This window comes from Vigna unguiculata, chromosome 3 (genome assembly GCF_037176805.1).
Source record: "Vigna unguiculata cultivar grain cowpea cultivar isolate G323 ecotype 2 chromosome 3, ASM3717680v1, whole genome shotgun sequence".
In the NCBI taxonomy this organism is placed as follows: Eukaryota; Viridiplantae; Streptophyta; class Magnoliopsida; order Fabales; family Fabaceae; genus Vigna; species Vigna unguiculata.
This window is the reverse complement of record NC_140794.1, coordinates 19,626,464-19,770,642: the sequence shown is the minus strand read 5'-3', so window position 1 is coordinate 19,770,642 and position 144,179 is coordinate 19,626,464. Positions and strand designations below refer to the sequence as shown.

The following is a 144,179-nucleotide window of genomic DNA, read 5'->3' as shown; positions in this document are numbered from 1 at the left end:
GCCTTACATTGATTTGTAAAATGACCCCTTTTCTGACAATTCCAACAAGTGATATCATTCCAAAATTTTGGTTTTGATTTCTCTCTAGACTTTGATCTGCCTCGGCCTTGATTACGACCTTTGTGGCTACTTCTTCCTCTAGTTTCAGTACTCAATGCTGAACCAGAACTAGAGCTGGAAGATTCCCCTAAACTTTTCCTGCGAACATCTTCGCTTAAGATCAAGTCACGGATGTTATCAAGCTTCAACTTACTATTACTTGCAAAATTACTAACTGCAGTAACAACTGCACTCCAACTTTTCGGAAGAGATGATAATAAAATTAATGTTTTCACCTCATCATCAAATGTTATCTGCACTGATGTCAACTGCGCAATAATTGTATTGAATTAACTAATATGATTAGTAATCGAGTTACCTTCACCCATTTTTAGGTTGACTAGCCTGCGAATCAAATACACTTTATTGGCTGCAGATGGCTTCTCATACATATTTGACAATGCCTTCATCAAATCTACGGTTGTGTTCTCGTTCATGATGTTGAACGCAACATTCTTGGCTAATGTCAACCGGATCACATCGAGTGTCTGCCAATCTAACAAATCTCATTCCACCTGCTCCATGTCAGTTGGCTTCTGCCCTTTTAAGGGTAGATACAACTTCTTCTGATACAGGTAGTCCTCTATCTGCATCTTCCAGAACCCGAAGTCACTGCCATCAAACTTCTCAATCCTCACCTTCCCTTCTTCCAATGCCATTGCTCTTGCTGCTTTGACGAAAGCTCCTGCTGCGGCTTTTGACCAAAGCTCCTGCTGTGGCTTTTGACCAAAGCTCCTGCTGCCTTTGACCAAAGCTCCTGCTGCGGCTTTTGACCGAAGCTCTTGCTGTGGCTTTTGACCAAAGCTCCCACTACTTCTCTAAACTGAGATCCCCAAGAAGAAAAAATAGAAACCAAATCTTTTCTGATGTGGAAGATCAGACAATGCTGCAACCACAGAGCATACTAAGAAAAATGGCTCTTGATACCAATTGTTAGGAACAAGGCAATAAAGGAAGAATAAAGGAGAGAAAAATAGACATAGAGAATTTAACGTGGTTCGGCGTACAATGTGTATGCCTACGTCCACGACTACATTAGGAAGTATTTGTATTTCTGGTGTATCTTAAAGCTTTACATAGAGTCTCTTATATAGTAAAATAGAGAACCACATCTCACTATTCTAAGCGATGTGGGACTAAATCAAGCACCATAATACTAACAGCGGGTACCCGTGGATATCCGTGGATATTAAAAAATTATGCGGGTACCCGCATAACGGATATCCGACAGATATGGGTACGGGTACGAGACGAATATGTATCCCATGGGTAGGATACGGGGGAACTATTACCTATACCCTACCCACTCTGTTGACATTCTTACTCATGTTACGGTTAATTTTTTTTTTAATTTAAAAGCCGTAATTATTTTTTACAATGTGGTCTTTTAAATTTAATTAAGTTTTTCAATTTAAAAAAAATACAACAAAATTATTTATCTAATAAAATTAATGGGTCATTATATTTCATGAATGAACAATAAATAAAATTTGTTAATCTTTATATATAAGTGAATAATTTTAGTAAAGGTGTGGATGGAGTGCAATGTAAGATGTTTGGAAAAAACCATGGTTGTTACATCAGTAATGTAGCTCAACGATCTTCCAACAGGAGAGATAAACTTAACAATATCTTTGATGTGAAACAAAATAGTATAGAGTCATTAATAGGGATGGCAATAGGGCGGGGCAGGCACGACAGGTACGGGTTTCACTGTCCCATATTCATCCCCTTCTCGTAGAAAAAAGTTATCCTCATCCCCATTTTCAAACCCAACACGTATCAACCTTTTGTCTCATCACCGGATAAGGGTATAATCTCGTACTCATACCCGTACCCGCTTTCTTACTACTCCAATATTAATTTTAATTAATTTTTATAAAATAATAAAAAATTACGGTAAAGGAAACATAATATTATCAAATATTCAATATTAGAGGATGATTGTTTCTTCGATATCAAATACTTTGAAATAAGTTATAATTGTTTACATTTTATATTAGAATACCAAATAAAATTTGATGAGAACCAAAATATTTATTAAATTTGCAAACTGCAAACATTAATGAAACCTGGTTGATAAAATTTAAAAATATAAAAGGAAAACAAATATTCAAATTAAAATATATTTTAAATGTTTGTTTACTTTAATTTTTAAAATTCTAATGAATCTCTTTTTTATACACTAATAAAAGTTATAATACATCACTTGATCAAAACGATGCAAAGAACAAATAATAATCATAATAATAAAATTTTGACATAGATTTTGTATCTTTTGAATTTCAATGTATATTGGATGGTGATAAAAAAATATTCATGGCAATTATATTAAATTTTTATATTGTAGTAAATAAAAATTATTTATACAATTGTAGTTAAATAATTACAATATGATTGATAATCAGTTAGAAAATAAAAAATAATTAGATAAAATATATTGAAATAATATTGTACATGATGGAAATAAACAAAAAATAAAAATATTAAAAAATTAACAAATGTGTGTCTTAGAAACAATTTGGGAGACTATTGAAAGAAATTGTACAAAGAAAAATAAATGTATAATTAAGGGCATGATAAGATGAAAAATACATTAGAGATCTAATAAAACTTTTCAAATATCAACATACATACTTAATAGTTGAGAAATAATGAAAACTGTTTTAGCGAAACAAAAATTAATAATAATAAGTAAAGAATTTGTTTATATTACATAGTAAATGAAAGGTTTATACTATTAAACACTTAAATTGAGAGTATTAAACATTCTCATGTGAAAGGAAATTATACAATAAATAAAAATATTAAAAAATAATAAAAATATTTAAATGTGAGACATAATTTTTTTTTAATTAACATACATCATTTTAACATAATTACATAAAGGTTATGATAAGATGAAAAATATATCTGAGATGCGAATGAGTTTCATGACAAATCAAATAATTAGAAGAAATAAAAAATAGAAAGTATATATATATGGTTATTTAATTAATTATGAATATTTCAATAATTTAAACATATACGGAGATATGGCGGGGATATGTACATCCTCAAACCCATCCCCATACCCATTTGAAAAAGTCGGGGATTTTCCATACCTAGTCAATGCGGGGATTCCCCAACAAAACGAGGACGAGTTTATTTGCCATTTCTAGTCATTAAAGGAGTACTTGAGAAAATTATGAGATGTTATTGTACAAATTATACAACCAATGAGCCCATGTTTGTAGATTTTCTTCGAAAGGACTTTGAGTGAGATTAGATATTGGGAAACATCTCGTATTAAGGTCGAGGAACTCATGGTAAGGAAAACGAAGAAGAGAAGAAAGATAACAATGACTTATACAAACCCTCGTGTCAAACTCAATTAATGGTGGAAGGCATTCAGATTCCCAAACCTCATCTAATAACTACACTACCATACCCATTATGAGAAGGGAGATAAGGCAGAGCTCCATTCAACTACTTTAAATGTTTCAAACAATCAATTATTGAAAGAAGTACAAGTAACGAGGTTATCAACTTTATCAGAGAGACCAGACAAATAGCTAGGTACTCATCACAATGTATGGTGTGATTTCCACCAAGTCAACAACATGATACTAAAATATTGGTTAAATCATTCCATAGGTCCCCATTTTTGTAGCGAAATTTCAAGTAGGTTCCTCCATTTTTATTTGACTCAATTGAGTCCCTATTTTTCAAAATTCGTTGCAATTGGTTCCTTTCCGTTAGTTGACCAGTAACGGTGCTAATTATGTGCCACGTGTCAGCACGTGGTTTTTTTGACTTTTTTTTTAATTTTTTTTAATTTTTTTTTAATTTTTAATTTTTTTTAATAATTTTTTTAAAAAAAATTAAAATTGCCACATGTCAATCTAACATTGTGCCACATGGCAGAGACAGTCTGAAGTGGCAGTGGCAGTGCCACGTGTCAAGATTGGATGCGAAAAGTCTCAATGTAGTCCCTGTATTTATTATTTTGTCTCAATTTGGTCCCAGTTTTTTTAAAACTGAATCAATTTTATCCCTATATCAGATTTAATTTTTATATAAATTTACAATGGTATTTTTATTATAATTGATATTTTTAACAAAATTAAATTTATTTAAATGTATATTGTGCACTAATATTTATTTAAATTTTATTTTAAATATTATATATCCATAATTTATAGATAAATGTTAGAGTTGCTTTAAAAATAAAAACTTTATAAATTCAAATATAAAATTAAAAAAAAAATTATAACAATTACATTTGTCTATAAATTATGGATATATAAATATTTGAAACAATATTTAAATAAAGTTCAATGCAAAATATACATTTAAATAAACTTAATTTTGTTAAAAATATCAATTATAATAAAAATACCATTGTAAATTTATATTAAAATTAAATCTGATATAGGGATAAAATTGATTCAGTTTTAAAAAAATTGGGACCAAATTGAGACAAAATAATAAATACAGGGACTACATCGAGACTTTTCACATCAATATTGACACGTGCCACTGCCACTGCCACATCACACTGTCTCTGCCACGTGGCACAATGTCAGATTGACACGTGGCAATTTTAATTTTTTTTAAAAAAATTTTAAAAAAAATTAAAAATTTAAAAAAAATTAAAAAAAACCACGTGCTGACACGTGGCACATAATTAACACCGTTACTGGTCAACTAACGGAAAGGAACCAATTACAAAGAATTTTCAAAAATAGGGACTCAATTGAGTCAAATAAAAATGGGGACCTACTTGAGATTTCGCTACAAAAATGGGGACCTATGGAATGATTTAACCTAAAATATTTCACACCTTAATTTGAAAATTTGAGTTGATTAAAGAAGGGAGTTTTACAATGTATTGGAAGAGGTAGTGATGAGTTCACCAATCCTTATGAGAGTTTAGAAGACCTTCCGGATTACTAGAAGCATGACTAGAAAGGAAATCACTAGCTCATCATCTTTGCCTTTGTTTAGTATTTTTTTTATGTTGACTTTTCTTTTTATGTTTAGAAGACCTTTTGTCTTTGTCTTTGTTTTGTACGATAAGTTGGGACCATCTTGGAGGAGGATAGGGCTACTCTAAGGAGAGACTTGGACTTGTGTCCACACATGCATGGAGAGTCTTTTAAGATAGCTTCGAGAGCAAGGTTGACTTTTCCTTCTAGAAAGTCAATATCGCACATGAGGAGGCTTGGTGACCAAGTAGGGTCACTCTCCACACCAAGATGTCATCTTTGAGACAACTTAGCTTCTACAACCATTTTCCTTCTATTTGCATTATTGTCCCTTAGTTTGTGTTCTTGCAAAGAGACCAATTCCATCACTTATAAAAGGGCCTCTTCTAGACTTGTAAGAGGGTTGAATATTTTTAGTTTTATCTTACATATTTGACCACCTTTTTGTGAGTGCTCTCTTGAGATTGTCACATTTTTCTTAGTCTTATCTTGAGCCTTGAGCTCAAGTGGCAGCAACCCCACTTATCTTGAGTTTTGTGAACCTTGTGCCTCCTCTAGTGGTATGCCATCACCAACATCCCCTCCCCCTTCTAGTCTTTCATCATTTTATTTCATTTTTCCTTCTATTTTTTTTTTGTTCTTATGATGCTTTATGGTTTAGCTATTAAGGTTTCATCATTCTATCTTTTCATTCTTGTTTTTGGTTTCCTTTAATTGAATTCTCTTCTCCTATAAAATTCTTGAAAGTGTACCTTCACATTTAGATAACCTCGTGGTTATCTTAATGTCTAATGAGAATCTTCCTTAAATTTTCTTTACAATTAACACCATATTTGCTAAAGCTAATATGGGTTTTCATCATTTGGTATCTAGAGCCTAGCTTATACTTGATATATGGTGTTTTTCATTGTGTTAACCTTGACTTGTGACTTTTGTTGTCTTGGTGGAGCTTCAATCCTAACTTGGAGCATGTGGTATTGCCAAAATTTTTACTTTGTCGTAAGGTTAGAATATCTCATTTTAATCTTCTATATTGTCACTCAAATGCCAAATTATGATCATGTGGATTTTTTTCTAGCTTTGCCATGATCGTATGCTTCTTATGTTGTTCACATGATTAGCTTTAATTCTTATGTCTTGTGAGTGTTTTAAATATTCCTAGCCTTTTGGTTTGAGTCATATGTCACATGTTAATTTAAAGTTTTCTTGCCTTGTCTAAGTACTTGAAAATGTGTGATCAAATGATTGGCTTAATGTGTGTGTCTTTAAACTGGCTAGTTAACCTAAACATTAGGAGTTAAGTATTCAAATACATTTAGACACCATTCTTGAGCTATTGCTAAGCTAGAATTTAGAAACAAAATTCATTTTCCACCACTTTTTTTACAAGGCCGAGAGCTCCTCGTCATTTTTAGGACTCAAAATTGATAAAATTGGTGTAGTGTGATTTTGGCTTGCATAAATTTAAGTGCATAAATGTGTATGGCCAATTAGCCCCATCATTAGTAGGACCAAGTCTTCTTTGGTGTTTGCTAAGCTAGAATTTAGAAACAAAATTCATTTTCCACCACTTTTTTTACAAGGCCGAGAGCTCCTCGTCATTTTTAGGACTCAAAATTGATAAAATTGGTGTAGTGTGATTTTGGCTTGCATAAATTTAAGTGCATAAATGTGTATGGCCAATTAGCCCCATCATTAGTAGGACCAAGTCTTCTTTGGTGTTTGCATGTTGATTGGTTTTTTTGAATGCATGATTAAGTACTTTCTATAGAGTCTTATTTTCAAGCTTTTATTGTGTTAGTCTTCATGCAAGTTTTGTGTCATGCTTTCCTTCTTTAGAGTTTAACTTTCATTGTTTTATGTTAGCCAATAATGGTTACAATTCGAAAGAATGCTCAAAGTTTAGTCAAAAGTGAGTTGGTATCACAAAATACTTGGTGAGATTAAGAGTCTAAAAGAATTTTTTTTTTACCTCGCAACAATAGTTTAGTTAGTGGAACTTAACTAGTTAATCAAAAACTGAATATAGTCTATATTTTTAAATGAGCCAATATAAAAATACTTAATAATCTTTTCATCTTAATTTATTACATCACATTTTATTTTTACTATGTTAATTAAAGAATGAGAACATTTATGAAAAAAATTTCAAAAAAAAAAAATAGATAAATTATTTGTTAGATAAACCATTGTCTATTATGTTTTTCTTCTTTTTTTACAAATTATTTACCTAGAATGGACAAGACCCACAAATAAATTCATATTTTTCTACTTTAAGAATTTAGAATGAAAGATGATTTTAATTCTTTCTTAAATCTTTAAATCTTATAAAAAAAGATTTAATTACTCATTTGGTCTGTATTTTCGTCCAAAAATGTAATTTTCGTCCACCAATTTTTTTAGTCTCAATTTGATCATGGTTTGTGAAAATCGATGCAATTTGTTCATGATTTGTGAAAAAATAATGCAATTTGTTCATTTCCGTTAAATTTCTCAAAATGGATCAATGATTTTTTTGTCCAAATTAAAGTTGTTAATAAGAGTAGTTTGTTTTGTTGGTGTAATTAACATAATCTTAGGGTCAAATTTGATGAAAAATTCTTGATTCATTTCAATTAACGAAAAGCACTAAATTGCATTATTTATATAAAAAAAAATCATGACCAAATTGCATTAGTTTTTATAAATCGGAACCAAGTTGACACTAAACAAAAACTTGAAAATGAACTTAATATTTTTGGACATACAAACAACCTAAGAAAAATTCACCACTTATATTGCGATCATTAATAGACTTATTTCTATGTTTCGTGTTCTTTTCAAATCCTAACTGATTCCAATTTATATTCCATAAATTTCAATTCTCTTGAATTTTACCTTGCACTAAATGGGGGTTTAGACATTTTGGATTTTTTCCTACAAGGTGATTGTTGGCATCCACTATATACCAGGTGACCTGAGACTAAACCACTAGAAATTATTTTAGCTGAAAAATTCGAGCAATTCAATTTTAAATCTATTGCTTATCACCCTCCGAATTGGAATCTTTTAAGCAATTTTTTATTCTAATGATGTAGTTTAGATAGTTGAGAGTGCATGAGCGATAACTAACATACGATGGGATCTTATCTCTACTACACTTATTTGGGAGAAGGTCTTTGATCTTACTTGATAAGCTCTATTGGCAAAAGAAAGTTGACATAAACTATTTTTGCCCCTACACATAACCTCAAATTATCTTTTGAATCGATAGGAGAAAAATAAATATGTTATGAATTATAGTCGTCCATTGATTTGATACAATTACTCATATGATTAATACTCATATGATTCAATTATTCTTTATGTAAATATTTTTTATTAATTATTTGATTTGTATTCTTTATAGGTTACAATGTTGTATCTATAAATAGAACCCTTCCTATCAGTAATAAGACACATAGAGAAGTTGCTCCTCATTAGGGATGGGTAAAAAAATCTAATTTTCTTGATCTAATCCACTTTTGCTCCGATCTAATCCATTTAAAATCCATTTTTATTAAAAATCCAATCCATTTAAAATCTATTTTAATGGATCTGGATTTCAATCTAATCCACATTTCATATATTTTATGGATTGGATATCCATTCTATAAATTAAGATTTTCAAATATGAATAATCCAAAAAATCCAATCCAAATTTTTAATTTAAATTTTTAATTGGGTTAGGCTAAAGGGTGAGATGAAATAGGCTAAATTTAGACTCGGACGGGCCTTGCTCGACGACCTGGACAGACCGGACAAGCCCGACGACCAAAACGGGCTGGGTGGGACTAAAGACACGAACGAGCTAGGTAGGCCCGACAAACTGAATGAGTCGGTCAGGCCCAACGACCTAAAAAATTCAAGTGAGCCTGATGACCCGAATGGACCAGGTGGGCCCGATGACCCGAACGGGCCAGACAGGCTCGATGACCCAAATGGGCCAAGAAGGCCCGAAGACTCAGATGGGCTGGGATGGGTCGGCCCGACAACTCGGACGGGTCATGCCTGATGACTTATACGGACTAGGCAAGCTCGACGACCCTAATTGATCGAGTGGGCCCGACAACCCTAATGGATCGAGCAGGCTCGATGACTCTGACAGACAATGTCAAACGACCCATACAAACCAGGCAGGCCGATGCCCGAACGGGCCAAACGGGCCCAAAGACTTGGATGGGTTGGGTCTGGCTGGCCCGACAATTCGGACAGGTCGTGCCCGATGACCTGTACAGACTGAGCAGGCTCGAGACCTTATGGGTTGAGCGAGCTTCACGACCCGTACATGCTGAGTTGTGTTTAGCCTTAAGCACACAACTTTTAGAAAATTCAATTTAAAATTCTTTTATAAAAAATGGATTTTAGATTTTAAACTTGATCCAAATATTTAGACTAGATTTAAATCTTGACCAAATATTTGGATCTGAATTTTAAAAAAATCCAAACTAGTTTTGCTGAAAAAATGGATTTGGGTTGAAAATCTAATCCAATTATTTGGATCTAAAATGGATGTGGATTGGATCATTAAAAATCCAATCCATGCCCACCCATACTCCTCATTCTCTCATTCTCCATTATTCTCTTTACTTCTTTTCTCTGTTATTAACTTTATTTTATAACACATTATCAGCACGATGCTTCAACCAACTGAGGACTAGTGGAAGCTTTTTCTCTCTAACGACAGTACTATACTTGTCTCAATCCAAACTCTTTCTAATTCTTTCTTCATTTTCAATTTTACCTTATATTCTTATTTTTGTAATAAGAATTGTTTGACTTTATCAATTTTCATCTTCGTCTTATTATTTTTATTTTTATTATGACAATGATTATTATTATTATAGTTATTATTTTTATGATTATTATTATTATTATTATTATTATTTTATGTGCCAGTTTTAAACATGCCAAACATTGTAAAATTTGAATTTGTGACCTTTAATATTACAAGGAAGAATTACTTATATTCGATATTAAATGTTGAAATACATTTAGATGCAATGAGTCTTAGTGATACAATTAAAGAAATAAATAAAACATTTGAGCAACTAATTTGCTCTTGCAACAACAATATTGTGAAAAAAAGATTTCACAAATATTATGAATTTATTTCATGTCTTTGTATGGTTGAACAAAGCAGTGAAGCTTTTGATGAAAATCATGAGATTTGCCCAACTGGTTCTGCTCCATTCCCAGAAGTGAATGCATCAATAAACATTATGAATTTATTTCATGTCTTTGTATGGCTGAGCAAATCATGAGCTTTTGATAGAAAATCATGAAACTTGTCCAATTGGTTATGCTCCTTTCCAAAAGTGAATGCAACAATATTTGATTTATATTTTCATGATCATGATATCGATTATGGACATGGTTATAAAGGAAATTTCAAAGACACATTTTGTCACTAGAAATGACACAATGATGTGAAAAAAGGAAAAAGAAAAATGTGAAAATATTGACAAATAAGATGAAAGTATATATTATCATTACAGTAGTAAAGGCCATTTCAGTTGTACTTGTCGACACCAAAGCATCTTACAAATATTGAGCAGAACATAGAAACACACTTTGCTTATGAAGATGGTGATTCTGATTATGGCCATATGGATGCTACTTATCTTGATATTATTATTTTCTTTGCTAAACCAAATAAATGCATTGAGCACCGCATTGGTTATGAGAGTGTTAAAAAAATATCATATTGATATTTATGTTTAGATGAAAAATGAATGTTGGCACTAGCACTAATGATGATGATATATGTCTTATTGATAGTGCAAAAACTTATACAATTCTCAAGAGTAATTAAATTTTATCTTTTTCGATAATGCGAGACATCAATGTTAGTATTATTTATATTACTACAAATATATTTGAAGGCTCTAGAAGAACTATTATATTATACTTCTACAAAGAAGTTGAATATAAACTTATTAAGTTTCAAGGATACTTGTCTAAATGGATATCATATTGAGACAAACATTGAAAAAGATATGAAATATCTTTATATCTCTACGATTGAGTTGAAAAAGGTATGTGTAGTGCAGAAATTATCAACATTCTCTTGTGGTTTGTACTATACATATATTAGTACAATTGAAATGCATGTCATGGTAAACCAGAAGTTTACAAATCAAAATGAATGCCTTGTTTGGCATGATCAGTTGGATGATTTGTACTACACATATATTAAAATAATTAAAATGCATGTCATGGTAAACCAGAAGTTTACGAATCAAAATGAATTCCTTGTTTGGTATGATCAGTTGGGTCATCCTGGATCTATTATGATGCAAAAAAGAAGGTTGAAAAACTCATGTGGACACCCACTTAAGAGTTAAGAAACTTCTTCAGACTAATGAATTCTCATGTACTATATGTTCACCAAAGTTGATAATAAGATCATCACTAGAAAAATTAGAAATGAGTCAATCTCATTTTTAGAACGAATACATGGTGATATTTGTGGTCCAATACACCCACCATGTGGATTATTTATATATTTCATGATTTTAATTGATGCATCTATTAGATGGTCATATATTTGTTTATCATCAACTCGCAATCAAGTATTTGCAAAGTTATTAGTACAGTTAAGAGTTCACCTCCTAAATTATTTGATTAAGAAAATTTGTTTTGATAATACTAGTGAAATTACATCTCATGCTTTTCATAAGTATTGTATATCAATTGTAATTGAAGTTGAGCATCTAGTAGCACATGTTCATGCTCAAAATAGACCTGCGAAATCGCTACTAAAATGTCTAGAATTGGTTGCAATATCATTACTTATGATAGCTAATATTCCAATGGCTACTTGGGGATATGCAATTTTGCATGTTGCATTATTGATTCGCATCAAACCAACAAGTTATCACAAATACTCTATTATGCAGTTGGTTTTTGGTCAATGACCTAATATTCTCATGTAAGAATTTTTAGGTGTGGTGTATATGTTTTACCCACCAAAAGGGACTATGATGGGTCCTCAGAGACAATTGAGAATATATGTTGGATATGGTTCTCCCTCAATAATGAAATATCTTGAACTACCAATAGGAAACTTATTTACAGTTTGACTTTTCGACTATCACTTTGATGAATAAGTTTTTCCAACATTAGGGGGAGAAAGAAAACAATTGGAAAAAGATATTGGTTGGAATGAATTATTGTTATCTCGTCTTAATCCTCGTACAAAAGAATGTGAACTAGAAGTTCAAAGGATAATTCATTTACAAAATTAGTCAATCAATTACCTTGTGTTTTACTAGCAGAAAAAGGGTAATTAATAACAGCTGCTAATGCTCCGAAGATAATTGATATTAATTCATTAGACGCCTGAAGTGTGGTAGGTCCGTTAGTTCCAAAGACACGCTTGAAGAGGCCCATTAGTTCCAAAGATAAAAATTGTTGAATGAGAAAGGGAGCTAAAATGCAAGATAACCTAATTGAAAAGGTAAAAATCCCAAAAGATTCATTTGACATAATTAATTATTCGGTTAAAGAAAAACCTTGGTACCTGAAATTGTTCAAAATAATGAGATCTCAATAAATTATGTCATGAATCATATAATATGGAACCAAAATGAAGTCAACATTGACGAAACTTTTACATATTATATAGCGATGAATGCTATGAATGATAATGAGGATCAATAACCAATGATCATTGAAGATTGTCGACAAAGAAATGATTAGCCAAAATGAAAATATGTAAAGAAGCATAATTAGATTTGTTTGCTAAACGAAAAGTTTTTGGACTTGTAGTTTGCACACCTGAATGTGAAACTCGTCTGGATACATATGGATTTTTGCGCAAAAATCAAATTAAGAATGATGAAATTGTTAGATACAAAGCGCAATTGGTTGCTCAAGGTTTTTCACAAAACCTGATATTGATTTATGAAAAGACATATTCACTGATATTGGATGCAATAACATTGAAATATTTGATTATTATAGTTGCACAACAATGTTTTCATTTACATCTAATGAATGATGTTACAACTTATTTGTACAGTTCTCTTGAAAATCATATTTATATGAAAATCCTTCAAGGATTTTATTTGCCCACCAAGGCAAATTCTAAAGAGATTTATTCAATAAAATTGAACAAGTCCTTTTATTGATTAAAGCACTCAGAACGTGTGTGGTATAACCGTCTTATTGAGTACTTATTAAAATAAGGATATAGAAATTATCTTATTTGTTCTTGTATCTATATGAAAAGATCCAAAAACGGATATGCCATAATTATTGTTTATGTAGATGACATAAACATCGTTGGAACTCCTAATGAGCTCGCAAAGGCGATTTATTGCTTAAAGAAAGAATTTGAGATGAAGGATCTTGAAAAGACAAATTTTTTGTTTGAGATTACAAATTGAGTATTAAAACAAATGTGTGTTTTATACATCAATAGGGTTATATAATTAAGGTGCATAAAATGTTCTAAATGGACAAGTCACATCCATTATGCACTCTAGTAGTTGTGAGGTCATTAAATGTTGATAAATGTTCTTCTTATACCTCAAGAAAATGATGTTCTTATACCTCAAGAAAATGATGAAGATATTTTTGGTCCAAAAGTACCATATCTTAGTGTTATAATAGCACCAATGTATGTTGCTAATTATATTTGACGTGATATTGCATTTGTTATAAATTTGTTAAGCAATATATAGTTCTTCACCTACAAGAAGACAATGGATTGGAGTAAAAATTATACTTTGTTACCTTAAGGGTACTACGAATATGGAATTGTTTTATCCAAATGATTCAAAATTGGATTTAATGGATTATGCAAATGCATGTCATTTATTATATTCTCACAATGTCAATGGTTGATCACAAACAAGATATTTATTCACATGTGCTAGCACAATGATTTCATGACGATATGTGAAAGAGACCATAACATCAACTTTGTCAAAATCATGCACATTTTTTAGCATTACATGAGGTAAGTCGTGAATATGTTTAGGTAAGGTCTATAATTCAATATGTGTGACAAACTTGTGGTCTATCCTTGAGAAGAATAGAATCAACAACCATATATGAAGACAATAATGCATTGTTCAATTGAAAGGATGATGTAGAGATTCAAAAGATTCGTTCATGCGAAAATTTAATAGATTTATTTACAAAGTCTTTACCAATGAGAACTTTTGAGCTATTGGTTCACAAGATTGGACTTTGTCATCTCAATGATGTAAGTTTTACATGAGGGAGGGAAATAGAAGAGGTAAAGAACAATATTATATAGAATGATTAGGGATGTCAAAAATATTCGTACCCGCGGGTATCCGTGGATAAAACCCGCAATGGGTAGGAAACAGATATTAAAAAAGGATACCCGCTACCCGCGGGTACGGGTATTTTTGATACCCGCATGTTAACGGGGCGGGTATAGGTATCATAGTATCGTACCCGTGGATACCCGTACCCGCTAAATTTTAATTCACAAAAATACCCTTTTATATATATATATATATATATATATATATATATATATATATATATATATATATATATATATATATATATATATATATATATATATATATATATATATATATTAGTAAACAACTTTTATGGCCTAATTTTTTCTAAGCTGCACATCTTGTCTTGTCTTTTGTCTTCATTTTTCTAACTTTAAGTATTGGTACGTTGTATTCTTCCAAGTACACCCCCTTGACATTCTTCTCTTTCCCTTATTTGAAATTGAGCATATACATCAAACTCTATATAGACACTGACGTTTATGGTATGTTTGTAGTCAAACGATAATCAAAATAAGAATACTTGGCACGTAGCAGTTGAAGTTTATTATTTGATTATTTTTCAGGAATTTGAATCAATCGTAGAAAGTGGGTTTGTTGATCAAAACACTAATTAAAGAATTTTCATTGTGTTGAACGTCATTTTATATTTATTTTTATAATTATTTGGACTTGTATAGACTTGAATTTGTTTAAACTTTATTTAAAATTTATGACAGTGATGTATTTTATTTTATTTTATTTGAATTTATGATTAAATATTTCCTTTTTAAATAATTTTGTAAATACCCGCGGGTACCCGTGGATACCCGCGGATATGAAAAAAATAGACGGATACCCGCATAACGGATACCCGACGGATATGGGTACAGGTACGGGGTAGATATTTATCCAGCGGATAGGGTACGGGGGAGCTACTACCCTTATCCTACCCGCCCCGTTGACATCCCTAAGAATGATATACTATTTTTCCTTCACTAGGTTTTTATTCCAAAGAGTTTTTTCCTAGGAAGGTTTTGACGAGACACATTCTCTTATTAATGGACATCCAAGAGAGTGTTATGAATTAATGGTCGTTCATTACTTTAATACAATTACTCATGTGATTAATATGATTGATACTGATATCATTCATTACTTCATTACTCTCTATTTAAATATTTTGTATTAATTATTTTATTTATATATTTTATAGTTTTATGGGTTGTCATGTTGTATATCTATAAATAGGAATCTTCTTATAAATAATAAGACATACAAATAAGTTTGTTCATTATTCTCTCCTTCTCTATTATTCCGTTTATTTCTTTTATCCGTTATTAACTTTATTTTATAAAAAAAATATAATCTTTAGTGTTTCTAATTCAGGAGCGCTCAAATTTTATCTCGAACAAAAATCAAGCCCTTAATTTTTTTATCGAGCATCCGCAATATAATATTTTGTTTATTCAAATGGTTTTGAAATGGTAAAATTTCAAATGAGTCTTATTATTCGCAATTTCGGTCGAGATCAATTGTGATTTCTGAATATATTTGAACATTCAATTATATACTATTTCCATATTAAAATATTATCTTACACTTCTTCGATTTATAATTAAAGTCGTAACATTAATAATTCGTATACAAACTTTTTAAAATATTACTAAACAATAACAATTCCGAGTCAAAATTATGTTGCTTGATCATTGATAGGTATATATATATATATATATATATATATATATATATATATATATATATATATATATATATATATATATATATATATATATATATATATATATAATCATGCACCGGCAAAAGTTCGAAAAAGTCTCGTTAACTTACCAACCAAATCATCATATAGGTTATCTTTAATGTAAAATTAGTTTTAATTTTTAATTTTGTAATTTCGTCATGTTAATGTTATATTCTGAATATACTTTTTTAAATGTTTACTCTAATGAATATTGTTAAACTAATATATTTTATTCAATGGTTGATATTTTTAAAAGAAAATTATATTATTTTCTTTTAATAATCCAGAAAAATTTTAATTTTAAAGCTATTATTATATCAACATATTTTAACTAACAAAAAATATATAAGACCTTGATTACCTTAAATATAACCTAAAGTAGCGATTTTCTTCGTGATTATCTTACAGAATATCGTTTCTAATATTTTCCTTTTGAAGGAACAACCATTAAGGTCGAGATTCTTTGAATTCCATCTACATCAATGTTAATCAATGAGAGTGATGTTATGATGATGAACAATTGGTGGATATGCACTGTGCCCTATCTTTTTTCTGTGACTTTTTTCCTCTAATTGTTGACATTTGTGGCTTCTAAGACCCTCATTTTTTTTTACTTTAAAACTAATAAGAATAATGCCAGTGGTAGGAAAATGACCAGTTCGGGATTTTACAGAACCATTTTTGTCAAAAAATTAATGAGAATAGTTTTTAACAATAAATATCTACTATTTTTATGGACAAAATTTACCCACTTTTCCTATCTATAAGAGTTTCGGATACATTTAATAATAAAACGTATTTTATTGAAGTAATAGTCGCATTTAATTAGCTGTACTGTATTGGTTAAGTTTTATGCTATTTTGATTTCGTACCTTATTAATCTCTCCTTCCTAATTAGTCTATTTTAAGATAAAGTATATTTTCAATTGTTATTCGTGTAAATTGAATTCCAAATCTTGATTTAGAGATCCAATACTGATAATGTTATTTGGGGTGAGAAATAAATTAGGTATATATTTACAATTTGTGCAGTATAGATTTCCGACAAACTTGGTCATTATTTTGGATGATAATTCTTACCAATATCATAGTGAAAAAAAATATACTGAAGTATATTTGAAAATAATTATAGAAAAATAGTAATTGTGTTTTACATAGAATATTTATTTGCTGAACTTGTTTTCGTCTAACTTTACCTCATCTATATTTCTATCATAACGTGATATTTCAGTTTAGAACAAATTACAATAGTTTCTTCTTCGTTGAGATAATATTACATTTGTACTCCTTCCTATTTTTGACCCTAAAAAATCTCTCTTGAAATTAATAATATAGTGATACTCGCATCCTTGATGTATTAGGGATTTTTATGTTAACATAAAGTTATCATGTGATGTACCCAGATATCTTTAGTCTTATCTTTTTTTTGAACTAAGCTAAAAGTCAATAACATGTTTCTCAATCCTCTCATAACTTGGTTCGGATGAACTACATATAAATAATTTGGGGTATAAAAAACGTTAAACATACATTTTATGCGTAAAGAAAGCATTAAACGAAAATGTGGAACTATATAAAAATGCACTACCTGACTTGAATTATTTAATTTACTTTTACTTTCTATTTTCTTTAGGAAGAAATAATAAAGCAACAAAAGCTTAAATATTTTAAAAGAAAATAAATAGATTATTTTTTGTAAAACAAAAGGAAAGAAGTTTTTTACTAGTAAAAAAGTTAGGTGAAGAAACTTTTCTAAGAAAAATATTGGTCTTTTTCTTCCCCACTTTTTCTTATGTCTTTTCCCGAATTTTTCTTTTTTTTCTTGTTCCTGTATGGACCATACGAGATTATTATGAGACTCAAATAATATCTTACTATAGTCTTTAAATTTCTCAAATGATGAATTTTCAACAGTCATGTTCGTCCACTAAGTATCTGTCATTTGCTTTCTTACGGGGCCATGAAACGGGGTTGTACTACAAAAAGGGATTTCGACGATCAAGTCAGCAAAGCTCTCAAAAGTCTTATTAGAAAACTAATTAATTGTGTACCTTTAATCACCTGAGTCCACTTGTATTTATAGAAGTCTAATTGACTTTTGATCACTATACTTACCTTTGTGGGCCTAGGCTTTTGGGCCTTTAATCAGACCTAATTTGGACTTACATTGTAGGCCTAATTACTTTTGGACACTTTGCAATTAATTCTATTTTGTCTGAGTTAGGCTCTTAGGAGAGATTCGCAAACATGTTGACATACTGTTGTGTCTATCTTATTCACTTACTTGTCATCTGCCAATATGCTGGAGCATGTTCTTAGTGCGACATCTATGTCGTCCACTAATATTTTGGTTGGTAGTTTCAAGGGATTGGCCAATGGCATGGGCGACCCTTAATTTATGCAAGATATGCAACGAGTATCTTGTTCTTCTGTTAATTTGGGAAGTTCCCGACTTTCTCAGTTTCCTTAGTACAGAGATCCCAAGTTTCCTGTATTCACATTTTTGTTGTATTCATTTTCGTTATACCGCTACGAGTCCAACATATTTCATAATTATAGAAGTTATTTGTAGTACATTTCTCATTCTCTCAATTATATATTTTAAGTTAAAAAACTATTCAAAAAATTTCTATTTTATTATAAAATTTTATATTTTATTTTAAAAGTCCCATAAAAATTCAGAGCTAGCATAAACCAAATAACTTTAAACAAATATGGATCGGTTTAGATGCATTTATGTTATCATTTGAAATAAAATATGAGATTGGAGTTTATTTTGTTGATACACAGAGGAGAGGTGAAAGTGTAAACTAATTGATTTTAGTTTAGTTCGTCCTGTATTTGATTTGTCCTTAAAATTTTTGTTGAGGTAGACCGAGCCATATAACATGTGTTAAAATGTCATATCCATCCACCATGAATATGGGTTTACGGATCATCTCACACAAATTTTTAGAAAGTTGAAAAATAATAAATTTGAAAGTCGATAAACAAATATATATTAAAAAAGAAATATGAAATACAATTTGTAAGTATATTGTAACTAATTGAAACTATTTTAGTATGAACCAAGCGATCTCAAGAACCCTATGTTTAGAGGTGTCAATTTGATTCCTAGTCCATGGGCCAGCCCTGACCCACTCTTCATAAAGCCTCCTTTTAGGGGGGGCCCCAAATGAGGGGGCCAAAAAAAAAGCCTTAGCCCCCAAAGCCCCCTCTCTAGTGTGTTAGGACTATGGCTAAGGTGGGTTAGGCTCCCCAAATAATACTACATTAAGCCAGAGTCAAACATCAAGTCGAGCGACCCAGACGGGTCTGAAGACCCAAATAGGCCCGACGAGCCAAACATGTCCAATCACCTAGAAAAGTCCGAAGCCCTAGACGGGCTCGACGACCCAGAGGGGCCCTAAGGCCTGAAGACCCAAATCGACCCAACAAACTGGACGGGTCTGAAGACCTACACGTGCCTGATAACACTGAGAGGCCTGACGATCCGGACGGATCTAACGACCCGGACAAGCACGATGACCTAGATGAGCCTGACGATCCAAAAGACATCAACGATCCGGACAGGCCCAACGAAACGAATAAGCCTGAAAACCAGAATGAGCCCGATGATCCGGACGGGCACAATGACACGGACGGGCCTGACGATCCGAACGAGCCTGAACACCCAGACGGGCCCGACGACACGAAGGAACACGACGACCCGGATAGACCCAACGACCCGAATGGGTCCGACGATATAAACGGGCCCAAAGATCTGAATGTGTCCGACGATCAAGACGAGCCCGACGACCTGGACGGGCCCGAAGACACAGACAGGCCTAATGACCTAGATAGGCCCGATGACCAGAACGAACCCGATGACCGAGAAGAGCTTGATGATCCAAACGGGGCCGACGATCCAGAAGGGCCCGACGACCTAGACGGACGCGACGACCCGAATGGGCTCGATGACCTGGACGAGACCGACTACCTGGATGGGCCCGACATTTTCGGATAGTCTTGCCCGTCTGAGTTGTCGGGCCAATCCGGGTTGTCAAGATTGTTCGGGTAGTCAGGCTTGTCTTGGCCGTCGAGTTCGTCCGTGTCGTAGGTCCCGTCCGTGTTGTCAGGCTCGTCTGGGTCATCGGGCCCATTCGGGTAATCGAGTCCGTCCTGGTCATCGGGCCTCTGGATGGTCGAGCACGTCTAGGTCATCGGGCTGTTCCAGGTCGTCAAGCTTGTCAGGGTCGTCAGGCAGATCCGTGTCGTTGGGCTTATTCGGGTCATCGTGTTGGTTCGATCGTTGGACATGTCCCACAAATAATAATATATTTTAAAAAATAATATATTTTTCATTTTTAAGATGAAAGCCCATAGGTTGACCTTGACCCACAGGGATTTTGTAGGGTTTTTGGCCTTGTGGGCTTCTTTGATGGGGGCTTTTTTTCAATGTGGGCTTTTTTGGTCCTAGCCCACATAGGCCAGGGCCAAGCCTTGTGGGCTGGGCCAAATTGACACCTCTATCTGTGTTGATCCTCTTTCCACTCCTCTCCAGACTCTCCCTGGATCTATTTGCTGCGTGAACTCCGAGGGTGGGGTACTTGTAGGCACTCTGACGCTCAAGTCAAATAGTGATTTGATATGAGGCGTATGTAGGAAAGTGAGAAAAGCATACTTCTTTGCACTCACTAGACCCTAATTTATATTACTCACTTAACAAACTGTTATTATTATTTGCAGATCGTTCGTATCCGAGGATCAGTCCTTTCCTTTCTAATTGAGATTATGTGCGTCTTGTCAGGGATCAACTCTTTCCTTATTGATTGAGATTTTGCGTGTCTTGCCAAGGATCAATTATTTCCTTATTGACTGAGATTATGCGTGCCTTGTCTACATATCTGCAAACTAGTCCCTTTTTTTTCACTCATCATATTACTAGGTCGGGATATACACGACCAAATGGGTTGAGATATACCTAGCCTTCTTGCATTGCCAACCTCCTATTATGCTTTGTTGGGTTGTTGTACTTTATTGGCTGTAAAGGTTTCCTCCCACTACCACCGGGCTAGGATGTGGTCGGCTCCTCCTCACTACTTGGGCCAGGATAATGCCGCCCCACACGTACACCTTGGCCGGGCTAAGATGATGCTGACATACACCTCCATATATAAATTAAATAAATAATTGTTCCTACAACATGTTCTTATTACACCTAATAGTCCCATATCGTTTAAAATCGAGACTTAAGGTGATTTAAATATTGTGATAGAAATATTTCATGCATAATGATTGACACTAACAATATTTTGAGATTGAAATAATAATAAATAAATATGTTTAATTCTATTTAACACTCAAATATTATGCACAATAAGAAAAGATTATAAATAATTAATACTTATGCGAAATGCGAGGTAAATATATAGTGCAAATTATATAGTGCAAACTTTTGACACGAGTGGTGGTGGACTTGAATATTCATTCTATCTCACATTCTTTTATTGTGGGTTATTACATATTTAATATTCAGAATGATATGGTATTATGAAGATAAATAATTAAAAGGCACATAAAAGGCGTTAATTATATTAAATAAAGATATTAGTTAGAATATCTATTTTAATTAAAATGATTATATATATGTGTATATATATATATATATATATATATATATATATATATATATATATATAATATAAAACTAATGACATTGATATTTGGATAGAAAAATATAATCAGTTTATTTTAGTAGAAACTGAACACAGAAATCAAACCGACACAGCTGAAGAGGTTTGATTGATTATTAAATTCAAGAATTTATTCAAACCATTAAGGGTAATTTGTTTAATATAATAATGACAGTTATCATTGATAAATCCTAATACCCAACAACACGCAACAACCAATTCTTCTGCCGGCAATTTGGCCTAAAAGGAATATGTTATATTATATATTACTAAGCAAAAATAAACATCATTGTATAATGTACAAGTGTGAGGATGTGTCCAAAAGCCAGCTAGAAGATAAAACAGGTAAAAGTTCGTTTTAGATCTTAAAAAAAAAATATATAAAAAAATTCATTATTAATATTTTTCTATTCAATTAATTATGTTGAAAATAATTAAAAAAATTGATAATACTGATATACCTTAATTAAATTAATTAAAATTTATCTGTAAGAAAACAAATATAAAAATAATAAGTACTAATATATCTCTATTAAATTAATTATAATATTATAGTAAAGAAAAAAAGTTCTAAAAAAACTTTTAGTATTAAAATATCTCTATTAAATAAATTATAAAATTATGTTTTAAAGAAAAGGCCTCAATTTTTCTTTTAATATTAATATATCTTTATTAAATTAATTATAAATTTATGTTTAAGAATAAAATTTAATTAAATTATTATTAATGTCTATTAATTTTTATTGATATTAAAAATTATATTTAATGAGTTAAAATATTTTTTAGTAAATTATAATTTTGTTTTAAAAAAGAGAATGATTAGTTATTTTTATTTTCTTGTAATCTATTTTGATTCTATTTTTTTCTTTTATCTCTTTGTGACTTTTATTGCCTCACTTTCTTCTATTCTAGAGTTAGAGTTCTTTTTTGAAGGTTTTGGTAGATTTTATTTCTTGAATCTCATATTGTTTATGTGGACCAATATTGTTATCCTCATTTTTTGTTAGTATATTTTTTTTTTCAGTTTGTGGTCATGTTGTTTTTATTCTATTTCTTGGATTTGTATTAGGATTATAAAAGCGTTTATTTTTCCGATTTTTCTTTTCAGTATTTTTCTATTTATGGGTTTCAAAAAATTTTCTCTATATCTTGATATGAGGAACCATGATTTTTTTAGATAACTATTTAGGTTAGGGTTTAGCTTTTTGATAGATAATAGGATAGACTATAACATAAGAATTAATAAACCACAAACGTGACACGAAATAATTTATTGGATATTGATGGATTTGATTTATTTTCAGAAAGGTTTATAAAATGATAAATCACTTGACATTCTTAATTATATAAAAGGAATATATTATTTTCCAAAAGCGTATATAGAATAATGTTAATAATTTCATTATCAGTTGTTCCATTTTAGTCGAAATGAGTTTTTCAAGGTTAAAGATAATAAAAACTTATTTAAGATCAGCAATGTCTCAAGAAAGATTAAAAGGATTGACCTTATTATTTATTGAAAAATAAGTGTTAAATGAAATTAATTATTTTAATAAATAATTTTGCATAAAAGAGCTAGAAAAGTAAATTTCAAATAAAATGTCTCATTTTCTAATTTACTTTAGGCTTCAGAAACCTTAAGTCGTCCCTGTCTCTTAACTAAGTGATAAGGAATTGTTAGAAAAAGAAAAGGTAGATTTTAGTAAATTAAGATGGGTGAATTGGTTCTAAAATCTTTTTTATCAAAAAATTGTTTATTTATATGTTTTTTAACTTATAAAAGAGAGAATGCATTTTTCTTGAATTCTAATTGATACAATAATTAAAAGAGCAATAAAAGATGATAAAGAAAAAGGAAAAACATACAAAAATTTATACCTATTAAGATTATCATTCATCCTATAGTCAATCTCAACTTCTTTTTTTTCTAAAAATACTAGTTTCATTATCAACAAATGAATTTGTACAAAGTGACAAAGTAATGATCCAAATTAAATTTCAGCTAAACCTAATTTTTGCGTTGCAGATCCAAACTTGAAGCTATGATTATGCTATAATGGAGGTTGAACGACTTGGACACGAGGGAGGTTCGTAATGGTTTAAGCGTGAGAGGTTTCACGATCGGTTCGTCCTATAGATGTGCTTCAAGTTTCGTGTTTTTAGATTTGTGGTGAACTGTTTTCTTTTTAGGTTGTGCATCACCGGTGGTGCGATGGAGGTTGTGTGGTTAGGGTTTCTAGTTTGTTGGGGAGAGGATGAAAGGTTAAAGATGATGATGTGGCAGCATTTGGTTGGCAGAATTTCGAGTGCTTGGATGCTGACATGTGTCATGTCCTAGTTGGTAACTGTAATTAGTGGAGGATTGCCACATGGCATGATCTGGTTGAGTTGAGTTTAAGTGATACGAGAGGTGAAAATAGACAAAAGTAGGGGTGTAGAAGTAGATTTTGAGTGACCCTCTAAAAGTGATGGTGTATAAGTAAAAACCAGGGATGCATTTTGCTCCTAAATGATTTCTTTTCAGAATTTACTAATTTTGAACTTAACTTGTAACTCGAAACATTTTAATTCCATAATTTTACTCAAATTAAATTTCAGCTATGTCAACAAATATTAGAATATCCAATAATATTTTATGCAATGAAAATCACTTTTTAAGCTATTTTTATCTCACGAACTCAATAAACCCAATTTTTTACAAATCCTTAAATATAAAACTTCAATTAAATACCTAAAATTAAACATTGAAAAAAAAAATCACTCATCACAAATCAAGACTCTAAGATATCAACCTAATAATTAAACTAGATATCAAAGAGGATTTATCCTGAATCCATTATTGGTCCACTTGGTTTTATCCACTTTTTGATTATTAAGAATACGTTTAGCCTTATCAACTCTGTATCTACCAGACAAATACTACCGAAACATCCACCATATAAAAACACATAAACAAACGTGAAAACAATTTCATAAATCAAAATGAAAAATAACTACCACAACACAAACACACACTTATAACTTTCACATAACACAACCTTTGAAGATTTATAGAGAAATCTTTGAAAGCACTTGATGATTGTATTTTTCTCTCGAAAAAAGTGTGTATATTTCTCTCTTAATGACCGTAAAAGTTCTTACAAAGATTGAAATTGATAGTCTTTTTCAGAGTTTTTCAAAAACAATTATTTACATATATAATGGATGCATTAGCTGATAATATTTTGAAAATATTTTGCCACATCTCTCTGAAATAAATCTATTATACCATTTAATTGATTAAATAGCTCTAATTAATTACAAAAACATATTTAACTAATTATAAAAAGATCCTAATAGATTATATTATTGGGAACATTTAAACTTGAAAAGCGCTATATTTCCCTACATAATTGATTTTTTTTCTTCTTAGAACCTCTCAAACAAACTAATGGATTAAAAAGGCTAATTTTTGTTTTACACTTTATTTTAGTTTTCAAAAATCATGTAACTCATTTTATATGTTGAATACAAATTCAACGTATATACTTAACATTGAATATTCATCGAGTGTCAAAACATCACTCATCTTCAAACATCATTAAAATATCATCTTTTTAAACACTAGAGATTTTCTTCGATATCAACCATAACTAGTTAGTTTGTATGACTAAGAATCTTCAATAACAATTAACTATATTGCTTTACAATCTGTCCAAGATAGAAGGTCTTGATTATAGAACTAACATTGAGTTTTTTAAAAAGAGATGCAACTTATCCAAGTGATCGGTTAACAGAAGAAATCGATAAAACTATTAAAAATATTTCATAAAAATCACATAAATGTGTAGTTATAATAATTACAATTGGTTAAAAAAATGAAAATTCTAAAATATAAAGTAATATCAATTAAGAATTAAATAATATTAGTTAAGATTCAAATACAATATAATAAATCACTAAAACTTATAAAATACGTCTAAACACAAACTCACTCAATCATGTACGCTCCAGCTAAAATTCCTAGAAATCATACTACACCACTAGAAATTCTCATATTACATGAGATTTTTCTTACAAATTTGTTAAAAAAAATTTATAAGAAAAGACTTTTTTCTGCCATTTTTTTCTAAGAATTTTAATTGATAGGTAATTTCTTTGTAGTTAATAATTTTTTACAAAATTATAAAATTTGCAAGTATTTCCTACAAAATTTGTTGCAAAAAGTGTTTTACACAAAATATTTTACAAGAAAATTGGTAGCAATTTCTTACAATTTTTTTTTCTAAACAAAATTTGTAAATATTTCCTACGAAAAAAAATTTAAAACAAAATTGACAAAAAAAAATGAGTTTTTTTAGTAGTGCTACTTTTAACTAGAATTAATTAAATAATAGGATAACAATTAGTTAAATGCTAAATAAAAACCTGAAATAACTCTTGTTTTAAAATTAGTTTTCTAATTATTTATTCCATGGATGCCAAACAAGTAAGCCACATGAGGTTTTGGATTGGTATTCCAGCTCAGCCAAACGTGTTTACCAAATTCCACCCTTTGGAATGAAATCTTAACTCCAAATTAAGATGTTAATAACACTGTGTGATGATGACACGGATACATCTAACTCCATCCCTGCATTTTTTTTAATAATAAAGATATCTATCTAGTAAAACCTAACAATGAATAATTTTATGGTGAAAAATTATTTGGAACAAATTTTATATTCTCCAATAAAAGTCTTCTACATATAAATAAGATAAAAAAGATTATCAATCGACGTTGAAGTAAGTGATCAAATATGGTCGGTATATATTTAATAATCTTAAATCAATTAATATATACACTCTTTATTTGTTGACCTGTATTTATGATTGTTTACCAGTATATATAATACCCTTAAAATAAATATTTAAAAAAGTTCGTGCTATTTGCATAGTATTCTCAAATCTAGTACATTCAAAGTGAAATGAAAGTTCTTCAAAATATTTTAAAATATATATTTAGATAATTTCTCTATATGTTTTACTATGATTTTTTTACTAACATTATTTGCACACGTGTCAAAACACATAACACAAATCGCATAAGGATAAGTTAAATAAAATTAATTTTGTATACAATAACAAATAAATCATTCAAAACATTTCATTAACAAGGTTTATCTCATTAATTCAATATTATCCTTATTAAAGTAGACACTTTTAGTAAAACTGACATCACATTATCTTGTCTGATTTATATTGCTTCTATGTCTTTATTTATCTATTAAGAAATATGAGATTTTTATTTAAGTAACAAAATTATTTATTGTTTTAGGTATTGCTTCTATGTCTTTATCTATTGAGAAATATGAGATTTTTGTTTAAGTAATAAAAGTTATTTATCCTTTAAGGTAAGTGTATTATAGTTTTATTAATTTCAAAATCTCACATTTTTTAATATAACAATACAAAAGTAAGAATTAAAACTTAATTAATCGAGTATTTTTTTTATGTTTAAATTTGAAGATAGACTTAGAGGATGAAATTGAATGAATTTGAGAAAAAAAAAATTAAAGGTGGAGTTATTTGGATTAAGAAAAAAATTGTGGGAAATAATGAAATTTGAGATAAAAGTTTATAAAAGATAGTGAATGATGTGATAGATTAAAAAAATGTTTTAATTGATAAAAATAAAATATTACCATTTTGCCCTTAGTTATAAAAGTAAATAAAAAATATATAATTAGTGTTAATTATATTAAAATGAAATGTTTATTATTATTATTATTATTAAATATTATTATATAGAATGAGAATCATTCTTTTATATTATAACATATAGAGAATCAATTCTTTCATGATAGAAATTTCTTTTTTTTTTTTCAGATTTTACTGATTTTTCCAAAATCGATACTCAATGATTAATGAGAGAGGAGAATCCATTCTACTTCAATTATGGCATAGGGGAATCAATTCTCCTATTCTATTTTTTTATTATTATTAAATGTGAGAGAATTGATTCTCTTGTTTCCAGAATCGATTCCCAATTTTCATGTTCATTCATCTTCTCCTTCGAAACCTCTCCCAAGCCAAAAGCAACATCACTCCCCTCATCACATAGAGGGCCATATTTGTAATTTCGTTTGGGCTTACGTGACTTTCCTTCCTTATCTTATCAATTTTGCAAGGGACCTTGTGAAGGGTTACCCACAAATCGAAGCTCTCATTTCGCTTCAAATTACTGGAAGCAAACACAATTGGCAATCATTCTTCTGTTCTCACAAATAGTAAATTGATGAAAACAAACACATCACAAGTATTAAAATGGAATCTCTAGTTATCAAATGACATTTCAATCTTATCTTAGTGGCAACCTAGCTTCCATAAGTTTTTTAAAACTGTAAGGATATTTGAGGTTTTTTCCAATCTGAAGCATCCATAAATTTCTCACCTAATAACTTCATATACGAATAGCATAATTTGGAATCTCATTTTAATGTTTATATTATATTGACCAACATAACTTCACTATTGTTTCAATATCCAACTTGGATAGATAATCTTACATGTTATATAACACTCATATATGATCTTAATTTAGAATAACTTTTTTTATAAAACATTAAATCAACCATTTATGATTTCTTTTTATTTTTATTCTTATTATAAGTCATTCCACGTCAAGTTCATCAAACATCATATAAAACTTTCATAAACATTATACCTCATATTAAACGTTGATAATATAATTTTTCTTATTACATATAGTTATTACATGTCAATTAGAACAAAAAAAGTAACAAGTTTTATCAACTAGGATGGTCACTTAAGCGAGTTTTTCTTGCTTAAGTGTAATTCTTTCACATGAAAGAGAATTATTTTAGTATCTTCCTTACCCAAAAGTTAGATTGATTATTTGGGGAGTGCAACTTATTGATTGAACAATATAACTTGTCACTTGATTGATGCAACTTGTTGCTTGAGCATCTAACTCAGCGCTTAAACGAACAAATTCTTATACAAGAGATAAATGTTACAACTTCTAGATTACTCAAACTATCATCCATAATCAAAGAGGTGAATCTCCTCACTTAAACAACACATTGTTGTTTAAGTGAGGTGAACAAAGTTCACAAAAACTATGTCTTTGATTTCAATTAAAATAAAACAAATATTTTTTTCCAATCTAAAATAATTATTCACCTATTCAAATTATACTTGTAATAATTGAATAAAATTCAAATCACTCAATCTCTTAAATGATATAATATCAAAATACCAACTTCAAATATCCAATATATCAAAACAATATCAAAAAACTCTATTAAGATTAATAGAGATTTACATAAACCCAATATGATCATAAATTATGTAAACTTGTATAAAAATCAACACCATCATGTGATAATTCCTACGAGAATTCTTCCCATTTTTTTTATTACATTTCACAATACTTATTTCTAAATAAAAAATCATATTAATAGGAAATCAAGTGGTTTATAAGTATTTAACTAAGGTGTTTAATCCAAACAACATTTACTCTCCAAAATAACTAATTCTTTTCATTTTGAGTATATAAAATTACTTTCTCCTACTTGAAAGTTAGCGAAGTTCTAACTTGCTCCCAAAAGACGAATTTACAAATCAAATTATTACTATAAACCTAATAAAGATTCATCAATTTAACTCAAATCTCACATTCAATCATCCATATTACACATGCACACATCAAGAAAAAACATATACTACAGATGAGACAAAACAAAAATTAACCCAACCAAAATATTAGGTTTAAGTCAAAATGTGTTATATTTTCTCACTTCTCGTATGTGTATTTTGATATAATAAAAAATAAATAAAAATCCAAAAAATTAAAAAAGAGATTTTAAAGTTAAAAAAAGTGAAATATTTTGAATAAATGAAAAAAAAATGTTTTATATTAAGCATAATGTTTTCGATCTCAAGTATGTGAAGATAATATTGTTAGAATTAATCATTGTTGCATTTAAGGTATTGTATGTTTTAAACATGAAACTCCTATAGTAACTTTATCTTTAAAAATTAATGTTTTATCTCAAGTTTTTGGAGATAATTTTGTTAGAATTAATCACTGTATTGCATTTAAGGCATTGTATGTTTTAAACCTGAAATTCCTACAATAATTTTATCTTTAAAAATTACTTCATTTTTAAACTATTCTCAATCTTAATCTTAACTTCAAAATGATATAAAACTATCGGATATATCGAACACATAACATTTAAAAGTTTTAAATAATAAATTATTTAGTTTTTATTCAACTTAAACCTTTTCCTTTAAATATGTATAACACATCCTATATAAATTACTCAAATGTGTTGTACATCTCATTTGGTTGTAGGCTTTGGGCCTGTACATATGTACAGAACTACTTACATGTGGATTTTTTTTAATCTAATTAATGTTATGTTAAGCCATTAAAATCATTTTTTTCAACTTTTTAAAGGTTAAATTGGTATAGAGAAAATTTAAAAGGAGGCACATATACCAACAGGGTGTACGTGTGGTGTACAAGTTTAATCTTCCCCTAAATGAAACCAAAGAACACGACAATATTTTTCATAGAAAAAACTTGTTCTGGCATGTTGCGTTGTCCAACCAGAATCGATCAATGATTTCGGTTCTCATTCTATAACGATGCCCCAATTAATTAAAACCATTGGTTCCGAAGAATCAGAATACTAATATTCACACTTTCCGTTTTCGAGGGTGCGAAATTTTGGTGAAACTTAGACCAATAGCTGACTCTATTTATGGTCGAGTATGCATAGATCACCACCACAAAATTGAGATTCCAAATTCATGTGTTGGATTAATTGCTGCATCATTATTTGCTATAATTCAAATTGTGGCTCAACTTTGAAGTAATTATGATATTGTTGTTGAATATACATACATGTATATGTGTGGTGAACCAATGTTCCCAGTTTATTGGACGTTGAACACTCGTATCCAATTAACATCAGTTGCTCTCCCGAATAAGACTGTTTTATAAGTATGTGTTTGATGTAGAATTCTAGAAGTACTAGTGTTGTCTCAATCGCTAAAATTCTTGGTGCATATCTGCTTCAGATATGTTTGGAACAGAGAATTTAGGCCATGTTTTAAAATAAAGGTTCTGTTTGGATTTAAAAGAATGTGATAAAATTATTAAAATGAACTAAAATAAAATGAAATATAATATTAGTGCTAGATAATGAAATCACATCGTTCATATAATATTGATATACGAAAAATTAATATAAAATTAAATGCAGTGATATTCTTGTATATCTCTAACTATTTTTTGAGTTTTCCTTGTAGCAGAAATAGAGTGTAAGTGTATATTAGTTGATTTGATTTGATGTATCATCTGTTATCCATATTACTTACCATAAGAACTAAAAAGTGGATACCTATTACTTCCCTTCTTTTTGTAAATGATGTGAAGAGTGAATTATATTGTTGAAGTAAGTTAGGTATCGTCCCCTTTCTATACTAGTTATAATGAGAACTAATGGAGTAAGTGAGACATCAACCACAAGTTCTCCTTGTAACCAATGTAGAATGTGAATATTACATTAACGATTTCAACAATGGGTGTATACTATCCATTTCTCAAGTCAACTGTATATAAAAAATCCTTAGGTACCAAACATGTCTTCTTTCTTATTTTACAACATTAACCACCTTTGTATTATTATATTTGTGAACCTTCTCTCTTTCGTACTAGGCACCATCATTGGTGCCCCATTTAGCCATAAGCGGTAACAAACAATACTTTGGTTGTTTAACCGGTGGTTGCATCAGTGCAGGAAGGAGATTTGACAGCGGTTCTTTTCTTCATTTTGCCTCGGGTTTGAAATCGAGGCATATTGGGACGAGGCCAAAAGAGGGTGTCTTTTGGCCTCGGTTGTTACCCGAGGCCATAGAGTCCCTTTTATGTCTTAGTTGTAAAAAAACCAAAGCCATAAGGTTGATTTTCTGTCTTGGGTCATAGTGAACCGAAGCCATAGGTTAAACATAATTTTTTTTAATTAAAATTTTCGCAGAGTCTTTGGTCTCGGTTATGGTAAGAACCGAGGCCATAGAGTCCCTTTTTGCTTCAGTCTTGGTCATAACCGAGGCCTATTCTACTGCTTCTTTTTTAAATATTTTTTCTATTTTATTGTAATTTCCACATTTAAACCTGCATATTTTTTTCACAAAGTAGCACAAACCAGAATAGAATATTTTCTCAAACATCCACAATCAAACAATTAAAAGATAATGGAAATATACACAATCTAAATACATATATCCTAATCAATACTATTGTACATTTGAATTATGAATTTTGCACATGCTATCCTACCAAATTTTATGGACTTCGCGGGAATTGGCAAAGGACTCTTGAATGTCTTCAAAATAAGACACTAAGTTAAGTTAGTATATAGAAAGACAACTTTAGTATACCAAACTTTAGTATATTGCAAAGTAATTGTTTTAATTCAAATATATATTACTGTTTCCCAACTAGTTGTAATACGAGCACGCACAATTGTTGTCATCCATTGCATTATATAGTAACCGCACTCATATGAGCCGATTTGTCTATTACACTACATTATATCAACAATATTAAAATTAATTAAGGATGAAAATCAAATCAAACAATTATAAATATATGGATAGAAATATCAAACCTAGAGGGAACACCGTGCAAGACATTTTGCCTTAGTCGTTGATCTCCCTAACAACATGTTATGTCCAATAATTGAACTATGATAAAGGGAATAAGTTAGGATACTTTTATATAACATGTCATATTCATAAGATTGAGATTGATGTTTCTTACCAATCTATCACTTGTCTAAGATGGTTGGGGGGAGGGCGGTGCAAAGAGCAAAACCACACAGCAAGGCTCTCCCTTAGGGAAACCACAAGTAATTGCCAATGATGTCTGAAAAGAAAATAAATTCATTGTTATGCATTAGAATGACAGATTATATTCATAAGTTAACAAAAATGACTTACCCAGCAACATAAGGGACAAAATAAATTTCTTTCCCGCGTTGAAAGCATCTGGTCACATATGATTGGATGTCATCAAACTTGTTGTCTTCATGAGTGAGTTGGGGGTCTACAAACCCATATACATCATTCAGCCCCATAGTTTCAGTGATATCAGACAAATACCTAAACATAAAATTGATTTGAAATAAGTAAATAGATAAATATATCAAATAACTATATATACTGACTGAAAGACTTACATCATCCATAACTGAATGGTAATATTCAGTTCCTCTTGTCCCCGTGCAAGCTCCAAGACATCTTGGGAATGCAAGTAAAGTGGGATATCAAGGTCTCTCCCAAAAATGTTAGCATCCCAAGGAACTTGCATCGGATTATCAGCTATGATTTCTGTAAGTTGGAGCAATGCACCAAGAGGATCGTCCAAAGAGAGAAGAATCTTCTTTGATTGAGGTTTTTCCTACATTGATGCAATTTCAGTTAAAATGGAATATAATTTAAGTTTGAATATAATAAACATGTAAACTTAAAAATGTAGTATATTGGTGGGTTTAAGAGTCTGTACCGGGGGGTCAGTAACAACCAAATCTCTAGGCCAGGCGAGGAAACATTGGAATGTTTGTGCCACAATATATACCTCATCTGTTGGCACAGGAACTAAAGTAAACAACATGAGAACCTCCTCTACCGTGACCTTAACCTCATCCTCTGATAACTCCATGCCATGAAGAACTGTGGCTACCTCAAATACTTTTCCACGAGCCACTAATGACTTCTCTGTACCATCCCAAATATATAGCTGACATGGATGAGTATCATCCATGTCATCCCCGGGGGGAGCTGAACAACTCCCCTTTCTGCTTCTACCTGCTACAGTCAACAATTTATTAATGTTATTCAACTACTTTATTAAATATCATTTATTCAATTCATAACTTATAGAAAACAAATTTACCCGTGGGAGGCACAAATGGGTCTAGTTCCGGCAGAGGATCCATTGGCGAATGAATGGCATAATGCTCAAATTGGCGCATAAGTTCTTCTCTCACCTGTGTAGTGATCATTTCCTTCATTCTTTGTTCATAATCAGCACCATGACTGCATGAAAACTAATGAGAGGAGGAACCAAAAAATTGGCCTATGTCGACTCCTGATCCAACACCACACACACGTCTAGGGTGCTCAGGCCATCCAATTGCAGCAGCAAGTATGTCATGACAACCTTCTCCTCCTTGGGAGCTCTGCTCAACCAACGAATCCTACAATGTAACAAAAAAATTTATAAGAAAAATACAATATAAAACATGAACGAGCTATTTAGATAAGAATTGTATCTTACAATTTTCTCAGAGATTTCTCGTGTAGATTCAAAAGTGTAGTTGCCCAATGTGCATAGACGGGCTAACTTCCACTTTTGATGACGTGATCGTGGTGAAGGAGGCTCAATTTCTTTACCCTCAGAAGGTGGGGGCCTAGATTTTTTCTTTTCTGACATTATCTTCTCTTCAAGTTTTCTATACCCACCACGAGATAATATGTGCAAATTTTTATTTTGAGCACTTTTGCTTTGAGCCTTTTTTTTCTCTATACCTGTAACATATAAAACCAACTTTATGAATTAGTTAAAATTTTGCATAATTATCAATTGTGTTATTGATGATTTCAAATAAACATATCTACCATCTCTCAAATGTCTGAAGCTCAAGAAACTGACGCCATGTGTCTTGATCAATCCAAGTGTATTTCAACAATGAATTTTCATCCTTTTTAGATCCAAAGACGTATCTAGACGTCAACTTGGTCTTAAAACCACGAAATTTCTCAGCCATCGATGACAAACATTTTTGTTTAAGATGACAAACATTTTTGTTTAAGCGTCACCACATTTGGAATATCAAATGTTAGCTGTAATATAGAAAATGTCATCAACAATATTTATCATATTATCAACAAAATCAAAGTATAACGTTAATAACATTAATATTAGTTACCAATAAATCCTGCCATATCATTTCCCGATCAACTTCAGTGACATGATCAAAAGATGGCATAAGGATTGATATTCTCTCTCGTGCCAACATTCCTAAATAGCTTTTGAAGATGTCCGCATAACGACCACTAGGCATTCCAGTGTCGATGTTAATATCAACATGTGTTTTCTGACCTTTAGCTCTTCTTATTAAGAGTTGCCTCAACCTAGTGGCTCCTCTGGTGGGTCTCATAGTAGGTGCTTCATCCTTTGATGAAGTATGATGTTCAACCATGTATCTGTGAAATGAAAACATAAAAAACATTAATAAGCAACATATAAAATGACATATAAAACATTATTTATCAAAACACCTAAATTTTAACAAGAACATGAAATTCATACATAAAGTTATTGATTGGTCATATGTATATTCCTTCATTGTGATCTTCTTGAATTGCATGTACATCATCAACAAGATGGATTTCATCAACATTTATCGTTCTTCTAAATGGGTGGGTGACAGCAATATTAAGATCACTCAGATTCTCTTCATTAGGATCGATTTGTTTTTTTCCATGAAGAGCGACAAACCAATGTTCAGACACAGGATCTTTAACATCAAAAACCTGAGATGCTTGTTATGCCATGATAAATGGCTCGTCTCGATAACCAACCTTTCGAAAATCAACTAGAGTCATTCCTGATTCATCTATTTTGACACCACTCTTATTATCAATCCACTTACATTTGAATAGTGGAATAGTAAATATGGTATAATCAACCTCCCATATCTCTTGTATTACACCATAGTATGTCATTGATCCTACTACGGGATTTTGATCTTTAGATGTAGAAAATTGTAGCGACTCAGCTTCAAGACTGACTTCACTATTTTGTACTGTGCTTTTATCATCTAGAGACTTCGTATAGAATGTGCAATTATTTATTTCATAATCTGTACAACAGATGACATCAAATTTCAACCCATTCGCTAACCACATCAAAGTCTCAAAACATTGCGAATCTTTCAAAACCTCAGATTTAAACCAAGGCATCAATGTTCTATTATGCTCCATCAAATATCATTTCTCTTATTGTCTTGGATTGTTCTCTTTCACAATGACTTTGTGTGCAGATAAGTAAGGCATTACCTCATTTGTGTTGTTCAATATGTATAGGTGTGCTTGCATAAACTCTTCGCGATATTTGCTAACCACACTCACACCTTGGATGTTGTTACTTATAGAACACTTGTTCAACCATGATCTCTGAGGAACTACTATCGATTTTGCTTTTCCCATGTAATCTGAACAAAACTCGACACTTTCTTCAGCAATATACCTTTCGATCATTGAAGCTTCTAGACGATATTTATTTTTCACATACCCTTTCAAAATTTCATGTAACGTTCAACGGGATACATCCATCTTAAGTATATTGGTCCACAAAACATGATTTCTCTGACCAGATGAACAAGTAAATGTACCATGATGTCAAAAAATGATAGAGGAAAAAACATCTCTAGCTGACACAAGATGATAACAATTTCGGCTTGAAGTTCATCTAACTTTAAAGGATCAATGACTTTGCTACAAATTGAAGAGAAGAATGCACACAAACGCGTTATAGTTTTTCTAACATTTTTGGGTAAAATTTCACGAATAGCTACAGGTAACAATTGTTGCATTAAGATGTGGCAATCGTGAGACTTTAGGCCAACAAGCTTCAAGTCTTGCATGGACACTAAACTCTGAATATTTGAAGAGTATCCTCGAGGTATCTTGACACTCTTTAAACATAAGCAAAAACTTATCTTCTCTTGTTTGGACATAGTGTAACATGCAGGGGGCAAATAAGTACGCCTACCAACCTCCCTTGGTGCCAAGTCTTCTTGGATCTTCATTTCAACCAAATCTAAACGAGCATTTACTCCACCTTTTGTCTTTCCCTGAATGTTAAGTAGTGTACTAATCAAGCTATCACACACATTCGTCTCTACATGCATGACATTTATGCAATGCCTAACTTTAACTTCGACCAATATGGAAGATCAAAGAATATTGATTTTTTCTTCCAAGGGCTCGATGCAGATGACTTCATGGACGTTTTACCAAATACATGATGTACTTTATTAACTTTTTCATGAATTTGAATGCCAATTAATGGAGTTGGTGCTTTGTCATTCTCTTGATGCCCATTGAATGCTTTCTTTAACCTTCGATAAGGATGATTAGCTTGTAAAAATCTTCGATGGCACAGATGCACGATCTTCCTTCCATTTTTCAACTGATGAGATGAGTGTTTTCTTCACATATAGGACATGCTTTATGACCCTTGACATTGTACCCCGAAAAATTACCAAAAGCTGGAAAGTCATTAATGGTGCAAAATAACATTGCATGCATCATGAAAGTTTCAGAAGCAACAACATCAAATACTTCAACACCATCAACCCACAACAACTTCAAGTCTTCAACTAGAGGATTGAGATATACATCTATGTCATTTCCAGGCTGTTTCAGACCAGATATCATCATAAACAACATCATGTATTTTCTCTTCATGCAGAGTCCAGGAGATAAGTTGTAAACGAAGAATATAACTGGCCAACAATTGTGGTTTGTACTTAAATACCAAATGGATTCATTCCATCGGTAGCTAAGTCAAAACGAATATTTCTACATTCTTCACCGAACTTGGGAAATTCCTGATCAATATTTTTCCATTGCATTGAATCAGCTGGATGACAAATGAGTCTGTCACATCTTCTCTCAGTTGCATGCCATCTAAGGTTTTTAGCGTCTTTTGGATTTGCAAACAAACGCTTAAGTCTGGGTACGATTGGGAGGTACCAGACTACTTTCAAAGCAGATCCTTTCTTCTCTATTTGACCACTATCTTCATTGTTTCTTTTCTGCTTGTACCGTGATGACCCATACTTTGGACATTTTTTCAAATCTTCAAATTCTTTTCTGTATAATATGCAATCATTAGGACATGCGTGTATCCTTTTATACTTCATACCCATCGAACAAAGAATTTTCTTGGCATCATAGTTTCGAGTGGGTAGAGTATTTCCTTCGGGAAACATTTCATTTAAGAGCACGAGCAATTCTGTGAAGCTTTTATCTGTCCAACCATTGGTCGTTTTCAAATTCATAAGTCTTAAAATCGCTGATAATCGCGTGAACTTAGTTGAACCGACACACAACGAAGTTTCCGCATCAGCAGATATCGTCTCATACACATGCACTTGTGCAAAAGCTTCTGCGCCAACATCCCGTATCATGTCTTCCATATTGTCTTCTTCTACTCGCTCTTCATCGCTCTTCTCGTCGCTCTTTCATGGTGGAATCGACAACATTTCAGTTCGAGAAATAGTTGGAAAGTGTATTAATTTGTTGTGCCATGTCCATATTGTATAACTTCTAAGGAAACCATCACAAATAAGATGTTCCCTAACTTGAGTTGCATTCAATTTTCTCCCATTCAAATAGTTGACACAAAATGAAAGTGATTATAAACCACAATCAAATATGCACCTGAATATCAATACAAAACACAGTTGACAAATACTCATGAATTTTAAGATATGTATTTTAATATATATATATATATATATATATATATATATATATATATGCACTAATAAACTACTAGAAAGTGATTAATCTTCTTAAATTGTCCAATCGGACAATTCAAGATTCAATACATTTAAATTATTAGTATTGTATCCCCTTATATCTAATTTTCAAAAAAAATGTAGCTTCTTCAAAATGAAAACTCGGGGACAATACATAATTTTCGTATTGAATCTCAAACGAGAAACTAAAGCTAACTCAAAAATCAAACAAATATTTAAGCAAATAATAAACCACATATATATAACATATTACTAATACATAACAGACAACAAAATCTTACAAAATATTAGAATTAGGAACATGGGAGCGTGAAAATGGAATGACAATGGAAAATGATGCACACCCATGATACTTAGGTCTTCAAGAGCTACAGGAGACAATAAAATAAATAAGAGACCGTAAAAATAGAAAAAGAACAACGCAAAAATCAACCAAAAACCTAATCAAAACGCAAAACAATTACCTAAATCATAAAAAAAATTTACAAAATGAAAAAAATAGAAATAACGCGTTTTCAATTTACCCTAGAGAGAATTGGCGGCGCGACGGTGGCTGGAAATGGTGAAGGAGGCACAACAGACTCACCGGAGCAGTGGCACAGAGCAGTGAGAATGTTTATCGTGAAGTGGTGGCTGTGGTGGACCGTGGCGAAGTGGTGCGACGAAGGGCGCGACGGAGTGCGTGACGGTGGCGCAATTTGGTTGCTTTTCGCGTGTTGTTCGGTGGCGGAGCAATATCGACGACGCTAGCTTCGTGGACGAAGGCGCAATCGGCAATGGAGGGCAACGGAGGGCGCAATCGCGATGGAGGGCGACGGTGGCAGAGAGAAGAACAGTGTTGCTTTCGCGAAAAAGAAGATGAATAGTGATGGGTTCGCGAGATTTGGAACCCTAAATAAGCTATATGGCCTCGGTTCTGTAAACACCCGAGGCATAAAGTATTATAGGCCTCGGTCTTGTTTCATCCGAGGCCAAAGCCTCTACTATTAGTGGCAATTTTGAAATTCTGGAGGACATTGACGAGTTATAGGCTTCGGTTGAGTAATAATTGAAGCATAAAATGAGTTATAGGCTTCGGTTGGATAGGGACCCGAGGCAAAAAGGTTAGACAATTTTCAAAAATGCCACCGCCTCCTTATAAGCTTCGGTCCCGCAGTAACCGAGGCTTATAAGGCGAGTTAAAAACCCGATTTTGCACTGGTGTTGAGGTCCCAAGAATACACATTTTATATTTGCAGTGGTAGCTTGCATTGTAAAAACTTGATCAAGCACTTGACTTAGTCTTAGTTAACAAATGAACTAATATAAAAATATAAAGCACAAAACTTTGTTTTCTATTAACACTTTTAGATCGCATATTATTAAATTATCATCTAGGAGAGTCTTATGAACTGGATTTTTGAAAATACTTTGATAGTGAGTTAGTACAATTAAACTTCATTTGACTTTTTTAATCCAATGTTGTCCTTACAAAAAAAAAATTATGAAAAAAAATACACTATTCAATACCTCCTTCTATATTTCACAATTATCTCTAGTTAAATAAGTTCGCTATAAAGAATAAATATCATCTTTCTAAAATAGATTATTTTAGGTTTAATTAGTCGGATGGTACCCACTTTCTTTCATATGTATCAATTTGGTACCCACTTTTAAAAAGATGTCAATCGAGTCCCAATTTTTTAAAGAGTGTCTCAATTAGGTCCATTTTAGAAAAAAAAAGTTAATGTCGTCCAAACGAAAGTGGGTACCATCTGACTAATTAAACCATTATTTTATGAACCAATTAAAAGGAGTCTTTGTATTTTATATGATGCATTTAAGGTTGACATATCATTAAATTAGAATAAAAGTATAATACATACAAAAAACTACATTAAGACAACATATGACCATTATGAGTATGATATGAATCACATCATGGCCCAAATGGAGAAGGACTAATACACCATTTTATTGCAGTTTTTTTTAAGTTATTAGTTTGTTTAAATAATGACTCAATTCTTTGTAAAATTGGCTAACCAAATTATGTTTTGGTTTAATCAATTAATGGGCTCTAGTTTATTTTTATTTCAAGTTAATGACCCAATTGAAACATAGTCATCAACCTTAGGAGACCAAGAGGATGCATAACTGAATGCTTTTGGATTTCCACAATTTCAGTTACAATTAGTCATTAAGTAGTGGGATCATTAATAGCTTAAGTGGGATGTAATTGCAATTTATGGATCTTTTGTAATTTTAGTGGTCAAAACTTCTATATAAGCTGAACCATTTTATCAATGAAGAAAAGTTGAGTTTTATTCAGAAAATATTTGAGTTTTATCTCTTCTATCTTAGTGAGAGTGATTATCCTATGTTCTTGAGTGATTCAAGAAAACCTTAGGTGTATCAAAGGACTTTCTCATCCTTTGTGTATTGCCTCCCTTAGAAAGAGTGATTATTTCCTTCCACCTTTCACGTTCACATATTTTTTCACCTGAAATCACAAACTCACTTCTGTCTAGATTTATCACATGGTCATGACCCTCGTTCTACTTGCCCAAAATTAATGTTTCTTAAGCCTAATTTATAGTTCAGAATGTGAACTTTCACCTCATTTTGGAATCACGTCAATTAGAGTTCTACAGCTCGAGATATCGACTTTTTCATTATACTGTCCAGACTGGAATTTCTAACAAGTTCTAACCCTAAAGATCCTAAGTCAACCCTTGTGCAAATGGGGAGCAGATAATTTTGTTGGAAACTTGGAAACTTAGTGAAAAGGTGGATTAGAAAGAGGTTGAAATTACAGACTGGACAGTATGTTGGAAATGTCGATATCACGAGTTGTAAAACTTCAAAATTGACGTGATTACAAAATGAGGTGAAAGTTCACGTTCTGAACTATAAATTAGGCTTAAGAAACACTAATTTTGGCCAAATAGAACAAGATTTATAACCATGTGATAAATTTCGATAGAAGTGAGTTCCTAATTTCGGGTGAAAGAAGAAGATGTGAATGTGAAAGGTGGAAGAAAAGTATCACTCTTTCTATGGGAGAGAACACACAAAGTATGGAAAAGTCCTTTGATACAACCAATGTGTTCTTGAATCACTCAAGAACATAGGAGAATCACTCTTACTAAGATAAAAGAGATAAAACTCTAATATTTTCTAAATAAAACTCATTTTTTTTCTTCATTGATAAAATGGTTCAGCTTATCTAGAAGCTTTAACCATTGGAATTACAAAAGACCCATAACTTGCAATCAGATCCCACTTAAGCTATTAATGATCTCACTACTTAATGACTGATTGTAACTAAAATTGTGGCAACCCAAAAGCATTCAGCTACGCATCTTCTTGGTCTTCCAAAGGCTAATGACTAAGTTGCAATTGGACCATTATTACAACTTGAAATAAAACTAAACTAGAGCCAATTAATTGATTAAACCAAAACATAACTTGGTCTACCCATTTTACAAAGAATTGGGCCACTATTTAAAAAAACTAATAACTTAAAAAACAATTGCTGCAATGTGGTGCATTGGTTCTTCTCCATTTGAATCATGATGTTATTCATATCAGAGTATAAAAAAAGTCTTTTTATATTACCAATGACCATGCAATATTAATGGATTCTAAGAATAAGAGTTTTTGTCCATTTTTATATAATTTTGTAGTTCTTTTAATAAATGACATTCTTATTTATTATAGGATTTATGAGGACGATATAAAGCATTTTTGAACTATTCTTCAAATTTTGAAAGACAACAACTCTAGGTTAGTGGAAATAAAATTCTTGGACATGTGATTTCCAAAGGAGTAATTGTGGACCTAACCAAAGTGCAAACGATTCTTTGATGGAAACAACCAAAGTCAATGACTAAAAGTTGTAGCTTTCTTAATTTTGTTGGATATTTTAGATACTTCATCTAGATTTTCTAAAATAGTCAAGCTTTTAACCCAATTCACAGAAAAGGAGAAGTTTTTTAGTGGACAAAAGAAATACGAAAATAGTTTTCAAGATATCAATAAAAGATTAAGCACTTTCCTATGTTGGTATTACCGAATACTCCTTTTGGACAATTTGTGATATTTTGTTATGCCTTCAAAATGAGATTAATATGTGCTCTAATACGAAATAGAAGAGTATTAACATATGCTTCTAAGGAACTAAAAACACATGTGAGAAACTACCTAACTTGTAATTTAAAATTAGTTACCACTACTTTGCACTCAAAATATGAAGACATTATGTGAATGATTGTAAGTTTGAGGTTTTTAGTCATTATAAAAGTTAAAATATTTGTTTGATTACAATAAATTAAGTATGTGAAGAGGAGGTTGATGAAATTTTGAAAGATTCTAATTTTGAATTACCTTATTATCCAAGAAAAGTAAATGCAATGGAAGACACACTAAGTAAACAATCCTTGGATATCTCTTCACTAGTGATTTATGAAATGATATTGAAAAAAAAAATTATAAGATATGAAACTGTAAGTCATGCTAGAATAAAATTGAACTAATTTGGATCACCATTGACTTGCAAAGGCAAATTTGTTAGGCTTTGATGAATTCATTCCAAAGAAAAAATTGTTAAGGAAAAAGGAAGGAGAAAAGTTTGGCATAGATTGGGGGATTTTTAGATTCAATTATAGGATATGTGTGCCTAATGATTTAGAAATTTAGAAAATGATACTAGAAGAGACACACAAGAGCAAATAGAATATATGTCTAGGCGTACCAAGATCTTAAGAGAATGTTTTGATGCCCTAAATTGAAAAGGAAGTAAACCAATATGTAGCTACATGTTTGATTTGTCACAAAACAAAAAATAAAACACCAAAGGCCAATAAGAATGCTATGATCCCTAGATATACTTGAAAGGAAATCAGACAATATAATAATGGATTTTGTTATTGGTTTACCATGTAAATAAATTTGTTGTTGGCTTCATACCGGAGTTCCCATTCCGATGCAGAATTTCATTATCTGGATTATGTAATTTGGTTCCTTTAACCACATTCAAAAAGAATTTTCAGATTGCTCTTTTCAGAAAATAAAAAAATGCACGCACTCAGCCTCACAAAAAAAATCACTGCATTGGTGAACCCACCCCTACATAACTATTGTTCACTACTTCAAAACAAAATATTACCTGATTCAATTGGTGAAATTGCATAGAGTTTGTTGAAGTAATACACAAGCAAAGCAGCCAAGATTGACAAGAACTAGATGCTGTTCTCCAATGTGAAAGCAAAATGGGAAGCAATGAAAAATTTGGAGTGCAGGAAGAAAACAATAAGGTGCATGAAGAAATGAAAAAGCCCCCACGAGAAAAATTGGTAGGTCTCAATAAGAGATGTTTCTTTCTACGCCTTCCTTTTTCTTCTTTCTGCATCTTTATAGGTTTGCTGAAATTACAGTTTTAGCCTTAATAAAAAATTAAATAAAATCTTAAAATGAGAGAAATGTTTCATCTCTTTCCTCTTAACCTTTGCACGACCCCTACCCCTACCCCTACCCCTTCACCTCTATTGAATTCCATTAGTGATTGAGAAGCTTTCAAATAAGCATTCGTATGCCATATGCTCTTGCAATTACAAATTTTACAATAACACTAACCCCATTTCTTCCTCTCTCACATGAAGATGAGTGATGGATAATAATGGAAACGGTGATAGAAAGTGTCAAAGAAGATTGTATATTTATTTAATATTCTAAATTGGATGTTCTGGATTAAAAAATACTTCCTAAAACCAACAATTAAGATTGTTTTTTGTTTTTACATTTCGGAAAAGATATTTCAAAAATATATCTTTCCAAATATATAATCCAACATATTTTTTTATATCCTAAATTGTGTATTTCAGAAGATATTTTTGGATCAGAAATCATCTTCAAGAACTCTCAAGCCAGAATACAATATTTGTATTTTCATTTCAGATCTCACACAAAAATACCATATTTTTGTAATTTCATTTCAGATTGGATGTTCTGAAAAATAATTCCAAATCTGAAAATAATTTCCAAAATATACATTTCAGAACATATTTTGAATGTATTATGAAATACCTATTACCAAATCTGAAAATGTGTTCCGCCAGAATGAAGAAAGGAGATGCACGGATAATTTTTAACTTTTTATTATAATTTTAGTGAGACAATTTGGGATTTATGAGTTTTATGGGGTGCAGGAAGAAAAACGAAGGCACCTTCAACGAGGCTGAGAGGTTTTAATTTATTTTGATGGCCCACAGTGAGCTACATGAGCGAGAAAATCAATATCTTTATAAAAAAAATAATATGTAAACCTAACTGAACAATCATTGTCAAACTAACTCACTTTGTAAACTGACGGAAAAACACAGGATAGATGATTGAAGATCACAAGGACTTGATTTCCCAAAAATAAAGAGGTGCACTCTACAGGATCAAGTATACTTACTCACAATTATTGACTAGAAAATCAACAACTGATAAAAATTCTGACCAAATTATAGGTGGCAGCAAAAACAAGAGCACATCACCAACAAAGACAAAAACAATAAAGCTTCCTAGTTTGCAACATACATATAACCTAAACTACAAAAACAATTTGGCCTGAGATAGAAAACCGATTTCTTTGACATCCATAAACAATGACAGACCCATATTGCAACTCAATCAAGCAAAGTAGCACCAAAGGAAACAAAAAAGTCAGACACAGTTAAAGAGATTAATCCTATTAGTAGATTTAGAAAACAGTAATAAAACCAAAAGACTTGATAGCCTTTTGGTCCCCAACTTTCTCAAAATTCGCCAATATACTGTCTTTAAGTATTGGATGTCCATATGGAACAAAATTGCACACTTAATGTGCAAATTCTGTTGAAATTGAAGATCATCAATGGAATCCATAAATCAACAAGGTCTATCAACTATCAAAATTCTAAAAGCAACAAATGACTCTAGACAGAAGGTTTTATCTTGAATAGCTAACAATATCATTTGGGTACAATACTCAGATTCTCTAATCTAAGCAGGGTTCACAATGATAATCAATGTTCTCCTTTGATGGAAACCTTAATTACGCAAATTGTGAACATAAAACTCTGATTCTAATTGTAAAACGGTACCAAAAGTATGTTAGATCTGCGCATCTAAGTGTTGTCCTTCATGTATACCTCATGAGAATGATTAAAATTGTACACTCAAACTAAAACCACAAACCATCAAGAATAAAAAATCAGAATCTAAATGTTTCCCAGCCCCATCATGGAAACAAAGTCTAAAATCTACCAAAAGGTAAAAGAAAAAATAGGAAAATGGCAAACCAACACAACTACACAAGTATAAGCAATGTCTAAAAGAAAGCAAATATATGGTTGTACACTGTACTATCCACTAAAGGGGAAAGGGGTGGGAAGACAACAATAACTGCAAATTAGTGTCAAAACATCAAGTACTTCAAAGATATATTATCCCGCAAAGGCTAAAAATAAAAAACCTACTTCTTAACAGATTTCTTCTTGTGAGTTACATTGGCAGAAGGTTGTGGTTTGGGGTGCTTTTCAGCCTCACTTGGATCCAACCAAATAAGGGGATGGCGATTGAAAAATGGCCAATTGGGGACAGTGAGCAACGTGGTAAAAACCACACCCCCAGCGTATATGAGAATCATCATTTGGAAAGATGCCATAACATATCCACTTCCAAATGCAATCACGGCAAATGCAAGCAGCATTATCTGCATCAGTTGCTCCGCTAGCTTTTGCCCTTGCCAATCCATCTAATCAACAACAATGATGAAAGAAAAAAGCGCAGCGTCAGCAACCCTAACCCCTAACCGTTAATCGAATCATATAATATAATCCCCCAAAATCAAGGTTTTAAATGGCCAAATTTGACTGCAATTTCCTGGAACAATTTGAATTGAGAAAATACAACAAGAACAACCATAGCTTAAAACCTGGGACAAAATCATGAATCAAAAACCTATAACGAAAATTTCAATTGTTCTAAAGAATTATCAAATAACACAAATTATTGGATCAGATCTGGGATAACCGATAACCGTTACCTGCAGTGTGCAATAAAAAAACTTAGCTAGGTCTACGATTTCAAATTTGGGGAAAGTGGGAACTACGATGAAATGTGGATAAAAAAGGATAATTGTAGCGATGTTTAGCGAAATAAAACCCCCAATGAGTGTCTTGTGCTTATTTATGTGAATGTTAAGGAAGGGGTAAAAAAAGAGAGAAGAAAAAATAAGAAAAAAAGAAGAAATAGTGATACCTTGAGGAAGAGAAGACAGAAGAGGAAGAAGATGATGTTGAACGCACAAAGTGAGACTCTGAATCCCAAGGCGTGCAGTTTTAATGTCCCAAATTACACCCAATTTTCAACCCCTTTCTTTACTCTTTATATAGTAAATACAAGGTTAAATTAAACCATAAGTTCTAAATTATTTGAGAAACTGAAAGACTTTTAAACCTAAAAAAACCACCATTATTTTCTTTTCGATTTATAAATCGTTTTAACTATAGTCAATAATTCAAATGTCATTAAAATTCTGATAATGTAAACATTCAATTAATAATTTTTACATATTTTATTTTGCTGCAAGATTTTTTACATATTATTTTAGTTTAACTGTATAATGGAACTTAAGTTATTAAAATGTATCTCCATATTTAATAAAATCGCAGCAAAATTTGAATGAGACCTTAATTTCAAACCATGTCATCAATAATTTATAAATTCATGAGCCTATTTACAAATTTGTAGATTCCTAAAACTTTTTAATAATTAGTTCTAATTTGTTTTCTTACAAATTTATTTTGGGAGTTTTATTCACTACCAATACTGTCCAAATAGGAACGCTAACTATATGCTTTAATTAAAATTAAATTATTACCAGGAAAAAACACACATTACACATTTTTTAAAACAAAATATAAAATTATAAAATGATTATTATAGTAATTGCTAAAATAAAAAATTATCATTAAATTTATATTAACATTATAGAAAATGTGTATATAAATAATTTATACTTCAATAACTTTACATATTTTATTTATACAATTAAATCAATTGAAATATGCTTATCACAAATTCCCACTTATAATGGGTAGTTTTTTTAGGTTAAATTACTCTTTTGGTCCCTTTATTTGTCATGAAATTTCATTTTGCTCCTCAAGCTTTTCGTTATCTCAATTTGGTCCTCATTTTCTTAAAAACTAGTATGAGACCCGTGCCTACGCACGGGTCTTTTTTTTTATAATTTAGATTAAGAAAAATAATATTTTTATTGTCATAGTTGAGTAAATTAATTATTTATATTGTTATATTTTATAATTATAATTACATCTATGATATTTAAATAATAAATTAAAAATTAATTTAGAGTATATAGAAACTAATGTTAAAATTTTAAATAGAAGTACATCTAGATAGACCGATACTAAAAGAGAAATAATATTTGAAAGGTATTGACTTATGAAATCAGAACAAAAAAAGTTAAACTTAAATTATTTTAAATAAAAAGTAACATACAAATATGAATAAAGTGCACATATGTTATGAAATGTAATTTTGTTAAAAGTTTAACATGAATTCAAGGTTAAAATAATAAAAAAGATACATAAAATATTGTTATTAATGTAGACATTGACTCTGAGTTAATTGTTTAATGGGTACACATATAGAGTTGATTGTTATATATTATATTAAAATAAAATGCATATGTACATATCGTTGTTAAAATAAAATGTAGGTATATTGTGAATTTTTGTCCCGTGCAAAAGTATTGTCTATATATAAATAATCAACTTAAAGAAAAATGGAAAAAATGCAAACATATTGTGAGATGATATGTCCTTATTAAAAAAAAGTTAGAATAACCTAAAATTGATGCTAAAATTTTTAAACAAAAATATATACAGATATTGTTATCAACGTAGACATTGAATTTATAATAAAAGTTAAATATAATACACTAAATATGAAAGTATTATAGTAATTAATTTGGTTTTTAATATTGAATAAATAATAATAGATAAAATATATATAAAATAAAATGGTCTCGACATTTTAAATAAATTTTAACAATTACAAAAAAATGTGTTTAGAAGGATATTCTCGACATTTTCAAAATTTTATTCATAATTAAATTTCAGTCATAATAGTTTTGTTTTAAGTAACAATGAAATATAAAAAATTTGTAAGTATATTATGTAATACAGTCTCGTATGAAATAAATACAGTATGAAATTGATGTTGAGACATAACGGCCAAATACAAAGTTTAAGTTAAAAGTTTAATTCTCATATTAATTTAGATTGACGACTTATAAAAGTATTTAAACTAATAATAATAATAATAATAATATCAATCTTAATGTAATAATAATAATAATAATAATAATAATAATAATAATAATAATAATAATAATAATGTCAATGCTAATAATAATATTAATGTTACTAATACTATTGTTAATATTAATTCAAATAATAATATGATCATATAAAAAATATGTACATAATCAAAATATGGTCCTGTAAAAAATAAAAACAACATGATATTGAAATTTGTAAATAAAAACACATATAGATATCAACAAACATATACAAAGTATTGAAATAGATTGATATATAAAATCAAATATATTATTATTTTTTTAATCATAAATATTAAAACTACAAAATAACATTTGAATCAATAGTTAAATATTAAAATAGTTAATAAATATTACTAAAGACTATTTATATATATATATATATATATATATATATATATATATATATATATCGCAGTAAAAAATATTAAAAAGTAATGGATATGGATAGCTAGAATTAGTATTTAAACATATTTGAAGGTATTATATACTAAAAAATAAACTTAAAATTTGAATTAAAATTTAAACTAATTTATCTTTTTTTTTATACTTTATCTATTTCAATTATACTACAAATACTTTATCACTTTTCTACTTTTCTAATTTAAGTAATGCATTTATATTATCTCTAACGACATTTATAAATATCCAATTAATAAATTTCAACACAATATTGAAGAAACTAAAATATCTCCAAAAGAAATATATATTTTCAAACATATTCACAAAATTATATTTATTTTTATTGATAAAAATTCACTGAAAAAAAACAGTTTCAACAATATTTTGTTAGTCTCTCCAACTCTTAATCCCCTATGAAAATAGCAAGAATTTTTCATTAATTTTACTACCATCACCTAAATATAGATGACAGTGTAATTTTCTGAAATTTACGGGGATATTTTGGACTGTTTCCTAGGAAATCATTTTCTCAGTTAGATAGTTGATCCTATTACTTACTGTGAACAATAAATAATGTGAATGCAAATAACATCAAAGACTTTTGGACATGATCAATGATTTGGCAAAATTAGAGGAGACAACACCACTATTGGATATGATTTTCTGTTAGAGCAATCTAGATGTTAAATTCTTTATGACCATAAAAGGCACATTTTTTTATTATCAATCAAGTAAAATGATTTACAATTTAAATGGAAAGAAAAACAGTTTCTATAAAACCTTGCCAATAATTACAATCTCAAGATTACCATAAGTTAGATCATGCAAACATTGGAAAAACCAAATGTTGGCACCAGAATATTCACATAGAACATGGTTAATGCCATAAATTTGATAAAAAAAAATAGAATGTAGTTAAATATTCCAAGAAGATCTTTGACATTGTTCCCAGGCTTCGGAGTAGCATCCTACATTGTCCAACTATCTGTATGAACCTTTTGCCCCATTTATATCAATGCATTAATCCTCACTTTGAACTCTTCATAGTCCCTCTGTGTCAACAAACATGAGAACAACAAATGCAGTCAATTATGGTTGATGCCAAATAGAAGAGATGAAAGATGATAGGCAACAATAAAGGACAAAACTTAGGTACAACTCTCTATGTTTTTAACATTATTATTCAATGATTTGGAATTCATTTAAGTGACTATATTAATTTGTAATGCTAACATTTAGTATGTAAATTTTCTAGTAGAACTTTAACTCTGATAAAAGAACACCAAAATAGTAGATATGGGTTTTAGGGTAATATCCCTAATAGTTAGTTTTCTTAGTTTTTAAGTAGATAATTAGAGTATAAATCATTTCATTAATCTCAGAATCTTAAAAATACAAATGCTTGAGCACCATTCATGTGATACATGCATTATGCTGGAAAGACATTAACAAACTTCAACACAAAGAAAATTTTCACTGCTTTAAAAGTTTCAACTTTAATCACTTCCTCTCCTTCACCGCTAAAAACCCACAAAAAAGAATCAAGGACACATAATCCTCTGTGGTGGCCAGCGACCAATCCTCCATGGACCCTTCTTTAAGCCTTTATGATCAACAACTGTCCCTCAGTCTTTCCCAAGTTAAACTTCACGATAACTCAGTCAAGAAAGATCCCCGAAAAATTGCAAGAAAGTAAGTATCTTTATAAAAATATTTAATGGGCAAACTAAAACATCAGCAACAAAATAGGAGAAATATGGTGGATCATTTCTACAAGCTATTTTATAGAACCTATGGTTTAAAGCATAGAGGAACATGATTCTCCAAGTAAGTTACACTACTCTTTCCCTATTTTAAGCTCATCCACGGGCATCTCATTTCAAACTGTTATTAGGAAAGGGGGCACTTTATTTCTTCACCACCATTTTCAATCAAATTAACTCTGTTAATTCCAAAACTAAACCATCCATGCTTCAATATAATACAAGAATGAGAGTTTTTGAAGAGACATACCGGGCGATACTAAATCATTCTATTCAAAATTGTCAAACAGATTGCCTCTGATAACTCTGGATCTTCCACTTTTACACCACAATCACTGTAAACAAAGCTCCATTAACACAATCAATACAAAGGGTTACATTAGTCAATTCTAAAGGCTGTTTCAATATAAATAGTGGACATGTCAACTTTTGAGGTGCCAAAATATTTGCTCTTGTCGGAACATGTCAACTTAGTGATGAAAAAGAAACCTTTTCATTTAACAAATAAATAAGTACAAAACTATATGGAAAGCACATGCTAACAAAAATTGTGTACTTGAAAAAATATGACAGTAAAGATAAAACTACTTTATTTTTTTTATTATGTTTGACCAAATACAATTTAATAACATTGTTAACATGATTTTAGCTTGAGTTTCTTTAGCCACTGGAAGAATTAACAATAATCACTTGTTGAATTATGTAAGTTCACTTTACATAATAATAACTATCCAAGTATTTTATAGAAGAATAAGCTACTTAATTGGTTTTTACCCATTTTGTCTACTCTGCTTTCAATTTACTGAGAGCAATATCCTTTTATGTCTTGGAAGAGCTATCAATATCAGCATAACCACCAGTGCCTTTTCTGCAATCAAAATATGTTCCTATAAAGTTTTGTCTAATGCCCTTTTAAAACAAAATAACTACATCGTGTTAGTTGATGCTTCCCAAATTAGGTATGATAGTACTTACAACTCATGTACTATAGCAGCTTGAGTAAACTCAATTGCATGCTTTAGACTACCAGGTTGAAGTATTTAGTGGTTATAGGAAGATTCAAATCAACTCCATTCATTAAGTTGAAACTTTAAACAAAAAAAATGGAGTAAAACAACCAATACATACACAGACAATAAATATATATATATATATATATATATATATATATATATATATATATATATATATATATATATATATATATATATATATATACACACCAAGTTCAAAGTCTAAACCTTAAATCCAACCATAAAATCTTATAGCACATGAGAACCGGGAAATTTACCATGAGTTTGTTGTTAAATGTTTTTTTATTCAATGAAATGATCATGCACCATTTCTTAGTTTTACTAACTTCAATATTTGATTGGAACAATTTATTTGTTGGAAGTAACCACTTTTACTACACATGGCTAAAATATATAATAAATATGCAATGCAGAAGTTGTACCATTAAATGCTGGAGAGACAATTCCCTCGAGAATGTGCCTATTAGAATGTCGACTACCATTTTTTGTAAATTTTTACATGTAAAGACCAGGCTTTTTTAAGTTGTTCACAACATCTCTTGGAGCAAGCTTTGCCCTCTCATCATACACGAACACAAATCTTTCCCTGCCTAAATTATAAAGGATGCCCCAATCACCTCTGACAGCTTCGGATATCAGCATTTAAAAGAGTAGTTCACTGCTGTTACAAAAAATCTCCCAAGTGAGCTCTAGAAATCCAAACAATTATCTAAATAATGTTTTTTTACTGGAGGCAATTATGTTGCTCATATAACTCTCATACTTGATAGATATAACCTATTGCACATTTTGTTTATTTTCAATTAATGGTGTAAGATATTCATTAAATAGTAATTATTTAGTTTTGAAATAATTTACTCACTCAATGAGATGATACATTACAATACTTTGAACACTGAGAACATATAATTTAAAACACAACACTTTTAGTTTCAAGTATACTTCATGATTGCCAATTGATATTTATTTATACATTAATCATCCATTCTAAAATTATAGTGTATCATCCAAGTAAATAAATGACATTATGAATGACTCAGTAACTATAATAAGGAATCCTTTACTTTCAATTCTTTCTATTTGGAGGTAATCTTGTTTTATAATCATAATTGGTTTAGCTATTAGAATAAAACTACATTATGACCACCAATTGTTATGTGATATAAACAATTAAGACCATAAAAGAAATTACCAAACAAATTAAAGTTCAAACAAAAGTTTTCACTAAAGTTGGAGCATCAAACAATTTTGCAATGTTGACCCTTACTGAAGTGAGAAAACCCATGTAGATGGTACTGCAGGACTTCATTCAACTCACTAAATTCAAAATCATAAAGATAAAGACATCAATACCATAATAGTTTATAGCATTAACAATGAATTCAAAAAACAAAAATGTAAAGATGATCAAAATCAAACATCATCAACCAACATGAAAATAAAATATTATATTTTTCAATTCAAATGACTCACCATCATAGGTTTCCTTTAATGTGACCTGTCCCTTAAATTTAACTTGGTATACTTCAAACTTTTATTTCAATTCCAATCCCTGCCACTGGCCTTGTTGCCTCATTCACCAGACACTCGGATGACAACAAATATATAATATTGAAACCTATAATACAAAACAAATCACATACAAATTGATAAGGGGAAAACATAACCTTTGAGTGATTGATGAATTATAGACACTAAAAACATAACTACGACACAATAAATCATCATTATTCCCAATCTAAATTCCACACTATTTGTAAAGCACTGACCTTTGACCAGCTATATGCATTGAGATGTAGTGTGGGAAGACCCCCTTTGTCTTTGTTGCCTCAAAATTAAAAGGGCCTGAAACACATTATCATTTGTTACATGATCCATAAAGTAAACCTAGGGACAACAAATGTCACAATCGGAACCACACACCATAAAGTAAACCCAAGGACAACAAATGTCATGACCGAAACCACACACCATAGTAAAGGAAAGAAGGTTTACCTGTATCCTCACATAAATAACCCTAAATGCCGGTACGGGGAGGAGAGAAAAACCACCACAAAGATTCCAAGAACACATAAACCTAGCATTATCAGGATGGGTTGGCTAAAAAACATTTAGGAACTCGTACACTACAAAAAAAAATTGCATTTAACGGGGGTTATTTAACGAAGGTTAATATAACCTTAGCAATTGATTAACTTAACTAAGGTTTTTAAAATTTTCGTTAAATTCCAAAGGTTTAGTGTTAAACCTCTATAAAATAGTGTAGGTTTTCAAAACTTCCGTTAAATTACAAAGGTTTAACTTTAAACCTCTAAAAAATAGTATAGGTTTTTAAAACCTCCATTAAATTACAAAGGTTTAATGTTAAACCTTTAAAATGTAGTATAGGTTTTTAAAACCTTTGCTAAATTATAAAGATTTAATTTTAAACATCTAGAAAATAGTCTAGGTTTCTTTCAAACTCCATAAAATATATACAATTATTACTTATAATATTTTTTGCCAATTTATTTTTATGAAAATATCGGTAATGTTCTTTAAAAATTATTTATTAAAAAAATACATGTAGATTATTTTCTTTCACGTAAATTTTTTTATATAAAATTATCCTAAAACTAAAAAATATTTTTTATTGACAATCGATTTGTAATGATTAAATAAACCGCTAAAATTATTTTTATTTATGATATTTTTCTTTAACCATCACAATCGGTCAATTATATTATTTTAAATTTAATTAATGAGTCACTAAAAAAATATAATTTATATTGACAGTATATTTTTAGCGATTATAATAAACCGTTAAAAATTAAAACAAATTTTGTAAATTATTCAAACTGCTATAAATTTTATACTTAAACTAGCATGAGACCCGTGCGTACGCACGGGTCGTGTTTTTGATTTTTAAAATTTTTGTTTAGAAAACAGATTTTAATATTATTATCAATAAATCAATAATTTAATTTAAAAGTTATAGGTGTTATAATTGTCAATTTAAATATATTCAAACGATAAATTTATTTAACAATGATATAATTATATATTTACATATAATTAATTATTACTATGTATTATGTGTTATATGTTATGTGTTTTTGAGTAATTTGGAATAATCAATTTGTGATGACATAGAATGTTATTTTGTTTAGATTAAGAAATATCAGTATGATATTTTTTAGAAGTTTAATTACAAAACATGTTTGTGATAATAAGTTTAGAGTTTTAGTCAAGATTAAAGAGTAAAAAATAGGTGTTAATTTTTTTAGTTTTGGATTTTCTTGTTAGATTTCAAAGTTATTTAAAATATATTTGAAATAACTAAGTCATGTTTTTTTTTATATTTTTAATATTTAAAAAATATTTTATTGTTAATATATATAAATTAGTGATTTGAATAATTATTATTGTTATTGGTTTAATTATTTAATGATTAATTTTATTGTTTAAATATATTATTAATTTATTTAATTATAATAATTTGTAATAGTAATAGGTCATTGTGAAAGTAAAATATAAGTATATTATGTAATATGGTCATGTATAAATTAAATATAATATAAAATTGATGTTAAAACTTTAAAAAAATATATTATATGTTATATCTATAACAATATATAAAGTGAATTCCCTCTTTTGTGTCCACATTTTAAAATACCAATTTTACCCTTTAAAATATAATTATTTATTAAATTTTTAAATATTGATCGTTATTTTTACAAATATTTTTATAAAATTGTCTATCTCTACTCTTTTATTTTTTTACAAATATCTATAACAATTATATTTCACTTTATATATTTCATTTTCTATCTCAAATTTTCTAATATATTTCACTTTATTTTTAATAAATATAATTTTATTTTATATATTAACTTAATAATATTACATTACCACCTACTAATATAATATAACGTATATTTAAAAACTGTGTCGCGCCTGTGTGTACGCTAGTATTAAAATAAGATGCCTACTTTGTATGATATATTATAATAAAATACGTATGCACAGATCGTTATTAAAGTAAAATTTAGGCATATGGTATTATATGGTCATGTACAAAATATATACAATGTGAAATAATGTTAAATTGGTGTTAAAATTTTTAAATAGAAATATATGTAAATATTAAACACATGTATATTATAATAGAATAAAATGTAGACATATTATGTTATATGGTCTCGTACAAAATATATATAAAATAAAATTTATGTTAAAATTTTTAAATAGAGACACATATAAACACATGTATATTATATTAAAATATAATGTGTATCCATGGGTCCTTGTTAAAGTAAAATGTAGGCATATTATGTAATAATGTCCCATATAAAATAATACAACATGAAATTGTATTAACATTTTTAAATAGAAACACATGTAGATATAAACACTTATATATTATATTAAAATGAAATGAGTATGCACGGGTCGTTGCTAAAGTAAAATGTAATATAGTCCCATAGAAAATAAATATAATATGAAATTGATATTAACATATTTAAATAGAAACAAATGTAGATACAAACACATATATATTACATTAAAAGAAAATGCATATGCATGAGTTGTTGTTAAAGTAATATTTAAGCATAATGTGTAATATGGTCCTATATAAAATAAATACATGGTGAAATTGATGATAAAATTTTAAAATAGAAACACATGTACATAAAAACCCTTGAATGTTATATTTAAATTAAATACGTATGCACATGTTGCTACTAAAATAAAATGTTGTCATATTATGTAATATGGTCAAATAAAAAAAATAACATGAATTTGATGTTAACATCTTTAAATAAAAATACGTGTAGATACAAACACATGTATATTACATTAGAATGAAATACATATGCACGTGTTGTTGTTAAAATAAAATTTAGGCATAATATGTAATATGGTCCTATATAAAATAAATACAATGTGAAATTGATAATAAATTTTTTAAATAGAATTATATTAAAAAGAAATGTGTATGCACCGGTAGATGCTAAAGTAAAATGTAGACACATTGTATAATATGATCCCAAACAAAAATAAAATATAATAAATCTTTCCAATCTTCAATAAATACAGAATCAACCTCCACTGAGTATTAAAACAATAGTTTAATAAATAACGAAATAAATTAAAATAAGTAGAACATTTCATCATAATTATAATAACAAATAATAATAATAAAAATAACATTAATAATTGAACAAAAATATTAAAATGAAATAAATTTTTTGAATGAAATTATAATATAATAATGTAATGATAAATATATTGCAAACTAAGGAAGATAATGTAAATATAATTAAATATATTGACAAAATATAATTCTACAAATAATTTTTGGACATCGTTAAAGAAATTTAAAATATTTAAATAAATCAACAAATAAATGTTTTAATCCTTTAAATATTCCCAATCCCATTTCAAAATAAATTAATTATTACTTTGAAAAGTTTAAATTGGTACAAATTTAAAATAGAAATAACTAAATATAGCTTTATCATTTTGGCAATATGAACAACAAAAAATCATAAAAGTAGAAGTGGAATGGACCAATATTTTTGCAATCAATCCAATTTGAAATAAAAGTGTAAGATAGCTTATTACCATATAACACTATCTGAATATGTTAACACTATATATCTTGATTTTACTTGTTACCATATAATACTTCCTTGAATTACAAATTTTGGCCAAATCTTGAAAAGATAACTTATTCATACAGTAAAATGCTTATTATACAAATAATGTAGTAAAGTAATATTAAAACTGACATTGTAAATAAAATGTAATAAATATATTCAATACATATTGATTCAAAATTTGTTGGATAATAATTAAAGTAATAATTTAAAATAAAATATATTTATCGATTGAAATAATAATAACAAAATAGTAATTATAATATTGTTATTTTAAATGCCTAATTTTTTATTTTGTAATATTATGATTTATATATTGTCAATGTATTCAATATATATGAAATTCAATAAAACTAAGAAATTTATGAGAATAATAATTTAACTTGTGTACTTATTGATTTCGTTATGTTATGTAGGGTGATAAATATATTATTTAAATAATTATTTTGGTTATTGACAATAATAAATTTATATTAGCTAAATTATTCAATACAATTAGTAACAATAATGTTTTTTTATAGCATTTGTTAGTTATTTGTCATATATATATATATATATATATATATATATATATATATATATATTAATCGAAAATAATCAGTTTATATTAGAAAAAATATATTTTTTATATATTTTTGTTAGTTATTTTTTATATCTAAATATATAGATTTGTGTTAATTGAAAATAATCAATTTATATTAGGAAAAATATATTTCGTATAATTAACATGACATGATATATTATTGTTAGTTATTTTGTATTGTATAATTGGTGATTAATTTTTAATGTTTCACAACACTTAACTATTAATTATTCTAATTAATTATTAATATAATTCATATTTCACACGGCTTAATAAAGCTTTATGAAGTAAACTTATTTCACAGTGATCAAATCATTACATTTTTAGAATCAATAAGAAGGGTTTAATTTTGGCGGCAAACAATACTTATTAGGTGTCTTTTTAATGCCTCTGCAGTTTGATTTGGTAGAGACCCTTTTATTTCGTGAATCAATTTTCTAATATTATACTCAGTATGTCTATTAACTTGGTTCTGATAATCTAATATTGTGTTAATTTGTTTACTGTAGGTAGGTTATTTCATTGAAGTAGTTTTTTTTTTTTTTCGTTCCATTATAAACTATTGTGAAATTAATTGAAATTAATTATAAATAGTTTTTCTCATGATAAAGTATGGTCAGATCAATTATAAATCCTTCTATTCAAATTTGACGCTATTTATCATGAAGTGTGACTATGATTAATTATAATAAACTTATTTTACTTTCAATGCTTAAATTATATTTCTGTGATATTATGATCGATTTAATAGTTATGAAAATAACAATTTACCTTATATAGGATTAACTATTATAGAAAATTCTATTAATAAGAGAAATGTATTATACAATTATTAAAATGATTATTAGGTATAATTATAAAATGTATAATATTACTTATTATAGAAATATCAATTAATTAAAGAATTTAAAAAGAACATTTTTAATTATTATTTAAATTAAATAGTCATTTACCTTTTATAATATTACTTATTATAGAAAGGTCGATTAATAAGAGAGATGTACTATACATTTAATAGCACAATTATTATAAATAATAATAGAATGAATAGTTATATACTATATTAAAATGAATTGTATATTTTTGATGTTATCGTTATAGTTAATCGTATGTATCTTGTGTAATATAATTTCGTAAACAATATATGATAAGTTGCTTTTTTTTTTAAATTTTATTGCGATTCCATTATAAACAATAATAATAAACCTTTTGTTTTACTTTGTTGTATTAAATTTATTGTATTTATTTGTTGTTATATAAGATACTGGTTTGTTTTTTTCAACTGAATTTATTTCTTTTAATTTGTAATAAGAAAATTGATATAACAATAATAACAATAATAATAATAACAATAACTTATATAATATGAAAGTTTTAAAGATATAAAAGATTTTGAACATAAATATTTATGTAACAAAAATCGAAATTCACAAACCCAATATTTTACAACGAAATGTAACAAACACTTAAGTGCAGAACAAAAACATAACTATATAACGAACTCCCCTCCAAAGTAACATTACAAATACAAAAACAAATCCAAACCATAGTGTTTAAACATAACATTCCCGTACCTACAATAATCTTAACCCAAAAACTAAGAATGACAAAAATGTATAGGTATATTTGAAGATGAAGAAACCAAAATGATAAGTTCTTTGAAAAAAAATAATAACCTTCAGGATCGACTGTGGTTAACCAAATAACCATCTGATGCACCCAAGCTCTGATATAGGAGATAGAAGGTAAAGACAAAATCAATATTTGGCAAATTATAGAATGACCAAAAACCAAAAACACAAAATACCATAAACCCAAAGTAGAAGAAGACCACGAAGAAAAAGAAAGAAAACTCTTCATCGCAAAAGAAGTAAAAAAAAAAAAAGAAAAAAAAACTTAAGGAGCACTAACCTTAAGGCCGAAGGATTTTGTTCTGTTCATGTACATTTGTCGTTTCATGGAAGGAGAAGAAGAATGAAAATAGATTTTTTGGGAGAAGAAGAAGAAAAACAATTGTCTGTCAATCAATATGTCAATCAATACGTCAATCAATATTTTAATCAAGCATTAAATATGGAATCATTTAAAGATTTGATCAGGCATTAGAGGAAGAAGCGGGAAAACTTAAATGCACACTCACGGCCAAATTTTTTCAGCTGGGAGCAGGAAACAATAAAGAAAAGCATAAAGACAATGACGTATATGGATGGATCCCTGCACCCAAAAACCAATTCTTCAAATAGTGTTCATCAAATAGTTTTTCTTTCTATCAACAAAAGTGTTCATCAAACACTACAACATATAAAAACATGTTTAGTTTAAGATTCATCAGAACAAACAAAACTAACCTCGCAATTAGTTCGAATCCAACATTCTTCAAGTTGAAAATAGTCACATCCTTCAGACCCGCAGTGGTCTTTATGTGATGAACACAACTTTGATCCCAAGAGCCAACAATTTGTTGTAGAGTTTAAGAGTCTCAAGCAGTGCAAAAGCCTGACCATAAGAAACCCAGATATTGCAAAGGACCTTAACTCCTTATCCTCGAGCCTTATCTCTCCAAATCTGAAAAAATCAAAACTGAAAAATGTTAAATCCAACAACTAACAATCAATAAAAAATTTCATAAAAAAAGAAGAAAGAAAAGCATTTGAAGCATAAAAAGAAAATAAAATAAAAACTACAAATTGAATATTTTTTAATCTGCTTTTGCAAAGGGCCTTTTTTAATCTCCTTTCATGAAGACCAATCAACACGAAGTTAAAAAAAATAACAGAGTACGAAGAAAAAGAAAAAAGAATGATCCACAAAGAAGAAGAAGAAGAAAAAAAAGAAAAAAAAGGATGAAGAAAAACAAAAACTAACCTTGATAAGCAAACGTTCTGATCTGCATGAAGAACAATAAATAGGAAGTTAAAAAAATGTAACCTCGTATGAAGAAGAAGAAGAAAGAAGGATGGACCAAGAAGACGGAAGAAGAGAAAAACCTAACCTTGACGAAGCAAATGGTTCAAAACAGATTGAAGAAGATGTTAACCTCAATCACTAATTACTTCAAGCAGCAAAACCCAACAACATAAAAAAGAACAAAATATGTTCAACAATTTCTAAAAACAAAAATATCAACCTCTTCTTCGACACCAAAAATATTGGAAAAATTATATCTTTGACCTTTACAATAAAAAAGAAGCAAACATAAATTAACAGAGTAAGAAGAAGAAGAAAGAAAAAATAGCTACGAACAAAAAAAAAAGCAGAACAATAAACTTACTACAACAACCACAACTTCTGTCAACATTCAACAACAACAATCACAAAAAAAGAAGACCAACACAAAAAATAAAAAACTTGGGCTGATATGAAGAAGAAAGAAGAAGCATTAAAAAAATATCCACGACCATAAAAAGAAAAGAAATTGAAGAATAAATTACCTACACCGACCAAAACTTCTGTCAACCTTGAAAAAAAGAAGAAGAAGAATAAGAAGCTAACGAAAGCAAAAATCTGTTCGAACAAAGGTAACGTAAGAACAAAAAAAATAAAAAAAGGAAGAAGGAGGCTTACGTTGGTATGAAGAAGTAAACAACTTCTGCAAACCTTCAACAAAAAAAACAGCAAAAGAAGAAGAAAGCAGAAGAAAGCATAAGAAGAAGAAGAAGAAATAACCATCAACAAAAAAAACAGCCAAAAAAAAAATTAAAACTTACGTTGGTATGAACAACAAAACAGGTTCTGCAAACCTTCAACAACAATAATCACAAAGCAATAAAAAATAAACAACAGAAGAAGAAGAAAGCAAAAGAAAGCAAAAGAAGAAGATGAAGAAGAAGAAACAACCATCAACCAACAAAAATAAACAACCAAAAAAAAAAATTAAACTTACGTTGCTATGAAGAAGAAGAAAGAAGATGCAATGAAGTGTCGAAGAAGAAGAAAAAAGAAACGCAATATGTTTTTGAACAAAGCTAACGGAAGAAGAAAAATTCAAATGCCTCCGTCAAATGCAATATACCTTGAAGAAAAAGCTTCCGTCTGTCAGCATCCATCAATCAATAATTAATGCTTTCAGCTGAAAAAAAAAATTACCCAGAAAACGAAAATACCCTCTATTTCAGACACGTGTCGAAAGTTAAAATATCCAATTCAGTAATTTACCTATACTAAGAATTTCTTAGATATATAGGAGATTTTCCACTTCAATAAACAATGGTCCTTTTCGTTCAGCGGTGTCTTTTTTGAAAACACAATAACGCATTCCGAAAATGGTTATTCTTCTTCCTCATCCACTCCAACCAACGCGTGTCCAGCGGTGGCAACGTTTTTCTCTTCATCGGCGACGACATTTTTCTCTTCACCGACGACGACGAGGAATTTACAATCCTAACCGATGGCGTCTTCCCTTTCTCTGCACCAACGTTGACGAACTCGTAGCCCTAGCTAGCGGGCGTCTTCCCTCTCACGACGACGAACTCCCAGAAACAATGGCTGCTCATAAGGCACAGAATGATTACTTCTGCAATTCGCCCGAAACTTTTTCTGGAGATGAAAACTTGAATCTCAAAGGTTTCATCACCATTATCCTGTGCTATTACAGTTTTTCATTTTTGCTATTGTATCTTCATGCTATTTAGTAAATTAGTTTCTAATCCAAAGCACTACCTCAGGTTTTGGGCACACATTGTAGTTGCTTATGCATTTACCTTTTGGACATGCTATATTTTATCCAAGGAGTATGAAAAAGTTGCCGCAATGATATTGCAATTTCTTGCGTTAGAAAAATGTCGTCCTGATAAATTCACGGTAAATTTGATTTTTCTCCATTTTAACAATGAACTTTTCTTTGTTTATTGTTGCGTACTTTGGTTCTGTTTTTGTCTACCACACTCACTTTTTTTGAGTTTGGGCAGCTTTGAGATTGAGATGAAGTAATGAAACTTTAATGTTTTATTTCTTGTGTTAAAGGTGGTAAGCTGCTTAGTCATTTTTTCTAGACCTTACTTTACGACTCTATAGATTACCAGTGAGGAGTTGCTGGTCATAGGCAAGCATATTAACATTCTAGCTATCTATGGAAGGTGTATAAAAAGGGTATAAAAGCATATCGATAATGTAGTGATGATTGTTATGCGACTTTTAGAAGCTGTCTTAGTATATGCTTATTGCATCCTTAGTAATGTGTCCTTCATTCAATTCACCAAATTACTGTACATTCCAGAGTTCTGAGAACCAACTAATACTTCATATTAAGTCAAGATATTTTCATGTGGATAAAACCATACGTAATGATATGTATTCAATATTTCAATTACTTAAAAGCTTATGATTAATGATTGGATTTATTTATTTATTTTTTCAATTTTTCTGTGCTATGAATACATATCACATCAACAAGGAAAGTGGTGGTGAAACTCATAACACAACACATAAGGATATGAGTTCTATGTATCATCAAGAACAAACAGTTCAACCATGTCAGCTTAGCTCATCAATCCATTATGGTGGCTAGGACATATATTTTCGTCCTAAGCGTACACAAGATTCTGAATTCAATTCTTTGGTGATTACAGTTACTATTGTTTGTGTTATATAGTCATTTTCAAAGTGTATAACCAAAAGACCAGAGTATATGTGTGTGTACGAAAGCATTCATGTTCTGCTAACCCAAATCAAATGTAAATATGTTGCAAGGGAAAGAAGAATTATTAGATTATCTTGTTAAACTGGTCCCTAGATAGAGTTTAAGACAATTTCAGATATCTAACCAAGAGTAAATAGTTATTATTTGTCTATGTTGTATTTTATTTCATTGATACTTTTATCATACTATTAGGAAAGCCTAACATGATTTTTTATTTAGATATACAAGAAAGACGGGGTTGAAGATGATTCACAAACTGCTTCAAGAGGAAACTGGTGGCAAGGTAATATATATATTAGTATTGATTCCACAATTGGCCTCTAGTGTTCTAGTTGTCTATCACAAGTTTTTTATTCATTTTTCATCAGTTACTTTGATCTAGTGATTCAGTTGCCCTAGTGTTTTTAAACTTTGCATCCATAAAGGATGCAATAGATATAGGAAACTTGATAGTTACTACAAGAAACGAATATTCATTTCCTAAGGGAAATGGAAGGGATAAGAGTGGATCTATTAGTTTTGTTGATCGGCTAGTGGCACAAGAAATGACAGAAACTGCCAAAGAAAACTGGAGGAGGAGGGATATAACAAATTTTGAGTATTTAATGATTCTAAATACACTTGCTAGAAGATCTTACAATGATTTGACCCAATATCCCGTTTTTCCTTGGGTCTTAGCTGACCACTCATCAGAGGTTCTTGATTTTAACAAGTCATCTACATTTCAAGATCTCTCAAAGCCTGTTGGAGCACATGATACAAAACGATTTGAGGTTAGCGTTTAAATATAAGTCAGTGTGATCTATTATCTTTATTATTACCATTATTATGGTATGCTTCTTATATTTAGGTATTTGAATATGGTTGAGTTGCAGGCTAGGGATCCAAATGCAAATTTAGCACATTTCTTTGATGTGATAGGAGGGAGTGGCACTAGTGCACTCATAACAGCTTTGTTAGCCACACCAAGCCCTCATGATCCTACTCGTGCTGCCTTTACTCCTGCACAAATTGTAGACTTCTACAAACAAAATGGCCCTCATGTATTCAATTCATCTAGGTATAATAACACCATTAATATTCTCAGAACATCATCAATATTAACAATTAACCACAAATCATAATAACATGCTTTCGTTTTGTGTTTGTGATATTGAAACAACCAACATGCAAACATGGAAAAGATACGCAATTTGACGAGGAGTTTTTACACAACATAACTCGTGAACTGTTGAAGGACACACGACTTAGTCAAACACTGACTAATGTTGTAATCCCAACTTTCGACACCAAGAGACAAAAGCTAGTTATATTCTCAAACTACAAGGTTAGCACCATATGCATTTATTATATTTTTCTTTACTGAAAAAAAATAATATAAAAGTTTTGGTGATGTAGGTTGAGAAGTATCCCTACTTCAATGCCTTGATGTCTGATATAAGCATATCAGCTTCAGCAGCACCCACTCTTCTTCCACCCTACTATTTTCAGAATGATGGTGTTGACTTCAATTTGATTAGTGGTGCGGACTTGAGTATGCTTAGTAATGATCTAGTAAATGGGAATCCGGTAAATTAATTTCGCTATTGATTACAATTATGATCAAATTAATTAGATGTAAATTATGATGCATGGATACTTATATATACTGTTGCTTTCCCGTGTTTTGTGCTGTTCTGTTTTCAGGATTGTTAATCTGTCTCTATTATCTTGTTTTTCTGCTATCTGGAGGAACTTTTTTTACCCTATCCAAAAAAAGATAAATAGAACCGTGCACTCACAAAGAAAAGGAATATGTAACTTTTATGCTAGTATAATTAAAGCTGTTAAAAAATATTCAAAATTGATCAAATAGATACCAAATTGACTTGTTAAATTTTTTTAACCAATTTTTAACTGAAATTATCATATTTCATGAGCTCTATATACACAGCTGATTAATCTATTTGGAAACATGTTACTAAACCAATTAAGAAGAAGTAAATAATTTTCTGCACTCACAGGGCTTTAAATATGCGAAAGCATTTATACCTTGTGAACATTATAAGTGGTTTCCTGTACTTGAATTGAAAAGTCTGTTGGGATTTGAGGAGCAATGAACCTGCACAAGACCAACTCAGAAAAAGAAACAAAAAGAAAACCAGCACATAAAGGGTTCACTCAAAACATGTTACTGCAGAATTTTTATCTGTCTAATCCATAAAAAAATGGTATTTTGCAGTTGTACCATGAATGTTCTCCTTTGAAGCTATCAGCTATTGCCGTGAGTTTGTTGGGAATGACAATGGTTTTGTCAGAAAGCTTATCACTTCCATTGGAGTCTCGTTGTAGTTGAAGGGAGTTCATGGTAATAGAGTTCATTCGAAGCCTCTAATGTTTCTCATTTTCTAACTTGATATATATATATATATATATATATATATATATATATATATATATATATATATATATATCAATGTTATATTCTAATGTGTAATAATTATAATAGCAGAATATTTATTTTGAATATTAATATTATTCTATTATAACATATTTTAACAGAATTCATTGTCCTAGATTTATTTTTTTGGTTACTGATCATGAATATGTGCTTAAATTTGTTTTCTTAGTTTGTGAATGTGAAAGGATGTTTTATTATTAATCTTCAATATACGGTTCAACTTTGAACCCTCATGATTCATTATTTGAATCCTGATTCAACTACCATTTGTATATAATATAGGTTAGTATCTGGACCATAATCCCATTCAAACCTTTATTTATTGCATGAAATTAAAGACCATTAGGAAATCCAAAGTTCCCTCCAAACTGGAACCCTTTGTCTTGGCAACAGGTCTCTTGAAGCTAAGGATATTTCTCACAAAGGAGTCAAAGATGAAAATCGCTTTGTTTTGGGCCAAGTTAAAAAGATATATTTGCCTCATGTTGAAATATTTAGTGGGCTAAATGGCCAAAGTTTATGTCACGTAGTATAGCCTTTTAAAGGATCAATGGTCAATGCTGAAGGTGTTCACCTAGTTTTTTATGTTTGTCATGCTATACAGTGAAAATATATTTTTATGTGACTCATGGTTATTTGGCAAATAGAAGAGGCCTGAACGATAACAAGTTCACATGTTTCCAGTCTCTAGTGTCTACAATTATTTGCATGAGCAATGGAAGATTTTTGTTAACTAGAAAAATTTGATTTGAAACTTTAGTTTATCTGTGAATACACCTTATTTTTAGAAGTTAATACTTTTTTTTGGTAACACTTTACATATTTTCACCATGTGAAATATTTATCCATGCTGTAGAAGTTATGATATAAAAGTGTACATTAATTAGTGATGTGAAATTAAAGCATGCATTATCAATTCATAAAAATAAAGCTTTTGGTGTGAGACAAAAAGTTGTCCACACTTGAAAGAAATCTGTAGTCTCCCAAACCTTGCATATAACCTTCTCGACTAGTATTGTTTAATATTTTTTACAGTTCCTCTCTGATTCTGATATACCTTTTATACCTTTAGAGAGCAACAAGGAATCTTCTCATCAATATATATATTTTTTTTAGGCATTTGAATGGAACTGCTCTTGGTTCTTTTGTGCAGCCTGCTGTTCTAATAACTGATGCTTACAATGCTTTGAACAATCAGCCTTACAGACGGCAAAAGGACAAAGAATTTGGAGGTAACCATCTTTTTAATCCTATAACTTCTGCAATGTGACTGAGCTAAGCAGGGTTTTTCCATTTTTTTTGTTTTTGCAATAGCCATTAAGAGTAAGCTGTAATATTTTATGTCTGGTACATTCACTTATGAGGCAAGCATGTACTTTTAATCTTGACCAAGAAGTGAAAAACAATAAGTGAAACCATTTATAATGTTTATGTGTTTTTTATGATTTTAATAATAGATTGTGTTCTAATATAGGTCACTGCATTAAAGTCACAATTGGATGAACAAAATAAACGAAATGAAGAACGTGACAAAAGACTTGATGCAATCATGTACTTCTTTTCTCAAAATTATCAAGGTCAATTGCCTCCTGAGTTGACTATGTTCAATCCTGCACCGGTAATTTTTAAGACTGCATAACTTCTTTTATTTTTCAGAGTTTATATTTGTAATTATGATTCACATTTATATTGTAGGTTTCTGATCAAGGAAGTGTGCCAACTAATACAACAAGTTCTGGACATGAGGAAAATCATATGTGATAGTTGAAGAATATAATATAATGTGGAAGTTAATTGAATCATTTAATGTTTTGAGAACCATTACAGTACTTCATGATAGTTTTTGCTGACTAATATTGTACTTGAATTTGAATTTGAATTCGTATATTTGTTGTACTTTGATATACATTTAGTCATCTATAAATAATTTGTCAATTTGATGAGTTTATATCTATTTAGGTATAATTTCATTAAATATAGATTAAAAAAATAGAATAAATGTAAATAATTGTGATTGAAAAAATATATATGAATACATAAAAGATAAATGATTAAAAAAATATAATAATAATAATTTAAAAATCTATGGTACTTTACGGAGGTTTTGAAACCTATAGTATTTTACGGAGGTTTTGAAACCCAGGGTATTTTATGGGGGTTCTGAAACTTATGTTATTTTATGGAGGTTCTAAAACCCATAGTATTTTATGGAGGTTTCAAAATCCACGATATTTTATGAAGGTTTCAAAATTCATGGTAATTAACCGGGGTTTTAAACCTACAAAACTTAACTGAGGTTTTAAAACCTATGTTAAATACAAGAGGATAAAAAACCTCCGTTATTGATTGGTGCTTCCTGGGGTTCATAAAAACCCCGGCTAACACATTCTCTAAGGATGGTTTAGCGGGGGAAATCGAAACTCCGGGTAAAGAACTTAGTAGAGGTTTTAACCCTGGGTAATGTAAAAATAAACCTTCGTTAAAAATATTTTTTTTTTAGTGGTAATCTTTTTTCAAAGCTTGATTAGCCATACTACTTGATCAGCCATAGATCTTGTTCAAAGCTTCAAATACAATTAGGTTGTGATAATAATAAAATTACCTTAAAGATTTAACATTTCTTCAACTTCCTTCAAAAGGGAATAAAATCATGGCATGAGGAACTCGTAAACATAAATTTATTAGTAAAATGAAAACCTTAATGATAAAAAAATAACCAAAGTTATGAAACTATACATACTAACAGTTTAAAGATTGCTCTGTTTAAAGATTGCTCTGATAAAATAAAACATCGAAGCAGAACAATATGAGATGTAAAGCTTTTTTGGAGACATCTAAATAACAAACAAAAGCCAACTCAGAAATCTTACTTGATCAAAGCAGAAGAAATAAGTAACTCTGAAGAATTAATAAAATCAAACTCAAAAAATGGGGAAATAATAAAAATCAAACCTTTTTACATATAAAGCCTCTTAATAATGATTTTGCATTCTTTTGCCTTGAGAACTTCGTCTTGGGTCTTTAAAAGTCTTCGATATACTCTTCAATAGAAGAAACGTTAAAGTACAGAGGGACAAAAGAATAAGAAAAGTTAGATAACTTTAGAACACACAAATGGTACTAACAAAAAAGAAAAGAAAAACATACCCTTTTACACGAAAACTTGGAGTCAGCACCTCAAGATCGCAATCCTCACAAACAGAAACGACAACACGATCCCGAGCCACCGCCATCACCGGAGCCAATGCCTGTCCTTGTAGTCATCCTCGTTATTCCAACACGGTCAACCAAAGTGAAAGCAACATACATCAACCAATTTTGTAACAACTAAATCATTTTTTTCTTGGAACCGAAAAATGGAGAGGAGCAAAAATGGTGTTTAGTAGGGAGAGGAGCAGAGAGGGTGTTTAGGAAGGAGGAGAAGAGGAAGGAATTTTGAAATTTGCAAGCCATCCTCGTATGCCACAAACCCTAAAAGATGAGCGGGAAGGGGAGCAGTAAGGTTAAAAGAGTTAAGAGAGGAGAATGACAAAAAAACCAAAAAATTGGACAGATGTCGAAAAATTAGATACGGGTATAAGGGTAACTTCCAGAGGTGTTTGTTTTCATATATTTTAGATGACTCAATTTGGTCTTCACCGTTAACTTTGACCAGACGATGTTAAGTCAACGCCACATGTCAATTTCTAGTTTTTTTGAATTTTTTTAATATTTTTTTTAATATTTTTAAAATTTTTAATTTTTAATTTTTGACACGTGTCACTTCAGCGTTGTGCCACGTGTCAAAGTGACTCAATTTGGTCCCTATATTTGTTTTTAGTTTCAATTTAGTCTCATTTTTTGTAAAAATGAAGCAATATTGTCTTTCTTAGATTGAGACTCAATTTAATCTTTGTATACAACTTATGATGATATTCTTAATAAAATTGACATTTTTATTAAATATTTGTAGAAATATTTTTAAATAAGTTTTTTTTTTAGTTTTATTATTAAACAAAGTTAAACCCCAAACTTAATTTCAAAAGTTAACAATTTTGTCATCATATATAAAGGCATCAAGTGTATCATATTATACAAATTTAGTAAAAATTAAAACTCAAATAACTTGTCACACATAAGTTTAGGAACTAAATTTCAAGTTCAAAACAAAATCAAAGTCTAATGTTTTGTGTAGAATTTAAAGTTAATTTAAAATATTTATAAAAATATTTAATAAAAACATTAATTTTAGTAAGAATATCACCATAAAATTTATAAAAAAGTAAATTTAGTGTCAATTTAAGGAAGGACAATATTGCTTAATTTTTACAAACATTGAAACTAAATTGAAACTAAAAACAAATATAGGAACCAAATTGAGTCACTTTGACACATGACACAACTGTGAAGTGACACGTGTCAAAAATAAAAAATTAAAAAAAATTAAAAAAATTAAAAAAACCAGAAATTGACACATGACATTGACTTTAACACCATTTGGTCAAAGTTAACGGTGAGGACCAAATTGAGTCATTTTTAAGAAAATGAGGACCAAATTGAGACAACGAAAAACTTGAGGACCATAATGAAATTTCATGACAAATAGAGGGACCAAAAGAGTAATTTAACTTTTTTTTATATATAAAATTAATTAAATTGATTATATTTATGAGAGTGAAAAGGATTAAAAATCTACATAAAACAGAATCTTTTAATAATTCAATAATGAGTTTCCTTTAATAGTTATTTATATTAGATTTAAAGGGTTAAGTTCAAGAGGAGGTGAATTGGTCTATAATAATTTTTTTCAAAAGTTTATAATGATAACCGATTAATTGTAAGATTTGATTACTTTCAATTACATTCACATAAACAAGATAAAAAAAAATTATCAAGAATGGAATGTTTTAGAGAGATAGAGAAATGTGGATAGTTGAATTTTATATTGAATTACTCTATCCAAAAAATATATTATTTGCTCAACCACACCGGTCAAATTCATACTAAAATTAAAGTTTTACAAGCATATAACCAAAACAATTAAAGTTTTATAAGCATACAATTAATACGTTGAGAGTAAACAACTCAAGACACATAATCTTGAACCCTACAATATTAGTATGCTGACCTAGTAACATCATGTTACTACATTAAACATGAAAATCCTATTCAAAAAAATATGAGAACTCAAAAAGAAATATAAACAAGTGAAAACAATATCTTGGAACAAGATTGGAACAACGGAAAAGAATAAATTAGGTGAAAAACTATATGTAAGTTGTTGTCTTCCATTCTTGAAGAAATAAAGGAGAAGGTAATTCTCTCTTGTATCACATGATAGTGAAATATTAGTTTAATAATTTATTTAATGAGCTTGTATATTAATTTTTTATTTTATGAACATAGAAGAAAAAATATTGTACTGTGTGTTTTTTATAACTGGATCTTAAGTGTGGTTTGATTATCATCAAATTTTCTTTTGGTATTTATGTCTCTCAATTTTTTATTAGATTATGAAAAATTATTTTTTAGTCTTTTTTTTAAATAGATATACAAATTCAACTCTTCCATATATTTGTAGTCTTATTTCTTGTTTAGTTATCGTTATACTAAATTATGTATTCATTTTTATTATATTAATGATAATAATTAAATGTATAAATTTTGGACATATTATTTTGACTTTCCCAACAATATTGGTCAAGATCCGTCACTGACAGGTAAGTTCCTCACTACAATGTGTAGAATTATTGGTATGTTTGTTACCTCTCATAGTGTATTCTTAGTTCACATGTTGTTTTAACACTTCTCATCATGTATAAAGGCACAATACTACACCCCAGTTTTCATCATTCTCAATGGCGGAGCTTCTTTAAGCTCTAGGGGGCCTTGGCCCCCCTTTATTTTAATAAAAAAAATTATATACAAATGAAATATTTTATTTAATTTTACGTATTTGAAAATTAATTTAATATTTTCTTGCATTAAAATATTTTAACCTAATAAATTTTGCTATTTGGAATTGTTGGCTAAATACAAGATTTATAATAATTTCAAAACTTTAGTTTTATTATGAAAGTCCAAACAAACACAAGTGAATTTGTTTTTCTAAGCTTTCTATTCATGTTTTGCTTATAATAATTTCGAAACTCCAGTCCTACTAGAGACCCAAACATATAGCTCAATCATTTAATTTATTCAATTCTTTATCTTTTTTAAATAGGAACAATTAAACAAACATTTTGGTGCGCTTATGATAAATTATTTTTAATTTTAAACTGTTGTTCGTTAAAAAAATAGGTATATTGATAAAGAATTAAAGAATAGATTATTTTTTTAAAATGATAAAAGGAAATTTACACCTAAAGATAGAAATAAGCTAGATTAACTCATTCGCATATTTATAAGTATAATGATAATAATAATCCAATTGTTTCGGTTGAAGAACCCTTTCTTAAAATTTTACCAAGTAAGGAGTTTGATTTTAATTATTTTTATCGTAATAAAATAATGTGTGATCAAATATGGAAAGAAATATCTAATAAATGGAAGAGTTGAAATTAGAAAAACTAGTTTAAAATAGAGTTCATATTAAATACAACTTCAAAACTATCAATTTTATAAATAGAAACAACCAAGTAGATTTAAATACTAAATTATGCACTTTTATTACATTAATAACAATGATTAAATATATAAATATTAAATATATTATTTTGACTCCTCCGAAACTTTTAGTCAAGATCGCCATTGGTCATTCTCCCTCAGTCACCAATCTCTCTCGTTAATACTACACTCACCAGCACATTAATTACTTATTACATCACGTATTTTATTAACTTTGTACCCCTCATTGTTTTTATTCCATCTTTGTCTTTCTTTTAATTTAACTCCACCTCTTCACACACCCACCTAAACAAAATGAAAATGACAATTAAAAATAATGACATTTTAATATTAAAAATATAATAAGAAATTTAAGAAAATGAAAAAATTATTTTTCCTTTAGTGTCTATTCAGCCCTCACAATTTTGGTTGCGACATTAGTCTAAAAAGAAATCTTCAAGAACAATTTCGACTCTATTTTAATAGCTAAAAAGATTTTAAAAACTTATGTTTTGATCTTATGTAAAATGATTTTGAAATGAGAGAGTTATATTGATTTCAAATTGATGACTACATTTTTATTCACTTTTAGAACACTTAATCTTAGTTATCTTGAGGTATAATTGAGTTTAACGATAATGTTTTAATTGGCATTTGTCTAAATGGGATAAAATGAGCTTTAAATCAAATTATTCACTAAAATTAGTTTGTAAGTCATGTTAGACGTAGATTTTCTAGGTAGACTAAATACGATAGATGGTAGTTAGACAAGTCTAATTTGAGAGTCTAGTCTACAAAAATTTCCTAAATGACTTGATGAGTTATCTGAAAATTAGGTTTTGATAATATGATGAAATGCACAAATGTTTCCTGAGCATTTTGACTTTGCTTTGTGTAGCTGAACTGAAAGCAAGCTCATAAAATTGTCTATAGATGATACACAGATTAATCATTTAATGACCTCATAGATGATGTAAGCATCACTAAATTGGAGATTTTCTAGTGGCTAAGAGTAGCTAAGATCGTAAACTTGAAGAAGAAATAAAGTGTTCTTAAAGATGGAAAATAGAATATGATAAAAAAAACAGGTCGTCTTGGCAACATATTGTTGAAGTTATCTTGTCAATGTATCATCTAATAAATTGTTTACTAAGACTTGTCTAGTGATATCATTTGATGTTATCGCCTGTTATTTACCATTTCGAGGACCCTGTCTACCGCATATTGTCTAACATGTAAGACTCTAGAAATTTAAATAATTAAATAAATAATTATTTAATAAATGCGGGTAGTAGTAGCTTAAGTGGTTGAGAGTACTTAGTTATGTAAGAGGTTTTGGGTTCAAGTCATGTGTATGTTATTTATATGTTATTTTATTAGTTTATTATTTTTAACGATATGCTTGATCATGACAAGTGATTATAAATTCCTAGATGTATAAGAATTATCATGAAACATGAATTGGTTGAATGATTGTGCATTGACTTGACAATGAGGTGGTTGTGTGTTTGAACCTTAATTTAAGCTAAATAAGGTTCCTTTTTGCTAAAATTTTTTTTGGCATGAATGGGAAGGGTCAGAAACCCAAGCCGTCTTGAGGAGCAGATGGAAGGGTTAGGAAACTACTTATTAATGGCCTTTGAATGTTCATCAATTAAAATTCTATTAATTTTCGTTTTCCCATCATCACTCCTAATTAAGGCCTAGTTAAGAAGAGAGTGAAGGGTGATAAGGTGAGTTTTTGATACTGTAAACTTGTGGGGATTAGAGGAGAGTATTCTGACACAAAGAGGCTGAACCAAGGACACTTGGGGCCATTTCTGCAAGGGTGAGGGAAGGAATACAAGTTTGATCAATTGTGGTGCAAATGAACTCTAGCATTTTTTATTTGAGTAAGAAGAACCAGGTTAGGGGAGCTGTTATGTTTGTTTATGTTAATTGGTATGATTTTCGTGGTATTTTGTATGATTGGGATGCCTATTCTACTTTCATGTGCCACTGTTTTCGGGTTTTTGGAAATTTTCCAGAAACCGCCTGGTGGCATTGAAGGCACGTCAGGCGATGCATGAATTCTATGTTGTTTTTTTGGGTTAGTGATGAATTGCCTGGCAATAGGGTCGAAACCACACTGCCACACGAATTGGATTTTTCTAGTTCTGTAATTGTGGTCGATTTTTGTGACATGTTTTGGTGTTTTGAGGAGTTATGTAATCTCTTTGTACGTGTGCTTTATAAATTGCATGAGTAGATCAAGTATTTGGATGCTTTGGAGGTGTGGAATAGCTATCTTTTCATCAAAACGCTATTTTTTGGATTTTTCGCGCAGTAGGGACTGTCGGGTGGTGGTTTCCTACTGCTAGGCGCCAGGTCTCTGGTCTTGTTTCACAAGGCAGCAAGATTTGGCCGTTGGACGACTACGATTTTTCTAATTTGTGTAGTTTTGTAAAATTGTGTTTCCCAATTCGTTAACTGTTCGATTTAGGTGAAATTTTGACAGGTGATCTACAACAGGTGGTTCTTTACTTTGAATGGTGAAGATTTGAATTGGAGGTCTGTAGCTAGAGATATATGTTACTCATGATTATTGGTTTGAATTTCCTAAGAATATGATTAATACTGGATGCTTAAGTGTGCTTAGGTATTGGTATGGCCTTGAATGGTGTGTGTGTGTATATATATATATATGTGTGTGTGTGTGTGTATATATATATATATATATATATATATATATATATATATATATATATGTGTGTGTGTGTGTGTGTGTGTGTGTGTGTGTGTGTGTGTGTGTGTGTGATTGATGAGTATATTTTTTGTAGTACTTGTTGAGCCATATTGAATATATAAATCTATATATGTTAACTCGAATGTGTAATGTTATAAGTGTGTGAAAAATGCCATCATTGATGATATCACTATGACCAAGTGTTGCATGATCATGATGGGTTTTGGGGCAAGTATGGAACATGATAATCATGCTTTAAATGAAATGGAATTAAGGGGGCATGCGGAATAAGCATATAGCATTGATTGTGTCTTATGTGGTGTTTGTGAATTGTAAGCATGCAAAGGGTTGGGAAAATGAGAAGGGAAAAATAATGTGAGTGTTGGATTGGACTATGATGTTTTTAAGGAGCATGAGTGTGTTTACTATTTAAAGTGGTTCCATGAATATGAGTGATGGTTGGTGAAATACATGTTTAATATGTGATATTTGTGTACAAGTATGTTAAAGCTATCTAAGTTAAGACTGTGCATTTGAGTCATGTGATTTATGGAAACATATATATATATATATATATATATATATATATATATATTCTTGATTATGGACATGCATAATTGTAAGAGTAGTATTGAATGTAACCTATTTTGGGGTGTTAAACCAGCAACGGGTCGTTACTGGTATAGTGTTTGGCAGCACAATGGTGGCCGCCAAGCGATAGGAGTACCAGGGAAGTCCCTGGAGCGTGTGGTGCTTGGCAATGAGAAGTGAACTGCCAGGCGATAGCCATTAAGATAGTGGCTCTGTTTGTATCTGACACCTAGCGGCGATAGGGCTCTGCCAAGCGGTGTATGCTGGAATGTCGCTTGGCGACACTTAGGCAGTGTTAGGCGATAGCAAAGAGAGCGGTGTGTTTTGTTGGTTTGTGTTTTGCATGTTTGTGATGTTAGGCTTGGACTAGGAGATGCTTAAATATGTCATGAGTTGGTAGGTTCATGGCTGGTGGTGAACACGTGATAATATGAGCGAAGAGGTTCATATTATGATGCTCTCGTGTGAGCATACGACCAGGGAGGTTCGTACGATTCGTACTCACACTTGATGGCTGCTGCGAGCGGGGAGGTTCGTAGCTGTTGGATCACGTGTGTTGGATTACGAGTGGAAAGGTCCGTAGAGTTGGACTACGAGCGAGGAGGTTCGTAGAGGCAGAACCACGAGTGGGCAGGTTCGTGGAAGCATGTATATCATGGGTCCATGGTCAAGTGTAGGTAATGGTTATGCTCTTAACGGGTTTTGTTAGCAGACAAGGATTGTTGCTTGTAAGTCTTAGAGAAAACAACGCTCTTACCGGGTTTTGATGAATAGGTAAGGGTTGTTCTCTTACCGGGTTTTGGTGAACAAGCAAGGGTTGTTGCTTGTCGGTCTTAGGGAAAGCAGCGCTTTTACCGGGTTTTGGTGAACATGTAAGGGTTGTGCTCTTGTTGGGTTTTGGTGAGCAGGCAAGCGTGGTAAGGGTTGTGGTTTGTTCTCCCCACGAGGCGTTGGTGCGCAAGGGGAGAAATTCTTTCTAAGAGGCGTTGGTGCGCAAGAAAGGAAACTGGTTGGTTATGAGAGTATGATATACATGTGTGTGCATATATTTGAATTGTATATATAATTTAATATTGTTAGCTCACCCTATCTTATTGTGTTTGGCGATAATCATGTAACGCGTTACACGAGAGAAGGTAATGTTGCAGGTGGTGTTGGTGAGGCATAGAGCTAGAGCGGGGATGCTTAGGGATTTGATTTTATTGTTTTCTTGATTTACTCTGTAACTCAGATTTTGATTTCCCAGTTTTGGAAATGTAAAGACTTGAAAATAAATTATATTTATTATGAATGACGATTAAGAAGGATTTTAATTTCCCGCATTTTGGAAAAGACATTTAAATAAAGGTGACTTTATTATTTCTTTTATTTTATACTATTTAATATTAGTAATATCTAACTGGGATGTTACATAACGCGTTGGGAGCCCATTATATTGTCTACTAAGTTGGGCATCCTATGAAATGAAATTTTTAATGTTATTATTTCATACAAGATATAAGGGACTTGTTTATACTAGATAACATTGTTTATCCAACTTATAATTTAGCGAACTTAAACTTATTTTGATCCCTTGAATCTCTACACAAAAATCTTTACGACACCTATCCACATGAAGGTTTATTATGTATTCTCAAGTTCTACAACTGAAATGGTTACTTCGGATTTCCAAATTATTTGAGTAGCATCATCCAAAATTGTTATAAAAGGCGAGCTCGAACAAGCATCAAATCAATAATTCATCCTTATGTCATTCCATTATCCTCCTCATCACTTTATGCTTTTAGGTGATGTTCCACATGGAAGAATAAATCTTCTTAGTAATTGAAATTCTAAACCAACAGGCAAAAAGATCAGAAATTTTGGTAAGATAAATGTGTTGTTACAAATATGCGGAGATTCTTTTTTTATCAGAAATAAAAGTTTAAATAAAATAAAATTGACCCAATCAAATATATAGGCTTTATTGGTAGCCAATCATAATAAAGCAAAGTGTCAAAGTAGTTATTATGTGTGTTAAAATTAGTTACTATGAGTTACAGGGCAATAAAAAATGAAAATTGAGAATATGTACACATTTTAATAGATTAAACTTGTTTTTGAATTGATTAAAACTGTGTGGTGTATTTTAAAAATTTGTTGTAAGTCCTTTTAATTAATTAATTTGATAGATGAATCCATAAAACCAAAGAACATAGGAACAATGATCTGAATATATAAATTAGTCAATTGTTTCAACAAATTAATATATTAATATAAAACAATGAGTATGAATGGTGTAATACAATTGAACAATTATTTGAACCACTCTAAAACATCAATTATTGAGGTATACATTTTATATATGAGGTAGAAGGATTATATAATATTGGATTATTGAAGGATACCACAAGTTAAGTTTTGAGATAGTTGAACATATCTCTTGCTAATGGTTTAGTGAATATTTCAGCTAACTAGTTAACAATATTGATTAATTTTATTTCACAATCACCTGTTAAAATGCAATCTCTTATAAAGTAAGGTCTTATTTCAATATGTTGGATTCATAAGTGTTGAAATGGTTTTTTTGGTTAAATTTATAGTCATAGTATTATCACATAGTAAAGATACCTTATCAAGTTGAAGTCCAAAGTCTAGTAATTGTTGTTTCAGCCATAGAATTTATGAATAACAACTCCCAAAAACTATGTATTCAACTTTAGCCATTGAAAGAGCAAACATACTTGTTTCTTATTGTGTCACCAAGTTGCTTCCAAGGATGTGGCAGGTATCACTTGCACATTTCCTATCAAGCTTAAAACCTACAAAGCCATAATTTGATAAACTAACTAAAGTTAGAGGAATATCACCTGTATTCCAAAATCTAACATTGATAGTTCCCTTTAGATATTTCAAGATTCTTTTCGAAACTTTGTAGTTTGGTCCTTACAGTTGGGTTAATATATTACATACATATAAACACTGAATTTGAGTTCATACTTATGCTTAGATCAGTAACAAGTTTTATACAGTTAGGCTTCTATGGTGTTTCCTTGTTGTTTTCTCAAATTAATTTGATTCTTTAGGATTATTTTCCATTACATTTTCTTTTTTTCCTTTGAAAATAAGAAACTTAAAGTTCAAACAAAATATCATGCATTAGTAATTGTGGTTTAGGAGTTGATTTACAGTAGTTGAATATGAAATCTGAAAAAAAAAGGCCACTCTCCTCTAGAAAAAATTGAAAAGCTAAAAAAAACCCAAAGAAGGAGAAAGAACTAAGAATAACTCCTACACAGTACATATTAATTGCATCTTAATCAATTAATACAACTGTTAAAATCAATTAAAATTGAACTTGTTCTTGAAAATGAACTTTCACACTTATATAACCTCCTTTGGTTAAATTTGTGTTCAGTGGGGATCTTCCTTGAATTTTTTGTTCCTTCACTTGTGAAACATAAAAAAGGCTAAAGACAAATGACATTAATTCCATTCTTAGTTTGTTTTGGTTTTCCTAATCCATTATAGAACCATTCTTGAGATTTTCCTTTGAGTGCTTACTTCTTTTGTGTGCGTTATTTTTAAATTGTCTTTTTCTTTGGAATTTTATTTGTATTGTCTTATCTATATTCACTTTGAGTTTAGCTTCATAAATTGAGCATTCTTTGTTTTATTCCTTTCACTCATATTTTTGGATTATGTATTGCCTTTGGATTTTCACTAACATCTCAAGGTAGCACCCAAAAGGTAGGAGGAGTTAGATTGAGATACTCTCCTAGTGAATTCATGCAAGCAATGGCGGATCTTCACCAAAATTTTTGGGAGAGTTAAAATAATATACTCAAAATTTATATATTTAATATTATTGTGACTAATTCAATAAAAATGAATACATAATCTACTATATCAATAACTATCAAAGAAATTACACATATCTAAAGGAATATCTATCATTTTTTTCATATTTTTGAACTCATGGTAATTGAATCATAGTTAAATTTTTCAGTTAATTTTTTTTATGTAAATAACCATATTATCTGCAAAATATTCATCTTCCATTTTATTAACTTTCATTTAATTCAAAAAGTCTTCCAAGCTTTCATTTCATTGTTGTGTGATTAACAACCATATTATCATGTTTTCATCTTCACCGACAGTTTCTCTATCAATTTTAAAAAATAAATTTATTCTTTTTTTTTCATCAATATACCTATTTAAAAAAGAATAAAAAATAATTTATCATAATCTAATCAAAAGTTGAGAGACATAATTACTAAAAAAAACTATGATAATCAAGTTATAATTAAAAATTGACTATGAAAAATCACATAATACATTGTTTCTTCTTCTATATTAATAAAAATAAATACACAAAAAGGTCATGAGATAAAAATAGTGTTAAATGTTAAACAAATATTTGGGTTAAATATGTTTTTAGTTTCTCAACTTTCAGTAAATTTTGAAATTAGTCCATTTTGAAACTTTGGACCAATTTAGTCCTTCATCTTTCAAAATATGTGGATTTAGTCTTTTTAATCAAATTTTGTTAAGTTTATTTGACATTTTAAGCGCTTTTCATAATAGTATTTGACTTAACATTAAATCAAAAATGTGTCAAACATTATAAACAACTCAAATACAATCTTGAAATGCATACGAAAACATCAAATAAACCTAACAAAATTTCATTAAAACGACTAAATCCATGTATTTCAAAAGATGAAGGATTAAATTGGTCCAAAGTTTCGAAATAGACTAATTCCAAAATTCATTGAAAGTTAATGGACCAAAAACATATTTAACCCCAAACATTTCACTCAAGTGAGACAAGAGAAAGTTACCTTTTTATTTATTTAAGAATGGAAAAGAAGATATAAAAATATGAGGACATAAATGATGAGTTTCTCCTAACCTTTTTTTTAGTAATAAAAGAAAATAAATAAGCATGAGAGATAAATACAACATAAGAGGAACTCAAAAGACAATGGGAGAGAAAATAAAAAATATCTTAATAATTTTGTTTCTTTATATATTTGATTTCATGTTTTATTATTTATTATTGTACTTTATAAAATAAATAAATAAAAATACTTAATTTAATTTTCATTAATTTTCCATTTAATATTATTTATTTTAAAAAGATACATACAATTTAAAAATTGATATAATTTAAAAAAATTTAATATGTAAATAATGTAAAAAAAAACTCAAAAAATTTGGGGGAGGTGTAAGGCCCACTTATATTCTCTACCCTAATGTCTAAGGGCTGCTCCAATCTAATGGGCCTAAGGGTTGGCTCATAGGGTATCTAAAGCCCCTAAGACAGTCAAACCCTCTCATTATGTCCTCACTTTGTAAAAATAGTACTCAATCCTTCTTCCTTTTCCCAAGCAAAAGCTCTGCTAGGGTTTGGACCTCTGCCATCTTCAAGTTACCTCAATCTCGTTCTCTAAGTCACGTAAGTTGATTCTCTAACCGTACCTCCTTTATTTCTGGCCCTATGGTCATGATTCTAGCTAGGGTTAGGGATGTCAAAAATATTCGTACCCGTGGATATCCGCAGATAAAACCCGCAATGGGTAGGAAATGGATATTAAAAATGGATACCCGCTACCCGCAGGTATGGGTATTTTTGATACCCTCATGTTAACGGGGCGGGTACGGGTATCATAGTATCCGTACCCGTGAATATCCGTACCCACTAAACTTTATATATATATATATATATATATATATATATATATATATATATATATATATTAGTAAAAAGCATTTTTGCCTAATTTTTGCTTAGGAATCAATCGGAGAAAGTGGATTTGTTGATCAAAGCACTAATTAAAGAATTTTAATTGTGTTGAATGTCATTTTATATTTATTTTTATGATTATTTGGACTTATATGGACTTGAGTTTATTTGAACTTTATTTAAAATTTATGAAAGTGATGTATTTTATTTTATTTTATTTGAATTTATGATTAAATACTTATTTTTTAAATAATTTTGTAAATATCCGCGGGTACTCGTGGATACCCGTGGATATGAAAAAAATAGACGGGTACCCGCATAACGGATACCCGACGGATATGGGTATGGGTACGGGGCGAATATTTATCCAGTGGGTAGGGTACGGGGGAACTACTACCCGTACCCTACCCGCCTCGTTGACATCCCTAGCTAGGGTTCACATTGGTAACCCGTATTGAACCTGTTCTATCATTTTTTCAGTTCGCAAGTCTGCTCTGGGAGTTGTCGTGCTCATTCGCTTAGGTGTTAAAGTGGTCTGTTAGCATTTTCCAGGTAAGGAAAGTTAGGGTTTCTCGTTTTCAAGTCATAATTGCTTTTTGTACCTTTGTTCTGTGTTTAAAATGCTTGGGTGTTGTTGTGATGGCTAGTAATGTTGCTAACTGTCGTTGGGATTCTTGGATGTTGGATGCTGCATGAGGAAACAGTGGTGAGCACTAGTTTACTCACCCAAGCGAGCGTGTCTCGCCTAGGCAAGACTAACAGAGGCTCGTCCAGATCTTTTATGTGAGTTGTCGCTTAGACAACCAATCTTTGTTTTGAGCGAGGGAATGTCTCGCTCAGGCGAGGAGGTATCGCCTAAGCGAGAAAGTGCAGAAGGCCACTATTCCTGTTTGTTGAGCTCTCGTCTAGGCGAAAGGAGCTCGCCTGAGCGAGAGTCCCTCTCACTTGAGCAAGACCTTTCTGCCTAAGTGAGGAGCTGAACGAGGAGTGTGCTTGTTCTGTTGTTTCTCCGTTCTTAAATGTTGGCCATATGTTTGGATTTATTTTATACTTTTAAAGCATGAATTGGGTGATTATGTATGAGTGAGAGGATTTATGGATTGTGATGGATGAGTTTAACATGATTTGGGCATGTTGCATGTATGGAATGATTCATGGGCTAAAAATGATGAGTTTAGTATGGTTTTGGTATGGAATATGAATAAAGGTTGGTTATAAATGTTGGCATGAAATTTGTATGTTTAACAATTACATACTTGGATGGTGAAATATGATTTGTATGTGGTTAGGGCGTAATTCCACGTTAGTTTCGTGGTGGTGCCTCATTGGTTAGGGCGTAAGTCCATGAGTCTCTATGTGAGACCTCATGGTGGTGCCTTAGTTGGTCGGGACGTAATTCCATGACTCCTGTTAGTGGGAGTTCATGGTAGTGCCCCATCTATATAATTTAGTAAGGATTCAAGGTAAGGATTGCATCTTGACACTCTAAAGAGTTAGTTAATCTCACATAGAGCATATTGACTCTAGTGGTGAGAGTAGTAGGAGGCCTGGAACCCATTAAAGGTTAACCTTGTGGGGGGGATGAGACACTGAAACATTTAGCTCGGTAGAGCAGCTCGGTAGAGCAGTAAAAGTCACCACAAGTGTAAGCATCCGCTGAATCTGACTAATTATATGTATCCGGATGATTTGGGTATGTGTCTTACTGTATTGTTTGCAAGTCATAACATGATTGGTTGGTCTATGCATCTTGAACTATAAAATTGTATATAACTGTATGATAACTCATTTTCTGCTCTAACTTACCCTTTTGTTTGTTGTATGTCAACTTGTGTGGTTCTCTCATTTTATGATGATCATCAATTTATTGATGTGAGCAGATGCGAGACATCCTCGTGGCCAACAAGGAAATGGTGACTCCGCTGCATAGCCTGCTTAGGCTGGATTCCTTTTGCTTGGGCTTTTCTTTTAGGGCTACGGCCCATGTATTATCTTGTCTCGGAGTTTCTACTTTGTACTACTGTTGATCTCTTTACTATACTTTGTATCGGTATCATAGTGTGCCTTGTCTTCTCTTTTGTACCTTGGATATTGTAAGGAGTAGTGTTTATAATCCAGGACCTTGTCTCTATATTATCTGTGTGACATGTCATTTAATTAAGGTATTTATTTAAATGGGGTGTTACAGGAGGAAGGGTCGTGCCATGCAAGGGAGGTTGCCAATAGATTACACTTTAAAGTAGAACAAAGAAAGCAAACACTTGAAGAGTGAAGGAAAAGAGAGCATCGAAAACAAGACATTTTTTGTTGAATTTTTTGTGTAGCTTGTATCGTTGAACATTTGTGCAATTTTTTTCTATATTGTATTGTAAATTTTTGTTCATTTCTTCTTTAATTTGGTGTCTTGGGAAAATGCCTTTGGTGTAATCCCATGTTCTTAGCTAAACATTGTAATAGTTACATGCATATTAAAAGTGAAAGTGTGTCAAGGAGCTCTAAATGTTACTTACACTTTCACATAGGACTCGCCTGGTTAGGAATTGTCTTTACCATTCTTTTTATATTGATTTTATTCTTCCAATTCTTGTTTTCCTTTACGTCTCCATGTTCTTTAGGAAACACTCTACACACACTATTAGGAAAATTTGTTTTGGAAGGTTTTTATTTAGAATAGTTGATGAATACAATTTATAGGAAATATTTTAATATAATTTAAAAAGTAAATAATAAAAATAAAAATTGTATTGTTACTCAAGTTTTCATGAACTTTTAATCTTATGAGTTAATGTTATTTATGGTTAACGGCTATATTTCTTATTACAATTTACTCTTGTGTCTTCCTTTTCTACCTATAAATACCACCTAGGTTCATGGGGAAATACAACAACAAACACTAGAGTTCTCTCAAAAGATTTTTTTTTCTTCTCTACATTATTTTTAAGACATTGGTGTTTGTAAGGTTCGAAAATCCTTTACTGCACTCGATCGATCTGACGGGTTGTTGTCTCTTGGGAGAGAAGCGCGTATGATTTTGTTTTGCCCTGTGCAGTTGGGGCGTTTTCTCTCTAAGGATTGCGCTATGTGTGCCTCAACCCAGGCTATTTCTACTTCTTATCTCATTTATTTTTTATCTATTATTTATTATTGTTATAAGAATTATTGGGTCTCTAATTAATATTTTTTGATTCATGTACATGTCATTATTATTATTGTTCTAATAATTATTATTATAATAATTTTATTATTAATAGTATTATTTGTTTAATCATGTTTTAACATTCTCAGAGAGAAAAATCTTATTCATTTCTAAAATTAAAGACAATATAAAGGGAAGACAGAAAACACATCTTATGAAGTAATGTGTTTGTTATAGTTATATTAAATCAGTCTCAAATAAGCCTAAAAATTTATGTGTATAATTGTTTCTATTTCTATTGGTAACAATAAGTGAAATTATAGATAAATAAAAGTCTGGCTCATTGAATAATTTTGTTGTGATGTCTTAAAGCTTATGTTTTTCCTATTATATTAATTTATGATTTAATATCTTATACTCTTTCCATTGATATAGATGTTCTAGATCATGAATATATTTTAATTGTTTTGTATGAAAATAAGTATAAAATATTTGTCATACTAAACCTATTATTGAGTTATGAAATTATGCATTTGCAAGAAAAAAAAATTATCTTGATATTTATATGAAAAAAATGACGGATAATAAACAATTTTTGTATCATATTTATGAATTTAAAAATATTATTTATGACATGAAATTAGAATGAATTATTTTATTTCATATCATGCTTATGATTATGTGTGTGCTGATAAAAAAAATTATCTTCATATTAGAAATTGAGGGGATACTCAAATAAAATTAAACTTCTCTTTTAGAAATTATCTTATTTGTTTTAAAAAAGAGTTTTTCGTGTTTCTGAATTTAGAAACTTCCTTGTTGCTCACCAATGTTATGAAGTGGTTTTTTATTACAATAAATTATTAATTCTAGACATGTGCTTTGGTTGGTAAATAATATATCTGTGAAGGTTTGTTTGAGTTACGTACATTTATCTTGGAATAAAATATTTAGCAGTTCTTCTTTGATTATCACAGATGTTGAAAGTATCGATATATGACATACTATTATTATAATTATTGAGAAGTTTGATTAGAGACCATTCAAATTATAAAATTTTTGAGGTACAAAATTAATTAAAAAGGAAGGTGATGAATATATGTCTTTAGAAATGAGAATACATGTCTTTATATGAATGAGTGTTTTTGTGTGAAACTCATTGTTCATGACGTAACATCTTCATATGGTGTTAATTTAATGGTGTAGCGAAAGAAAAAAAAATTCTTTTGTTTGATATGGTAAATGTTATTCTACAAGTTCTAGCTTGCCTAAATTTTATATTAGTGAAATTTTATATCATGCTTACCATATTTTGAACACAAAAGGTTGTGATAAACTTTTATGAGTTATGAAATAAAAAAGAACCACATTTAAAATATTTCAAAGTGTGGGGTGGTCTTGTAAAGGTTAATATACCTCTTAATGAAAAAAAAATTCTTTGGTTATTTATACTAATAAATTTCTATGGCAATATGTCCAATTTCTTGAGATGATTGAAGGATATATTAATGTAATTGGATATTGATTTTTGTGACAAAATCAACTACTGGTTATGGTTATGTTGTAACCTTGGATGGAGGTGCACTATCATGAAAATATGTTAAAAAGTTAGTGTTTTTCCACGATCTACTATGCAAGCATAAATTATTTCTATTTTCAATGCATACTAACAATCAAATTGTTATATTTAAAGTTCCTAGTAAAAATGTCAATGAAATTGACATATGAGAATCAGAAACAAATATATTAGAAATTTTATTACTCATGGTATTGTCTCTCTTGACTTTGTCAGTTTAGAAAGAAATATTGCAGATCTGCTTATAAAAGGAATGATGCATCAACAAGTATTTGAGTCGTCTAGAGGAATGAGACTATAGTCCATAAATTAGTTGCAACAATGGACACTCATCTTCACATGAATGGCGATCTCATGAAATGGAGTTCAATGGGTAACAACGAAGTTGTTGTTGACTAAAGTACACAAATAATTTGATTAAATTTTATGTCTCATTCCTATGGGGAAGTGTACTATAAATTGTGGCAATATATATATATATATATATATATATATATATATATATATATATATATATTAAAAATACCTTTTGAGGGTTTACCTAGTGAGTATGATGGTGGGGTCACCATTGTGAGACATAGGCAAGTCTTTAAGTGACACTCATGAAACAAGATACATGCGCAAGGCTATAATGAACACCGACATTGTATGTGTTATTTAAGAATTATATTAGAAATAAAAACTGATAAAACCTATTATATGAAAAAAACAATAAGTTAACATGTCACTCCTATTTTTAACGAACACAAATAAAGTTGAATCAAGTACGAAGACCAACTATTTTCCTACCAACTATTTTCCTGTTATCGTATTTAAAACTAAATTGAAAATACATTATTTGTCCTAAGTTTCTATTCGAAATAAATTAAAAACAAAGATACCTTTACTCAATTTTGTCAGTAATTAAATCAAGTTGTAGAAGTTGAAAACTTTGACCAGATAGAAAATGATTGATTGGACCAAAACTTACCTTATGAGAAAGCTATGTAACTTTATTGGAAAGCATAATGGCAGCTACACTAGTAAAGCTAATTGTAGGCACCGCACAAAATTGCACAAAATTGTAAGCACCATTCAATTAGAGTCACAAGTTGAAAGGATCTTTACTGACAATTCCTTCTTGAGTGGGTTATCTAAAAAAGTAATATTATAATGTTTTGTAAAGCCTATAAAAGGATAATCTTGTACCAAGAGTTATGTATCAATTTTAGTTTGAAATATATTAAGTAGAAACACTCTCTTCCTCTCTTGTTTCCTCTGTAGTGTATAAGTGTTATTTGATAAAATTATGTCCCACTGATATCAAATTGGTATCAGAGTTGGTTAGATCCAGCATTGGTTTTGTGAGTTTGTGAGAGAGTCAGTGACGATTTTTACAGAAAATATTGAGTGTGTGAGGAACAAGAAAGTTCTCACTTTATCAAAAATTTTAGAGTCTATTTGAGAAAGAAAGATGGCCACAAACTACAATATTGTTTGGTTCGGTCCCAAATTAGATGGGAAACTAGATTACAATTATTGGGCATTGTTGATGTCCACCCATTTGAAAGCTCACAATATTTGGAGCTTTATTGAACTAGGCATACAACAAGGAGCTGATGATACAACTCAAAGGAAGGACCAATTGGCGCTATCACAAATTCACCAAGGTGTAGATTATTCAATTTTTAGCAAAATAGCAAATGCCAAAACAGCCAAAGAAGCGTGGGACATTTTGAAGCTGTCATACAAAGGAGTAGAGAAAGCTCAGAAATCCAAATTGCAATCCATGCGTCGAGAATATGAAAGATATGAGATGTCCAGTTCAGAAACCGTGGAACAGTATTTTTCACGGGTAACAAATCTTGTCAATAAGATGAGGGTGTATGGAGAAGACATCCCTAAAAGTAAGGTGGTAGAGAAAATTCTACGCACAGTGCCGATGAAATTTGATCATGTGGTGACTACAATAATTGAGTCCCACAACACAAACATCATGACGGTTGTAGAATTGCAAGGTAGCATTAAAAGCCATGTGAGTAGAATTTTGGAGAAAATTGAAAAAGCAAAGGAAGAAGCCTTGAAAAGTCAGGTGAATTTTACCAACATAGTAGAATCTAGCTGAAGTAAAGACGGTAGAGGTCGTGAAGATGGAAATATAAATCTCAGAGGTAGAGGTCGTGGCAGCTTTAGAGGAAGAGGTCGTTGTAATTTCAATCAACAATGGAGAGACAACAATTTCAGGCCACCTAATCAAGGAAGAGGTGGACACAATGTCGGATCTACCAACCATGGAAGAGGAAGAGGCAACTTCACCTACCAGGAGAGGACAAATTTCAATTGTTATCACTGTGGAAAGTTTGGGCACAAATCTGCAGATTGTAGATTCAATCAACAAGCAAATATTGTAGAAAATCAATATCAGCATACGGGTGAGAGTTCTGATAATCCACAAACCTTACTTCTCGCAGCAAACAATTTTTTAGGCGATGGAGATATTTGGTATCTAGATATTGGCTGCAGCAACCACATGTGTGGGAAAAAGGAGTTATTTTTCTCACTAGATGAAACAGTAAAATCTACAGTGAAATTCGAAAATAACTCAAACATTCCAATTTTGGGAAAAGGCTGAGTTGCAATCAGATTGAAGGATGACTCTCAAAATTTCATCTCTGATGTTTTCTATGCTCCTGGTCTTCATTAGAACCTGTTGAGCATGGGACAATTATCAGAGAAAGGCTACAACATGCAGATTCATGATGGTTATTGTACGTTGATTGACAAAAATAGGAGATTCATTGCCAATGTAAAAATGACTCCTAATCGCCTATTCCTTTTGAAAGTTCAACATGATAAAATTCCTTGTTTGAGTTCCATTATACAAAATGATGATTGGCTGTGGCACATGCGCCTTGGACATTACCACTTTTCTGGATTAAATTTTTTATCTAAAAAGGAGTATGTATCTGGTTTGCCTATTATAAACATTCCTGAAGGTATATGTGAGACTTGTGAAATTGGAAAGAAACATAGAGAATCTTTTCCAACTGGAAATTCCTGGAGAGCAAGAAAGCCATTGGAGATTGTGCATTCAGATTTATGCATGGTTGAGATACCAACACATGGTGGTAGCAGGTATTTCATTACTTTTATTGATGACTTTAGCATAAAAGCTTGGGTGTATTTATTGAAACAGAAATCAGAAGCTTGTGATGCCTTTAAGTCATTTAAGGCATTTGTGGAAAAACAAAGTGGCTGCAAGATTAAAGCATTGAGGACAAATAGAGGCCAAGAATACCTTGCATGTGCAGATTTCTTTGACCACCATGGAATTCAGCATCAAATGACAACAAGATACACTCCTCAACAAAATGGAGTAGCATAAAGGAAGAATAGAACAATCATGGACATGGTGAGATGCATGCTAAAGGCGAAACAAATGCCTAGAGAATTCTGGGCAGAAGCAGTTTCTACTACTGTGTATATTTTGAACAGGTGTCCAACAAAGAGTGTTTGTGATAAAACACCAGAAGAAGCTTGGAGTAGAAGGAAGCCCTCAATCCGGCATCTCAGAGTTTTTGGGTGTATAGCATATGCCCATGTACCAGATCAACTCAGAAAAATACTTGATGACAAAGGAGAGAAGTGCATCTTTATTGGTTACAACACTAATTCAAAGGCGTACAAGCTTTACAGTGACAAAGAAGGTAATTATCAGTAGAGATGTGACCTTTGATGAAGAAGGAATGTGGGATTGGTCTTCCAAGGAACAAAAGGAGCATGTAGTAAATCCAAAAAATTATGAAGAAGAGAACAGACATGTTGATCCAACACCTAATGAGCCAGAAACATCAAGCAGACCACAGAGGCAACGGAGACTACCAGTCAGATTGGAGGATTATGTTGTGGGTAATGACAATGACCCATCTGATGAAGAAATTATCAATTTTGCCTTATTTGTAGATTGTGAGCCTGTAACATTTGAAGAAGTTTCATATAATCAACATTGGAGAAAAGAAATGGATGAAGAAATTCATGCCATTAAGAGGACTCAAACATGGGAGCTAACAAACTTACCAACAGACAAAAGGCCAATTGGAGTAAAATGGGTGTACAAAACTAAGTACAAGTCCAATGGAGAAATTGATCGTTTCAAAGCAAGGTTGGTAGCAAAAGGGTACAAACAAAAGCAAGGTATTGATTATTTTGAGGTATTTGCTCCTGTAGCGAGATTAGATACAATTTGTATGCTTATCTCACTATCAGCTCAAAATAATTGGAAATTCATCAAATGGAAGTTAAATATGCCTTTTTGAATGGCACTTTGGAAGAAGTATATGTTGAGCAACCTGCAGGATATGAAGTTGAAGGAAAAGAAGATAAAGTCTACAGATTGAAGAAGGCATTGTATGGCTTGAAGCAGGCACCCAGGGCATGGTATAAGAAGATTGATTCTTACTTTGTGCATAATGGTTTTCAGAGATGCCCGTTTGAACATACTTTGTATATCAAATCAGCTGACTTTGACAATATTCTTATTGTGTGCCTCTATGTTGATGATCTAATTTTTACTAGCAATAATCCAAAGATGATTGCAGAATTCAGGGAGGCCATGGTTAAATGTTTTGAGATGACAAATTTGGGCCTAGTGTCATATTTTCTTGGCATTGAGGTCATTCAGCAAGATGATGGAATTTTTATATCTCAAAAGAAGTATGTTGCTGACATTTTAAAAAAATTCAAGATGGAGAATTCAAAGCCAATCTCAACACCTGTTAAAGAGGAGTTGAAGCTGAAAAAGGATAGTGATGAAAAAATAATTGATTCAACATATTATAAGAGCTTGATTGGAAGCCTCAGATATTTAACTGCTACTAGACCAGATATAGTCTTTGGAGTAGGATTGCTAAGCAGATTCATGGAAGAGCCACATGCATGTCATTTACAAGGAGCAAAGAGAATTCTTAGATATATCAAAGGTACTCTAGCCGAGGAAATTTTTTATGCTAAAACTAAAGTTGTGAAGCTTGTTGGATATACAGATAGTGATTGGACAAGAGATGTTGAAACAAGAAAAAACACGTCAGGGTATACATTTCATCTAGGAACAGGAGCAATATCGTGGTCCTCAAAGAAACAATCTATTGTCGCTCTTTCAACAGTCGAAGCAGAATACATGGCAGCAGTTAGTTGTGCAACCCAGACAATATGGTTAAGAAGAATGCTTGAAATTTTGTGATAAGCAAGATAATCCCACAGTGATATTTTGTGATAACAAGTCAGCAATTGCATAGCAATTGCATTATGCAAAAATCCAATATTTCATGGACGATCCAAGCACATAGATATTCGGTTTCTTAAAATCCGATAACTAGTAGCTGAGAAAGAAGTAGCAATCGAATATTGTCCAACTAAAGAACAAATTGCAGATATTTTTACAAAGCCACTGAAAGCTGGGAGGCAATGTCAGTAATTAAATCAAGCTGCAGAAGTTGAAAACTTTGACCGGATAAAAAATGATTGATTGGACCAAAACTTACCTTGTGAGAAAGCTATGTAACTTTATTGGAAAGCATAATGACAGCTACACTGGTAAAGCTAATTGTAGGCATAGTACAAAATTGTAAACACCATTCAATTGGACCAAAACTTACCTTGTGAGAAAGCTATGTAACTTTATTGGAAAGCATAATGACAGCTACACTGGTAAAGCTAATTGTAGGCATAGTACAAAATTGTAAACACCATTCAATTAGTCCGTTGAAAGCATCTTTAATTGACATGCAACATAAATATAAAAAATTCTGTAATTGATCATGAACAAAATCTTTAGTGACATTCAATTAGATCGAAATTCTGTTCTTTCACATACAACATAAATATCAAAAATTTCGGATGGCGATTTTTAACTACACCGAATGAAATATAAACACTTATTCACTAAATAACTGAAAATAATAACACTTTAATTGTATCTATAATACTATTTATTTAAATTTCTAATAGACAATATTATATCATAAATAATTGTAAAGTGTATATTTATCATATCTGAATTATTTTTTAAAACAGTCTTATGACTATGAACCATTCAATTCTTAATTATTGATATAAAATAAATAAAATAAAAAAACACCCACCAAGTCAACGAAGTATCTTACTAATGTAAACAGGTCCTAATGTCAAGGATCACCATAACTAATCGTTCTTAGAAGTTTTGCAAATTCATTAATATATTTATCGAGAATAAAAGGTGGAGGCAATGTAACAAAAAATAAAACTACAGTACCGTGGTTTCAATATTTAGTACATCATTAGAAACTTTCCATTCAAGTGAAAAACCAGTCTAAAAACACTAAATGAAGTTTTACAGATAAACCACATTAAATTGAAACAAAGTTCAAAACTTCACCAAGCAATATAAGAACAAAAGCAACAAAATCTAAGAAGAGGCACCACTTCGAAGAGCTTGGGATTTCTTGCTTGTCGCCAACTTTGTCTCGGGCTACGGACCAACAAAAAACAATCACGAATTAGATAATCAACCTAATAAAGAAAAGGAAAACAAAAGAGCGAACAGATGAATCCAATACCTCCTTCCTAACAGGTTCTTCCTTTTCCGACAATATCAACTCTATGTGGCACGGGGATGACATATAAGCTGCCAAAAAGAGTCTCCATAAATAAAACCGTGCAAACATATCAACTAATTAAAACAAAATGTTAAACAATTGATCGTACGATTGATTCTTCCATGGGCTCGGTATGTTCGGCGTCTTTGCTTCTGCGCTTGATTGACTTGGATATGGGAAATGTAGAGTGCATCAACATCCAAACCTTTCACCTGAAAATAAATAATTTTCAATTAAATGATTTTAAAAAAAAAGGTAGCATAAAATGCTGATGACAAATCAAAATAGGATAAATCTACATACTTCAGCATTGCTCTCGGCATTTTTAAGCAAATCAAGGATAAATTTTGCTGATTTGACAGGCCACCTTCCTTGGCCATTAGAGTGTCTATTCTTTGCTTGGGCTGTCCTGCCAACACCACGGCAGAAACGCCTGAATGGAATGGCCTGTTTGTGGGCAAGAACATCCTCCAAATACCTTTTGGCCTTGACCAGGGGCAACTTCCTGATTGCGAAGGCAGTTTCCCTAGTGTTCTGTAAGTACAATTTTAAAGGCAAGGTTAAGAACAGGTAACAGGTTCACGAACAACAATGGTTACTAAAAGGAAAAGTCTCAAGTCTAGGAAAATAATATGATAAAAAAAGGCAATGACATAGCCATACGGTTTTTTTGTGTTTCTAAGATGCATGATTTAAATATAGCCACAATATCAGATGCTGATTGCAACATCCTCTACCTACAGGTGTACTGAAGCAACTACACTAAAATTGAGAACTACTATCTTATTTTAAAAAAAAAAATGAGAACTACTAATGAAAAATCATGTTCCATCATTTACTGAACCTTAAGTCACAAACAGATAACAGAGGTTCACCCAACAACAATGGTTTGCATATTCCTGAAGGTTACGAGAGGACTGCTTACTAAGGCAACAGACCCCTGCTTTTTTCATCAGGGTTTTACCTTAGTCCTTACTTCATATAACTAAATTCCCTCTATATATTCATTAAAAATAAGTTCACACAACACCAAAAATAAGTTTAACAACATCGTATCTCTCTCTATGGCACAGTTGATGTCCACTGGGCATTATCCTTAAAACATAGAGAAAAACATTTTTATCATGGAAACAATTTAGTAAAGGCATCTTCACATCTAGATAAATAAACATGACATCAATACAAACAATACTCAAATTCTTGGGGCAACACAAGCACTGTGTTCCATCATTTACTGAAGCTTCAGTCACAAAATGATAACAAAGGTTCACCCAATAACAATGTTATTATATCCCTGAAGGTTACGAAACGCCTGCTCACAGAGGCAACATGCCCCTGCTTTTTTCATCAGGTTGATTATTTATTAAAAATCCATTCATCAGGGTTGGTCATAGGGTTTCATCTTTTACGGAAAACTTCAGCGAGAAACTGTGAAGAGAAGTTAGCCCAATGCTTATAATAGTAAAATTTATAGTGAGAGGCCTGCTCACACAGGCAACATGCCAATGCCTTAATCTTAAGGCTGATTATTCAATAAAAAAGCTAACATCAGGTCATGCCACCAGGTACCATCATTGATGGAAACTTTAATCAAAAACAGGAAAGACAGGTTCACCCAATGATTTTTATAATAGAAAAGGTTGTAAAAAGCCTACTCACACAGGCAACAAACCTCTGCTTTTTCTATCAGCTTAATTTAATATTTATTTTGAAAAAAATAGTGTACCATCATTTACTGAACCTTCAGTCAAAAACAGAGAACAGAGGTTCACCCAATAACAATGATTATTATATTCCTGAAGGTTACGAGAGGCATGCTCACATAGGCAACACGCCCCTGCTTTTTTCATCAGGTTAATTCAACATATTAGTTATAACTGTTAACATCAAAAAATTAAGGTGACCCGCATCCAATTTCATCCGTTACAAAACAGTCCTCAAAAATTGTGTAGCCCAATAGAATCAATTTAACAAACAAATAGTGATTAAAAACAAAGGAACAAACACGATCCTAACACAAATCACAAGCATATTGTTTATTAAAAGTGTAAAATTTTCCATTATTTACTGAACCTTGAGTAACAAATAAGACAGAGGTTCACCCAACAACAATGAGGACGCTGTCCCTGAAGTTAACGAAGTACATGTTCACAAAGATCAAACAAGTCCCTGCTTTTTTCATCAGGATTTATTACCGTACTTCCAAATATTATCACATTGACTGCAAAATAGAAATTAATTCACGAATTCCACAAAAATAACAGACAATGGTAACCAAAGTAAGAGACTCCGTTACCTTGAAATGAACCCTAAGGTCGGCGCCTCTAGCCTTGCATGCTGCATGTGAAAAAACGATAAAAATGCCCAAATTGAGACCCTAAACGCCAACATTTTAGAAGCGAACGAAATAAAAATCAATTCTACACTAATGGGACTTACACTTAGTGGGATTGTTTGGCTCCCTTGAGTACTTCACCTGTGAATAAAAACAATGAAAGGAGAGTACTATAAGTTATATTGTTAATGGAAATAGATCACAGATCTGATACCAAGCGAATTCGGCTAAACAGGTGAAGTGAGTAGAAGAAGGAAACAGTTCATACCATTGCGGCTTAATTCGGCACCTTCACAGTTCGAACACGAAATGGCTCACAGCAAGACCAAAACGAGGGATCACGGAGATTTTATAGTAGGGTTTAAAACCCTAGTCTTGTTACAACCAGAGGGTATACGGTGGGAGCGATGAGGTCCAACATGTATTTCGGCCCACGGTCCATTCCTTTCGAGCCATGCCGTAAAAATATCGTTTTGGGCTTATCATAATACAATAATAAGATAATAAAATATAAATAAAAATAATTATTAACAAAAGAAAAATAAATGATATAGTATAAATAAAATACTATTATCTTTTCAAATTTTTATTATTGGGTCAAATTATAGAGATAAAGTCAATATACATTTAAGATATTATAATAAGTTTGAAATTTAATAGATATATCATAATTTTGTCCTCAAAAAATATATTAATAAACTAAATATATATATATATATATATATAAAAGTAATAGTTAGTCTCTAATTTTAAGTAATTCAAAATTTGCAAAATACTTAAATATTATTTAACCATTTATTATAAAGACAAAAAATAATTTTTTTTAAATTATGTATTTTATGGATTTTTTACTTATTTCTTCTTATTTCTCTCAACATTTTAATGTTTATTTATCATAATTTTATTCTTAAAAAATATATCAAAAAAATAATATATATATATATATATATATATATATATATATATAACAATATACAAAGAAGATTCAACTTTTGTGTCTATATTTCAAAATACCAAATTTACCTCTAACATATAATTATTTATTACATTTTTAAAAATTGACCTTACTTTTACAAGTCTTTTTAAAAAAGTCATTTATTTGATTTTTTTCTTTTTTTCTATTTATCAACAGTTATTCTCTCATCTTTTCTTATATATTTCACATAATTTTATTTTATATATTAACTTAAAAACATTACATAATTTATTTAAGTAGCTAAGGAAAGTGAACACATGCATGTTTTTAAAAACATTACATAATTTTACGGCTACAAGTCTGCCATATTCGTGTTTTTTTATGTTATTTTAATTATTTTGATAATTCACTAAAAAATAATCAACATTTTTCAAATCTTTATTCAAAGTTTATATCATAAAGAAGTATTTATGAATTATAAAACAAAATGTTACATATACTTTATAAAAAAACTGATAATTTGTATGATTTGACAATAACTAAAACTAAACATGATGGAATAAAACATCATAAAGAAAATCTAACTCGACATCCCATCTACAATTTTCACATGAATTTTTAATATTATCATCATCATCTTTATTGTTTACTATTTTCCATGAACGACATTTCTTCATATTCCAACCATTGCATTGTCTCTTGGAACCTAAAGGACTTGGATTGCGTACCAGTGTTCCATAAGGTTTTCTCCATAGATTACCCAACAAATTTACTACCTTGTTTCTGCAACTTACAACACACTTAACATTCCTCAAAAATTGCATATACTCAACTCCTTCTTTTCTCAAATCATCATCGTATGAGCATAATAAAATCAAACCGTATACATATTTTGCTTCCAGGTGACCCTTTTTTGCAGCCATATTCAAATCTTTAATGCCTTTTTCAATACTTCCCTCGTATCTAATTATTTCTTCTAATCCCTTTCTATACAAAGCTTCAATATTTCCGCATTCCTTACAACTTTGCATGAAAGTATCAAACACCCTTACTTTTTCTTTACATGACCATGAATGCAAAGGAAACTTTTCTAAGGAAATTTGTTGCCACATGTAGTTGTCTTTTGATGCATGCAAAAAAACTCTACAACATACTTTAATGTTGTAATGATCAATGCAAGATTGAGAGCTTACCCTTGCCACCACATTGACCAGCAAATCCATGGGAAGTGATTTTATTGGAATGAAAGTAGATTTGTCATGTCCAATGCGTTGCCTCCTATTGTCTCTCTAAATGAATTCTTCCATTACAACCAAATGAGCAGACTCATTTTTTCTCATCACGTTGCCTCTTGTTGCAGTGTGTCTTCTTCACTGTAGTCATGTTTGCTTGATCTTGATATTAAGATTGAAATTTGAAGGCTCAAAATCAAAAGTTGTATGTTAGTGAATGATGAAATATGACTCATGGTGTGTTTTATATAGATAAGAAGTTTAGAAAACTTATATGAGATATTTTGTATATCAATAAAATATAATAAATAAATACTAAATATATTTTTTCTTTTTAACCAATCTTATCTTTTTACAAAATTTATTTCATTCTTGATATGATTATAATTATATTTTATCTTATCTAATATAATAATTATGAGTGTGATTGTTAAAAAATAAAAAATAAGCTTATTGTTTATTCTAAAACGGATAAAGATGTGAAAATATATATAAATTTCATGTAGTATAACTCTAGCCAAAACAATAGATCTTGCTATCTATTTAATCTTATTTACCAAATTAATATTCTTATAACATTTATCTTAATAGTTCTAAAAATAATAAATAGATAGTGTAATATATTTTAATTCATTTACTACATTCACCTTTATCAATATTATGTTATTGATTATGAATATAATAAATAATTTTTTGTGTGTATTTTTCTCTTTATCAAAATAATATTTTTTTATATTTATTTTATCGATTCTAAATATGATAAATAAATTTTTTATTTTATGTTATTTTGTTTTGCTGTCTATATTATCTTAGTTACCAATTTAATTTTATAAATATTATCTTGTTGATCCAGACAAATAATATATAAATATTTTAAAGTAGTTTTACATTATGTATCAATTTAATTTTTATTATTTAATTTACTCTATGATAAATAGATAATTTATCTTTTTTACCAATTTAAAAAATTTACCAAAGTTTCCTTTATTGAATTTGTATATTAATCGATTTTGGAATTTATTTTGTGTTATTTACCCATTAAATCTTTTTCCAGATAAATAATCTTTTTGATTTTTTATTTTATTAGCATTTAGTATTTTATTAATATATATATATATATATATATATATATTATTGAATCTCAATAGAATAAATGGATATTTATCCTATTATTGAATTTCATCTTATTAATCATGAACATGATTAGTAGTTCTAACAATATATTTTATCTACTTTATCAATTCAATCTTATATCAATATTATCTTACAAATATTTGAAAATGACGTAAGACCCATTTATTTTCTGCCTAATCCTTAAGGGTTGTCCTAAAGTTAGCTGGGCCTTGGGCTGGCCCAAGAAGAGGAACCATACCCTAAGTCTGCCCTAGCCTAATCTTTTCTCTTCATTCGTAGAAAACGCAGTTGTCAAGTTCCTAACCTCTCCCCGGAAGCTCTGCTAGGGTTTGATCCTATCCCCCTTTCAAGCTAGCCAAACCTCGTTCTTCTGTCACGTAAGTGGTTCTTGAACCGTACTCTTCGCGTTTTAAGTTGGTTCTCATGGTTCTGCTGGGCTCACTGTAGCAACCTTGCTATTTTTGTGTCTTTATCCACAGCTCTTGAGCCCGTGTTCGAAGCTATTGGGTTCGTTGAGTCGGGAATCGAAGTTGTTTGCTAAACCCTTTCCAGGTAAGGGAAGCTTGAGCTTGTAGTTTCCTATGATTTTTCGTATGCTTCTGGGTCTGAATCATATGCGTGATGTATGCTCATGGTTGATTGTGTGATAGTGGTGAATACATGATTTCTGTTGATGTTGCGTGCGGTGTTGTCGCGTGCGTGCGTGGTGGGCATTGTCTTTCTCGCCCAGGCGAGACTAACAGAGGCTCGCCCAAGCTTTTGTGTACAAACTATCACCCAGGCTTTTGTGTACAAACTGTCGCCCAGGCGACTGGTTTTCATTTTGAGCGAGGCATGATCTCGCTTGGGCGAGAATGGACTCGCCTGAGCGAGAATCCGCAGTGACCGTTGTTCAAGGGCTCGAGTTTTCGCCTAGGCAAGGAGGAACTCGCTTGAGCGAGAGGGTCTCTCGCCTGAGCGAGGCCTTCTGGCCTGAGCGAGACTGGGGCAGGTTTTTGTGTTCAACGCAAATGACCCATCGGTATGATTGCTTGTTGTATGAACTGAGAAGCATGAGATGTCTGAATTTTGTTTATGCATGATGTTTGTATTAAGGAAACTTTTCAGATTGGTTGGTGAAACATGTACAAAGGGTGAGTGAGACATAATTCCATGGCTCTTGTAGGGAGAGCTTATGGTGGTGCCCCTTAATGGACGTAATTCCAAGGGCCCTCCTAGGGGGAGTTCACGGTGGTGTCTCATTCATTGGACTTAATTCCACGAACCTCGAGGTGAGGGTTCATGGTGGTGCCTACACAATAGGACGTAATTCCACGAGGATAATGTGGTGGTGCCTCACGGCCAGGACGTAATCCCACGGAGGCCACGTGGTGGTGCCTCTTGTCAAGGTGTAATTCCGCGAAGGCCTCGTGGTGACGCCTCACTACTAGGGCATAATTCCATTGTTTGTGGTGGCGCCTCATTATACGTATCCGAATTTTTCTAGTATTTGGAGTGGTAATGGTTTGGTATCTCCTATGTGATTTTCCATTAATTATGCTTGACTATGTGATGGACCTTGTGTGTTATAATAAAATCATCTGATGCTCTAGCTTACCCTTTCATGTGTTTGTATGATTATGTGTGGTTTCCTCCATTGCGATGATCATCAACTTTATTGATGTGAGCAGATGGGAGAACCCCTGGCAGTGGTAATGATGGTGGGAATGCTACAGCTTGATGGATTGGACGTAGAGATGTCAAAATGGGTTTCAACCCGTGAGCCAACCCGGCTCACCACGGGTTCGAGCCGGGTTGGGTTGAGAAAAATTCAACTTTTTCAAAAGTGGATTGAACTCAACCCGGCTCACTTAACCCACGGGTTAAACGGGTTCGAGTCAGGTTGAAGGTGGGTTGGCCCACTTAACCCACCAACATTTTTTTACAATTTTTTTTTAATTTTTTTAATTTTTTTTTAATTTTTTTAATTTTTTTAGTAATTATTTACTACTCCTATTATATTTGTTCACAATTTCATATTTTTTAAATGCTAGTTTGTTGCTTCATTATATTTGAATAGTTTGAATGTTTAATTAATTTGATTGTCAAGTTATATATATGTTGATACTTTAATCTTTAACTATAATCTTTATAGTAAATTACTCAAGTAACCGTCTTATAAACAATTTTTTCTAAATTAGCATGAAAAAAATGTATAATTTTTTTATTTATATTTTGTTGAATAGCATGACAGAAAATTTGTAATATTAGTCATGCTTTCTTAGACTAATGGATACTTTCTTGGAAATAATTCTTCATATATTGGTGGTAAGCATGATCAAAACATTGGTTCTTGATTTTACTATGATTGTTATCTCATGGGTTACTTAAAAATTTATTTAAATATTTAAATACTAAAAACAAAATTTTTTTAGGTGGGTTGGTAAGTCAACCCACTTAACCCACCAACCCGTGGTGGGTTGAGCCGGGTTACAAAATTTTTGGCTCACCAGAAAGTGAGCTGGGTTGGGTTCACTCATTTTCAACCCGGCTCGTGGTGAGCCAACCCGTGTGAGCCGGGTTGGCTCACTTTGACATGTCTAATTGGACGGGTATTGGGCCCACTATGGGACCCATCGCTGAAGAATTTATTAGCTATGCTTTTCTTGTCTGTACAAGATCTAGTACCATTAGTTCTTTAGTATTTCCTATTTTTAGGCCATGTGGGGCCTCTTTTATGTTTTATGGATATGTTGGGGTACGGAGTACTTCATATACTAAATCTTCGCACTCTCTGGATATTATGCATGTGGCGTTTTCTAGATGTAATGAACGAAATGTTAAAGAAACTATATAAAATAGGGTTAAATATGTTTTTGGTCCCTCAAGTTTCAGTAAAATTTGGAATTAGTCCCTCATCAAAACTTTTGACCAATTTAGTCCTTCATCTTTCAAAATGCGTAAATTTAGTCCTTTTAACCAAATTTTGTTAAGTTTATCTCACATTTCAAGCGCATTTCATGATAGTATTTAAGTTAACATTGAAGCAAAAATGTGTCAAACAGTATAAATAATTTAAATACTATCATGAAATGCGCTTGAAATGTCAGATAAACTTAACAAAATTTAGTTAAAAGGACTAAATTCACGCATTTTGGAAGATGAAGGACTAAATTGGTCAAAAGTTTTGATGAGGGACTAAACCCAAATTTCGCTCAAACTTGAGGGACCAAAAACATATTTAACCCTATAAAATATAATTTATATGAATGATAATATGTTAATAGGTGATAATAGTGTAATTAAGTTAATATATAAAATAAATTTATATTTATTAAAAATAAAGTGAAATGAATAGAGAAATTAATTGTTGATGAATAAAAAAAAATAACAAAAGAAAAATAGTTTTATAGAAAATAGGTAAAAATAACCATTAATTTTAAAAAATTTAATAAATAATTATATCGTAAAGGGTATAATTGATATTATCACTGTAAGCTTAGGAAATCAGGTTAGGAGAGCTATAATCGTTATTCTATATTGAGTATTGTTTAAATTGCAATGAAATGTATGAAACTGAATGCATGCCTTGTGAATTCTGCCATATTTGTGTTTTCTGAACAAAATTTCATAAATCGTCTCACGGGCTACTCGTATTATGTAAACATTACTTAATAACACATATATATTACTTTTAGTTATTTGGTCATTTTGCATCCCAATACTACTTAATTTACTAAAATTTCTTCCTACTTTTCTGAATATATAAAAATGGCATTTACAAATACCCTTCCTACCATCCACTATATATGAAAATGCCACTATTAATACCACTATGATTATATTATTATTATTATTATTATTATTATTATTATTAATACTATTATTAGATTATTATTATTATTATTATTAGATTATTCTTCTTATTATTATTAATATTATTATTAGATTATTCTTATTATTTTTTATTATTATTGTTATTACGAATATAATAATTATTGTAATAATAATAAATATTATACCTATTATAATTTTTATTTGTATTATTATTATTAATGTTATTATTTTTATTATAATTACTACATTAATAATATTATTATTATTATCATTAATATTATTGTAATTATTATTAATATTTTCATTATAATATTATCATTAATATTATTATTATTAAAATTTTTATTATTTCAATATTTTTTGTATTATTGTAATTTTTTTCTATTATTTTATTATTATTATTAATATTGTTTTATTATTATTAGAAGTGTTAATACTAATATTATTTTCATAATTTTCATTATTATTGTTATTATAATATTTTATTTTATTTGTCACATTAACTTTTATTATTACTGATATTATTATTGTGAATATTATTATATTTAATATAGTAATTATAAATATTCTTTTATTTATTATAATATTTTTTATTGTTATTTATATTATTAGGAATATAATTATAATAATTATTATGATAGTATTATTATATTAATTATTGTTATTATTATTATTATTATTATTATTATCAAATTTATTCTTGTTTTTATTGTTTTTATTATTATTATTATTAAAATTATTATATTAATTTTATATTTTAAATCATTAAAATAATAATAACAATACTAAATTTTATTATTATTATTATTATTATTATTATTATTATTATAATCTTTATTATTATTGATATTATATCAATTAAAATTTACATTATTGTTATTATTTTTGTTGTTGTTAAAATTATAGTAATAAAAATAAATTGTTATTATATCATGATTATTAATATTATTATATTATTATTGTTTCTATAAATAATTTTTGAATTCAAATAAGCAGTTACAAAATCAATAAAATAATAAAATTGAAAAGATAATATTTGTCATCATGAATAATTACTTATATTTAAAAAATAATAATTAAAAGGAACAAATTCTAAAAATAACAAAGAATATTAAATATGTGTATTTCTTTAGATAATGTAATTGTTGTATTATTATTATTATTTTTATCACTGGATAATAATAATAATAATAATAATAATAATAATAATAATAATAATAATAATAATAATAATAGTATAAATACACACATTTTATTTTTATTTATTTCGGGATCATAGCATTTTTTTATTTGTTTAGTAATTGATTTATCTTTAAATATTTCACTTCAAAAAATAGTTACAATTAATAAATCAATAAAACTGAAAATTTATTTTTTTATTATGATAATTATATTGTATTTATAATGGTTATTATTATTATATTTCTACAAATATTATTATTAATATTATTATTATATTATATAATAATAATAATAATAATTATTATTATTATTATTATTATTAGTTTTATCAATACGAAATATTATTTTTATAATGGTATTATTATGATAATTAAACACTCATTCTTATTTACTATCAATCTTATTTCAATTACTTGCAATTATTTATTTATTGATTGTTTATTTATCGATATATCTGAGCATTATTTGAATTCAATTACAAAAATAAAAAAAAATAATAACATTTAAAACAATTTTTTATAATGAGAAATTATTTAAATTTAAAAAATAATAATTAATAGGATAAAATTTTAAAAATAAAATAGAACACTAGATGTGTATCTTTATATATATATATATATATATATATATATAATTGTTGTATTATTATTATTATTATTATTATTATTTTATCACGGGATATTATTGTAGCGACATTATTATTAGTAGTAGTATAGTGAAACACACATCTTACTTTTATTTAATACGGGATCATATTACATATCAATTACTTACGTTTTTTATTTGTTTTATTATTGATTTTTTTTAAATCTTTGAACTTAAAAAGTAGTTACTAAATTTAGTAAATTAATACAACTAAAAATATTTTTGTTTATTATGATAGTCATATTGCATTTAATAATTATTAGTATTATATTACTATAGTGGTATTAGTATTACTATTATTATTGTTGTTGTTGTTGTTGTTTTTGTTGTTGTTTTTATTATTATTATCACTAAGAGATATTGTTATATTGATATTATTATTAGTGCTATTGTTATTAATATTTTTATCACTACCGAATATTATTATAGTGATATTATTATTATTATTATTATTATTATTATTATTATTATTATTATTATTATAGTTAGACACACATTTTACTTTTGTTTACTACGAGAGGATATCTCAATTACTTGCAATTTTTATTTTTGTGTTGTTTATTTATCTCTAGCTTTTACATTATACTGAGCTCGTCTATTTTCGTCTGCAGTCCATTGCGAGAATGACTTTGGTTCCTGCACATCATTTACAACATTAACAGGAACAAATGGTCCATGTAACATTGCATCCCAAATACCTCTATCAACAGATTCCAGAAAAATTTGCATCCTAACTTTCCAGAAAAGGATAATTTTCACCAGTAAAAAGAGAAGGTTTGTTGATAGACGCACCCTTAGCAAAAGTTTGATTTTGTCCAACCATTTTTGAAAAATTTGAATAACTATCAAAGCAAGCTCTGATACCAATTGTTGATATCGCGCAGCGGAATGTTTGGCGTTTAGACAAAAACCAAGAAGGGGGTGAATTGGCTTTAGGTACTAAAATTAATACTTTAAAATTTTTCTGAAATTTTACCGATTAAATTAAATCTCAATTCCTTTAAAAGCAATAGTAGATGAAATAAAGAGATAGAGAAGAGGAAATGACACAATTATTTATACTGGTTCAGATCAAAAGATCCTATGTGATCAGTAGGAGGAAGTTCTTCATCTTCAGCTTTATAATTGGGCATGTCATCTCTATGGACATAGGTATCACCAAGAGGAACAAGCTTTAGCTGTTTGAGAGAACTTTCAACAATCTCATTTGCACGTATGCTACTTTGACAAAGCTCCCCAATGGTGTCAACTCCCTTGTATTCGCAAATCCTAGAAATTAAGAGAGAATATGGGAGAGGATGTTGCAGGTACCTCTTGGCTTTGAGCATAGTGTCAAGGATTAAACTAGACCACTTTATAGGAACACGATTTAGAATCCCATACATTATGAGAAGGTCAGCCTCTGAGCATTGAGCATGATTGGTTCCTCTAGGACACAAAATCCAGACAATTAAATAATGGATGAGTCTTTCATCCATTTTGAGTCCTTCAGCCAATAATCGTATGCCAACATCATGTGCCGGGTTGCGTAAGAAAGATTGATAGGCTAAGATTTGATTGAAGCCAACAACCCCATTGAGAATTCATTCAGCAACATCATTGATGGGAAATTTTGCCACACTTTCCCAAATATCATTACCAATGATAATGTCCACTCCTTTCACCCTTGAATAAGCAACTTCATCTCTGATTCTAACATTGTAGTAGAAAACTCGTACAAGATCGAGATAGTATTTTCCTTGCATTTCCACAAATTGTCTGATGCCTTGGAAATTAAAGAGAGCAGGAAATCCAAAACCTGCAACTGTGAATTTTCGAGAATTGATGTACTTGGGAGAGATGATTGCTTTATTTTTTCCAAATTTGAATGAATTCATCCCTTCGTTCTTCATCAGAGATCCAACCTTCAATGGATGCAGATCGGGTAGAAGGTTGAGTTGGACGTGGAGCAGTTCATCTACGTGTAGGGATCTTTCTACGAGATGATTCTGCCATGGCACTGATTTTTGAGAGCAAAAGATAATGCTGAAGGGGTCTTTAGGGTTTCGAAAAAAAAGGGCAAATGATGAGAAGCTTACTTTTCTGCGTGAATAGTTGAAATTGTGGTTCACAATTTATAGAGAGTAGGCTACCAACGGCTAAAATGAGAGAATCAAAGCAAATCTAGCCATTACAACGACTAATTTTTGAAAATTTTTCACTTAACGTCGTGCAATAATCAATTATCCTGAGTGATAATCGATTATTGTTTCATGATATGAATTCCAAAAAAGTATTGTTATGAGCATATAATCGATTATTGTGAGTAATAATCGATTATTTTGATTATTGTAAGTAATAATCGATTATTCCAAAATGATTTTGAATATTTTGGTCAGGGTCATGATTATCGATTATCCCGCTTGATAATCAATTATTTCAGGAGTTTGGAACTTATTTAGGGAGAAGATAATCGATTATCCTAAGTGATAATCGATTATTGAGCGCTGATTTACGAAAATTTCAAAAATTTAAGTTTGTTGCTCTTTCAAGAGACTTCTAGTATTCCTAAATCTCTACATATTCGATCACACAATTTCCTTTATTGATGTGATCCCTTAAGAAGTGGTGTCTAATTTTTATGTGTTTTGTCCTAGAATGCATTATGAGATTCTTGGTTAAGTTTATGGCACTCATATTGTCACACTTTAAAGGTATATGATTTAGATAAATACTGTAATTCTCTAATTGTTGTTTCATCCATAGGATTTGGGCACAACAATTTCCAGCAACAATGTATTCGATCTTAGTGGTTGATAAAGCTACACAAGCTTGTTTCTTGGAGTGCCAAGAGACTAATGAACATCCTAAAAGATGACAGGTACCACTTGTACTCTTCCTATCAATTTTACAACCACCATAATCAGCATCAGAATAACCTATTAAACTAGGGGAAGCTCTTGAAGGATACCAAAGTCCAAAACAAGTAGTTCCTTTTAAGTATTTTAAAATTCTTTTTACAGCAGTAAGATGTGATTCTTTTGGATTTGCTTGAAAATGAGCACACACACATACATATTGCATTATATCAGGCCTACTTGCAATAAGATATAACAAAGAACCTATCATACCTCTAAACATAGTCTGATTTACTTCTATTCCTGATTCGTCTTTGTCTAAATAACAAGAGGTTCCCATAAGAGTACTTACTTCCTTAGTAGTATCCATTCCAAATTTCTTAAGTACTTCTTTACAATACTTAGATTGAGAAATGAAAGTTCCATTTTCCATTTGTTTAATTTGCAGACCCAAAAAGAATGTCAATTCACCCATCATTGACATTTCAAACTCTCCCTGTATTATACTTGCAAAACCCTTACATAGAGAATTATCAGTAGATCCAAATATTATATCATCTACATAAATTTGAACTAGCAAAATATGTTCACCTACTCTTTTAATAAACAAAGTTAAATCAATTTTTCCTCTTTCAAAGTCATTTTCTAACAAAAATGTGCTTAATCGCTCATACCAAGATCTAGGTGCTTGTTTTAATCCATACAATGCTTTCTTCAATTTGTAAATATGATTTGGAAATTTATAATCTTCAAAACCGGGGGGTTGTTCAACATACACATCTTCTTTAATAAATCCATTTAGAAAGGCACTTTTAACATCCATCTGATATAGTTTGAATTTCATTAAAGAAGCATAAGCAAGAAGTAATTGTATAACTTCTAACCTTGCAACTGGAGCATAGGTCTCATTATAATTTATACCTTCTTCTTGTATGTATCCCTTTGCTACAAGTCTGGCTTTATTCTTAGTGATGTTTCCATCTTCATCCAGCTTGTTTTTGAACACCCATTTTGTTCCTATGATTTGGTGTGATTCATCCCTAGGAATGAGTTCCCAAACTTCATTCCTTTCAAATTGATTTAGCTCTTCTTGCATTGCAATGCACCATTGATCATCTTGAAGAACTTCTTCTACATTTTTGGGTTTTATCTGTGAAACAAAGGCAACAGTCATACAAAAATTTGACATATTTCTAGTAACTACTCCCTTTGATATATCTCCAATGATATTGTCTAGAGACAATCCTCTAGGTGATTTCTAGCTTTTGGCAAGATCTTCAAGTTCAACCAGTGGGTTCTCATTTAGGTACATCTCATCAAGAGCTTCTTTAAGGTATTCTTCATCACCTGCATTTGTTTTATTTGACTCAAAAGGGTTCTCCTCAAGGTCCACAATTTCATCAAAAACAACATGCATATATTCTTCTACATTCAAGGTTCTTCTATTAAAAACTATATAGGCTTTACTAGTTAATGAATATCCTAAGAAAATAGCTTCATCTGCTTTAGAATCAAATTTACCCAAGTTTTCTTTTCCATTGTTTAGGACAAAACATTTGCATCCAAATATTTTTAAATGTGCTACATTTGGCTTTCTTCCTTTAAACAATTCATAGGGGGTAATTTTCAAAATTGGTCTAATGAGCATTCTATTTAATACATAACAAGCCGTGCTCACAACATCATCCCAAAAATATTTAGGCACTTCATATTCGTTCAACATTGTGCGAGCTAATTCCTCTAAGGATCTATTTTTCCTTTCTACAACTCCATTTTGTTAAGGAGTTCTAGGTGCAAAAAAATTATGCATAATCCCATTTTCTTCACAAAATTTTTCAAACAATTCATTTTGAAATTCCCCACCATGATCACTTCTCAAAACTTTAATTTTCAAATCTTTTTCATTTTGAATCACTTTTGCAAATTTGTTAAAAGCTTTAAAGGCCTCACTTTTTAGTGTTAGAAAGAAAGTCCAAGTATATTTTGAGTGATCATGAACAATAACAAGAGCATAGTAATTTCCCCCAAAGCTTTTTGTTCTTGAAGGACCAAACAAATCCATATGCAAAAGTTCTAAAGGCTTTGATGTAGAAATCACATTTTTTGAATGAAATGATGATTTTACTTATTTTCCTTTTTGACATGCAACACATAGTTTATCTTTTTCAAACTTTATTTTTGGCAATCCAATTACTAATTCTTTAGAAATTAGTTTGTTTAATTGTTGCATATGAATATGAGCAGTTCATTTATGCCATAACCAAGGATTTTCTTTTTTAGCAATCGAACAAGTTATATCACTAGATGATGCATTATCAAGATCATTCAAGTAGATGTTATTGTGTCTCATACCTTTCAAGGCGACTTCCTTAGAGTCCTTTTGATGAATAGTGCAGTAGTTAGTTTCAAAGATTACTTTGAGTCCTTTATCACATAATTCACTTATGTTGAGAAGATTGTGCTTTAGTCCTTCCACAAATAGTACTTCCTTGATCTCCAAAGTATTTCCTCCACCAACATCACTCGTTCCAAGTATTTTTCCCTTGTTGTTATCCCCATATGTAATAAATCCTTGTTCCTTTCTTTTAAAGTTCTTAAACTTCCTTCTATCTCCAGTCATGTGCCTTGAACAACCACTGTCAAGATACCACATTGATTTCCTAGATTTAGAAGTCATCTGCAAAATAAGGAAACAATTCATTTAGGTCCCCAACAACTTGTTTGGGTACTTGGGGTTAGAATAAAAACATCTACCTATGAACAAGCACCCAATGATACTTCCCATTTGGAACACCAAAATGTTTAATATTGCATTTATTTCAAGTATGACCCTTTTTCATGCAATAAAAACAAGTAGCAGTATATGCATATGCATTCATAGTGTAAGAAGTTCCTTTTTCTACCCAAACCCTATGAGTTCTTTTAGTTTTATTTTTCTTATTATAATTATGAGCATGCTCTATCTTATTTGGATTTTTCTTAAGATCAAATTTTTCATAGTTATTATTTTCCAAAGCATCTTCAAGATGTTTCTCCAAAATACATATATCAAACATGTAGCTTTTACAGGAAGCACATTCAACAGTTTCTTTTTCTTTGTTTTCTAATATTGAAATTTTATTTTTCAAAATTTCTTTTTCTTCAAGAGATATTTCAAATTTATTTTGCAAATCTTTAAAATCAGATTTTAATTTTCTATGAGCAGTATCCAATTTACTAGATTTAACAAGTAATTGTTGAAATGCATCATAAAGATCATCATAGTTATTTTCATTGCAAGTAGAATTTACCTCACTGTCAGAATCATCATGAATAACTATCAAACAGAGATTTGCTTCTTCATTATCAGAATCGCTAGAATTTGATGTGCTTGAGGCATTGTCTTCCCATGCTATGTATGCCTTCTTTTTAAAGAATTTTTTGCCCTTCTTTTCTTCACTCTTCTTTGAATTTGGGCAATCAGCCTTGACGTGTCCAGACTCTCCACATCCTTAGCACTTGAAATTTGAGGATGATCCTTGATTCTCCTTCTTGTTGTTCTTGAATTGATTTTTACCTTTGGCCTTCATGAATTTTTTAAACTTCTTAATCATGAGACTAACATTCTCATCGTCATCTGAATCTTTCTTCTTCCTATTGCTTTTTGCCTTTAACCACTTCAGTTTTGAAAGCAATGTTCTTCTTTCTTCCAATATCTTCTTCTTCATTTAGTCTGCTCACTTCAAGCTCATGCTCCCTTAGATTTCCAAATAGAGCCACCATCGTCATCGGTTCAAGATTTTGTGACTTCGTGATGGTCGTCACCTTTGGCTACCAAGTCATGTTCAAGGATTTAAGAATTTTTATATTTAATTCATCAAGGTCAAAAGTTTTACCTAGACTTATCAGATGATTGACGATGTGTGTGAATCATTTCTGCATATCATAGAAGGTTTCTCCTTGTTGCATCCGAAATATTTCATATTCTTGGATTAAGAAGTTCTTGCGTGCCCTTTTCACGTCGTCTGTTCCTTCATGAGTCACATGCTAGATTTCCCACATATCTCGTGCACTGGTGTAGACTGAGATCATGTAAAACTCATCAAGGGTTAAAGTATATGAAATTATATTTCTACCTTTGACATCATACTGAGCTCGTCTATTTTCGTCTACAATCCATTGCGAGAATGACTTTGGTTCCTGCACATCATTTATAACATTAACAGGAACAAATGGTCCATCTAACATTGCATCCCAAATACCTCTATCAATAGATTCCAGAAAAATTTGCATCCTAACTCTCCATAAAGGATAATTTTCACCAATAAAAAGAGGAGGTCTCTTGATAGACGCACCCTCAGCAAAAGTTTGATTTTGTCCAATCATTTTTGAAAATTTGAATAACTATTAAAGCAAGCTTTGATACCAATTGTTGATATCGCGTAGCGGAATGTTTGGCGTTTGGACAAAAACCAAAAGGGGAGGGGGGCTGAATTGGTTTTAGGTAATACAATTAATACTTTAAAATTTTTACGAAATTTTACCGATTAAATTAAATTTCAATTCCTTTAAAAGCAATAGTAGATGAAATAAAGAGATAAAGAGGAGGAAATGACACAATTATTTATACTGGTTTAGATCAAAAGATCCTATGTCTAGTTGTTAATCTCTTCAAATAAAGAGATTAACTCAATCACTAACAAAAAATCAGATTACAATCAGATAACAAGGTAATAGGGAAAGAAAACACCTCTCTTGAAGCCACAAGAGATGAACCACCTTTCTCTGAATCATATAGAGAACCTGACCTAGCTTTCCTAGCAACAGCAACAACACTCAATCTTCTAGAAAACCTTCTCAGGAAAAGTTATCGCTCTACCCACACTAGGTTTTTCAAAGCTCTTTTGAGAACACTCAAAGAACTCTCTTTGCAGTCACAACACTTAGCACTCTAGTTTCTCAAAAAGGTATGTTCGAAGTTGAACTGCAGTTCCTTAAATAGGGTTTTCAAAAATTAGGTTAAAAACTGAAACGTCATGTTCCAACTGCCAAGAATAATCGATTATCACTAAGGATAATCGATTATTCTAGTAGGTTTTCTGAAAAACAAATTTTGAACAGGATAATCGATTATTCCAGGAGATAATCGATTATTCTAGTAGGATTTTTAAAAATAAAAGTTTTGCACAGATAATCGATTATCATTAGTGATAATCGATTATCACTGTAGTTTTTCTAAAAATAAGAAACCTTTAGAGAGACGAATGAAATGTTGTTGATTCTAAGTTTAATTAAACTATTCTACAACACACTTATTTTATTTTACAAGATAACATTTAAACATTTGAACATTTTGTCTTCATTCTTGCTTGATCATCATTCATTTCTTGATCATCATTCAAAATCAATGGGCTTCCTTCTTTTTCCCAACAATCTCCCCCTTTTTATGATGATCAAAATATGTTTAAAGTATTGTTGCTTCCTGCAATTTAGAAACTTACAAAGAGAATGGTTAAGATAAAATAATGTCTTCTTTTAAACTTATTTAATATGGGATCATATCTTAATTACGTATATTTTTTATTTATTTTATTGTTAATTTATCTTTAAATCTTTGAACTCAAAAAGTAGTTACTAAAATTTGTAAATTAAAAGAAATAAACAATAATTTTTTATAAGGATAATTATATTGCATTTATAATAATAATAATTATTATTATTATATTACTATAGTTGTATTATTATTATTGTTATTATCACGGGATATTATTGTAGTGATATTGTTATTACTATTGTTATTAGTATTTTTATCACTACGTGATATTATTATAGTGATATTATTATTATTATTATTACTATTATTATTACTACTATTATTATACTTAGACACACATTTTATTTTTGTTTACACTACAAAAAACATGTAAATACCGACGTTTATTTTTGTAATTTACGTCATTTTTAATTGTCGTTATTTGCTTGAGTGACAGTTTCCTGAAATGTCGTAATTCTTGCCGTCACAAAATATAATATGGTGGTTATAGATGAATCGCCGCAACAACCGTCATTTTATACAACGTATAAAGTGGCGATTTAAAGAGGCAAAAAGCGTAAGTTAAAACTGACGTCATATTTTTACTGAATGACAAATATAATGTGAAGAACGACGCTTTAAACTAACACTATTATAATTATATTATGACATTTTTAAATGTCACCAGTTTAATTAATTACACTTAATTCTGAGATTAATTACGTCATTAACAAATGTATTAAGTGATGTAATTTTAATATTTAATTATTTATTCTTTTTTAATATTTCTCATACTTTCATAATTTGATAAAATTATTTTTCTATAATAATTTAAAATATATAAAAAATTATAGCACTATTAAATAGAAATTGATAAACTAAATTGATTCGTTGTCAATATAACATAACTACACCAAAGTACCAATTCAAGCATTTGAAAAAAAAAGAAAACAACATTAAGAGTACCAAAATATTCAAGCATCTAAGAAAAAAAGACATTAAAAGTCCTAAGTCTAAGGTGTTTTGCTTCCACCACATGCGGAGATGGCACACCACTTTCAATATCTGGTGCCTGCAATGAAGAAATAATTTAGCATATATGAGTAAGTGAAATTGAAATAAATTATGAGATCCATACAATAAGTTTAAGTAATTTACTAATGTATTCATTGTGTTATTTGTGCTTGTAAATTCTTTACACTAATGTTTTCCCAAGTAAGCTTAAAATGTATTATCTGTGAGAATGTTTTTCGTGAGTTGGGGTGAACCAATAAAAAATATTTTGGGTACTTGATTTATGTTTACTGTATGGTCTAGTCTAGAATTGTGTGAAAAGAGTCTGAGGCTCTATTCAACCCTCCTTCTAGAACCAGTTGTTCTATAAGAAATCACTCCAACCCTTATGTATTGAAATTTATTTCATCATAGATCACAAAATCCTAAGCTTCAAAAGATTTCATTGATTAAATTTGTTAGGTATCTTCCAATTTCTCCTCAAAACTCTCTTTGGCCCATGTCATACTAGCTTCCACATAATTCCAACAGAAATTAAATTTGAAAAATTCATTAGCCTGACTTGGCATAATTCCAACATAAATGACATTTGAAAAGTTGATTAACATTTCTTACTGGTGCCTAAAATAGATGTGTATACTTACGAGGTCAATGGTAAGGGAATTGTTTAGGTAATTGCAGGTGATACTCTTTATCCAAGATGGCATAGTTGTTGAGAACATAAGAGTCTGACGATTTGGAGACAAATTTTGCAAGATGTTCTCCATAACTTATTGAAATCCGACTTGAAGCATCTGATCAGCTTCATCAAGAACAACAAACTTCACATCCTTCAAATTCAGTGCCCTCCTATTGAGAAGATCAATAATTCTACCAGGGGTGCCTACTACAATATCTACACCATAATTAAACTGCCTCATTTGTTGTTAGATAGGACTATTACCGAATCCTACTTCCAACAGAAAAACAAGTAAAATGTACGTATAACTAATATAAAGTACCCATGCTTAGCATTTAGCTGAATAATCCTGTCTAAGATGGGTATCCCAAATGCAAGAGTTTTCCCAATTCCTGTCCTAGCTCGACCAATCATATCACGTCCCTGCATTGCAGGTTCTAGCACAACTCTCTATAACAACAATAAATAATTGAACACCTCAAGATCAGAGATAATAAATTTTGTAAACACGACGTATCTAAATATAAAAATATCCGAACTTAAATCAATTCTTTTCACCATAGGTTTCTAATAATAATACATGAACTCATGCCCAAAGTATAGCAACAAGGGACCTTTGTAAAATTTCTATTAACACACACGTTTGTCTTTTGTTTAAACCAAACTACACCAAATTCAAACAAATTACCTGAATGTAAATCAAATTATTTCTCCATGATGGCAATAATAATAATAATAATAATAATAATAAATTCAAACAAATTACCTGAATGTAAATCAAATTATTATTATTATTATTATTATTATTATTATAAATTTGAGTGTTCATTGTACAAGAAGTGCATGTTCAAGAGTCATTTGACATACCATACCAAATTAAATACATTTGTCTCTATATCAAATTCATATATCCAGAAATAAAATGTCTTTGTCTAAATAATTGATCATATAATGTCCTCCTCAATATCAAAAGTTTTATCTCTCTAAATTTTATTAGATATAATAAATTACTCATTATTAGATAGTTTCGTACCATAACATGCAAGCACACAACGACTTCATAAATGACGGTTCCTTATTTATCAACACATGACCAGTTTCAAGCTATTTACCATTTCCCTTCTCCCAACTACCAATCAAATACGAACCTTACAACATTAATTAACGAAGCTAAAAAACTAAAACCAGAAAAAATTACAAATTGTAAAGAAAAGTGAAAACAACAGTAAATCGACGTTTACTTGAATAAGAAACTTAGTTCCGACGAGTCGAAGCTTTAGCGGTCGGAGTTCGAATGGAGGGGTGTAGTTGCGCGACGATTACGAACCCAGTCGCTGTGGCTGGTGCGGTGGTGGCAAGTCGCGCTGTCTCGAACGTGCTGGAGAAATAGAGGAGGAGACATTGTTAACGCTAGAGTAGTAGTGCTTCACGCGTGGCGGAGCGAAGGGCGATGGCGTCGCCGGTGAGGCCTCCGGCGGGTGCCGGTGTCATTGGTGGTGGCTAGAAGGTGAACGCATGTTTCAGGGGTTGGATTGGTGTTGTTGGTGTCAAGAAGAAGAGACTACCGAGAAGGAAAGAGCGAAGTCGAAACAGCGTCGCCGACGTTGGCCTTGGCTGGCCATGAGGGCAACGACGTCAGCGATTGCGGCTCCATAGGTCCGACAACGTGGAGGCTCGACAGGGGCTGCAGTTGCTCGAGTCTGGAAGAGGCAATAGAGAAGGGGCTGTCTTGGTGAAGTGAGCTTAATTAGGGTTAGAGAAAGAGGCGAAACGAAGAGAGGGAAAATGACTTTGGAAAATGATTTAGGGTGAAGTGACTTTGGAAAGTTAAAGAAAATATTAAATTGTTGAGTGGGAAAATGAAACAGAAAAGAGAGGGAACAAAGTTTTTTTTTTAAAAAAAAGGGGTATGACAAAAGTGGTACAATAAATAATTTCATAAAATTATAAAAATAATGTTTCACATAAAGTGGCATTTCAAAATGACACAATTTTAAATAATAATATGACAATGTAAAAGATGGTGGTTAGAAACGCCATATTATATATGTACATTATGGCCGTTATCAAATTAAAATATTATACTGCAAAAAGCGACAGTTTTAATTAACCGTCGTATTAAAAACATCGTTATATACATGATTTTTTGTAGTGTTACTACAAAAACATATCTCAATTACTTGCATTCTTCATTTGTTTTGTTGTTGATTTATCTCAACATCGAAATAATTATATGAATTTAAAAGTTAATTATTAAAATTAGTAAAATAATAAAATTAAAAAGTAATTTTTTTATATGATTAATTATTTCACTTTAAAAGTAATAATTAAGAGGATAAATTTAAAAAATGAAAAGAGGACACAAAAAATATGTATTTTTTATATATATAGTTATAAATTATTATTGTTAATATTAGTCTTAGTATTAATATTTATATTAATAGTTTTAGCATAAATATGTTTATTATTATTGATAATGTTGTTATTATTATAAGTATTTTTTTTAATTATAAAAAATGTTATTGTACTACATAATTTTATTAAATAAATTTTAATCTTTTAAAAATTTATAATTTATAATTATTAATAATATTATTTTAGTGTTTTTAATTATTAAATATATATTTTTTAGATTTATTTAAATAAATATAACAATTATTATATTATTATTTTATAAAAAACAAAAAGAAAAAAAGACCTATGCGTATGCACGGGTCAGAGACTAGTAATATTTAGGGATGGCAATGCAGACCGGTCCGACTTGTTTAGCCTGACTCGCACATTGCGAGCTGACCCATCCCGTCTGCACAATGTATGCGGACTGCAATCACTAGCTCGTCCCGCACATCATTTGGCTCGTAGGCTCATGCAGACCGTAAGTCAGCCGTACAGACTGCGGGCTTATACAGACTGGACTACTACAAGTCTACAGATTCGCTATCCTGATCCGTCTGCATTTTTTTCGCAGGTCTGCGAACTGGTTCGACGAACCAGATCCATATTACCATCCCTAATAATATTTGATATTAAATACAAAATCACTTATATGGATACACCTAACTTATTACCTTGCTAGTAGACGGGTAGAGCCTACAAGCAAAGATCGAATGGGGTTAGTAAAAGTCTGATTCAATAAAAAAAAAGAAATTGTCAAAATAATCCTTATATTTTTTTCCGTAAAATATCATATTTATCGGATCGTGATTTATGAATACAACATCACGAAAGTACACATGCAATATTTTTATATCGTCAGAGGTAAATATTATAATAACTGTAATTAGGAAAATTTCCAAGTTTTAAGTTTTAAAATATCATTTTATGATAACTCCCGTAATGGTTGACTGTCATGACAATTTGTTTAATTATTTTAATAACCCTTATGCAGATGTTATCAATTTTCATTTTTAAGTTTAACATATTTAGAGGTTATATTACATATTCTTTCTTAAAAAGCATATTTGACAATATCTTCCTCACTCAAAGTTCTAGAAGTTCTAGTTGCTCATTCATTCATTTAAATAATTATTTTGATTTTATAATACTTAATCTTGTCTATGGAAAATAAATATAAATATTTTTTTATAAATAACAATATCATTTATATAATATTTGATATTAAGTACGAAATCACTTATATGATACACCTAACTTATTAGCTTGCGAGTAGAACCTAACTTATTAGCTTGTGAGTAGAGGGGTAGAGCCTACAAGCAAAGATTGAGTGGGGTTAGCAAAAGTCTGATTCAATAAAATAATATGGGATTGGAGTGTAAGGTGTTTATACATTTTTTATTAATTAATCAATAAATTAAACTAAGTTAAATTTAATCTATTTACCGAAAAGTTAACTCAGTTTATTTAGATCTGATTGACTCAGATTTCATTTTGGGGATTGTGATTTAATGAACACTATTGTTTCGATTTTACTGAACCATGTAAATTTATAACAAATAACTGTAATTTTTAATTGAAGATTATAATTATAGTTTTACACAAGAAAATAGGTTATGTAATAATCAATATAACATTTTTTAGTTTCTTAAAGAAGAAAAGTATAATAATTATAGTTAAATATTAGAAATTATTTACGTTTTATAAAACGGTAATTACCATTTATTCGCATCCCAACAATATTGAGGAAAATGATCGAAACCACATAAGCTCACTCCGGAAGAGATGCATCTTTGTGGTCTCCACAATTGTCTGAAACACATTGAAGATGAAGTGTGCAACTGATAGCAGAAAAAGAAACAGAGCAAGTAACAGAAGCAGAAGAAGATAGCATAAGATCCGAAAGCATATGAAAAAATAAATAAAACGAGAAGAAAAGAGAGAAGTACAATGTATAGAAAGTTGCTTCTTACATTCATTTTCGTGATTATCCTCCTTCTTTCGTACTCAATTTTCATAGGCAACGTCGATGTTCGATCTTATTTCTTCCCTCACTTAAAGTTATCCACGTCTGCACCCGCTCCATGTGCACCTGATTCATCTCTTCGGGTCTTCATGTACGATCTCCCTCGCCGCTTCAACATTGGCATGATTGACCGCCGCAATACGGCGGAGACACCCGTCACCGTGGACAACTGGCCATCGTGGCCCGCCAATTGGGGGCTGAAGAAGCAGCACAGCGTTGAGTACTGGATGATGGGGTCGCTCCTCCACGAAGTCGAGGGCAGAGAAGTGGTTAGGGTTTCGGATCCGGAACTCGCCAATGCCTTCTTCGTGCCGTTCTTCTCTTCGCTCAGTTTCAACACGCACGGCCACACCATGAAGGACCCCGCCACGGAGACGGATCATCAATTGCAGGTGCTTCGCCATCTTTCTTTTCTTGGTAGTTGATTTGTGAATCGCTGAAATGCAATGTGATGTGAATTGCTCTCCTTTTTTCATAATGCGATTAATATGATGACTTGAAGATTCACTGTACATGATATTTGTCAAACGACATTAGTGCTGAAAATTATAAGAATTTGATGAATTAGTGTTCAGAACTAGTCTAGGAATGATGAATATCCGAATGAACGTTTTTATTGTCTGAGAATTTTACTTGCAGGAGGAGAATTAGAGTGTAAATTTGGAAAATGTGACTATATGATTTATTTATTTTATTCTCCTATAGGCAATGGTCGTGATGAGGGGTGAGAAATAGCTCCAATAGTCAATCTCGTGAAATCCGTTGTGTCTGCATAATGAACTTTGGTGTCAGTTCTGATACATGCGTCTAAATTGGGGTTGATGTAGTGCCAAAAGATTCTCAAAGCTAGGCCGTATGTGTCAGGTTGATGCTGTTAGGCTAGCACACTTGGCGTTATTCTTAATGGTAGATTTGAGTCTTCAAAAGAGTGGCGCAACATAAGAGCGGAATGCTCCAACTGTTTATATGTTAAGATTATTGTCTCTTTTGAGTTGTTTTATGGTTGATATGTAATATATATTATTTATGTTACATAGTTTCTTGCCATGCCTGCATTGTAACTTTTTTTGAAATATTGGGTGTTGTACTTGTTTCTGTGCGTCACAGTTTGTGTTACAAGTCTCTGTTGTTAATATTGGACAATGCTTGTTTCTGGTTTCAGATTGATTTAATGAAATTCTTAAAGGAATCCAAATACTGGCAGAGGTCTGGAGGTAGAGACCATGTATTTCCTGTCACACACCCCAATGCCTTTAGGTTCCTACGAGATCAGTTGAATGATTCTATTCAGGTTGTTGTGGATTTTGGTCGCTACCCTAAGCGCATGTCTAATTTGAATAAAGATGTAGTGTCCCCATATGTGCATGTTGTGGAGTCTTTTACAGTAGACGAGCCTCAAGACCCGTATGAGTCTCGCTCCACGCTGCTTTTCTTCCGAGGGAGGACTTACAGGAAAGATGTATGTCTATCTGAGATTTAGTTGAAGGAATAATGTGTTTCTTAATGGGGCAAGGTTCCTGTAAAGTAAGATTGTCTTTAAAGTGGGCAAGTAAGGCCATATCCAGACCCGTGGTTTAATTTAAAGCACATTGTGATCATAAAACACTACAATTTAAAGGTCGATGAACCTGTACTTGCTCACTTTAAAAACAATCCCACTTTAGTGTTGCTTTTTCCTTTAAATTCCATGAATATTGATTTTCTGGTGTGTGTGATGTTTGCAGGAAGGGATTGTCCGTGTTAAACTAGCAAAGATACTTTCTGGTTATGATGATGTTCACTATGAGCGAAGTGTTGCTACAGAAGAAAATATAAAATTGGTAAGCAGTATGGTTGTGTAATTGATCTTTGCTTAATTTTAGTTGGAATATTTGTGGTTGACTGTTTATTTTATATCTACTTTTCTTCTTCATTGTAAGTCAAAGGCTAGGATTCTTTTGAAAAAGCAAAATATATTTCAGATAACTTGCAAAATAGAATTGTGGTTATCGATTTATAAGATCAATTTTACAATTGTATTTGTTTTGTTTTATCATGCAAAAATCATTAACTATATTGTTCCTTTATCCACTGCTTCTTATGCAACAGTCATCTAAAGGGATGCGTTCATCGAAGTTCTGTTTGCATCCAGCAGGAGACACGCCGTCATCTTGTCGGCTTTTTGATGCCATTGTAAGTCACTGTGTTCCTGTCGTTGTTAGTGATCAAATTGAACTCCCATTTGAGGATGAGATTGACTACTCCCAGTTCTCGATTTTCTTCTCTACCAAAGAGGCATTACAGCCTGGCTACATGGTCGATCAACTTCGTAAATTTCCAAAAGAGAAATGGACTGAAATGTGGAAGCAACTAAAAAACGTCTCCCATCATTATGAATTCCAGTACCCTCCTAAAAGAGAAGATGCTGTGAGTATGTTGTGGAGACAGGTCAAGCACAAACTTCCAGGGGTCAGCCTTTCTGTTCATAGAAGCCGGAGGTTAAAAATCCCAGATTGGTTGCTGAGGAAATGATTTCTGGAGCTTTGGTGTTTAATCTTGTACATTCTTCAGTTACAGTGACAATCCCTGAAAGGAGGAACATCATTAATACTTCCACTTAACTGAGCATTTTGAAATTGAGATTTTTGTTTAAGTTTTATTCTGTAATTTGTTTTGGTCTGAGCTTCTAATTTGGTGGACATTTGTCTCATCTCACTTGGGGCTTGATGTTCATGAATATCACCCACTTCCTCGTACGAAAATGTTGAAAATATTTTGGATATTTTCGATTGAAAATGGGCCTTTTACTGGTGCAACAGAAGATATTCTCAGAAGGGGGGAAGATACGGGAGAGGGGGATTTCGATGTTCTCTTTGTCATTCTATCTGTTCACTCATTTATTTTGTTGATCGCCATTCATGCTAAAGAACTTTAGCTAATCCTAAAATTCATAAATTCATTTACTTTTATAATTTGGTTACAAATTTTCCACTTAGAAGTCTATTGATGCAATTTAAATAAGGTATACACACATTTAGGAGTGTTTAGAATCAAATTGATTAAAAAAAAAATCTGAAAATTGATCTTTAACATTGATAATTGATTAAAATTGAACTTTTTTATATCAATTTGGATTTTCTTTTCTAGGACGTAATAATTGATTTTTTTTTTAAAATCAAATTCTTTTTCGATCATTTGGATATTCCTTTCCTAGATGGGAGTGGTTCATTTGTGGATTGACATTTTGAAATCAATCCAAACTGAATTAAAAATAATTATTTGAATATTATTATATTATTTATTATTTTACTCATATGTGAAAGATGAATGTGTTACAGAAAAATTAATATTTATAATTTGATAACTTGGTTTATGTTCATAAATTTGTGATAGATGAGTAATTCAGTATATTATAAGGTGGAAAAAGAGTTATATAGATAATGTAAATATTACATTACATTAAGCTTTGGAAAAAATGCTAAATCAAAATAAAATAGTATTGGAAGGAAAGAATACACATTATTTTTATCTTTTCAGTTTTCTGTAATGAGAGGTAGATTTGAGTTATATAGTATTTATGTTATAATTAATAAATATAAAACAATAATATTATATTTAACATGATAATCAATAATTTTTAAGATTATTGTAAGAGTGAAAGTTTTTAATAATTGAACAAGTTTTTAAAACTCAACGATATTTTCAAGATTAGTATGTGATGGAAAGGTTTTAATTAGGAAGTAAGTTTGAGACTGAACTTAATAATAAATAATTTTAAATATTCTAGAGATAAAAAATTATTTATCAAACATGCATGATAGTTAACATATAATTATTAATTTTTAAGATTATTATATGGATAACAATTTTAATTAGTAGGCAAATAATTCATATTGATGTTTATGTTTTGAATTTTCTACGGTAATTAAGAGAGGTAGATTTTAAAAATTAAATAATATTTATGTTACAATTAATAAATATAAAATAATCAACTGATATGTAACATGATAGTAAATTATTTTTGAAATTGTTTTAAAAATGAAAATTTTAATTATTAAATAAGTTTAAGACTAAAAATGATATATTTTTAAGATTATTTTGTGAATGAAAAGCTTTAATTATTAAGTAAGTTTTACACCGAATTTAATAATGAATAATTTTGAATAATTATATCAATACAAGTTTTAAAAATGAAAATTATTGTTGGAATTAGTATTAAATCTGGTTAGAAAATAGTTGTGTTAGAACTACTACTTATTGTATCTATGAGCTGTATGTAGAAAATTATGTTGGAGTTTTGAAAATAGACATGTCAAAGTGAGCCAATTTAATTCACACAAGTTGGTTCACCACGAGTTGGGTTGAAAATGAGTGAACCCAACACAACTCACTTTTTGGTGAGCCAAAAATTTTTGCAACCCGGTTCAATCCACCACAGGTTAGTGGGTTAAGTGGGTTGGCTCACCAACCCACATTATGTATTTATTTTTAAGTATCCAAATATTTAAATAATTTTTTAAGCAACCCATGAGATGACAATCATAGTAAAATCAAGAACCAATGTTTTCATCATGCTCACCACCAATATATGATGAATTGTTTCCAAGAAAGTGTCCATATAGTCCAAGAAAACATGACTAATATTACACATTTTTTGTCATGCTATTCAACAAAATATAAATATAAAAAGTACACATTTTTGTCATGTTAATTTAGAAAAGATTGTTTATAAGACCGTTGCTTGAGTAATTTACTATAAAGATTATAGTTAAAGATTAAAGTATCAACGTATATAACTTGACAATCAAATTAATTAAACATTCAAAGTATTCAAATATTATTGAGCAACATTCTAACATTTAAAAATATGAAATTGTAAACATATATAATTAGTAGTAGTAAATAATTATTAAAAAAAATTTAAAAAAATTGTAAAAAAATGTTGATGGGTTAAGTGAGTCAACCCACCCTCAATCCGGCTCGAACCCGTGAGTTAAGTGAGTCGGGTTGAATTCAACCCACTTTTGAAAAAACTGAATTTTTCTTAACCTAACCTAGCTCGAACTCGTGGTGAGCCGGGTTGACTCAGGGGTTGAAATCTATTTTGACATCTCTATTTGGAAATATGATTTATGTATTAAATAAGTGCAAGAGAGAGTTTAAATAATGAGTGGAAGACAACTACAACACATATACCTTATTAATACCCTGATGACTATTGAAATTCTTGTAAAAAATGATGTCACACTAGAATCATTTATCCTTGTCAATAATCAATTATCACAAAGGAAAATTGTTTTCTGAACCTAAAACTTTCTGTAATAGTCAATTATTATAAGTAATAATCGATTATGCTAACCTATTTTTGAAATGGGTTTTTCCATAAATGGGCCAAAGTGCATTTTTTTTACTATAAATTGAATAGAGCATGTTTTCAAAACACAAAAGTAAGATTGCAAAAATTAGGTTTTTGACAAGCTTTGGTTAAACTAGTGATGACAAACGCCCCAGTCTTGGCCAAATGCAAACAAGAAGAGTGTTCTTCAACTGTTGAGAGGGCCCAATCTCTTATCTTTTGGGTCAACATTGTTTAAATATTATATTAGAATTTAACTTTTAGGCTTTGTATTTTGGGCCCAATAGAATAAGGTTTTCTTTAGGCCATGTATTGGGTCTTAGAGGAAATTGGCTTTAAAAGTAATTTTGGACCAAAAAGGGGAATTGTGCTAAATGGGCCAAGAGTGGTGCATCTACTCTAGAGAAGCCTAGAAGCTTCTCAAACTTGCTCTCCAAGGATGAGAGTTAGCTTCCCATGGTAAGACAAGTGTGACTTGCTTAGGTGGCAAGTCACACCTCCCACATGCTCCTTTTTGGCTCCAAAATTTAACTTTTTAAACTCCTTTTTTCCTCCACTTTTTGGAGACTCCTTGGTCTCATTTTAGCCTATAAATAGAAGGCTTAAGAGATGTATTTTTGGAGCTTGAAATTGAGTAATGAAGTGATGCCCAAATTTGTGCACAAATCTCTTTTGAGCTCACCTTAGAGTAAACTCTTCTCTAGTTTACTCTAGTCTTCTTCCTTAGGAGTTGGTCTCACCTCTCTTAATAATCCTTTCACCTACACCAAACCAAACACCTTAAGCTTCTTTCCTTCATGCTTCCGCATCCAACACCATCAATGGAGCCTCCATTCTTCATGCAACCTTCACATCTATATAACCTTAGGTATCTTAATGTTAAGTGGGAACTTTCCTTGTGCTTGCTTAACATCACCATAAACCACACTAAATTTCCTTTCAATTAATTGTGCTTTGGTGCTTTTTTAATTTTTGTTTTTGAGTTTAGATTGTTATTTAGATCTTAGCAATGTCTTAGAATCAATTTCCATTGTGTTTCATGATCTTCTTTTGATTCCTTTAGGTTTCCTTCTCCTTTGTGCTTTTTGTTTCCATTAAAATGCAAATAATCAAGCATAGTGTGGTGGTGATTCTGATTTGTGTGGAAACTAGTTGTTGTAAGAGTTATAAAAAGAAAGAAAAATAGCACAAAAAGAATACAATCATGTGCAAAAAAAAAAAGAATCAAAAGAAAATACCAAAAGAAAGTGACAAAAGAAGTACACTAGAATCACTACCATCACTTGAGTTTGAGAGCATTATTTTCTTGCATTTACTACTTCCAATTTCTGTCTGACTGCACACTATCTGTATTTGATTTATCATAAAACATTGGCCGGTGCAAATCCAAATCTGATTTTTGCCTCTTTTAGCTAAGACATAGACGAAAAAGAGAAAAAAATATCATTAAAAAATGTTGAGAATTGAAAAAAATGAAAAATAGTTGAAGCAGAGACTTGAATTCATAGTTTTGGACTGGTAGTGAGTGAAAAATCAAATTTCAGTGCAGTTTTCTAGCTTATTTTGGTTGTTTTTCATCCATTCTAGTGCCATTCATTAGGTAATTCATTTGAGTGCTTATCTTGTTTCTTTACCTTATTTCTAGTTTGTCATTTCTTTGGTAATCCTTTGAGTTTGTCATGGCATTATTCACTTTTAGTTTAGCAATTATAATTTTGTGCTTTTCTTGCTTTATTTCTTGACCTCTTTTGGTTTGGTTTCTATATTTGGTGCATACTTCATTTTGGAGGTGATCTAACTTTCCTAAGGTTGCATCCTAGGAGGTAGAGTACCTAGTCTCGAAAGAGAATCCTCTTTGGTGAGATCAAGAGGAAGTGCAAGAGTGAAACACTTGTGAGGACCAAGCCAAGAAGACCTTTTACATTTTGTGCACTTTGATTATATTCAAATTGATTTGTAAAATTGTAATGCTTTCCTTATTGTGTTCATGGCCTAATTAGGTGTCTTGGGGGAGTCTTAGGTACTCAATCACATCTCCTAACTAGAACATCTTTTATACATTAGTGAAGCGCTTTTAGTGGTGAAGTTTGAAGGTTCCAAGTGCCTTCTACTTCTACCAAAACTTAGGCCGCATATAGCTTCTAATCTTTCTTGTTTTTAATTTTCTTGTTTGATAGTTTAATGTGTGTCAACTTAGTCTTTGAATTAATTTCATTTAAAAAGTTTTGTACAAAAGTTTCAAGTTCCCTTGGCTAGGAAAGGCTTCATATGTAAGCAATCTAAGTGATTCACCTCTCTTTCCTGGAGGAGAACTAAAAGCTTTTGCTATCTACTTCTTCTCTAAAATTTTCTTTAAAAGACCAAAGTCTTCTAAAATCTCAAAAAAAAAAAAATGTCTCAACCTCATTCTCAATGTATGGGTGCTTCAAATGAAGAAGAAATAAGTTTGAAACAAATTGCCTTTGATTTGAGAGCACTACTACGTTGGAAGGAAGATGAAACAATTGCAAGGGAAAGGAAAAAAGAAGAAGAAAGAGATAGATTTCATCAAATTTTAGATGGAGAGAGGAGGGGAACAAGAAATATGAAAAGGTTGCATGAGAGGATGAGTAATAGGAGTCAACACTTGTACTCCCACACTCCAACACTAGTCACACATTATGAAGAAAAAGATAGTAGACTAGTTGACAACTTCTATCAACCTCCTCCTCCTTCTCTAAGAAGAGAGCCTAGGGAACCAAGAGCCATTAGAATAGACCTCCCTCACTTTTATAGGAAAGATGATGTTGAAGCTTATCTTGATTGGAAAATGAAGGTTGAGCAACTCTTTTGCTTGTCATCAAATAAGTGAGAAAAGGAAAGTACCCTTAGCTTCCAGGGCAATGCTATGTATTGGTGGGCTGCCCTCAAAAGAGATAGGAGAATCAATCAAAGTCTCATGGTCAAATATTGGAATGCCCTCAAAGGAGCCCTTAGGAGAAGACATATTCCCTCCTACTATCATACAGAGCTAATGGATAAGCTCCAAAGACTCCATCAAAATAAAATGAAAGTGGAAGAATATAGACAAAAGATGGAGTTATATATGATGAGGGCTTGGATTAGGGAGTCTGAGGATACCACCATTGCAAGGTTTCTTAGTGGCTTAAGTCTTGAGATAAGAGATAGACTAGAATTGTTGCCCTACCAAGACTTAAATGACTTGGTTCAACTTTGCATAAAGGTAGAGCAACAAATTCTAAGGAATTTTTTTTTGAAATGACTACTCTAACTCTTATACCAAGAAAGAATTCAAGAGGGAGGGTAAGCATGTCAAAGAGGAACCCTCCAAAAGTTTCAAGGAAAAGGAGAAACCAAGGGAAGGCACATCTACACACATTCACACTAGTGAAATCAAATGTTTCAAGTGTCTTGGTAGAGGTCATGTTGCATCTTAATGCCCCACCAAAAGACCATAATCTTAAGGGGTGTTGACCACTATAGTCGCCAAGATGAGCAAGAAAGTGAGAGTGAGACTTCTAGTAAGGAGTATAATGATGAGTCTAAGGAAATTGCCTATCCTTGTGAATGAGACCTTCTTAGCAACCAACCCATTCCAAAAGAGCCAACACAAAGAGAGAATATCTTTGATGTAAAATTTAGAAAACACTTGTTCTCTCATTGTTGATAGTGGTTCATGCTGCAACTGTTGTAGTGAAACAAGGATAAAAAGTTTATCTTGTATCCTCTATCACCATCTCAAATGGTAGAAGATCAAATGCAAATGAAAAATAAAATAAATAAAGAAAAAGAAAATTCTACCTACATACATATTAGTGAAACAAGTTCCAACTGTTTAGGTAGAAAACACAAGACTTTTGAGTGTCCTAGCAAAAAAAGTTATCATTCTAAGGGGCAAAGACTTGTGTGAAAATAAGGTTATGCTTACTTCTTCCTCTAAAGAAGAAAAGCAAGACCAAAACAAACCTTGTGTTGAAAAGGGAAATATTTTCAAAATTATATGAATTCAACATAAGGAAAATAAGAAGCAAAATCAAAATGCTCCTAAAACCAAATACCTTTATCATTCATTTGATGCAAGGTGTATGAACATTGGCAGTCATATTCTTTGGATGTTTATCAATTTAATATTCATTTTGTTGTTTAGTGTTTGTTGCAGGATGGTCTTTGATCCTGGAGGAGGAAGACACAAGAAGACCAATAATAAAGGCTGATGTCATGAAGAAACATGTAGATCTGAGGACATATCCTTCGCAAGAAGGAGGGGATGATGACAAATGCCCCAGCCTTGGCCAAATGCAGACAAGAAGAGTGGTCCTCAACTACTGAGAGGGTCCAAGCTCTTATCTTTTGGGCCAACATTGTTTAAATATTATATTAGAATTTAACTTTTGGGCTTTGTATTTTGGGACCAGTAGAATAGGGTTTTCTTTGGGCCATGTATTGGGCCTTAGAGGAAATTGGGCTTTAAAAGTAATTTTGGACCAAAAAGGGGAATTGGGCTAAATGGGCTGACAGTAGAGCATCTACTCTAGAGAAGCCTAGAGAGCATCTTCTCAAGTGTGACTTGCTTAGGTGCCAAGTCACACCTCCCACATGCTTCTTTTTGGCTCCAAAATTCAACTTTCTAAACTCCTTTTCCCCTCCACTTTTTGGAGACTCCTTGGTCTCATTTTAGCCTATAAATAGAAGGCTTACGATATGTATTTTTGGAGCTTGAAATTGAGTAATGAAGTGTTGCCCAAATTTGTGCACAAATCTCTTTTGAGCTCACCTTAGAGTAAACTCTTCTCTAGTTTACTCTAGTCTTCTTCCTTACGAGTTAGCCTCACCTTTCTTAAGAATCCTTTCACCTAAACCACACCGAACACCTTAAGCTTCTTTCCTTCATGCTTCCACATCCAACACCATCCATGGAGCTTCCATTCTTCATGTAAGCTTCAATGGAGACAAGAAGAAGCCATCAACTAGTTTTGAAAGAATGACTTTTAAGTTTCATCAAGAGTGTTCTTGAGTGATAAGGTGTTGTTACTGCTAGGGTTTTGAATATGGGTTCATCCTTCTTGTTTGTTAAAGGAAATGTTCTTCATCTTTTTGTGGTTTTCAAGAGAGGTGTGGCTTCATTCCTTGTGGTATTTCAAGGAAGGTGATTTTAATCCCTTGTGATCATATGTTGTGGTTTCAAGAGTAGGTGGTTTATCATTCTTTGTGAGTTTTTTTGCAGAGAAGGTGTGTTTTTATCTTGAGTATGATTTTTCATGTTTCACTTGTGATTAGTGGTTGTAATATCAAATTCAAGATAATAATTAGTAGTTATTTTGTTTGAAGTGATTGCAATTGTATGTAGAATGTATTTTGATTTGAACCAGTATAAAATTTCCGAGTGTGACTTTCTCTATTCCTTATTATCTTTCTTCCGCTACTTTTGAGAAAGAATAATTTTTACAAACTTTCCAAAAGATTATTACTTTGATATTTATTATTACAAATTGTTTTAAACTTAAGATTTATTAAAAGAGAGTTTTGAATAGCTTAAAAGTTTTAAAAGTTGAAACTTTAACTTCAAACCAATTCACCTCCTCTTGGTTTTATCCAACTTCCTATTTTATTCTAACAATTGTCATCATAACTAGATTTTGATAGTTTTTCAAAACTAGATCTAATAATGGTTGGACAAAATCAAACCTTAGTTGATAATGCTTCTATCAATAGACCACCTTTGTTTGTTGGTGAAAATTATCCTTTTTGGAAAGTAAGAATGCAAATATTTCTTGAGTTTATAGGTAGAGGTGTTTGGAATGTTGTTGTTAGTGGTCCATATATTCCTATGATAAATGCTAACAATGTAAAAGAACCTAAACCTTTTTCATAGTGGACAACTGAAGAAAATAGAAAGGCTCAATATTATGTAAGAGCTAGAAATATTATTTCCTCTGCCTTAACCCTTGACGAGTTTTAAAGGATATTTGTTTGTAGAAGTGCCAAAGAAATGTGGGATGTACTTGAAGTTACTCATGAAGGCACATGCGATGTAAAAAGAGATAGGGAAAATACTCTAATTCAAGAATATTAGATTTTTTGGATGCTTCAAGGAGAAAATATCTATGATGTGCAAGAACAATACACTCAAATCATCAATCATCTTGTGAGTCTAGGTAAAACTTTGATATGATGAGTTAAATATAAAAATTTTGAAATCCTTGAACAGGACTTGGCAACAAAAAGTATGACCATAATGGAGTCAGAAAACCTCACCAACATTTTGAAATGTTAGTTAAAGGAACATTTATGCCATCATTTTTAGACTAAGGATCTTAAAAATCTAAAATATTTGTATGACATAAGATTAGCCCAATAAAAGGAAGAAGACACAATCTCTCAAAGAAAATATGCTCTTAACAACCTTAAAGAGTATGGTTAATTGTAAATTAGTGGACTGATCTAAACTAGAAAGGTATAGAAGATTGATTGGAAAATATTTATCTTATTATAACTAGACCATATTTGTCTTTTGCAAAAAAATATAATAAAAACATAATTTTTTCATAAAGATTCAAACAAATAGACGATGATAGTGTATGTAGTTATGTAAATAATAATTTTTTATATAAAAAATTACGATGGATAATTTTTAAAAGAAAAAAGTGTATGCATTAATTAAAATAATTTTCATTATTATCAATATTATATTTTTATTATTATTTTAATAATTATTATCTATATTTATATGTAAAGAGGATACACCTCTTTGATACACATTTTCACTTTTCCTATTTTATCTAATAATATAATTATTAACTTATTTGTCAAGGTCAATTGTCACATGTTCCAATTTTACTCTGATTTTGTCCATTTATTCCGTTGATTTTTTTTTTTAATTTGGATTAAAAATTTTACTAAAAATGATTTGTATTTTATTTGATAATATTTTGAAGAGTTTGTTGTACTTTCAAATTTGGATTAAATTTTTTACTAAAAATTATTTATATTATATTTGATAATACTTTGTTATTTGTTATTTGTTGTGCTTTCAAATTTAGATTAAAAATTTCACTCAAAATTATTTATATTTTTTTTTTATAATATTTCCATAACTCACATTTTTTCACCCTTATAATTTTGTTACCTATTAGCCTACATTTAATAGAGAATTCTTTATTTAAAAATATTAACCTACTTTCTTTATTTTATGTACTCATAACTTTGTAACTCCAAAATTTAGATCTTTTTCCTAATAATTTCATTAATTATTCATTATTTTTAAACATTTTTTAGCATCTAATTTATTATTTATAAATTAAATTAACTGAATTTAAAAAATTACAATAACAAAATATTTAAAATTACATAAACATAGGTGTGGAAGTGTTTGCACTAGTATATTAATAGAGAGGGAGAAAAGTCTTCAAAACATTATATAAATTAAGAAAGATAAAAGAGAATTTGTTAAAAAATAAAGAAGAGAAAGAAAATAGATAGTAAAGACTGATTTTATGTGTGTCATTATTATTAGGAGAAGTCCCTATTTATAAATATAAAAATCAACCAAAGAATACAATTCAATGATTACAATACTAATGATAATATTAATAACAATCAATAGCAATCAATCATAAATAACAACTAACCAGATAACTACTAACTAGATAACTACTAACAACTCAATAACAACTCAATGTATATTCATAAATTTTATAATAGAATTATATTACTTATGAGATACACAAGAGAGAGAAAAATACAATTTCTATTAAAAAAATTATTCATGTACAATTATGGTGCATTAATATGAGTTGACATTTTGAACAATTCATTTTATTCACTTTCTGAGTAACATAAATAAATAAGTTTTTTTTTTGTTAAAATTAAATTGTAAAAAATTAAATGTAAACATTAGAAATTATAAAAAAAATGTATTAAATAATTAATACATAAATTAATTTTGATTTAAAAAAATTGTGTGTAGAAAGAATCTTGTCCACATAAGCCTACGACTAACTTAAGATAAAAGGAAGAAGAAAACATTATTTTAGCATACATATACATTTCGTGCTATTCTTATCCGATGCCCCATTACACAGTTGAATTCCTCGATACAGCTAATTTCTTTCCTTATAATAAAGAAGAAGTCACAAGAAATTATAGAAAACAATTATAGACACATTTATAATACAACTATTTTATTCCCCACGTAGGTAGGTTTAATATTATTAATAGAGTTATACATATATAAATTTGATGATTCCGTTGACTTTCTCTTAAAAAAGAGTATTGGTTAATTAAAGAGGTTGATAAATTATTTTTTTCTCACTTCTTAAATGATTAATAGGTTTGATTTGATGGATGAACAAAACAATATTTAATTGATATCTATTTTTATTAATAAAATACGCTCAAAAAGATGTTTTGTTGAGAAGTTCATGATTCATCACCTAGAGCCTGTCCATGGATGACTTATCAGCACCCAAGAGCAAGATCCTGAAAAGTCCAGCACTTGCACAGGTAATTAAATTTACCCATTTTCATGCTTCAAATTATTATCGTTATTCACGAAATCAATTAATTAACTTGAAATTGTTTTATAAACAGTATATCCTTGAGACGAGTGCATATCCCAAAGAGCATGAGCAGTTGAAGCAACTCCGAGAGACAACAGTGCAGAAATATGGTTTCAAGAGTTTGATGAGTGTGGCTGTGGATGAAGCGCAATTCCTATCTGTTCTTCTAAAAATCATGAAGGCTCAGAAAACACTAGAAATTGGAGTTTTCACGGGTTACTCGCTCCTTTCTACGGCTCTAGCTCTTCCTCCTCATGCAAAGGTATAATATACTATTTTTTTTTTATTTAGATTTAAATTTTTTTGTAATGTCACTGGAAATTGAGTTAATATTCCTAGAAATACTACATTGTTTTAAAATAATTTACATCTCATTATATATATAATTTAATTAAGTTTTAAGTAGTTCATAAATTTTGATATTTTTAAATGAGTTTTTATTATAATAATTTGTTTCATTCAGTGATTAAAATATTTTTATTTTATTTTTATTAAGTATCTTGTTTTTTTTTAATGGGATCATATCATCGTTAGCTTTGTTATTTGTCTTTAATTCATGAATCAACTTGTTCTTTCTCTCTTTGTCTTCTTCAATTCTTTGGTCAACTCACTTCTTGTTCTTTTAAGCACAAGTTAAGTGAAAGTTGAAAAAAAAAGACACAAGTTGATCAACAAATTAAAAATGAAAAGATGAAAATAATGGTCACTTAATTTCATTGACCATAAAATCAAATGACAAAATTTTTAATATAAAAATATTAATTTTGTTACTTTAATTTGTTTGAATATCATTAATAATAATTAAGATATTTTAATATATATATATATATATATATATATATATTATCTTTAGTAATTATTATATGTATTTACTACAGTAAAAATTGACATTAATATATATATTAATATACCATAAGAAAGTAATCATATCGAGTTATTTATGTTAATAGAGAGACTAAATACCTACATATTTTTTACCCTTTTTATTAAAAAGTAATTTTGCCGTTGTTCTCGCTCCATTACTCAGCCATCTCCATAAGTAATATTTATAAGTACTTTTATACCTCCGTGTATTATGATATTTGTGGATTTTTTTTCCTCTTAAAAAACTCAAGTCAAATGTTTTAAATTATAAATTTAAGTAAAAAATAAATTTTAAGATACAATTAAATGAATTTTCTTAAAATAATATTAGTATAACTAAATCTAGTTTTTTTTTTTGAAAAATAAATTATATATTAAAAATTATAAAAAATAATACTCTAAATAAGAAGTATAACTCTGTAAAACATAATTTTAAATAATTCTTTAAATATTAATATTTTTGACAACTTTATTTCTGTGATTTGATTTTAAAAATCTATCTAAATAAAAATTATTAATAATAAATGAAAACTACTTACAAAATATTATAAAATGTATATTTTCCGCTATTACTAAGTGAATAATCAACATGTTCATATTTACTATTTATGGTCATCTACAAAAATTGTATTATTTTATCAAGAGACATGTGCAGGGATTTTTTTTTTTTCATGAATATATGGAATATAAAATAAGGAATAAATTGTGAAGAAATAATATGAATGTTGCAGATAATAGCAATTGATGTGGATAGAGAAGCATACGAGACTGGATTACCCTTCATCCAGAAGGCAGGAGTGGAGGACAAAATTGACTTTATCCAAGCAGATGCATTATCGGCCCTACGTGATCTTGTTGAAGTAAGTATTGTTTTGGCCTCATAATATTTTGACTTATGTCTAATTTAGCCTCTTTTATTTTGGACATTTATTTTAGCCTTTAAACTTTTTAATTATTAAAAGTGTTTAAATTTTCAAATATTATATAATTTCAGTTTCGCAAACTTTAATCATGTTAATTAAATTCTCTGAATATCATAAATCTGAGATTTCAGTTTTTGATGTTTTAAGTTTTTTCATTGAGTTTTGAAATAGCACAGCCATACTATTCTTTAATTACACCAAAGTATATTTTATTTTACCATGTTTCACTTGACAAAAAGATTAAAATCGTTTGTTTCGTGTTTTAGGACCAAATCAGCACACTAAATTCTGAAGTCACACATTTGTAACATTAAGAAGAGTCTATTGAACAAATTGAAATTTTAAAAATTAAAATTAAACAATTGTAATACAAATATTACAATTAATTCTCAAAATTTAACCATTCAACAATAAATCACTATTAATATGAATTTTAATATAGTGATCATAAAATTTAATAACTTTATTATTGACAGCGGTTTGTGATTTGATATTATGGGGTAATATCACTATTAATACAATATTATTATTTTTTAACTATAGACTTAATTAACCTAATATGGAGAAAGAAACAAAATAATTACGATAGAAAATTTAACAATACATTGACATATAAATATTAATTGAAAACTGAAATTTATAATAGGTAACATGGCTTAATTTTCTTTTTAGTGAAAAAATTATAAACAAAAAGGTATGATAATAAGATATTATCATGACAAATATATGATATATGATATGATAATAAAATTTATTATGATGAATATTATTCACTACAGTAAAAATCGAATTTAATTGAGGTTGTATTTAGTGTTTCCAAGAGTTTTAATTTCTCTTAAATGTGTTATAATAATATTAAAAGTATTAGAATACATCCTTTCTTTAACATCCATCCCAATTAAATTAAGATCACTAAAACTATTATAAATTAAGTATTAAACATAATTAGACATACAAGTATGTATTTACTGTCCTACACTACATAATAAATCATAATTTAAAACTTATATATATATATATATATATATATATAATTCATAAATTAGAAAATTTATAAATACATAATTTATATACCTAAGCTACAACTACTATTATTCAACCCTAAATTGTTTCATTATTGCGCATCTCTTCCACTTGCATCATCCTCTACTAATGTATAATATACTATCATCACAAGAAGAATAAAATCACAACACAACATAAACAAAAGGATAAACTAGTGAAATTTGAACAACTATAGCTCAATCAACACACTAATTCAACCATCCAATATATAACACAATAACATTCAATTACAAATAACATTCAGAAATAACATTCATTAAGACACATTCAATATACAACATAATAACATTTAATCAAAAATAACCCTTAAAGGTAAACTAGTGAAGCAAAAAGGTGTCTCGCCCAACGACTCTAACACTAGAGCTAAAATCCCATATATTCAACCAACAAACTCAACCCATGCCCAATGACCCTAACCGCCCTAAGCTATTTAGATTTCACAAAAATAAACTCACCCAACGCCTATGAGCAAACACTTGGAAGCTTGTTTTATCAAGTTCTCCCAACAAGCTATGTCTCTCCCAACAAGTGGAACGTCTAGAGCTCTTTAGAATCACATTTTTTTACTCTTACTCAACGGTGGTTTGACTTGTCCAACGAGTCTACATAAAATCAAAACCTAGATAGATGTATCATATCATCAATTTGTTCCATCGAACCATTCTTACACATTTCTTAGTTCTCAAAAAGCCTACATACGAGTTTAAAATACATTATATGGACCAAATTGACCAAATGATGCATCTTAGACAATTCATCAATCACAAACCATAGGCACCCCCATGATTTCACTACTTCATTCAATAACACAAATCAATCTCGATATGAATTCATCAATCTATTACATACCAGATTATTTATCCCAAAATACAATCACACCACCATTTCAATCACATCCAATCACACAAAATTTAGCATACATCTCACAATTTTAGGTTATTTCAACCAAACTTAGAATCAATCAGTCATAACAACACACCACTACTCTACAAATTAGTTTATCCAATAAAAAAATGAACATATATAAAAATATCACAAGATTACATTACCTTAAAATAGTTTTTCTTCATAGCTAAAACTCTCAACTAAAGAAGTACTTCCACTCAGAACTAGGGACCTAGAGTAGGCTATCCAAATAAGAAAAAAATTCAGTGTATGATAAATCAAGTTGAGAGGACCACTTCTCTCAACTAATCCCATTAAGATTTATCAATATTATTTGCATTATTATTTTTGTAAAAATTATGATTGATATTACAACTACAAACACACAACTAGATACATTGTCACATTATGAGCATTTTCAATTGAAGCATTTTGATAAGATGCCAAAATACATAGTCACATTTCAAGTGAACACTGCAAGTGTCACAAAAGTCCTATCAATACCTGTCTTAATCTACATAATCATATTATAATATCTTTTTTACCTAACGAGCTAATATATTTCATACTGTTATATATGGCAAGGTGTAATCTTGGGTATGTCACACACAACATTAACCTATAAAAATCACCATATATCATAAATCTATGTGATAATCCTAACATATTACACACCCACAATTAACCATCCCATAAAGGGTCACATGTCAACAATGTACCGCATTATATATACATATGCCTTAGTATTTTAAGCAAGCCTGTATCTCTGTCGTGCAACCACAGATTACTTAAGTGCCATGTTGTTTGGGTGTCATAATGTTGCTTTTACTGGTGTGCTATTTTATAATGACATTTTTTAAAATATAAACAAACAAACCCATTCTTTAGGATTTAAGGGGTCTATGTGGAAGTAGAACACAATGGTATATATTTGAGAAACATGATTATATACAAAAATGAATGTGAATCTCTTGTGAATTCAACTTAATGTGGAGATAGTATATGATTGTGTGATGATACATGAAAAGTTTTATATTGACAACAATTAGAATTGAACCTTTTATGTGACAATTCAAGATTTTCTTGATATTAATTATAGTTCTTAAAGTCATTGTTGTATTATATTCAATTGATATCCTTCTATACCTTGTCTTTGAATTTATATTTGAAGACTGGAAGGAAAATGATAATGCAATAAATGCAGGGAAACCATGGGGAGTCCTTTGACTTCGTATTTGTGGATGCTGACAAGGAAACTATGATAGAGTATCATGAGGTGTTGTTAAAATTGGTGAAGAAGGGTGGAACAATTGCATACGATAACACCTTATGGCTTGGTACAATGGCTATGTCTGAGGATGAGAAAATGGAAGATAAGTTCTGGAAAAATAGGAAGCCTACTCTCGAATTCAACAGCTACATAGCAAATGATTGTCGCATAGAATCAACTATTGTTTCCATCGGAGACGGTTTAACTCTTTGTCGACGTATCTGACTAGTCACAAATTTGAAATGTATTTTCCTCACTAATAATATTTTCAAGTTAAAAGTCATGTTATTTTTAACAATGCAACAACCAATTCCCAAACATTTTATTGTTGAAGAAAAAGCTTTGCAAAGTTATTTATGTTCTATTTCTTTTATATAATAAATTTGCATCCATGTTGTACCTACTCCTTTATTAAATATACATATTTATCAAAAATTCAAATGTGAGTCTAAATTCCACATTGAATAGAGATGAGAAAGTTGAATATTGTATAATGATGAAAATTTATAAATTTATTGTCTTAAGATTTTAGGTTGGAAGTGGTGTCATTCCCTTATGTGGGTTGGACTTAAGTCTTGTATATGTTATGCATCTGCTCATTGAACCTCCTCCATCGAAAGACCCATCAATAGTATCAAAGTTGATGTTTAGTCTTTGTAACTGACTCACATGAGTATAGTATGGTCTTTGTATTGAAGTCTTACTAACAAAGGGTTCAAGTAAGCATGTCTCATTAAGATAAAAGACAATATGAAAAAGGGATACTCATAGTTGGGAATACTTCTTCTTGAGGGGTAATGTACTAGTGTGGAAGGAGGTCACCCTTGTTCTAAGTACACAATGGGCAGAGATGAAAAAGTTGAACACCATATAAGGATGAAGACTCTTAAACCTATTATTTTATGGTTTTGGGTTAGAAGTGGTGTCAATCCCTTATTTGAGTTGAACTTAGGTCTTATATGTTGTGTATCTCCCTAATGAACATTCTCCCTTAAAAGACCCATCAATATACTATCATATAAATAATAATAATAATAATTATAAAACCCTCTATTTTATGTTAATTATATTTAACTTTCTTGTTTAATTATGTAGTATGAAGTAATTTTATTATTTCATAAGTAAATTGATAAATTATGAGGAATTTGTACAAAGTAAATGATGATTTTTTTGTGCCAACTACTTCCTATTTTCGAGTTGCCTAAGAAAAATTGTGATTAAGGCTTCATTAACCGTTGGATTAGGCTAAAAATTTTGTAGAGCATTCTTAAAACATAGTTTTTCACTGTGACATGTGGGATTTGAATTGGAGGTGGATGGAAGGAGCAGTAATTCTCGCACTTTTAGTGTAAAAGTTAAGTCTCCACATGTTGTCCAATTTTGAGTTGCCTTGGTAATTTATTCCTGCTTCATTAATCGTTGAATCGATATTAAATTTCTATACAGAGTTCTTAAGACATAGTACGTTTTTATGAATGACTGATGTAGATTTTTAGACCAACATGATTTTGGTATGCAACATAAATACTCATTCAGATCCACCAATGGGTCTACAAAATGCAATTCGGAACAGGTTTAACATGCAACATGGTTTTAAGTGTTTCAGGCAATGTAGTTGCAGAATGACTATGCATTGAAACGTAAATACTATTGAATTAGGCCACAAATGTGTGAACTCATTAGCATCATTAAACTAGCAAAACAACAACTCAATCAAATAGGTTCCTTTAGGTTTCTATGCAAGCGCAATGCAAATGTCAAATGATTATGAAAAATCACTATAGAATGATAACGAATGACTCTAATGAGTTTAGAATGCTAAACTAAAGTCATGAATGCTATGCATGAGTTAAGTCAGGTCTATATTCTAAAAATGACTAGTGTACTATGCACTTCTACTATGAACAAGGAAACTAACATTATTGAGTTATTTCAAACGCATGGAAATAAAAAATTCAACCAAACCACTAACATAATGCATGACTCAAGAACCAATGATTGTAGAAAAGAAGCTAAGGCAAGGAAAGTAAATATGTACAAAAACCTAAATTAATGAGGCAAAAGGGTAATTAGAGAATGTTACTGAAACAATGTAGATTAAACATAAAATTGAAATCCATTGCAGTGAATGAACAAGGGTTTATCCACACTCAAGAAGACATCTTGATAATGTGTGTCTACTTTGGGGTCATGTAGTCCCGAAAAAGTAACATTGATGTGTGCAAATTTTACCCAAGCTCAAACCACTGACTCAGAAACAAGAACTGAATTGAAACTTGGAAAGCAATAAAGGGAAATTTAAAGGATTGAATTTAAAGACAGTAGAAATATAAAACTGCAAACAACACATAAACAAGCAAATTCAGAACTAAAACTCAGAACTAGAAATTGGAATAGAAACATAATCAATATATTTCATTGCAAAATGAGCATATTTAAACAAGAAAAAGAAGAGTTCTAAAATCCAATTGGTAAATGAGGCTCACTTGGCACAATTCCTGACCATTTTGTGCTTTTGAAAGACCAAGTCGAGCTACCCACATGGTAAGGAGAAAGCCCAATCTGGAAAGTCGTTTTGTGCTCATCAAAGAAGAGAGAACTCCTTTACAATGCACTCTACCTCACTCTCGCACACTACAACATGAAACCTAGCCTCTCAATACATTTCTCCATTCTCGCATAATCTAGGGCTCTCCCTCCCAATAACCTATTTTTTCCCTTAAAAAGCCCTAAAAGCAAAACTAAAAAACTGTGAAAATCAAACCTAACTCGATTCCTCTTGCCCCAAATCCAGAATCGCCAAATTTTGAACCCCCTTTTTGATGCCTTTGATCAGCTTGATTTTTTCTTTGTTCGTTCATCATGAATCTGCCATGCTTGTGCTCCAATTTGATCCTCAAATTGTCTCCATCCATCACAAATAGCACACATCAACCTTGCTCTCATTAAATCTCGTGCACATCAGATTCTGGTTCTCGATGGAGTTCTTTCGTGCATCTTTTTTTAGCAGCAAGGTGAGATCAACATTCTTTATTGAAACGCGCATTTCAAGAGAAAGATTTGGTCAAAACTTCAGTTGACTCACTGAAGACTATTATATAAAAAGAGAAAATTGGGGTTAAGGGCACACAAGTAATTCAGCTAAAATAAAGGGTGTTCTAACAACGTAGAATTATTAAAAAAAGAAACTTCTAAAGGAGCACAACTAATGGCAATAAATGAAAGCAATCTATTTTACCAATTTTTTATGGAAACTAAATTTTTCTAAGCTACCAACAAAAACTAGTTAATTCAAGATAAACCATTATTTATTTAAACTAAAACAAAACTTTTAAGAAGAAAAAAATAAGCAAAGATTGGAGTGCTAACATATACATCTAATTTAATCCACACATTGATATGATATTTTTGAACAAAAGCTTATTTTATAATTAATTGTTTTTTTTTTATAAAATTGCATATAATATAAAATATGTGGATATATATATATATATATATATATATATATATATATATATATATATATATTGTTATCAAATATTTAACTTATATTTTACGAAAAAAAACAATAAAAATGGAAAAATGACATTAATATTTATTTTTATTATAATATATTTTTTTAAAAACTTGAGTTAAATATTTAATAACAAAGTATTTTTCATTCCATATTTTAATTTTAATTATATGTTTTAAAAAATAGGATTTATGCCTAGTGACTCACGTTATGTGTGATGACCAGCTAAAGGTCCAACATGATTCACGACCATTTGGTCGTAAGGATTAAATTCTTCCATGTGATCACCATTTTCAGTAGGGGTGGGCAAAAAATCTAATTTTCTTGATTCAAACTACTTTTGCTCCAATCCAATCCATTTATAATCCATTTTATTAAAAATCTAATCCATTTAAAATCCATTTAATGGATCTGGATTTCAATCTAATCTACATTTTATATATTTTATGGATTGGATATCCATTTTAAAAATCAAGATTTTTAAATATGGATAATCCAAAAAATCTAATCCAAATTTTCAATTTAAATTTTTAGTTGGGTTAGACTAAAGGTTGAGATGGACTATTCTAAATTCAGACAAGGACGAGCCTTGCTCGACGACCTATACGGATCGGGCAGGCCCGACGACCATAAGAGGTTGGGCGGGCCTAAAGATATGAACGGGCTAGGTGGGCCCGACAAATCGAACGAGTCGATTGGGCCCAACGATCCGGAAAATTCGAGTGAGCCCGATGAACCGAACAAGGCAGGTAGGCCTGAAAATCCGAACAGGCCAAGCGGGCTGGAAGACCTGAACGGGCCAAGCGGGCCCGATGACCCGAATGGCTCAAGCGAGCTCGAAGAACCGAACGGGTCAGGCAGGCCCGAAGACCCAAACGGGTCAGGCGGGCCCGATGACCCGAACGAGTCAGGCGGGCTCGAAGAATCGAACGGGTAAGGCGGGCCCGAAGACCTGAAAGGGTCACGCGGACCCGAAGACCCGAACGGGTCACGCGGACCCGAAGACCCGAACGGACCAGGTAAGACCAATGACGAAAATAGGTTAGGCTGCCCAAAGACCCGAACGGGTCAGGAAGGCCCAAAGACCCGAACGGGTCAGGAAGGGCCAAAGACCCGGATGAGCCCGATGACCCGGACGGGCCCGAAGACCCAGATGGGACGGACGACCTGGACGGGCCCAGCGACCTGGATGGGCCCGACGACTCAGACAGGTCTAACGACCTACATGGGCCTTACGACCCGGATGGGCACAACGACACGAACGGGCCGGACGACCCGGATGGGCCGAACGATCCAGGAGATCCGGACGGACCTGACGACTCAGACGACCCAAATGGGCCGATGACCCGGACGAGCCTGATGACCTACACAGGCCTTACGACCCAGATGACACGACGACACGAACGGGCGCATTGACCCGGATGGGCCCTACGACCCAGACGGGCTTGACATCCTGGACGGGGCCTACGACTCGGACGAGCCTGACGACCCAAACGGGCTTGACGACCCGAACATGATTGATGACCTGGATGGGCCCGACAACTTGGACGGGCTTGACGACGTTGACGTACCCGACAACCTAGACGAGCCCCACGACTCGAACGTGTCTGACTACCCGATTGGGCCCGGCTATTTGGACGGGTCCGTCCGGGTCGTCTGGCCCGTCCGTGTTGTCGGGCCCATTCGAGTCGTCTGGCCCGTTCACGTCGTCGAGCTTGTTCGTGTTGTTGGGCCCGTCCGGGTTGTCCGGCCCGTCCGAGTCGTCGAGCCCGTCCGGGTCGTCGATCTCATCCGGGTCATCCGGGTCATCCGGGCCTTAATGACACAAGTTTTAAAAAATTCAATTTAAATTTCTTTTATAAAAAATGGATTCTGGATTTTAAACTTAATCTATATATTTGGATTGGATTTAAATCTTGATTCAAATATTTGGATCTGGATTTTAAAAAAATCCAAACTACTTTTGCTAAAGAAACGGATTTGGATAAAAAATCTAATCCAATTATTTAGATATAGAATAGATGTGGATTGGATCATTAAAAATCCAATCCATGCCCACCCCTAATTTTCAGAATGTTAACCTTCAACAACCATATGAGAAATTTGTGACTCAAGCTTATCGTGGTTTTTACACCAATAATAATTAGTTATGGACCCCTTGTCATTAATATGTTACACATCTTCTTGCATAATTATAAAAGTTTTACTTTTGCACTTTATGCAAGGATACTTATCATGTTGCCTTGCACTTTATACAAGTTACTAATAATTTGGACTTTTTAAGTAAATGATAAAAGTTGAAAAACCTATAACGAAATGAGTTATTCTCTTAACTAGTATTATTAATAGATTATTCTCATGGCTTTTCAATAGAATAATGTACGTAAAATCTATTCATAGAAGGAAATAAAGTTGAAAGTGTGATAAATATTAAACAAATCTCTCTAAATATTTTCAACCAAATATTTAAAAATGTATTTACCTATTTTATGCTTTTTTGTATCGAAAGTTGAATTGTTTACTTATTATAATTGTCATATCCTCTTCTAGCGTCTTATTTAATGCACAATTTAAAATATAGAAATTGTATTTTAAATTATACAATTCAAAAATATTTTTGACTGAATTATATAATATGAAACATACTTTTTATTTTATATTTTGAAATATATAGTCTGAAATCCAAATTTGTATTTTAATTTATACATTTCAAAATACAGAAATTTATGATGGGTGTATGTTAAAATTACGTAGGTGCAGGAAGAAGCGGCCCTTACCCGATGGATGGTCCACCCAAAATAGGGCCAAATCTAAAAT

General features: G+C 30.6%; 5 protein-coding genes, 1 long non-coding RNA gene and 4 other non-coding genes across 14 annotated transcripts; 3 read left to right on the top strand and 7 right to left on the bottom strand.

Moving 5' to 3' along the window:
• Positions 1-45,713: 45,713 nt before the first annotated feature.
• On the bottom strand, positions 45,714-46,755 carry LOC114176682 (signal peptidase complex subunit 1-like). 2 transcript variants are annotated; one of them, XM_028061793.2, is made up of 2 exons: positions 46,666-46,755; positions 45,714-46,159 (listed from the first exon to the last, which is right to left on the bottom strand). In XM_028061793.2, the coding sequence occupies exon 2, from the start codon at positions 46,157-46,159 to the stop codon at positions 45,878-45,880; it is 282 nt and encodes a 93-aa protein (XP_027917594.1). In that variant the 5' UTR covers positions 46,666-46,755; the 3' UTR covers positions 45,714-45,877. The 2 variants fall into 2 exon arrangements, with proteins under 2 accessions (XP_027917594.1, XP_027917595.1); XM_028061794.2 differs by lacking the exon at positions 46,666-46,755 and adding an exon at positions 46,451-46,600.
• A 15,660-nt stretch (positions 46,756-62,415) lies between these two features.
• Positions 62,416-68,222, top strand: LOC114176002 (patatin-like protein 1). Of its 4 annotated transcripts, XM_085670627.1 has the most exons (11): positions 62,416-62,759; positions 62,861-62,996; positions 64,054-64,117; positions 64,513-64,607; positions 64,710-64,895; positions 65,005-65,161; positions 65,233-65,403; positions 66,056-66,181; positions 67,428-67,506; positions 67,749-67,892; positions 67,970-68,222. In XM_085670627.1, the coding sequence occupies exons 2-6, from the start codon at positions 62,946-62,948 to the stop codon at positions 65,029-65,031; spliced, it is 423 nt and encodes a 140-aa protein (XP_085526753.1). In that variant the 5' UTR covers positions 62,416-62,759; positions 62,861-62,945; the 3' UTR covers positions 65,032-65,161; positions 65,233-65,403; positions 66,056-66,181; positions 67,428-67,506; positions 67,749-67,892; positions 67,970-68,222. The 4 variants fall into 4 exon arrangements, with proteins under 4 accessions (XP_085526753.1, XP_085526752.1, XP_085526750.1 ...); XM_085670626.1 differs by lacking the exons at positions 62,416-62,759; positions 62,861-62,996; positions 64,054-64,117 and having other exon boundaries at positions 64,132-64,607; positions 64,710-64,894; positions 65,019-65,161; positions 67,391-67,506; XM_085670624.1 differs by lacking the exons at positions 62,416-62,759; positions 62,861-62,996; positions 64,054-64,117 and having other exon boundaries at positions 64,135-64,607; positions 64,710-64,894; positions 65,019-65,161.
• A 24,637-nt stretch (positions 68,223-92,859) lies between these two features.
• On the bottom strand, positions 92,860-96,006 carry LOC114175310 (Ribosomal protein L22p/L17e family protein). The gene is made up of 7 exons (XM_028060093.2): positions 95,830-96,006; positions 95,666-95,702; positions 95,523-95,563; positions 93,530-93,760; positions 93,336-93,438; positions 93,188-93,255; positions 92,860-93,099 (listed from the first exon to the last, which is right to left on the bottom strand). The coding sequence occupies exons 1-7, from the start codon at positions 95,830-95,832 to the stop codon at positions 93,037-93,039; spliced, it is 546 nt and encodes a 181-aa protein (XP_027915894.1). The 5' UTR covers positions 95,833-96,006; the 3' UTR covers positions 92,860-93,036.
• LOC114179994 (small nucleolar RNA snoR74) lies at positions 94,048-94,176 on the bottom strand. The gene has a single exon (XR_003603574.1). It is a non-coding gene; the product is annotated as a small nucleolar RNA snoR74 (small nucleolar RNA).
• LOC114179997 (small nucleolar RNA snoR74) lies at positions 94,444-94,571 on the bottom strand. The gene has a single exon (XR_003603577.1). It is a non-coding gene; the product is annotated as a small nucleolar RNA snoR74 (small nucleolar RNA).
• LOC114179993 (small nucleolar RNA snoR74) lies at positions 94,945-95,073 on the bottom strand. The gene has a single exon (XR_003603573.1). It is a non-coding gene; the product is annotated as a small nucleolar RNA snoR74 (small nucleolar RNA).
• On the bottom strand, positions 95,277-95,405 carry LOC114179995 (small nucleolar RNA snoR74). Its single transcript, XR_003603575.2, has one exon. It is a non-coding gene; the product is annotated as a small nucleolar RNA snoR74 (small nucleolar RNA).
• Positions 96,007-113,694: 17,688 nt separating the features above from the next.
• Positions 113,695-116,370, bottom strand: LOC114176006 (uncharacterized). Its single transcript, XR_003602953.2, has 2 exons — positions 114,494-116,370; positions 113,695-113,907 (listed from the first exon to the last, which is right to left on the bottom strand). It is a non-coding gene; the product is annotated as an uncharacterized LOC114176006 (long non-coding RNA).
• A 2,297-nt stretch (positions 116,371-118,667) lies between these two features.
• LOC114175030 (Exostosin family protein) lies at positions 118,668-121,723 on the top strand. The gene is made up of 4 exons (XM_028059787.2): positions 118,668-119,340; positions 120,111-120,407; positions 120,673-120,768; positions 121,037-121,723. The coding sequence occupies exons 1-4, from the start codon at positions 118,873-118,875 to the stop codon at positions 121,457-121,459; spliced, it is 1,284 nt and encodes a 427-aa protein (XP_027915588.1). The 5' UTR covers positions 118,668-118,872; the 3' UTR covers positions 121,460-121,723.
• A 10,910-nt stretch (positions 121,724-132,633) lies between these two features.
• On the top strand, positions 132,634-138,283 carry LOC114176655 (flavonoid 3',5'-methyltransferase-like). The gene is made up of 4 exons (XM_028061764.2): positions 132,634-132,785; positions 132,873-133,103; positions 134,437-134,565; positions 137,783-138,283. Exons 1-4 carry the CDS (start codon positions 132,729-132,731, stop codon positions 138,071-138,073), a joined length of 708 nt encoding a protein of 235 aa, XP_027917565.2. The 5' UTR covers positions 132,634-132,728; the 3' UTR covers positions 138,074-138,283.
• The last annotated feature ends 5,896 nt before the right edge of the window (positions 138,284-144,179 follow it).

Bases quoted from the DNA above. Each gene is read 5' to 3' on its own strand.
- LOC114176682 (XM_028061793.2), bottom strand. From the start codon at position 46,159: ATGGATTGGCAAGGGCAAAAGCTAGCGGAGCAACTGATGCAGATAATG.
- LOC114176002 (XM_085670626.1), top strand. From the start codon at position 64,867: ATGGCCCTCATGTATTCAATTCATCTAG. The intron at 64,895-65,018 runs GTATAATAACAC...AACATGGAAAAG, and splicing joins CATGTATTCAATTCATCTAG to ATACGCAATTTGACGAGGAG. The intron at 65,404-66,055 runs GTAAATTAATTT...GGTATTTTGCAG, and splicing joins ATCTAGTAAATGGGAATCCG to TTGTACCATGAATGTTCTCC.
- LOC114175310 (XM_028060093.2), bottom strand. The intron at 93,256-93,335 runs GTACGATCAATT...TCTTTTTGGCAG, and splicing joins AGCCCATGGAAGAATCAATC to CTTATATGTCATCCCCGTGC. The intron at 93,100-93,187 runs GTATTGGATTCA...GTTGGTCCGTAG, and splicing joins AAGAACCTGTTAGGAAGGAG to CCCGAGACAAAGTTGGCGAC.
- LOC114175030 (XM_028059787.2), top strand. From the start codon at position 118,873: ATGTATAGAAAGTTGCTTCTTACATTCATTTTCGTGATTATCCTCCTT. The intron at 119,341-120,110 runs GTGCTTCGCCAT...TTCTGGTTTCAG, and splicing joins AGACGGATCATCAATTGCAG to ATTGATTTAATGAAATTCTT. The intron at 120,769-121,036 runs GTAAGCAGTATG...CTTATGCAACAG, and splicing joins CAGAAGAAAATATAAAATTG to TCATCTAAAGGGATGCGTTC.
- LOC114176655 (XM_028061764.2), top strand. From the start codon at position 132,729: ATGGATGACTTATCAGCACCCAAGAGCAAGATCCTGAAAAGTCCAGCA. The intron at 132,786-132,872 runs GTAATTAAATTT...TTTTATAAACAG, and splicing joins AAAGTCCAGCACTTGCACAG to TATATCCTTGAGACGAGTGC. The intron at 134,566-137,782 runs GTAAGTATTGTT...CAATAAATGCAG, and splicing joins CCCTACGTGATCTTGTTGAA to GGAAACCATGGGGAGTCCTT.